This window comes from Cupressus sempervirens, chromosome 4 (assembly GCF_028749045.1).
Source record: "Cupressus sempervirens isolate cs-2001-9-10 chromosome 4, ASM2874904v1, whole genome shotgun sequence".
Taxonomy (NCBI): Eukaryota; Viridiplantae; Streptophyta; class Pinopsida; order Cupressales; family Cupressaceae; genus Cupressus; species Cupressus sempervirens.
The window spans coordinates 691,991,364-692,135,542 of record NC_143121.1 but is presented as its reverse complement, the minus strand read 5'-3'; the positions used below and the strand labels follow the sequence as shown (position 1 = coordinate 692,135,542).

General features: G+C 34.5%; 1 pseudogene; it reads left to right on the top strand.

The window, feature by feature from the left end:
- Positions 1 to 59,234: 59,234 nt before the first annotated feature.
- Positions 59,235 to 129,967, top strand: LOC149563170 (serine/threonine-protein phosphatase PP1-like; annotated as a pseudogene).
- The last annotated feature ends 14,212 nt before the right edge of the window (positions 129,968 to 144,179 follow it).

Here is a 144,179-nt window from a genome sequence, read left to right as displayed (position 1 = left end):
GGTTGTTACTTATGCAAGAATTTGATATCACCATAGTACATAAACTTGACAAGGCCAATGTGGTAGCTACATTTCTCTCTTAGTTGCATGTCCTTGATGATCCTACAACAATTGATGATAGTTCTCTAGATGAACATCTTTTCCTATTGTTAACACAAAATCCATGGTATGAAGATATTGAAAATTACCTAACCATAGGAAAAATGTTAGTTCACTTCTCTGCCAAAGTAAGAAAGTTACTAGTAAAAAAGAGTTTTAACTATTCTTGGATTGATGGATTTATGTTTTATATTGGTCCTAATCAAGTAACATATTTTTTTATAAGGGAAGATGAGACATATGATATCTTGAGGGCATGCCATGATGAGCCTTGTGGAGATCATTTTGCAACCAAATAGACAACCTTTAAGATATTGACAATTGGGTACTATTGGTCAACTTTACACAAAGATGCAACTAGATACACAAAGAAATGTGATAAGTGTCAATGAATGGGAAGACCCACCAAATCAGATGAAATTCCCCTACAACCTCAAATAGTTGTTCCACCCTATGATAGATGGGGGATTAACTTTGTAGGCCCTATTGAACTCTCTTCATAAGGTAAATACTATATTCTAGTTTTCACTAATTATGTAACTAAGTGGGTAGAGGCTAAACCTATGAAACACCCAAGGGATAACAATTTTTCCAAGTTCTTGTATGAATCCATATTTAATTCAAGAGCATCCTAGGATTACTTGCAATCTTGAATGTTGGGGGTATTTGGCTTTGGATTCATGGATTCAGTCAGCAAAGTAGTGGTGCTTAGTTATTATTGAAAGTACTATTGGTTGAGGTGCTTAGCAGATACTGTTGCTCAGCACTCACTATTGTGCTTGGCATGTATTGGCTACTCAACATGTGTTGTTTTCTTGGCATGTGTTGGTTACTCAACAATGCTAGGGAGGTTGCTGAAACTTAGTAGCACATTGGTGCCAACTGGAGTTCTTGGTGCATTTAATGCATGTAGTGTGTGACCATGATGTGGATTGATTAGGGAGTTTGTGTGGACCTATGTATGGTTTTGGTTGTCTCTCCTATGTGCATTTGATCTTTGTTGTAAACTTGGGGATTTTCTTAGGTACTTTTCATGTGGTTATAGCATGTTAACTATGGGTTAACGTGAGGGTTGACATTTTGTATTTAATGTTTGTTGTGAGCTGACTTGTGGCTTAAATATGCATATAGTGCAAGGGGTTTATTTAATTTGTAATTTCTAGGCTTAGTTGGGTCTTAATAAGGAGTCTTGTGGAGTCTTTAGTCATTATCATCCAGCTTGAAGAAGAAGATGAAGTGGAAGAGAAAACTTTAAAGGGATAGTAGTGGAGGCTTGGAAAATAAGGAGATTGCTTTGTGGGCTTGCAAGAACAAGTTGAGATATTCCTTGGAGGTTTCTACCAAAGTGTAGATCTAGATTAGCTAGGATAGGTGTTTTGAGTTGGATCTTGTGGGATCTTGGGTAACTATTATTGTAGTTGCTGTTGGATTTGGCCTTAACCTAGAAAGCCTCATAGTTGGACATATTACATGTAATTTTTTATCCAATGAATAATGTATTGTGATTTGGTATTAGATGTTGCATTATTATTGCATTGTTGTGTTATTTCTACTATGTAGTTATTTGTTCAAGGTTAGGACATCTCCTTTAGGGATTCTCATGCCTTGCACTATGTCAAGAAGTATGAGAGTGAAGGTTGTTTTGGAGCATGTAGATAGATCATCAAAGTTGAGGCATTTTGTACCAAGATTGTGGGTTGGAAAAGGTTGATCTTGTGGAGCTAATTGATCTTTTGGATTTGTGGATTTATTGCTTAAGGTTTATGAAAGTATTGGAAGATGCCTTTGAGAAGATTGGACCCTATGGAAATTGATTAGCTTAGTGATGTTGTGGAAGAAATAATCTCAAAGAAGGTTAAGGTAGATTTTAGATTTGAAATGGAGGAAGTTAAAGCTAGTTTTAGATATCAGATAGCATTGATGAAGACTAATATGATTATTGAAATTGCGAGTGCTTTAGGTGGCATAGCTAAGCATATGGGTACTTAAGGTAGTTATGAGGAAGTTCTTGAAGACTTTTAAGTTGTTAGACTGAGTGGTGAGAACTGAACTGATTGTGTGGAGAGACCTATTGATATTAGGGCTAGTCAATTTGCTAGATCTGGATCTCAGTTGAAGCTAAAGCATAAGATGGAGGCTTCTAGTTTCTCAAGTACTTTGAATCTAGAAGACCCAATTGATTAGATTGGGGAATTGGAAGAATACTTTGAGCTTGAGGATATTAAGGATCCACTCAGAATGAGGTTGGCACAAACCAAGTTGAAAGACATGTTGCTCTTCGGTGGAAAGAATTATATAGAGACAAAGAGGAAGAAGGTGAAATGAAGTTCACTAGATGGAGGTTGATGGTGACTAAGTTGAAGGATAAGTTCATTCCTGGTGATTATGAACTTGAGTTTTTTCAAGAGGTTGTAGAAAAATATGTCTAAGAAATATTATACTGAGGAGTTCTACAAGATGACTATTCAAGTTGGGCATAGATAATTGTCAAAGGAGAAGGTAGCTCAGTATATTAATGGTTTGAGATTTAATATTCAAGATGAGGTTGGTATGCTAAATATTTCTTTAGATAAGGATGCTTATCAGTATGCTTTGAGAGTTGAAGAGAAGCTAAAGAGGAGAAATCAAGGTAATCCTCAAGGAAAGGAGAAGCAAGATAGCTCAGCACAAGCTACACTAGATGGACAAGGTGAACCAAAACTCATTGATTAGAAAAGGAGGATAGGTATAAGTGTTTTTAGAGGTAATTGTTTCAAACGTGGCAAAGAAGGACATAGATATTTTGAATGTTTGATTGGTAGGATAGATTCTATTGTGAATGAGGTTGAAGTTTAGGATAGGCAACCTAAGCAAGGGGAGAATTTTTTGGCTCAGTGAGTACTAGTTTGTTAGAGAACATTGGGTTTTTGTCAGAGGACTAGTTTGTTGAGGACTTTGTCTAAGTTTGGTGGTAAAGTCTACAAGGTGATTGTGGATGATGGTAGTACTAATAACCTTTTTTCTTAGGAGATGGTTCAAAAACTTAGTTTGAAGAGAGTGAGACATCCTTGTCCTTATAGGATTAATTAGTTGCATGGTGAGCATGCTTTGGAAGTAAGGGAGCAATCCCTTGTTGATTCCTAGATTGTGTAGTAAAAGGATCAAGTGTTGTGTGATATTGTGGACATGAATAGTTGTCATGTGTTACTTGGTAGAACTTGGCAGTATCATTTTAGGGATGTGCATGATTGTGTCAAGAATTTGTTTACTAATGAGAAAGGTGGCAGGAAGTTTTCCCTGATTCCTTTGTAGAATGAAGAGCTTGGTAGGAGGAACCTGAGTATTGGTAGCCGATTTGGGTTGGTATATTTTGAGTAGTTGGAGATCAGTATAGAAAGAAGATCTGTGGAATACCTATGATGGATGTGAAGAAGTAGAAGAAGAACAAGGGAAAGAGTGTACAAGTTGAAGACTTGGAGGATATGTATGTGAAGAACTAGTTTGGGATTTATGTGTTGAATCTTAGAAGATGTTATTCTAGATAAGAGAAGATCTATTTGAACTAGGGGTGTTTGATGTAGGAGCATCTTGGGATTTCTTGCAATCCTACATTTTGGGGGTATTTTTCTTTAGAGTTGTGGACACAGTCACCAAAGGAGTGGTGCTTAGTCACTAAAGAGCTTGATAAATATTGTTTCTTAGTACTCACTATTGTGCTCTACATGTATTAGTTTCTTGGCATGTGTTGGTTTCTCAGTATGTGTTGGTTTCTCAACATGTGTTGGTTACTTGACAATGCTTGGGAGGTTGCTAACACTTTGCAGTGTGTTGGTACTGTCTGGAGTTCTTGGTGCATTTAATGAATGTAGCATGTGATCATGATGTGGATTGATCTAGGAGTTTGTGTGGACCTATGTATGGTCTCAATTATCTCTCCTATGTGAATTTAATCTTGGTTGTAAACTTGGGGCTTGTCCTAAGTATTTTTCATGTGGTAATCGCATGTTAACTATGGGTTAACATGAGGGATAACATTTTATATTTAATGTTTGTTGTGAGCCAACTTGTGGCTTAAATATGCATTTAATGCAAGGCATTTATTTAATTTGCAATTACTAGGGTGTCTTGTGGCTTAGTTGGGTATAAGGGGTCTTGTGGAGTCCTTAGTCATTATTATCCAACTTGGAGAAGAATATGAAGTGGAAGAGAGAACTTTGAAGGGTTAGTTGTTAAGGCTTAGAAAACAAGGAGATTTCTTTGTGGGGTTGCAAGCACAAGTTGAGATCTTCCTTGGAGGTTTCTACTAGAGTGTAAATCTAGACTAGCTAGGATTGGTGTTGCGAATTAGATCTTGTGGGATCTTGCAGAACTGTTATTGTAATTGTTGTTGTATTTGTTACATGTAATCAGTTATCTTATGAATAAAGTATTGTGATTTGGTATTAGATCTTGCATTATCATTGCATTGTTGTATTTTTTCACTATGTGGTTATTTTATGGGGGTTAGAACATCTCACATCTCCTTTGGGGATTCTCTTTCCTTGCATGTGTCAATCTTTACATGGTTTGGAGTCCCTAGGGAGTTGACATCTAATCAAGGAGCTAAGTTAACATTTAATCTAATAGCTACTCTCATGATAGAATATACTATTTGGCATGGTAAATCATTACCTTACCATTTGCAAGCTTATGATCAAGTAGAAGTTACTGATAGGGAGCTGGAAGCCATTCTCACTAAAATAGTCACACTTCATAGGAAGGATTGGGCCACATGCCTTCTTGAAGCTCTTTGGGCTTATAGAACCACCTAGAAATCTACAATAGGTTTCACTCCTTTTGAGCTCATCTATGGTAGGTCAAATGTAATGCCTGTTCAGTTTGAATATAAAATATTAAAAGGATTACATTGGAGTTCGGTCTGGAAATCACTATCATACAACAAGACCAAATTTTGAGTTTAAATGTCCTTGATGAATGACATAAATCTACATTAAACAACACTAAACTTATCCAACATCAACAGAAGTAGTGACATAAGTTTATCAAAGATTAAATGTTTTTTGTAGGAGATTTGACACTTCTCTATGATTCCAAGTATCAACACAATCCAAGAAAGTTTCAAACTCATTGGTTAGGACCGTATGAAATTATCGAGTGGTCCAATTATATACTATTGATCTTGTTTGATTCAAGTTACTTGTTAATGGGAATTGCCTCTAGTTTTACAATAAACCAATCAGTCATGAGGAGTTCCTATAGTAGTTTCAACACAATGAAGATATATGTGTTCTTGTAGCTAAGCAGTTTGGGTCTTCTAACCTAATTACTGCTAAATCTTTACTCCTTTCAAGATTTTCATAATAAATGATTTCTTCTTGAAAGTAATTTCTCCACCTAACACTCCATCTCACCCTCTCTCTTCACCATCTTTCCATCCCATCTCATCACTTCAGATGATCTTTTTCATAACACTTTTCCTATAACACTTGCTAGGTATGTGCTAGATAACCTTACATATATTTTATTTTATTCATTCTTTTTAAGGAATTCATGTTACTTGAATTTATTAATCTTGCATATCTTGGCCTAGTGGACCCATGCATTTACTTAGTTTTTTTTTTTTTTTTTTGGGGGGGGCGCGGGGGGGGGGGGGATATTCATGTTTCAAACTTTTAAATCACATATAAACTTTAAAAGTTATTGCATTATGAGATGAGTATCATCACATGTTGATGACATGTCCTTCTGTGATTGTGTCATTAAGGAAATTAAGGACATTAAAAGTTGAACTCAAATTTCAATGATAATTAGTAAATTTTTTGGGGTGTCAGACTTATACACGAGAAACAAATTATGATACTTGATGTAAGGAAGGATATCATGAGATTTCATGATCTAAAAATCTTTAAGAAGCACATAATAAGAGTACATCATGTTCTTTATCTAATGCCATGACATTACAAATTTTGTTAACTCACCATTTTTGAGCTCTGAAAAACACCATGATTTTGCTAAAATTTTGTTGTGCATAACAATGGGTAGAGGTCTTCAGAGATATGAGTCAATTTATCATATAGTTTTGTAGGGTGATGCAACTAGCTGCTAGATGTTTAGGAGAAGAGGATGGTTAGACTATTACCTAGAATTAAATAGATTTTTTATTTTATTTTATTAGACTATAGGAATCGGGTGTAGCACAACCCCCCTTATAAACTGCAGTGTGTCGGGTAAAATTTTTAACATGACCGTTAGTGCTAGTGCAACATGCCCACTGGTACCACGGGGATGGGGGAGACTAGAACTCGTGACCAACCCCCTACAATAGGGAAGATTTATCCAACCGAGCTAGGGCCCCCGCCCCAGAATTAAATAGATTTGATGAAGAGGTTTCTCTTCAATTTATAAGAACCTTGAAGGATGGCTTTGCAATGGTTAAGGGCCTCATAATTGAATTGATAGAAGATGTGGTAGAAAAAATCACTGGGTTACCTTAGGAAGGAGAAAATTGTGAAAAGGATTTCGACCTACATATATACGGCTAGGGAATAGTTCAGTGTGCATCTTGACCCTTTGTTGGACATTGGAAAGAAGTAGGGCACCTCCAAATTATCTTTTCCCTTGTATTTTATCCAACCAACAACATTTATCATTCAATACTTCACTTGTGAAGGTTGTTACAAATACTTGCATGCCCTACATTTCAATATTTTGGGTCATCTATAGAATGGTTATAGATAGGTAAATCTTCCCAATTTCCTATTTAACATTATTTAGAAGAAAGCTTATTTAGTAAAATCAAGATAGGATCAGTCTATTTCCCATCATTTTTTGATAAAATTAGTTGTGGAAAGGGAGTTAAACAAGTAATCAATTGGGACATGGGAAGAGTTTTTGTAGTTAAATTAGGTAAAGCCTAGATTGGTCAACCCTAGAGGCTAGGGTGTTAGATGAAGGGAAAAAACATCTACTAGTTTTTGTAAGATTATTCCCAAGACTAAAAACTTTCCTAAAGCCTCTCCCTCTAGTCCTAGACCAACAAAGAAGAGGACTTATAAAGGTGATGCATCTATTTCAAGCAAAAGGAAAATTAAAACGAGAGAAGTTGCTAGTGCCCTCGAGACCCTATTCTACTATTAGGGAAGGTAAAGGTAAAGCTATGGAACCTAAAGAAGAGAAATTAGAACAAAAAATGTCTACAAGAAAGATGAAACAAAAGAATCTTGCATGCCTGTCTACACCACCTACGAGGTGAAGTGTGAGGCTTTCTAAGGGAAATGAGGTTACTGAAACCATGTTCCAATGGTTAACCTTGAGGCTTCTAATTTTGATAAGGATTCCACTTTGGAGGAAAAATTACAACAAAACATAGCCACTAATAATGCATGCAATAATGAGAATCAACAACCTAAAGTTGACCTTAGTGTTAACTATGTACTTATTGATAGTGACAAGGAATATGACAAGCCTAAAGCATTCAAGGAGTTCAAAGAAATTCCTATTATGAAGGATGATGGTGAGAATTTAGAAGACCTTCCTCCTGAGGACTATTCAAATTTTAGGCAAGAAATTGTTGATGAAGTAAGGGAAAAACTCAATTATGATGTACTGAATATACTACTTGAAGTAGTAGTTGAATCTAATAAGGAAGAAAATGTGGTAATAACAATTGTTAAAAGGAAAGGAGAATGCTCCATGCCACAAAGTGTCAACAAAATTTCTCATTTGAAATTTAAATGGATAGACATTTTGAACTAGAAACCAGTGACACCACCGAATCTATCTACACCTTTTTGTGCAAGGATTAATTTGTTCTAATAGTTTTTTATGGGAAAGAGATCAATGGAAGCTAGAAAAGGAAAATTGAAAAATATCATTAATGAGCAAAGCTATTAGTTGAAGAAAATTTTAGGCTAGAATGGAGTTTTAAAAAGGAGGATTGAACAAGTCACAGGATTAATTTCTTAACCAATGGATGCAAATCACCATCACCAGTGCATGCATGGTTTCTCAAAGAACAACTTGTAAACTTCAAATTGACTAGAATTATGGAAGGTATTAATCCCTATATTTCAACTCCACATGAGTTTTATGATGCATTCCAATGTCTTTGAATAATTTATTGCATAAATTGTATCTATATGACTTGGTAGTACTTAATATAGGGGATGTACAGTTGAGAGTAGTGATGTCTTTGATGCAGAATGATATAAGTAGACAACATCAAGTTGCACCTTACAAGGACAATAAAATGATAGTTCCTCTACTCATGAGACCAGAAGTTCAACACACTAGATGGAAATTTTTGGATTGGATTTCTATCCTAGGAAACCTTGGTGGAGCTAGTAAAGTATTCTAAGAGATCAAGCCTTTGCAGACTAGGAAGAAAAGTGCTCTTGAGATTTTGAGAAAGAAATTGTTGCTTCTAGATAGAGGTGGACATAGATGCCACATAAGCTAAAGATAAGAGAACCCTACTCTCCTCAAAATTTAACTCTTGCTACTATTAGAATTCAATGGTATATCAATTTAGGAAGGAATCAATGCAAACATTTGGCTTCCATTAAGGTATTGTTGATGAAGTAAGGAAAAACTCAATTATGATGGACTGAATATACTACTTGAAGTAGTAGCTAAATCTAATAAGGAAGAAAATGTGGTAATAAAAATTGTTACAAGGAAAGGAGAATTCTCCATGCCACAAAGTGCCAACAAAATTTCTCATTTGAAATTTAAATGGATAGAAATTTTTAACTAGAAACCAGTGCCACCACCCAATCTATCTACACCTTTGTGTGCAAGGATTAATTTGTTCTAATAGTTTTTATGGGAAAGAGATCAATGGAAGCTAGAAAAGGAAAAATTGAAAAATATCATTAATGAACAAAGCTATAAGTTGAAGAAGAGTTTAGGCTAGAATGGAGTTTTAAAAAGGAGGATTGAACAAGTCATAGGATTAATTTCTTAACTAATGGATGCAAATCACCATCACCAGTGTATGCATAGTTTCTCAAAGAACAACTTTTAAACTTCAAATTGACTAGAATTATGAAAGGTATTAATCCTTATATTTCAACTCCACATGAGTTTTATGATGCATTACAATGTCTTTAAATAATTTATTGCATGAATTGTATCTCTATGACTTGGTAGTACTTAATGAAATAGAGTGGAATTCACTCCTTTATATAGGGGTTGTGCAGTTGAGAGCAGTGATGTCTTTGATGCAGAATGATATAATTAGAGAACATCAAGTTGCACCTTACAAGGACAATAAAATGATCATTCCTCTACTCATGAGACCAGAATTTCAACACACTAGATGGAAATTTCTAGATTGGATTTCTATCCTAGGAAACCCTAGTGGAGCTAGTAAAGTATTCTAAGAGATCAAGCCTTTGCAGACTAGGAAGAAAATTCCTCTTAAGATGTTGAGAAAGAAATTTTTGCTTCTAGATAGAGGTGGAAATAGATATCACATAAGCTAAAGATAAGAGAACCCTACTCTCCTCAAAATTTAACTCTTGCTACTATTAGTATTCAATGGTATATCAATTTGGGAAGGAATCAATGCAAACATTTGGCTTCCATTAAGGTATCAACCTCGCATTCTCTTGCAACCACTACTAGTAGTAAATAACAATGTAGAGGATCATGATATGATATTAGTAGAAATTTGGCAATGGAGAAGGCTCAAGGAAAATTATGGGTACTTTGACAATGTTAAGAATGACCCAAGGGAGAGGATAGCTAGTGATTGGAGAGTTCGAGCCAGAATTAGAATATTCATGGTTGTTGGGGACTAGAAATAGCTCAATTGGGGTGAATGATGGGCCTCCAAAAGGCCATTATTTTAAGATACTTTTATCTTGTTGTCAAGTAGTTATCTTGCAGAAATAGTCATGACTTTATGGTTTTAAGTAGATGAACTTATGTTTTTATGTATATGTTATATATATGTTAAGACATAAAGTAGAAGTATGGATAGTTCAAATGTCCTATATTTTCTTGAATCTATGGACATTCATTCTATAATGAAGTAATGTTACATTTTGATAAATGTTTCCCCCATTTATGAAATGTCTTGGGTAGTTTTCTTCCTGTAGCCATAGGATTTGTAAGAGTGGTAATTTGAAATTTACACCTTTTCTCTAATATTGATGATGAAATAAATATATGTATGGGGAAGTTGTGTGTGTATTGAATTTTTTACATAAAATTGTCACAATATTCAAAGGTCAATATTTAAGTGCTAAGGAACTTAGAGCTAATCAGATTGCTAAACCTTCACAAGTGGAGCTAGTCATTATATTATTTATATTGTTGTAGTGCACCAATGTAGCTTCCACAACTTGTTATATTTCTTGAGGATTTATTTTTGGTTAATGGAATTTATGTTTCAAACTTTATGAATTTTTAATTGATCCTCATTAATTAAGTGATTTTAGAGTTAGGATGTAGTTGTAGTTTCCTTTAAATAATGACTGCTATAGCTTTGAGCACAATTTTTTAAGAAGTAAAAGAAGTTCATTTTTATAGCATCAGAGTGTGAGATACTATTTTTAATCAAGTGTAATTACTTCACCATGAATGAATAGAATTATTAGTTCAATTTTTTTTCTTTTATGTTCACTCATCCAAGGGGGCCCACTTGGTGAGTGAATTGTTCCACTAGAATAGATTTCATTTCCTTGTTTGATTCCTTGTGAAGTAGAATTTTGTTGCTCCTATAGCTATTTATAATAAAATTAGTGATTTTTTCCTCAAGCATAGGTACTTAGATAGGTTTATTGTTTATAGAATTACTTTAAGCTTTAAGTTAAGTTGTTTTAGTTTCTAGCATAGGTTTCCTTCAACATTTCCTTTACTTAATTTTAATGACTTAAGGAAGATTTAGAGCATATACTTTGCAGTCATCCTCTCAAGTCTATGTTCCCAGGTTGACAAATTAAATGAACTTAGTGTACTATTTTTAGTAAAACACATGATGTTGTCTAATCATAGAATCACTATGAAAGGATGTCGAATCCTTTGTTAGTATGGTATTAAGTTTACCAACCATGTACCAAAAGGTTGTTAGCAAGATCATCGACAACCACCCAAGGAGCACTTCTTGAGAGGCATGACCAATGGGAAGCATAAGCCTATTAGAGAATGACCTCACAATGGTAAGTTCCTCATCTGGTATAGAAAATGCTAAAAAAAATCTTATTTTATATCCATGCAAGTTTAGAGAATGTGTTTTTGATGGTAGTCTAAGTTAGGAAAACTTTCCTACAATTTCAACATGAGACTCTTAAGTGGGTCACACACATAAAAATTATTTGGTAGGAATTCATGGATATAATTAAGAACTAACTTAGTAGCTAGATTTTTAGCTATATTCTAAAAAGACAATTTGACCTTAGGGATAATTTTTATCTAAAATGCTTGCATTATGATTCAACCTCTTAAAAACATTTGTTGAACATACATAGTTCTTGGTTCTATTTTCAACAAATCATTTTCCAAAAAAGATAGTGTACTTGTCTCTCTCAAAGTTGATATGTGCTTTGAGTGACATTTTGCTCATATAACTTATTTATTGATAAGAAATATATCTTTAGATATAGACAGGTTGTTAGCAAGTTCATTTTCAACAACCCTATGATTGTTTTGGTTGAAATTATAAAATCATACCATATCTTTATCTATTTGAAATATTTTTTAACTTATTTATTATTATGATTATTTATTTTTCCATAGAGAATTCAAGTACTCATGTTTTACCAACCAATGCACAAGTGTAAGAAGGTCACACTTAAACCATCCTTAGCATATAGAGAAAGAGATTCAACATGCCAAAAACTACCACCCTCCAATCCTGTACTTGTGAAGTTACTACAAATTGAGAAAGGAGGAAAAAAAACATTACAAATTGAGTGGGATAGGAAAGTGAACAATTTAATCCTTAAGAAAGGAGTAAACCATAGGATTATTGACCATTCATCCATCAACCATCATGATCCCTTTTAGCCTCATCACACATCGTGCACTTTGTAACTAAGATCTTTGTCATTAAGTACTTAAAGGTTGTTAGCTATTCTATTCACAACAAACCTACTAGGATTTATTTTGGAGAAAGCATTTATTCAACCAAAGCTAAGGTATACTTACCACAATTGCTACCTAATCTAATAGAATTTATACCAAGAAAATATATAAAGCTAACTCCTCATGTTAAAATAATCCAAACCCAAGCTGAAAAAGGTTAAGCTCCAACCATCTTGAGCATACAGAGATAGAATTTGGACTCAAAAAGGTAGCCCCCAATTAAATAATTTATAAATTAGATCAAATTTAGAGAGAGGACATTGAAAGTGCATTGCAACTAGAGTGGGAGCACAAGATTGAGATACTGAGAGCCCACCTTGGAGTTAATTATGCCCTTATCAAAATTACCACTCATGACTATTATGAGTAGTTGTAGCTTCTTCCTTAAAAACTTTTCATTTTTTTAACCCTAGATTCCCTTCTTAGATCCATTATGCTTATCCTCTTCAACATTGTTTGATTCATAATCCCTTAGAAGCACATCCAAAATCCTTGTGCAGTTATATCTTGATCCACATCCTCTATCACATCTTGTCTTTTGCATCATCATCCTAGAAGCCAAATAAATTATATCTCACATCCACACAACACTATAACTATCCCTTGGATAACACAATTTTCCAAGGTACTTTATCTCATCTTTTGTGTCCCTCATCACCTTGATCAAAAGGTTGGGCTCTACACTTGATTATCTACCATCATCATATAGCCCCAACACATATCACATTATATCCACCTTTGATACCAATATAAATCCTAATGATCCTATAGGCATCATATCCTTAGAATAATATTCTAGCATTAGATTATTTTCCAACATTGGTCACCACCTTTAGTCTATTTAAAAATCTATGAATTTTAGAAAGATAATAGACTTTGTCTCCTAGCTTGCACCCACTATCACATTATCTTTTCATCCCACTTCTAGATCATAGGGTTATTTATTTCCACAAACTATACATCTCAGTAAAAGGAAGAAAAAGGAAACTGATCCATATCCTCTTGACACAAGAACTAACACATATCTCAATCCTAAGAAAACAAAAAAACATGTAGGATCCAACATCTCAAGATCTAGATCTGACACTAAAAACATCATGACTTTAAAACACACAAATTCTACCAAAAACACATTTATGGGTTTCCTTGGGAATGCATCATTGGTTAGTTCCATCATTGAAAAGAATAAAGATACCCTCAAGGCCAATTATAAAGAGAAGATATTGGAAGTTTTGACTTTGGGTGAATGCCACCATCAAGTACTATCATAGATCCCAACCATCCACTTTTTATAATGCACATCTCATCTGAATACTTAGATCTAGAACAACCTAGAAATGGAAGTCAATCATTCATACAACCACTGATAGACCCTTTTTTACATCTACCCAAATCAATGCCCTAATCCCCTAGAGAACCTCATCACCAATGAAATCATCTCAAATTCACACAATGCCATAGCCAACCACCACATTACCAATTATATCCACTAGCATTATCATCAACACTACCACCCAACAAAATCCATCTACATCTGTCATTATATCCACTAGCAATTCAACCAACAAAACCCAACCAGGTTCACAATTTGCACCCTAATATATTATAGGGATGAATTCCATGGGTTCCATTACTCAAACCACTCCACTACCTATTACTGCTTCCACTCCATCTACACCATATTTCACATTATTTCCCTCTTCCTCATGGATCTTGAACTAATCATAAATACAAGTTGTAGGAATCCCTACCTTCAATCCCACTATGTCAACTCCATCATTGATAAGTTCCCTTAAGCATATCCCTGACTACATGATTACCACCACTTGGAAGAAGTTGCACCACTCACCCAACACTCAAGCAATAGAAAATGGTAACCAATATTAAATGTGTTAGACAATGATGGAGTGAAAATCTGAGGATACCCCTACTGGAGGTAATCTCAATCCTCACAAATAATCACATAACATAAAAAAAAATGCAAGATACACAATCTTATAATAAATGCAACTTTGTATTCATAAAATAGAATTTTTTACATGCAATATGTTTGGTTTTAAGGCCTTCCAATTTAGGGCTAGATATAGAATGAAATTACAAAAATAGTTCTACAAGATCCCTCAAGATCCAACCCTAACACTAGCTAGTCTTGATCCACAGTAGTAGAAACCTCCAAGGATGATCTCAACTTGTGCTCACAAGCCCACTAAGAAATATCCTTATTTCCCAAGCATCAACTACTAGCCCTTCACAAACTCATAACTCCACCACAATCCTACTATAAATTGCCTCACATTTGACACTTTATCGATAGACTCAAGAAAAATCGTCCTTTAGCTACTCCAAATTGAACTCAAGATCCACCCCCTTGAATGAATGAGTGAATGCCTAAGACACCACAAAAAACCTCCTGCTTATACCCAACTAAGCCACAAGTTAGCCTAGCCCAATACAAATTAAAATAAGCCCTTACATTAAATGCCCATGCAAGCCACAAGTTAGTTGCAACACAATTTAAATACCCATACACAAGTTAAATGCTAAAAGTTGGCTCATAGACAACTTAAGAAACATAGAAACCAAGACTAGACTAAGTGTCAAACCACCACTAAGCATCAACATTCAACCAAGCATAACTGAGCCCTATCCTCAAAAAAGAAACTCAGTCAATATAACAACTAAACCATTTGAGCATCTCAATATATGTCAAGTTCTCCAATGACTGAGAAACTTGGGAAACACTCTTGTCAAGTTCCTCTATTGCATATTGAGTCCCTTCAATGACTGAGCAACTCAAAAAACACTATAGCCAAGATACACCAAGCTCCTAGTGTATATTGAGATCCTTTGACAATCGAGCACCTTCGGGATCACCGAGTCCATTCATCCACCAAGTTCTCAACTAAGAACTACCAAGAGATGACCAAGTAACCACCTCTAGAAAGCATCTCTTCTTCAACTTAGTACCAGTCCAAGATCCCTCCAAAGAAAATACTGAGCCTCCTCTCATGAACTCTAAACTAACCACCTAGCAAACTTGAGATGCTCCTGCATCAGACTACCTAGGTAAATAGAAAAGTGTGTCACACACTTTGACACCCAAGGAAAGATCACCAACCATCTTCAACTTCACCAAATTTTTCCACTCCAACAAGGACAAGAAAACTAACATGCAAATCATCCACATCTGCAGCCATTTGTCAAACACTAGAATCTCAACCATCCAATCAACATGCTCACTCCTAGGAACAAACTAAACATAATGCATCATCAGAAAATTCAACTAGTGAATCCACACTAGCAGCAAAAAACTCCACATCAACAATAATATGTAACCCCTCACTGACATGTTCTAAACTCACAACACCAGCAATCTCATTACTCATAACCAGATGCTCTTCAACACATAACTTATCACCAATAGCAACACCCTAGTCCTCCATGATCAAGAACTCTACAATTTCCATGTCAAACTCAATTGAATATTCATGAAAACCAATCTCCATCCCAAAATCAACAAGGTTAGGAACCTCCTTAGCAATAACCACAAGTTGATCTATAGGTTTTGTATCAAACTCTACAAAATGATCAACAAAATCAACCTCTTCCACCTTGATCTTTCTATGTTATCTTCTCTCTCAAACAAGTCTTCTAACCAACTAGACAACTCTGTTTTAGATTGGTAGACTTCAACTCCACAAAAATCTATGAAATGTCCTCCTCATCTCATCGTTAACTTGATCAACCAAACTAGTTGTAAACTAAGAAAACATCTTAGAAAGCCTCTTCTCCACTACATCACAAAGATTTACATTCATTTCAGCATCTAATCTTCTCAAAGACATCTTCCAAAATCTTTGCAATCCCTCTTCAATAAATGCTTCCCACACTCCTTGTAAAAAACCCTAATTATTTGCAAGATAGATCCCTACTTGCCACCTTACATGAACAACTAGGAACAAATTACAAGTCCAAGAACTTAGATCTACAATACATATCACACAAATCCTCTAAAATTATACCCCAACAAGATCAACCTTCCATATTTGCATCTATCAATCCATCTACAAGTCCTCTACATTTGTAAGTCAGAACCACAATCTCTCACCTCACAACCAAGAGATCTAGGACTCCAAAAAGAAAAATCCACCACAATATTAACTAGATCAAGATCTTCTCATGTCAAATTCTCTCAACCCAAGGTCTTAGTGAAAATTGCCTAAACTTTGATGATATGTCTAGATGCTTAGGAACAATTATGCTTTGATAGCATATGATGCAATGAGACTCTAAGGATACCCCTATTAGAGGTAATCTAGACCCCTACAAATAACTACACAACAAAAAAGAAATACAAGATATACAATCTAATAGCAAGTGCAACTCTGTATTCATAAAATATAACTATTTACATGCAATATTCTTGACTATAAGGCCTTCCAAGTTAGGGCCAAATACCAAAAGCAATTACAAAAATAGTTTTGCAAGATCCTTGAAGATTCAACACAAACACTAACTAGTCTAGATCCACACTAATAGAAACCTCCAAGGAAGATCTCAACTTGTGCTTGAAAACTTGCCAAAAAATCTCCCTTTTTCTCAAGGTAGGGCTCCTAGCCCTTCTTTAACTCACAGCTTCACCACAATCTAGTTGTACATTGCCTGACATTCAACACTCTATCCACAAACTTAGGAAAACTCACCCTTCAACTAATCCATGTTGAACTTGAGATCCACCCCCTTGAATGAATGAGTGAATGCCTAAGACACCACAGAACACCCCTTGCTTATATGCAACTAAGCCACAAGTCAGCTAAGCCCAATAAAAATTAAGATAAACCCTTACATTAAATGTCCATGCAAGCCACAAGTTGGTTGCAACACAAATTAAATGTCAAAAGTCAGCTCATAGATAACTTAGGAAGAACAAAATTCAAGACCAAATTAAGTGTTAAAAACCACCACTAAGCATCAATATTCTAGCAAGCATGACCAAACCCTAACATTGATTGAGCCACTCAATCAATAGAGAAACTAAACTAGCCAAGTTTTCTAGTATATTTCAAGTCCTTCAATAACCAAGAAACTCAAGAAAGACTACTATCGAGTACTAACTTCATGGATAGATTCCCTTCAATTACCAAGCAACCCAGGAAATACTATAGCCAAGATTCATTGATCTCCTAGTGTGTGTCAGGTTCTCGCAAGTATTTCTGAGCTTCTTAAACAACCAAGCACCTCCAAGATCATGCAGTCCATTCATCCACCAAATTTTCAACCAATAATTTCCCAGAGATAACCAAGTAACCACCTTTACCGAGCATCACTTCTTTGACTGAGTACCAATCCAAACACCCTCCAAAGAAACTACTAAGCCTACTCCCATTGAGAAAACCCATGATGTTCTTGCATCATACCATCTATTACCCACTTACCTCCTCATACCAACACACCACCACCATATAATTGGAAAACTATAGCCACCCAAACCAATATGTAACTTCCTCCATCATAAAAAAAACCTACAATAGTAGTACATGCCATACACACCAATGAAAACTCATCCATCTACACAACAAACACCCATTTCCTTAGTAGCACAATATATGTATAATATAAAACAACTATATGTCCCAACACATTCTCAACCAACACCAAATATTTTTCAAGCAATAGAACAATTTTCATCTCAACCATCACCATTCAAATTGCAAATATCAACATATTATTCTTATCCATCAAATCCATATCATATGAATTTGAAATGGGGGCACTCCCTACAGCAATGATAAAACTAGAGTGGGAAGAAATGAGATTTTTTTTAAAAAAGATCAAGGCACACAATGAACCTAAGACTTTCAAATTCACATTTTTATGTCGCTATCTATTTGAAAAATGTATCACAGCTATACCATTTCCCAAGAATTTTGAGATAGCCAAGTTTGACAAATTTAGGGTGAAGGAAGATGTTGTAACACACATAAAATAATTCTACATGCATTGTTAGGAAGTACCATATAGTTATTTTTTTCTCATGTGTCTATTCCCTAAAAGTCTTGGGGGTCCAACTCTAGAATGGTTCTCTTGTATACCTTATGGGACTATGAATGTCTTTGCTAAAATTTCCAAAATATTCATTGTACGCCATGATCACCTAGTTGAGATAGATATATCGATGGTGGAATTAGTCTAGAAAAGACATAAGGGGGGTGAAATCCTTGCCAACTTCTTAAAGAGGTGGCAAACCCTCACCACCGAAGTAGTGCAAAACCTTACTAAAAAAAAATTGTTGAAATTTTCATCAGCAACACACATCCTAAACTTGCTAAAATGATATGCATGTGAATTTCCTAAAAACATACAAGAATGTTAGAGAAAAAGGTATCAAACTAGAGTAGGGACTCATCAAAAATGGTGTCATAAAACTATACAAGGAAAACAACCAAGATCATAGTTATTGTAATGACAAGTCTAGGTACTAGAACTAATGAAGGTTGCTCCCCTTAATACCATAAAACCATAATAGAAACAAAGAAACAAGAGAAAATGGAAGAACAAAATATGGAATTCTTATTATCACCACAATTGCAAAATTATAGAATTCACAAGTACAATATACTAACCCACATGGGTGCCTTCATTATAGTAATCTACAAGACAATGCTGCCAACTACCACCCAGAGCTATCTTAAACAATGTTAGATCCTTTCTTAACTAGGCCATTTTATGCCACCTAAGAAGGTTCTAGAGATTTAAACTTAATTCCTAGGGTCAAAAGATCCTAAAAATACATATAGAGTTGGACAAATACATATTTGGCAATTATTTTAGTAATTTTAGGTAGCCCAACTTTGCAAGGCCATAACTCTTGAGTCGTTGCTTCGATTGACTATTATAAAAACTTTTTAGAAATTTTAGTTCTTGATCTATAAGCTCAAAATTGAACCTATGCCCTTCTGTCAAGTTTTCAAATCTCATTCGGGCACTCTAAGGCCTCTAACGGTGAGCATAAAGAATTTTCTACAAATTTTTCCACTAAAAAGCTACAATAACTTCTCTAATACTTGGCCTAGAGCAATGAGATTTTTATGGTAGGCTTATAACTATAAAATGAACCTTCGGGTAGATAATGTGAACATTCTAAGCTCGTATGAAAAAATTGATAAATATAATAAACTCCCATAAATAGTAACCACCCTATCTACTAGTCCTTATTAAATTAAAAAAGACTAAAATGAAAATATTTTTTGGGTGATGCAAGATTATTCTTACATCCAAGATGCTACTATATTAGACATCTAGGGTAATTTGATAAGTGATCCCATGATGGTTAACCTTCTCCCTTGCTAGCCATGATGAATCCTCTATTAGCCTCCCTTTTCATTTGACTAGGTATTCCTCATAAGTTTTGTTCCTTGTACTTTTTTGAATATGACTGTCCAATATCTCTTCAATCTCATTTGTAGCCAAACTAGCTACTGAAATACTCCTCTACGCTTCTACAACTTCATCTCCATCACCTCCTTCATAATACTCTATCAATTCTTAAATATTAGATACTGGTGAAATATTCAATTCAGTAGGCAACTCCACTTCATAAGAATTTCTAGAATCATGCCTTTTCACTATCTTGCATGGTCTAAACTTCTTCATCTTCATCTTATTATATATACCAACTAGAAAATGTTCCTTTCTCAAATGAACCATGACTTCATCTCCAATCTAAAATTCCTTATACCTCCTTTGTACATATATCTTAGCCATGTACTATGTATTCATCTTTATGATGCGCTTCCTAACCTCCTCATGGATGTTCTTCAAATGTTCAAAAAATTCTTCTACTTCAGCACTACTTAACTCTTCTTTATCCAATTATTACAATTTAGAAGCACTTCTTGGACTACTCCCATATACAATGTAGAATTGTGATTTACCAGTACTCCTATTGATAGAATTATTAAATGTAAATTCTACAAGTGGAAAAGTTGTATCCCATCCTTTTGGCTTGTCTCCAACCAAACATCTCAAAAAAATTTCCAAAGTCCTATTTACCACTTTGGTTTTTCCATTAGCCTATGGATGATGTGATGACTTGAAATTCAAATCTATCTTCAACTTCTTCGAGAATACATGCCAAAAATACCCAACTAATTTGGTATCTCGAACTGAGACTATACTCTTTAGAAGATGATATAGTCTCACCACTTCTTAGAAAAACAACTCTACTACATGAACAACATCACTAGGGTAAAAGCATAGATCTGTATCACCATTTAGGATACCAAAACCTATTTTGGTCAAATCTCATTTCTCTATCAAAATTCTTTTTTTTTCAAAAACTAAGAATACCCTTTTATAAATCTCAAATTCAATATCATCATTATATAATTTTTTAGTGTTTTGATTGGTTATAATATGTTACAATTTTAAAATATTATAAGTCAATATTTCAACATTTCAAAAGATGCTCCCTCAAAAAAGGGAAAAAAAAAAGTAATTCATATTAAAAAAATTACAAAGTTATATTTATCTCTAGAGGAGAGACTCCTCTTCAATAATATGTAATTTGTTATCAAAAAGGTGTTTTGATAGGGAAGTTTTGATGGGAGGGGAAAAATGTTGGATTCTGATAAGGTCAAGCTTGAGTACTTATAACAAAGAAAATATACATCAAAAATAATTATTTCTTTTTTTGTTCCCTATCTATACATATCATCTATAAGATGATTTGCATATACTTGTTCGACAAGAACTCCACCCAATATTTTTTACAATTAAAAAAGGGACTTCAAAATTAAAAAAGATGAATATATTCTTACTCAAAAAATTTATAAATATTATAGGATAAAGATTCATCCAATTATACACATTTTATTAGTTTACATCATCTTCAAATTCTAAACACAAATACTATTTTTTATGTCATTAATGTTGAACTGTTACATTTTGATATCTCATTTCTTTATAAAAGGTGACACAGGTTTGTGCTTTTACCCACCTATCAACAACCATAGATATAGAATCATGTGCACACTACATCCTTAATAATCCAAGAATAAAATCTATACTAACATCCTCCCATGACTTCTCTAGTATAGGTAATGGCTGATACAACCTTGTATGCTACTTCACTCCTTTCACCATTCGACATACTCAAAAATCCATACAAAATTCTTTACATCTTGATACAACTATGGCCAGTAATAATTCTCAACAACCAAACCTATGGTTTTATCTCTACCAAAATATCTAGCCAATCCTCCACTATGCTTCTCCTTGGTGAGATTCTCTCTCATTGAACTTTTGGGAATGCACAATTGGCTTCCTTTGAACAATATACCATCTTGGATCATGAAATAAAACCACTTTGTCATGTCAAGTTTATCAGGTTCTACACAAGCCTTCCATGCTTCACCAAAATAAGGATCATCTAGATACAAAGTATTGAGTTCCTTGAACCCAACCACCTCTATCTGCATTTCAATCAGCAAAAGTTTTCTTCTACTAAGAACATCTACAACTTTGTTAGACTTCCCACTCCTATGTTTCAAAAAAAATGTATAACTCTACAAAAACTCAACATACTTCAAATGCCTTTGGTTAAATTTTCCTTGATTATTCAAATATTGTAAATCTTGATGATAAGAATACAAAACAAAGTCCTTAGGAAGAAGATAGTGTCTCCACTTCTTCAATGCTTGAATTATAGCATAAAATTATTGATCATAAATAGAATATTTTCTTTTTGCATCATTCAACTTCTCACTAAAATAAGCAACAAGTATACCTTCTTGGCTCAAAACAACTCCTATTGCAGTACCAATAGCATCATAGTCTACTTGAAACACCTTGTTAAAATTAGGAAGTGCTAAAATAAGCTACTCAATAACTTTTTGTTTCAATAGATTAAAACTCTTATCTTCTCCTATAGTCCACTTAAATTATTTCCTATCCCCTCTCATTGTTTCAGTCAAGGGTCCACAAATACTATTAAAACCTCTTATGATCTTTCTGTAAAAACTAGCGATTCCATGAAAAGATTTTACCTCTATCACACTCCTTGGAGTAGGCCATTCAAAGATAGCCTTCACTTTCTCTGGGTCCATTTTTAGACCTTCTACAGAGACTACAAATCCTAGGTACACCAACTCCTTTAAAAATTTTCACTTCTTTAGGTTTATCAACAACCCTTCTTCCCTCAACTTATCAAACACCTTGTGAATATAGATTGAAAATTCTCCTCCAATGCCTTACTAAAGATCACAATATCATCTAGGTAAAAAATGAAAAAATTACCCATAAACTCCTTCAGTACCTCATTCATGAGCCACATGAAGGGACTCAATGCATTGGTTAGCCCAAAAGGCATGACCAACAAATCATATAATGATTTCCTTGTCTTGAAAGTAGTCTTCCACTCATCTCCTTCTCTAATAAGAATTTGATGGTACCCACTCTTTAGATCTATCTTTGTGAAGTACTTAGCTCCACTCAAATAATCTATTCATTAATCCTTAGTAATGAAAATTTTTACTTGATTTTTATCTTGTTGATATTATGAGAATCTATGTACATCCTCCATTCTCCATTCTTCTTTGGCACTAATATAGCTGCTACAGTACATGGACTCAGACTCTCTCAAATCAACCCTTCAGTAACAACTCATGAACTTGTCTTTTTAACTCTTCACTTTCTATTGGTGTCATTCTATGTGCTTTCTTGTTTGGTAAACTAGCTCTTGGAACCAAATCCATTAGGTACATTATCTGATACAATATCAAAAGACTCTTCCAACATATCTACAACTTCTGTAAGTACCTTCTCTACTTCTTCTTTATTATCTTTTGGATTCATAGAAAAACACATATGCTCACTCTTCATACCTTTGAGAAACTCTTTTCCATCAGCAAAACAAATTTTGGCAACACTACATACCTTTTCTTCTTTGTCCTTCAATGGCCTCAACTTATGCTTCATTCTATCCTTGGTCAAAGTGTAGGTATTTTCTCACCCATCATGCACAACATGCCTATCAAACTATCAAGGCCTACCTAGAAACATATGACATATGTCCATCTGTATGATATCACATAGTACCTCATCCTAGTAGCTTCCAATCTTGAACCTCATTGAGCACTACTCATTGACCATGACATTGTGGCCATCTCCCACCCAAGAAATACGATATGGACACAAGTCTTTCTATCTCTCTAGCTTCAACTTTGTGACCATCATTTCTGAAACTAAATTTTTAGTACTTCCACCATCAATGATCACATAACAACACTTATCTTCACATTTTCACGTTGTGTAAAAAAAGCTTCCTCTCTAATCAAGTTCATTCTCCTCACTCAGCAGGACTGTTCTATTTACTAGGACTTCACCTCTTTTAGCATATTTAGAATGTGATGATCTGGCATCTTCATCAACATGTGTAACTCTAGCATGACCTTATATTCTTTGAGCTATCCTTCCTTGGCACTGGGAACATTCAAATTCTCTATGCCCTTCTCCTCTAGAGTGAAAACATTTCCTATGGAAGCCTCCTCTTCTAGATCCTTGTCCTCTACCTCTTCCTCTCTAATCTCTATTATTTTTGAAATTGTTTCCCCTCTATTTTTGAATTCTACTTCTAGCCTCATCCTTGTTCTTTTGATCATCATTTTGGCTACCATAAGATCATCCACAAGATCTCCCACCACAATCTCTTCCACTATTCTTCTTGTCAAACTTCTTGCTCAGCTTCTTGTCAACTCTTAGGGAAAACTAATATGCCTCCTCAATACTATTCATTCGAACTAGACTTAGCTCATCCCAAATACTCGACCTTAACCCATTAAGATAATGGGCCACTTTCTCCTTATTAGCTTCTACATGGTTAGTTCTAATGAGAACTTGGTAGAACTCTTTGGTATACTCTTGAACAATTTTTCTACTTGCTTCATCCCTTGTATTTTCTTCAATATATCAAGCTCATAATCCATAGGAATGAATTGTCACTTTAGTTTAGCTATCATATGATCCCATCTGGTGATTTTTTCCTTTCCCTTTCTATTACACTCCAATTAAACCTCCTACCACTAGATCTTTGCATGTCCCTTCAATTTTTCCTTCACAAACTTGACCTTATCAAGATCTTCAATATCTTCATACTTAAAGTACTTCTCTAGTTCATTGATCCAATTGATCAACTCCTCTGGGTTAAGATTTCCCAAAAATGTAGAAACCTTAAACTTAGGTCTTTTTCAAATCTTGGAGATGGCCTTAAAAAGCCTCTCTTCCTCTAAGTTTATAGTTGCCTTTACTTTGGTATCTTCTTCTTCTTCTTCTTCATCCTTGCTTTCATATCTTATGGCAAGATCTATTCCTTTATGCATTTGTTCTTCTTAGAGGGCTCTAAAACCCTTAGGTGTAACACCTATAGCTCTTTTTCCACACTCTCTTCATGGAGGCATTTTTCATGCTTTGGATGAAACTCTAGTGCAAACTATCTCACAATTGGTGATCTGTGTACATGCTCAGCCTAAACCATAGTCTTGGTGTGAACTACCTCATAGTTGGCGATCTATCCACACACTCAAGAGCTCTAGCTCTAATACCACTTGATTAAGGGTGCTCTCCTTAATACCATGTACCTATAATAGAAACAAATAAACAATATCAAAAGTGAGAAAAAAAATATTAACTTCTTGTTATCACCACAAATGCAAAATTACAGAATTCACAAGTACAATATGCTAACCCACATGGATGCTTTCATTATAGTAATCTATAAGACAATATTGCTAACTACCACCCAAATTTGTCCTAGACAATGTTCAAGCCTTTCTTAAATAGGCCATTTTATGTCATCCAAGAAGGTTCCATACATTGAAACTTAATACCTAGGGCTAACAGACCCTAACAATACATATAGAGTCAATCAAATACATCTTTGGTAATTATTTTAGAAATTTTAAGTAGCCCAACTTTGGAAGGCCATAACTATCAAACTGTTATTCTGATTGGCTATTATAACCACTTTTTAGAAATGTGAGCTACTAATCTACAAGCTTAAGATTGTGACAGCATCCTTCCATCAAGTTTTCAGACCTCATCTAGGCAATCTAAGGCCTCTAACAGTGAGCCTAAAGATTTTTCTGCAAATATTTCCACCAAAAATCTGCAATAACTTCTCTGATACTTAAGCTAGAGAAATGAGATTTTTATGGTAGTCTTGTAACTCTAAAATCAACCTTCATGTAGAAAATGAGAATATTTTAATCTTGTATGACAAACTTACTAAAAATAGTAAGCTCCCATAAATACTAACCACCCTATCTACTAGTCTGGTTATTAAAATAGAAATGACTAAAATGAAAATATTTTTTGGGTGATGTAAGATTTCTCTTACACCTAGGATGCTCCTACATCAAGAATAGTTTTTAAAAATGTGGCAACTTATAGTACTACTAATATAAAACACATTCCTATGGTAGGCATCACCCAAAATCAACACAACACCATTTATCAACCACAATAGTCCTACCAACAACAAGAACCTCAACAACAAGAGCCCTATCAACAACAACAATCTTACCAACAACAACAATACTATCAACAAAAAAACCATATAAAAAAAAAATCAACAAAAGGGGTACCAATAGAATACATGATTGAAACAACAACACCACTTATCAGCCATAAAAGTCTTACCAACAACCACCTCAACAACAAGAACCATGTCAAAAACAACAATCTTACCAACAAAAACAATACTATCACCAACAACAACCGTATTGACAAAAAAAATATCAACAAAAGAGGGACCAAATGAATACATGATTAAATAATAAGAAGTCCCAAGTGAATCAATTAAATACCATATTTTTTGTATAAGGACAAAGACCATGCATCTTGAATGAGCCTAAATGATTTTATACTCCCCTTGGTGGACCTCTGGGTGTTATATTTGTAAATAATGATCTAGTGATCTTCCCACTTACACAACAAATGGATGATGAAACTCCTAAGCCACCTTGGTTCAAAGATAATGAATATTGCGTTTATCATTGAGTAAAAGGGCATAAACAACCTCAAGTGCATGAGCCTCAAAGACTACGCACAAGACCCCATTGATCAAAAGGAAAATATACTAGGAGGAAATGTACAAACCTCCCAAAATCCAAAACTACAAATCTATCAAAATTATTTTCTACCCCACAACAATAACAAGAAAGTTGCATATCAATAACACCAACAAGAATACTAAACCCAATAACAAGAACAAAAATGGCATGCACTAGATAAGTGAATTTTTAGATAAAAAGGATTACACCACATGTTACATTAATTATGATAATTTTATTGACTATATATCCAAAGAAGAGTTAATGTCACCACATCAAATCCACTAAGCTCTAATGTTCTATTAGTACAACTTGGCACATCCCTATGAATGTTGTAGGATCAGATATTCCTACCACCTCAAGAGCCCAAGCTCCATCTATGACTACTACCTCAGGAGTCTAGTAAAACATCTTGGAATATCTTAGGGGTATACTAGCCCAAATCTCCATCTTGGATCTTCTTCAATCAAGCCCACTTTATTAAGAGATCCTAAATAACACCAACCATAAATCTCATGTCCCCACAGACATAAATGTCACTAAATTCAAAAATATTTTAAGGCACCTATCTGCACTATGTGTGCTATTTTTCAAGCCATTTGACATCCCTATAATAGAGCTAGATCATATCTACCACTTTACATAGCCATCATGGTCTACAATTTTTTCATCAAAAGGGCCATTATAGATAATGGTCTAACCCTTAACTTATGCACTCTAAAATTTATTAAATAGGCAAGATATACTAAGGTTGATGTCATGGAAAAAGTAATCACAATCAAGGCATATGATAAATTTGAAAAAAAATTATCAGATTTTGGTAAATAGATTGTTCACTTTTATTAACTTTTTGAATGCCCAAAACTTCTAAACAATGGCTAATTACAATAGTTGGAAATCGTAGCTAAATGACTAATTTTGCTTTGAATTTTATAGGTACAACTCCCTTATGGTTATGACTTGCAATGAATCTATTTGTTCCTAATTCCAAAATGGGGTATGTTATTAACCCAAGAATAGAAGAGGTAAACCAAGTTAGGCCTAAACAAAGACTAACTTAGGCAAAGATTTAGGTGTTTATGCTAATCAAATCTATGAACTCATATATCTTATGAGCCCATAGAACTTGACAATGCAGTAATGAGTTCCATCTATGAATTACTAATTTAATAGAATTATTTTGAATATTACATACAATGGAATAACTTAAAGAATTATGAAAAATAGAATCTCTTTTAACCTTCAATAACACTACTATTATCTTTGGCTTGTTGTATTTGAACATAGGAACAAAACTCTATTTATTCCTTAACTCAATTCAACTAAAAGAGATATCCTAAGCTATCAAAAAAAATGGAATATAAAATAATTGACACAAAATGCATTCAACTTTTCTCTACAATCTGAAGTATCCCACACCAAAAATTAGTTGACCTTCTATTAATCTTTCAATTAAGTAAATATAGGATTCTAAGATGACCATTACAAAATGGGAATCAATTATGTTCATATCCTCAAAATTAAAAAATGGCAAGGAGCCAATTTTCAATTACAATCATTACAACAAAATATGAAAGGGCAAGATAAGAATCACTTTGCCTTCTTTCTTCTTTCTAACTTCACCTTATAGGTTTCAGTAGAAATAATGACTGGGATCAACTCCTCATGTCTATGAACATGAATGTTAGTGTATCTTGTGAGCTAAATGGAATTCTCTTTGGCTAGATCTTTGATGGCATTCGATTAATCCTGCATTTCCTCCATAGCCACATGTACACACCCACCAAGCTTTTAGAGTTTTGACACTCTATTTTGATGATCAAAAGATTTCTCTTTTAAGCTTTACAGATAATTAGAGAAATTCTTTTGCATGAAAATAATTCCAACAATCCCTTTCCCTTTCCAACTATCTTGGGAGTTTATATGTAGACCTCTTAATAATTCATAGTCTTTGTCTTGATCTATTTTAATTTTAGCCTCTGTTTCCTTTAATTCTTCTTCTGCCACTAGAATCATTTTAGATTTGAATTGCATACTCTATAGCCATTCAAATAAGGGCTCATCTCCCTTAGGAAAAATCTTTGCCTCTATTACTTCCTTAGCCTTCATTTGGATGATCATTTTCAATAAGGAAATGCAATTCTTGCTCTTGGCTTTTTCCACGGATAGGGTAGCCCTTTTAGTCGAGATATTATCTTTCTCTGTTTGAGCCCCAATACTATATTACCAAGTTTCTCTATGATTGCAAGTCCCTAAAACTTGATTTTTCCACTCCAATCCCTACCAATTTTCTTGAAGTGCTTGTCTTCTTGTATCTAGGAGATGATATCCTGAATGTTTGTGGTTGTAGGGTCACTGGTGGTTGAAACTCCTAAGATGCTTGCTAGTGGTGTGACTAGTTACCTGATGAAGCAATTAAGATCATTAATCTCTGCCTTCATTTTGTCTTTAGCTAGTTTGATGCTTTCAAGTTGCCCTTTTATCACATCATTTGTTGATTTCCACATGCCCACCTTGGTTTCATGTCTAACTTCTTTGAGGTCTATAGAATGCAATTTGAAGTCCTTTATAGACATGTCTTCAGTTCTTCCTTCCTTGGTGCATTTAAAAATATCCATAGTTAAGTGTTCTGTATTAGGATCTTGTCCAAGGATTTATAGGGTCTTCTGCTTCTTAAATTTACTTAATTTCAATCTAGAACAAATAGCTAAAGATAAAGTTTCTTTTTTGGGAGCTCCCTCTTCTTTTCTCTTCCTCTTTCTATCCAAGGTGTCTTCCAGAGATGATTCTATGTTGATAACCTTAGATATAGTATCAAGTATGTCTAAATTGAAAATTTTCTTCTTGAATGGAGTTAATGTCTTTGTAGCTAAAGAGAAAGGGTTCTTTGGAACTTGACAAATAAGTTTTGAAGTTTTAGGACCCTTCTCTATTTTTGTAGTCTACTTTGTAGCTTCATCAGACTTAGTAGATTCTCTCTCACTACTTCCACCATCTCCAAGGTCCACCACTTGTATTTGGGGGCTACTTGGTAGGAGCAATGAAACATTTATAGAAGGAATTAGACTGTTGTGGGGTGAGAGAGCCACTATGACTACACTATCCTTCAATTCTTGCACTTTCTTCTTCTTAGCCTCCATTTTAGTTTTGATCACTGGTACTAAACCATCCTAACAATTTTATCAAGAGGGATATTCTTTTTTGGAGGTTGGTCACCTCCACCAACTAGTTGTGTAGGCCCTTGAGTGATGGTCAATATTGTGCTTGAGGGACCACTTTGAGAAGATGAGGTTGTTGCTACATTTAGGGCTACTTGGGAAATCGTTACTTTGCTCCTACTTCATCATGTCATGGTCCACTTGACACATTTTCTAGTTCTCTTGTAGATTTTGGCCATCATCATATCTAGGTCTTCCATAACATCTTCATAAGGTTCCAAACTTATGGGGGTACTTCTTAGCTTGGTCAAGTAAGTATTGCTATACATTTTTTGACCATCATCTTCAACTCCTTCTACATCAATATTAATCTTATACATTTTCGCTTGGTCAAATGTCAATCTGGAAAAGGCTCGATCACGGCTCTTGAACTCATCTTTGCAATTAGCCCAATAATCCTCAATGGTAGTGATGTTCTTTATCATGCTTCTTATCTACAAGACATCTATGGCATACCCATTTAGGTCAAACATGGGTCTTAGGAATTCATACATATCCAACTTATATTTCTTCTCAAACACCTTCATCATGTTTTTGGCATCAGACTGAGTGTTGCAGGTAAAGGCTCCAACTTCCAAGGAGAATTTTTATCCTTTCTTCTTCAAGCTCCCGCTTAGTATATTCACTTGCAAGGCTTTCCATATGATATCGATCAATGCAATCATGTCACTTGCATACCTTCGTAGCTTTAAGGGAAATCCATCAAATTTTGTAAGATGCAAATGACAAAATGATGAGAACTGAATGAAATGACATCCAAATTGACTAATAGTGGCCATGGATTTTGGATTGAATCTCCATTCTAGGCTTCCTTGTAGTGCCCTACAAATCCTCATGGGAAATGCATCATTCACCTTAACATAATCCACATAACTATTTTGTAATTGTAGACATGGATAAAATTCATAAGATTTAACATCATTAGGGAAATTCTCCAATCTTGGGAGGTCGGGCCATAATTGCAATGAGGTCAACATATAAATCAACAAGGAAGACATGTGGAATGTATTATAGAACTTGGTTGCCTAGAGAGCATTAGACAAAATTTCATTTACATCTTGCACCTAATAAATGAATTGGGTATCTAAGAAAATTACTTGAACAAAAAAGGAATACTACTCAAAGAAATTTAAGGATTCTACCTCACCTTTCAACCTATATAGGAGAACCAAAATATCCATGATTTTTGGCTTAAGGTTGGTCCCAAATAGAGTTTTGGGAACTTTACTCTTATTGCTCTATGGTTTCTAGAACCATGTCCTCATGATTTATTTACTCTAGATCATCTTCTTTGCTAAGAATTCTAACATGTCTTCACCAAAGCCTAAATAAGAGAATTCCTACTACTCTGGAACACGTACTCAGTTCACCACTATTTGCCTATCAATTGAGATTAGCAATGTTTCATCAGGTAGCACAATTTTCCTGGTTTTTAGGTTGTAGTGATGAATGCATTCATAAATCAACTTGGGGGTTTGGACTACAATCATAAAACTAGCAACCTCAACTAAACTACATCCACATAGCTTCTTAGTAATGGGATGGATTCAATCAAATCTCACTCTTCTCTACAAGTCTTCCATGTCAAATAAGTGAAGGGAAGTATCTGTGAACCTCTACAATTATGACTCGATCCCAATTAACCCATCAAAACTTGTGAACTTGGTTGCCATGAGTTTATGAACAAATTTTATAAAAGTGAATTAGACAAAAAATGCAATAGTTGCAAGTTTTTCAAAAGTTATGAGTATTCATCAAATGAAAGAATGAAGAAGAAGTGGTAATTTGTGCAACTGTTTGTGTATCTTTATATGACAGCTTCAATTCATCCATTTATCTTCACAATTCATGCCACATGGATGAATTTATGCAAATAACCATTGGATAGTAAATGCAAGAGTTCAACAAATGTCTAGGGTCTTTTCACTATTCTATTGTACTCAACTATAACTTTCTATATGCCCACCACTTACTTTCCCATTTTCTTCTAAGTTTAAGAAGGTTACCCGTAGGGTACCCCATTGAGGGAAAACCAATAAATGAGATTCTTCATATATTTCTTCTTCCTTAATGATTTTATCCATTCCAATATTATTTTGACATTCTTTGAATTTAGTACAAGGTTCAAGCTTAACCATTAACTTAATTTTCTTGAAATATCATAAAATTGTCTTCATGGGTTGAAAACCTATCGAGGAGAAGACATTTTCCATTTTTCTATCACTGCTTCCTTCTAGATTGAATCTTCAAAAAATGAATTTTTGGAAGTTGGGGATGCTTAGTTAAGGTGTGAGGACCTATTTGAAAGTCATTAAACATCTGGTTCCCCACCTCAAACCATTTTGCAAAAAACTATCTTCATGGGTTGAAAACTAGTTGAGGAAAAGACAACTTTAGGTTTTCTGCTAGGGCTTAAATATTTTAGTAACAACAAATCTAAACAATTCTTCAAGATCCTAACTCAGATTCAAACATTAATTTATCATAGAATCCTTCACCTTTTGCATGTTTTCAATCAATATGCATCTCCAAGTGGTTATTATAGGAAATCACCTTTATAGGTACCCACTAAGGACAAGATGATTTCCAAATTTTTGCCAATGCCTATTTATCAAGGAGCAGTACATTGTGAGTGGCTATGGAGCATGATTGATCATCAAATGAGAAAACTTGATGTCTATCAGACTAGGTACTAACTTACCTAACTAATCACAAGGTAGAACAAACACCCACCCAACAAATAGGGAAAGAGAAGGTGAAATGGGAAAATTTGATACAGATCATCAAGCTTTAGGAACGTGGACATAGAATCAAACACAACCAAGGATTAGGCTCACTCTGTCTACTACACAAAACTCACTTTTGCCAATTAGTTAGAAAAAAAAGTTGAGCTATAGAAGGTACTATCATTTTACATATTAAAGTTGGTCCACTTATTCAAGAAATAATGTCCCATGCAGTTGATCTAAACCTACCATTTAAAATCCTCATCAACTATTCTTTCATCTAATGAAGGTTGTTCCTATTGGAATAATTGATTAATTGTGCATTGTCTTTGATGTTACACAAAATGTCATATCATTGATAGTCAGTATATGCTGAGCTCACTTAGACATTGAAGATAGTTTTATGTGTCTACCGAGCATTCCAAAGTTTTCCTAGTTTAGAAGATAGTGTCTACTGAGTTCACTCAGGTGCCAAAGGAGAGTTTGTGGAAGTTGAGTGTTAACCAAGCTCACTCAGTTAAAGAAGGAAATATTGGATAGAACCAGTGTTAATTGAGATCACTCGGTTACCAAAGGAACTTTGTGAATTTTTAATGTTAACTAAGTTCACTTGGTTAACACGAGAAAATCACTCTAAATTAGTGTCTTTTGAGTAGGGTCGGCTAACAAAGGATTTTCTTGTTTTGGCATATTAAGTTCAATTGAATTATCTATTGGTTCTAGCCAACTAAGGAGATGACTAATAATTATTCTAAGTTATATCCTAATTGACTTAACAATATGAAAGATATAATTATAAGGTTGAGTTGAGAATTAGAAAAAAGCATGCACGGAAGATAATTGAAGATTTAATGATGCTAAGAGAAAGTGAATTAGAAGGATAAGCAGAATATCCTTATGGAGTTGAAAAGATACAATTGATCAAGAAGGATCAAGTATACAAGCCAGAATTGAGATCTATAATTAGCAATTCAGTTGCATCTAAAATTAGGTCATATCATTGTTACTCTCTAACCATTGTATCAGTGATCTAGATCTCTTAATAGAGTTGGCTTAACAATTGTTTGTAACTCCTATTGTATTAGTGTCAAATGTGTTCATGCTATTTCTCTTATGTGTTTATAGCTAAGTTAAAGTAACAATAATCTCAAATAACATCTCAAGATTTTCATGTTAAGTATTTTCTAAACATTTTTAGTGTTTACTGAGTTACAACATTTTTTTGTGTGTTTCTTGAGCATCAGCAAAGTTTAGTTTTTAGAGTTTATTTTGTATTGATATCTAAGGGATTTTGGATTAATTTTAGTGGTAACTAATTCACCCCTCCCCTCTCAGTTACTCCTCTTATATTTTCAACTATTGGTATCAAATCTTTTGGTGCTTGCAAAGAATGTTTCAAGGACCTAAGTTAAAGATCATGATGTCTTAAAGAAGAGAGATTCCCAAGTTGAACTGAGACAATTTTGCAACATGGAAAGGACTTATGAGCTTACATGATGTAGGATGCTCCCCTTAATACCATAAACACATAACAAAAATGAAGAAGCAACAACATATGCAAGAGCAAATTATAAAATTCTTATTTGTGCTACAAATGTGGAATTTAAAAATTCATAAGTACAATATGCTAACCCAGATGTGTGCCTTCAATACAATAATTGGCAAGACAAGTTGCAAACTATCACCCAGAGTTATCCTAGACAATGTTTGGGCCTTTCTTAAGTAGGTAGTTTTATGCCACCTGGGAAGGTTATAGGTGCTCAAACTTAATATCTAGGGCCGACAGACCCTAACAAAACATATAGAGTCAGCCAAATACATCTTTGACAATTATTTTAGAAGTTTTGGGTAGCCCAACTTTGGAAGGCCATAACTCACAAATTTATGCTCTTATTGGCTATTATAACCACTTTTTGGAAACACCAGCTCCTAATCTACAGGCTCAAAACAACACTAGCACCCTTTTATTGAGTTTTCAAACCTCATCCGGGCACTCTAAGGCCTCTGACAGTGAGCCTAAATTTTTTTTTACAAATTGTTTCACTGAAATCTGTAATAACTTCTCTGACACTTAAGCTAGAGAAATGAGATTTTTATGGTAGGTTTATATCTCTAAAATGAGCCTTCTTATACAAAATGAGAACATTACAAGCTCATATGAAAAACTTACTAAAAATAGCAAGTTACCATAAATAGTAACCACCCTATCTACTAGTCCTTATTAAAATAGAAAATACTAAAAATAAAATACTTTTGGGTGATGCAAGATTGCCCTTACACCCATGATTCTCTTGCATCAATACATCTAGCAACTATTAGTGATTCAGGTTGTAAGTATGTTGATACTAAATACAAGACTCCTACTGGAACATTATTAATTGAAGATAATTTTGGAAGGAAAAATCATAACATCATGATGATTTTCATTGCACCTACTCTTAATTATGAGGAGATATTATTGCTACAGGGGCAGTTGATCCTTCCACTCATCTCTATACCTTCTCACACTTTGGTCCACCATCTCCTTCGCAGGAGCATCGTGTGGTGCAGTCAGGACACTTGAACCTTTGTATTGTTCCTGAGATCCCTACTTTGACTGCCACACCACAACCAGATGAGGGCTTTTCCTCTCTACAAGATTCTCCTTCCGCTCTACCTGATCTTCCAGCTTCATTTATTGAGACTCCAGGTACACTTGTTGCAGATACTTCAGTGGACATTCATGACAATGTCATCGCACCTGCCTTGGGAATTCCCGTTTCGGTTCCTCATACATTCTCTTCTGGACATCAGCTAGGCTTTCCAATTGCTCCTCTCACGCAGGGATTTCCTTGTTTCGTGCCTTTGTTCCTTCCGAATTGGAGTTTCATTGGTTCGATCATTTCTACAGGAGCTCCATCATTATGGGGGGGGCTTGGTGTCTATTCTCTTGGGGGGGCTGGTTGTACTTATGGTTTTGAGAGAGTCTCTTGAAACATTTCTGGCGGAAGTTGTCCTTGGGGGGATTGGTTGAGGCCTTCCTTCCTTCACTTCATGTTTTTTTTAGCATGTTGTTTTTTACCTCTTTTTGGAGGAGGGTTTTTCCCACAGGGTTTTCCCTCTTTCTCCGTTTTACAGAGGTTGCATTGTACATGGGTACCTAAAATGGCCTCGTTGCCGGGACCCATTTTGCATTTCATCTTAGTTTTGTGAGCTTAAGGCATTTCCCTAAGTTGCACTTAAGGGGGGGTGTTAGAGTAAATAATTAATTATTAATTATTTATTCTATTACTTAAGCTTACTTAGGTTAATGCATATTTAGTATTTAATGCATGTAGTGGTTGTTGTTGACAACTCGGGAGTTTTCTCCTTTTTTAGCATATTCCACTTTCTGAGGATATGTGCTGAGTTGTCGTTTTTGTCCTCTACCTCCTTCCAGCTTGTTCTACAAGCTTCCATGAGGCCTTTTTAAACGGTCTCTCTCTCATTGTAATTAATCTGATTCACATAGCAATCTAATTTTCCTATTGTGAAATATTTGCTCTTGCTCTTTCGGTTTCTCTTCAGCAAGCTATTTGCATGTAGGTGATCTTGGCGACTGCGGAGTTGGATTTCATCAACTCCTACAAATTTGATCAAATGAAGATGAAAGAAGATAAAAATATTGCAAAATATGCGAAAAGGATCAAAGCAAGTGTGAGTGTAATGTGACATTAATGACAAAATAGTTGTAAGCAAGGTACTCAAAACCCTTCTTCATATCTATGCAGTTAGAGTGTCTACTATTGAAGAGATGAGATATGATCCAAATAGAAATATAACTTTGGATACTCTAGTTGGAAGATTGAAAACTTTTGAGTTAGATAACTATGACAACTATGTTCCTAGTTCTAAAACTATTGAGTCTACATTTGAAGCCAAGATTTCACTCAAAAAAAAGAGGTAAGAGATCAAATTCCCATCAATTAGGAAGTGAAGAAGAAGAAGAAAGTTTAGAAAATGATCTTGAGGTTGTTGAAGCCCTACTTGTAAGGAAATATTCCAAATGCAAAGGAAAATATAAAGGTAAGATTCCTCTAATCTTCCTTTCTTGTGAAGAAGTTGGTCACATTGTTGCAAGGTGTCCAAGTAGAGAAAATAGGGATGAAAAGAAAAGTAATAAGTACAAAGGCAAGAAAGAATTCAAAAACTACAAGGACTACAAGAAAAAAGGTAAGAAATCTTGTTTTATGGCTAAAGATTCTGATAATACTGAAGATGAAATGGTATATATTGTTGTAAAAGATGAATCTAATGATGAAGGAGATAAGATGGCACTTATTTCTCATGTTAGTAAAAATGATACATGGATTATTGATAGTGGCTGCTCACATCATATGACTGGAGACAAAAAACAAAGTTTGAACACATGGAACATTATGATGGTGGTAGTGTGAGATTTGCAAACAATGAACCTTATTGAATAAAAGGAAAAGGATCTATCTCATTGACCACTAAACTTATATTTTATAATGCTTATTGAATTAAAGGACTAAAATATAATCTACTAAGTGTGGAAAAATTGAATAACATTGGATTCAAGATAGAATTTATGAATGGTAAGGCCAAATTGCTAGATGGAAAAGGAAATCTAGTTGGATCTGGCAAACAAACTAAAGGTAACTTATTTTATCTAGATCTCAGTGAAAATTCATATTTTATTGCTCATCTAGAAGAAAGATGGTTATGGCACAAAATATTATGTCATGTGAATTATGATAATCTAGTTAAGATAAGCAAAAATAGAAGAGTAAGAGGTATTTCTAGCTTAAGGACACCTGATATGGGTCTATGCCAAAACTGTCAAATTGGTAAAATGGGAAAGACTAGTTTCAAAAATAAGAACTATCATTTTGAAGAAGTCTTATAACTTGTTCCTATAGACTTATGTGGACCTATTGGAATAGAGAGTTATAGTGGAGATAAGTTTTTCATTCTTTTTTTTTATTACTATTCTAGAATGATGATTATAATGTATCCAAGGAAAACTTTAGTGGCTAATATTCACCAATTGGCTAATCTCACTAATCAAGGACCCCAAATTTGGCTATTTTTTTTGCACTTTTGAATGGTCATGTCACCTACACTTTAGAAAAATTGGGTCTCATGCCTAGGCCAATCACCAATAATAATACAAAAGTATTTGCATTTTAGTGATGACTTCACCAATGGAATCTATTTTTTCTATGTGGTAAACTAAATATTTTTTCCTACAATTTCCAAGTGTTGTCTTAATTAATGGTATATTCACCAAAATGTGGTAAAAAAAATTTCTCTCTTTGGACCAAAATAGATTTGAATGGGGACATGTGTCTTTATTTTTGGGAATTTCTTTAAAACATGGTATTCTTTTAAAATTGTAGCCTAAAATAAGATTCAAGCCATTGATTAAGGATCATCCAATGGTTATAAATAATGTTGCCTCCAAACCACCATTCAATAATTTGAAGGGAAATTGTAATGATAAAAGTGGGATAAATTTAACCTTCAAATTAGATAATTAATTAGGCTCCATATAATAATAATATCATGGTTTCTACATATATGTACCTTTGTCCATGATTTTCATCAATAATGAAATATTCACCAAGATTTTATACAATTTTCATATGATTGAAAAAAATACCAATAAAATTAATTTTTTTCCTACTCAAAAAAATAAATTCGCCAACAAAAATTAATTTTTTCCCCTAAACTAATGTTTAATTCACCAAAATTTTATACTTTTTTTCTAATTGAGGGTTTCTTAAAGCTATCCCTTAATGTATCTAAAAGAAAAATATGAAGTTTTTCAAAAATTCAAGTGGTATTTGGCAAGAGTAGAAAAATAAATTGGAAAGAAATTTAAAATGTTTGAGATCAAATAGAGGTAGTGAATTCATCTCCAATGAATTCTGCATTGAAAAAAGAATCAAAAGACAAGTATCAAGCTCTAGTACACCTCAATAGAATAGTATAGCTGAAAGAAGGAATAGGTATGTTATGTTGCAATCAAATATTGGAAGGATGCAATTAGCACTGTAGTGCATACCTTGAATAGAGTACAACTAAAGAAAGACTCAAATCAAACTCCTTATGAACTATGGTATGGCTACAAACCTAATGTAAGTTACTTAAAAGTATTTGGCAACAAATGTTATATCTTGAAAGAATCTAGGAAAGGTAATTTGATGTCAAAGATGATGAAGGTATATTCGTAGGATACTCCTATAGAAATAAAGCATACAAATATTTGAATTTATCTACTCAGAAAATCATAGAAAGTGCTCATGTGAGAATTGATGAGTTTGTAGAAAAGAGTGAAGAAGAAAGCAACAAAGAGCCTAAGGATTATAGAAGATTTGTTTACTACAAACTTGATACTCTACCAAATCTATCTAGTAGATAGGAGGCTTCATGTCCTCAGTCCCCCAAAATCTCCAACAACTGTCGAGTTGTAACTATTGCAACCTAAGTCATAGTCTAAACGACCTAAGTTGTAGTTAGAAGCTATCAAGTTATTACTAGAGTGAATCGAGTCTGATGGACCTAAGTCATAGACAGTGAGACCCAAGCTTAATACTAAAGTTCATGAAGAAATCAATAAAAAAAACTCCAAATCCAAAGAACCTATGTTAGCAAGATATGTTAGAAGGCATCATGCACCTGATCAAATCATTGGAGACAAGTCAAATGGAACAATGACAAGAAACAAATTAAAAGGTATAGGTTTACTTGCTGAATTTGAACCTAGAAATATTAAAGATGCTCTAGATAATGAAAGTTGGATTGAAGAAATGAATGAGGAAATATAATAGATAGAGAAGAATAAAAACTAGACTCTTATTCCTAGACCCAAGGATAAACATGTAATTGACACAAAGTGGGTATTCAAAAATAAGCTAAATGAAGATGGTTTAGCTTCAGGGTTTGTGCAATCCTTTTTTTCCTATTCTCCTTTATTTGGTGAGTCTTTGCTAAATCTGCTACTTACTTTGTTTGACATCTCTTGTTCTCTCATCCTAATGATGGATCACGTAGTGTGATTCGAAACGTTGATGGTAAAAATCTCCACACAATCTAATCCAAAAACTGATTTACATAACTATGATGGATTGTGGAAATCTAATTGCATTATTAGAAGATGGAGAAGTTTCTAGAAATAAAGAAAGGTTGGTATGCAAAGGCTATTCTCAAGAAAAAGGTATTGGTTATGGTGAAACATTTTCTCATATTGCAAGATTAGAAGGTGTTAAAACTTTACTAGCATATGTAGCTCATAGAGGTTTCAAATTTTATCAAATGGATGTAAATTCTACATTCTTGATGAGGAAGTCTACATTGAACATGATGTAGGGGACTCCCCTTACTATCATAAACTCATAACAAAAATAAAGAAACAATAGAAAATGCAATAAACAAAATATGGACCTTTTATTATCACCATAAATGAAAAATTATAGAATTCTCAATTACAATATGCTAACCCAAATGGGTGCCTTCATTACAGTAATCTATAAGATAGTGCTACGAACTATCACCCAAAGCTCTCCTAGACAATGTTTGGGCTTTTCTTAAATAGATAGTTTTATGCCACTTGAGAAGGTTCTAGATGTTAAAACTTAATACCTAGGTCTGAAAAACCCTAACAATATACATAGAGTCAACCAAATCCATCTTTGACAAATTATTTTATAAATTTTGGTAGGCCAATTTTCGAAAGCCATAACTCATGAACCATTGCTCTGATTAGCTATTATAACCACTTTTCAAAAATGCTAGCTCCTAATCTACAGGCTTGAAACTGCAGTAGTGCCCTTCCATCGAGTTTTTGGACCTCATCTGGGCACTCTAAGGCTTCCAATGATGAGCTTAAACATTTTTTTGCAAATTTTTCTACTAAAAATCTACAATAACTTCTTTGATACTTAAGCTGGAGCAATGAGATTTTTATGGTAGGCTTATATCTCTAAAATGAACCTTCCTATAGAAAATGAGAACATTCCAAGCTTGTATGAAAAACTTACTAAAAATAGCAAGTTCCCGTAAATAGTAACCACCATGTCTACTAGTACTTATTAAAATAGAAAAGGCTGAAAATAATTTTTTTTTTGGGTGATGCAAGATTACCCTTACACCTCGGATGCTCTTGCATTAGACACCTAGGGTTATTTAAGAAGTGACCCCATCACATCTCAAGTGTTTAGAGGAAAACCAAGATGGTTTACCTCCTCCTTTTCTAGCCATGATGAATCCTCAACTGGTCTCCCTTTCCATTTGACTAGATATTCCTCATAAGTTCTATTTCTAGTACTTTTTCCAATATGATTGTCTAGTATCTCCTCAAGCTCCTTGGTAGCCGAACTAGCTATTGGAATGCTCCACTATGCTTCTACAATGTCATCTCCATCACCTCCTTCATAATACTTTGTCAAATCTAAAATATTAAATACTGGTGAAATATTCAATTCAATAGACAAATCCACTTCATATGCATTTCTAGAATCACGCTCTTCACTATTGTTGGGTGTTTGTTTTGCACGAGGTCAACGGTGGTAATCCATAGTGTAATTCCTCTCTTGAAAAGAAAATCCTTTTAAAGATCCACTCCAAGGTTCAGTGTTTGTCTTGCGACATACCAAAATCCACTTAGTAGAAGATAAATGTGAATATTCATGAGGAGGCCTATGCTAGTTCCAAAAACTCTTTTACCTTGGAATCAAGTAAAATCTGTTTGCTATCTCAAAATATCACACCAAAAGAACAATATTTTTTGTATTTTCTATTTTTTTTAATGAATGCAACTCTAACAATGCAGCTAGTATGAAGTCCTAATCTAATAGGGGGGTTAGCAAAGCAAATAACGAAACTAAAAGCAAATAACATGAAATCAAATAACTTGAAATTGAAATTCCTAAATGGACATAAGCTATAGAACACAACACGCTGCAAGTTAAACCTTCGAAGAAATTGGTAGGAAACCAATGAAAATAGGAGTAGAGCTACCTAGAATCCACTGATGCAATCGTTGGTGAGAATATTTAACAAATCAAATGATGTTTTACTCTTCATCAAATTGCAAGGCCACGAAAAGTGCGCTCATGTGAGACAAAAAGCTATGTAGACACAATCGAGTGATCTCTTCTCAAGCTCATTACTTCAACGGAATTCATATATCTGTAGCAAACACCAAAACTAAAAGATCGCACAACCAGAAACAACGCAATAAAACTTTGGCTCAATCAAAATCTCATGAATAAAATCCATAAAACAATGACACATTTAGGCAAGAATAACTACACTCCGAAAGCTAGCACTAAAAGCATAATTTTATTGCATAATAACGATAGCCCTTGTTACATTTTACAATGGGGTATTTATAAGAAATCGTCTCCTCAATTTGTGTTGAGAGTGAGAGATATCTTGATGCAATAAAAATGCTTCTAAAACATTAAAACAAACTAAATATATAAACTGGTAATCTAACTGGTGCTTAGAGGGACTCCATCCATATTTTATTCATTAATTAGATGCATGAGCCCTTTACATGTCAAAAACAATGAAAGCATGAGAGAGAAAGTAGGAGGAAGCCATCAGTCAAAGTAGAAGTGCATGGAGACACCAAAAAAAGAAGCTGGCCCTTCACTTGATCTGTGTCAAAGTTAACTTGCCATCAAAATGCATTTCCAATGCATGGAAAGTGCTATTTTTGAAACTGGCAGTCAACTGTCAGCGCACCTTTGAATTGCGAAGCTACATGAAAATGAGGAGCTGCAGACCTACGGACTTGTGGACCTGCAGAGCTATAGAGCTATGGACCTGTGGAGCTACAAACTTGTGGAGCTACGGACCTCAACTGAGTCAAAAATCTCAAAAATTTTCTAAGTGTCAAAATTGAAATTCTAGCATCTGGGTTTTGTTCATCTTCATCTTAAAGATATGTTTGGATATTTGCCCTTGAATTTCTCTATAATCTCAGTAATCTTAGTAGCATTGGGAAGATCCAAAGCCTCATACTTATCTTTGACCTTCTGTCTGTAGTTGTCCACCTCAATTTGAGTTTCTGCAAAATCCCCAAGTTTGGTATCCAACTCTAACAATGCTTCTTCTATCTTGAAGGCTTGTCTGATGTCTTCATCATTGGATGCTTCCTCTAAAGTCTTTCTAAAGTTTTCTACAACTACCTCAACTAGTAAAAGCTTCTCTCATTCTTCATATTCAAAAATATCCAAGCATGCATCACTATATAACTTTTTTGCTTCCAAAATTCACACTCGAGCTTGATACTTGAGCCTATGTATCTCATCATGCAATGTTTCCATCACTTTATTTTCCTCTGCAATCTTTTCTATCCAATCATCTATCATGTCTAGCTCTTCACCAGTATATACATCTGTCAGAATGTGATACCTTTTTCCTTTATGGCCTATAGAATTTTCAAATCCTCGCTCCAAACCCGTACCTCATCCACAACGTTGAAGTCCTACCTCAAAATGGCTACGATCTTATCAACATTGTCTTGTGTACCATGCAATAATTTTAGACTTCCTGTAATTATAGTGATACCCCTATCCTCAAGGTTGTCTTGCTAATCCTGACAAGCTTTCAGAAATGGATTGAGCCGTACACCTTCCCCTTCTTTAAGAATGGTAGTCAAAGTGTCCTCAGGGAGTTCAAAATTAAGAGGACCAATAACTTCAGCTAGATATACTTTCAAGATCTCAACTTGCCTTCGAAGTGCTCTAATTTCAATATCATCATGTTCCATATGGTTAAGAACCTCTTTGACTCCCATAGTCATCACTTGTCAAGAAGTATCCCGTATAGGTTTCCCTAACATGACATCCTTTACTTCACAGTCTTCAAGGCTAATAGCTTCTTCATCTGTACCTTTTGGGGGATGAGCCACTTGTGCAAATAAGTCCTGATTTCAAGTAGTGGTAATGAATGCAAATGGTGTTGCATCCTATAATGGTGAGTAAAGCTTGTTCAAAATCTCTGCAATGTCACAAATATCATCCTCTGAAGCAAAGAATTGGTGCTTAGCACTTCTCATTATTTCCTTCCAGAACCATCTTGAGATATGTCTTTCTTTAACCTTAGCTCTAGATGATGAAGGAATATTTTCAACTACCTCCTTCCCTCTGTCACTTTTACTTGGAGTTTCCTGTTGAGAGGGTTCTTCTTCTATCGCCTTAGTTTTTGTAGATCCCGTAGTTTGATCCTCAAATTCTTGGGAAGGCTGTTGTATATATTCCATTACCTATGCCTCTTTTGGTGGCTCATTAGTAGTCCTTGGTTATGGTTCTCCTTGTAATGATGATCCTTTCTAAATATGTTCCTCTAAACTTGGAGGTGGAGGTGTCACTGAAACCTTATCTATCATCATAGCTTGAGGTGAAGATGGTGGTGTTGGATGAGGACCTTGTGTCTCAAGTGGCATCTATATCCAATCTTGCTATTGAGATTCACCTGTAGGAGTATCTCTAATCTTATCTCCAACCAATTTTGTACCCACTGGCATGAAATCAAAATTTGGAATGGAGAGAATATCATCACCTAGCTCTCTTTGCTCATTCACCCATCATTGTACTTTGTCTTCCGAAGAATAGAGCTCTACCATTTCAGCTTGGGTGGGTGGTGGGGTATTTGTGACATTCTTCTTTCTTTCCAATTATGTGGCTTTGGAAAATTGAGTTCTCCCTTGTAAAGGCACTTGTTCTTCCTCCCCATCTAACTTTGTTTAATCCTCATCTGATTCTTCCTCAAGAATGGTTTTAGGAATAGATGGATTAGGCACTAATATTTTATGAACTCTCTACCTCTTGTTCATTCTAACCTTAACCCTCCTTTGCTTCTGTGGAACCATAGGAGAAGTGGGTTCTTCATGCATCGGATGAATGGATGTCTCTGGAATCTCTCCTTCTTCTTGTTGGCTTGACAAAATAGGAGGTAATGGAAAATCAACCTAGATATGAGAAATTGCAGGGTCTCGAGGGTCTTGGGAAGTAGATTCATGTTGTTGTACAGGGGCTTGTTCTTCAACATGCTCTATCTAGATCCTCTAAGGAGATGCTCTCTTCCTCTTTTCTTTCTTCTTCTCTAAAGGATGGTAATATCCCGCTAGATGGTCAAGCTAGTAGACCATATCTAGCCTGATAGGAGACTAGAGCGCACAGATAGGAACTATGACCTTCCTCCCCTTTACCCTTTCTGGGTGAGCATGTGCATGGAATATCATTGTGTCCGAAATTGGATCAAGTGGGAAGGGTTTCTTGATCCAACTCTTTCTCATTCTAATGACATGTCTTGCTCAATGATTGATATCATCTCCTTCCTCCCTATCAACTTCTACATTCAGAATGGGCCTCTCACCAACCTTATCTATATTGAATAAGGGATCCAGTAGATCTTACGAATCTTGTAGCCTTATCTCATCTGGGATGGTCAAATGGAGAGCCTTCTCTGCTAGATATAAAGTCATTCTACAATAGTTCCTGATACAGACATCATAGTCATTTGTGGCATTCATCCAATGATGTTCAATGGCATCCTCATGGTAGAACTCTTTTCCTGCCAAATTTTCCACTTTACCAACATTGTTGAAGAATGGCCGGGGAGAGTTATATTCTTCGAGGGGATAGTTCTCCCATTCCCACTCGAAAGTTGGGATATCCTACTTCCTCTTTACCTAGTATGCTCCTATTACAAATGGCCAATCCCAACAAGGTCTTTTTTGTTTCTTGATCCTCTCATAAGCTGATTCAATCTGTCGAGAAATTTCCATTAGAACCAACTTGTCACTTGGGTACCTTGGGAGCTTCTTTGGATGGATAGATGCACCACCAACCCAAATGTATGTGAATGTCCGAAACTAGATAAAATATGCACCAAGAGCTATGATCTGTGCCTTGGCCTCATCAGACAACCTCTTTCCATAATCACCTTTGATGAATCAAATGATGGCAAAGATAAAGGCATCATTCACAATCATGTACTCTTTGCTTTGTGGCAAGAGCTTCTTCTTAACTAGCTGAGGATAAACTATACACAGCCATGCGTTAGGGTCCTGTATACTACCCTTTTTGTACAATCTGGGATAGTCAATGGCTCTTGCTGCAAGTAGATAAACCACATAAGAAGTCATATAAAACCTCTTCTTGTCCTTTACTATCCACAACTGATCACACACATTCTCACTAAGTGTGGTGGCCCAATCTAGTGGCATTTTTGCGTGTCTGATGGTTTCAATGAAGTTAACCATGAATGGAGCGAGATGACCTGCTGCAGGAAATCCCATAACTCTGCTTAGAAGAATGATTGAATATCCAATGTCATCCTTCATGTATCCTTGCACCATATCTACTTTGCTGATTGTCTTTCCCCGAGATGGCTTCTCAATGAAATATGAGGAATATATGATGTCCATGGCCTCCTGGTGATGATCCTTATGCCACCTCTCAACTGCTTCATATGAAAGTCTGATAAATTGATCAGCTCTAGGTAAGTTAAAAACTCTCTCAATATTATCAGGTCGTAGATCTAAGACCACTTCCCCAGTGATGCTCTTTACCACCCTTTCCTTGGGAACAAAATGTTGAGATAAGGTCAAAATCAATTCAACTGACTGAACAGTCCCAGGATGTGATGCTGCATTTACCAATCCAGATCGGATTAATGTGGATCTCAAAGAAGATCTTTCAGTTGGGTTGTTACAAACCCTCAAAAATTCTCCCAAGTCCGTGTGTTCAAGTTCTGTATCTTTGATCTCAAAGTGTTCATTGTGCAATCATGACTTCGAGGTTACTCCTTGGAACTTGTACACAACTGGCTTTGCTATTGATCCGGATGTGGACGCCATTTGATTATATTACCTATACATCACAAAGGAAAAAAAATGATTAATCTCTGGATACATATAAAACATTAAAACAAAAAAACAAAAAAAAAAAAAAAAGGAAAAACGATATTCTAAAATTTATTTTACTTCTTGTGATTTTTTTTATTATAATAATAATAATTTTTTTTTTTTTAATTTTTTTTTTTTGGGTTTTTTAGATAATATAAAAATAAAATAAAAAATAAAATTTAAAAAGTGAGGAGGGCGGCGGCGGAGGCCGTGCGCACACCAAGAAGGGCGCAACGGAGTCCACATACGTGTGTCCAAAAGGGCACCATGACGGAGCGGTGCGCGTGCAGCCCAAAAGGTGCACGCAATGGCCTCACGCGTTGCGTGTCCAAAAGGGCGCTATGGCAGAGGGGGTACGCGCAGCAGCTGTGTGCACTGTGCATCCAAAAGGGCACAGTAGCGAAGCGGTGTGCGCGTAGCCCAAAAGGTGCCCTCAATGACCGTGTGCACCGTGCATTCCAAAAGGGCACCGCGATGGAGCTGTGCGTAGTGACCGCGCCTGTCGTGCCTCCAAAAAGGCTGCCACGGTGGAGTGTCATGTGCACGTGGCCGTATAGGCACGCGGCAATAGCATGTGAATGGAGGGGGGGAAGGTTTCTCACCTTCCACTCTCAACTTTAAGAAAAATGAAGTGAAGAAATGACAATAATAAGGGGAAAGGGGGGGGTTTTATAACCCCCTTTCCTTCCTTGTTTTTACAAAGTGCGCGTGTCTCGATATGTGCGCAAGTGCGCAAAAATTTTATTTATTTATTTTTATTATTATTATTATTTTTAAAAAAAAAATTTCAAATTTTTTTTTTTTTTTTTGTGATTTTCAATTTTTACTCTAACTGATTTAATCAAGACTTTCTCCTTCTCTCGATTCTCGAACTATGAGTCTGGGAGTCGGAAGAAAGTAGGGGGTCCCCATTCCTAGTGAGGAATGGGGCACGTGTTGTGGATACCACAAAAAATAGCCCCGAAAAAAGGAAGAAATGACCAAGGCATTTCTTCATTAGCAAACATTCTTCCACTATGCGTCAAACACTAACCAAACTTCAAACACCTCGAGCGTATCTTAGATGACCTTGCAATCCAAATTTCCAAAGTCTAAACCTTCAAAATCAATGTGTGCATTGTGTATTCATTCTCTTTGATGTATCAGGATGTCATCAATCAAAGTTCTCTGTCAACTTAAAACAATCTTCCACCCCTCCTAGTTCATTCATTCAGAATTTTCACAAAGGATCCTTGTTAATCAATTGCTTGACCAGATTAGAGAATCAGTTCGAGGGCTCTTGGTGGGATGTCATGTTCTTTTATTTCAGGCCTTTTGCATAATTGCTCCATTTGATTTAAAACATTACTTTTGATGAAACAATACTTTTTACTACTAGGCATTTTGTTTTGTAATGCACCTCTAGCCATTACAAATCGGTAGAATCCTTCTGACTTAACACTGCCTATCTCTCTTTTTTTTTTTAGTTTCTATATCCTGACTATGCTTAGATTGTGTAGCTAGAACATTGGTGTCATTTCTTGGATTCAATCTCTTATGAACATCCTTTGCATTCCTCTTTTAGAACTTTTTTTTTTTAAGAACCTCTTACGCCAAACAATGATCTTAGCAACCCTCTGAGGAGACCCCCCCAGTTTGAACTAGTCAAAATTTGGATCATTTCTCATCATCTTTGACTTGAAATTGAACAACACCTAACACCATCAAACCTTTAAATTTGCAAAGTGTTGAGAGCTTGTTAGTCTAGGCTTCTGATTTCCAGACTAAAAGTCCCTTTAATTCCATGAGAGATGTATGTTTCTTGCTTGGTATAAAACACACAATCATCCAAATGTTTTGAGAAAGAAATACCTCCTCCTGAAATCGGGACCAAAGAGTGATTAGTGAAATCTGAAGAAAATTCTCAAGTACACCTCACCCCCTAAGGCTGATCTGACTTTAAAAGAAAATGCATGACTGAAAGTAAACACACAACTTAGAAAAAAAAAAAAAATACGCATCATTGCAGAAATGAAAATTTAATCTACGTGCGAAAATGAAAGCTAACTAATGTTTTTTTTTTTTTTAATAAATTTAAGGCTTCAAAATATTGCCCATTTACGGGCAAAGGTAGAAACTCCCCCTGTAAGGAACTTAGCCTAAATGTCTTTTCTCCAAGAATTTTGGCAATCTGATATGGGCCTATCCACAAGCGTTGAAACTTGGTATGGCTTCCTGACTTTTCTCTTGCCTTATCCCAAAGTAGGACTAGGTCAGAAATCCTGAAGGATTTTATTGTGGCCCTCTTGTTGAACCATCTCTTGACAATGGCTTGATGTTTAGCCATGTGTTCTAATGTGGTTGTTCATTTCTCATCCATTTCTAGAAGATTCATTAATCAGATTTGTACTTTGTTAGTGTCATCAGCATACCCACTCATGAATTTTAAAATAGGAATCTTGAGGTTGAGTGGGAATAATAGTTCTTGCTTGTAAACAAGTAAATAGGGAGAAGTACCCAAGGCCTTTTTCACTTTGACCCGATCTGTCCACAAGGAATATTTCAATTGTGTATGCCAATCCCTAGGGTTGTCCTTCAGTAGTCATTTTATTACGGTGATCAAATTTTTTTTTGTAGGCTCCGCTACCCCATTTCCTTGCAAGTAGTAATTTGAAGAGAATCTGATGATGACTTTGTTTTCAAATGCCCATTGTGTCAAAAATGTAGATGCAAATGCAGATCCATTGTCGCATACAAGAGCAAACGGCATTCCAAATCTGGTAACAATATGTTCTTCCAAAAAGTCTATCACCACCTTAGCAGTGCAATTTCTGAAAGTCTCAACCTCCGTCCATCATGTGTAGTAATTTTAGCTGTAAGGATGAATGCATGTCCAGTTGATGACGATGGGTTTACTGGACCAATGAAATCTAGTCCCCACTTTACGAAAGGGCGCACCTCGTATATCGGTTGCAGTGGCATTATTGGGTGCCTCTCTTTGTTAGCACTAGTTTGGCATGTATGACAAGAACATACATGTTCAAAAGTATCCTTGAATATTGAGGGCCAAAAATAACCTGATCTTAAAATCATGTGAGCTATTACTTCTACTAAACCATGTCCCATACCATACTTATCATGAAAATGTTCCAGGACATCCTTAGCTTCTTCACGTCCTAAGAATTTCAAATAAATCCCTTTGTAGTTTCTTTTATACAACTTGTTACCAAGTAACTTGTAAGATTCACATTTCATCTTAAGTCCCCTACGTTGCGAACTATTCATCCACTTGGGGCATTGATCTTGTAGGAGAAAATATACAATATCTTGGTACCACACATTTGTCACCACACCTTGATTGATATCAACTTGTGATACAACCATCTTCTTTTGATCATCTTCATCAATTTTGTCATCAAATTCGAATTCCTTTTGATTTCCTTCTTGGTTGTCAGTGATCATTTTGGATAATCCATGGCCTCTGACTAATCACATAGGTTGAATCTCTAGATCAAATTCTTGAAGTATTGCCATCCACTTTCCTCTTCTTTCACTAAGTTGATTTTGCATCAAAAGCGTCTTTACTGCTGGGTTAGGTACAATTGCACACACCTTACTTCTGAGTATGTAGTGATGGAACTTCTTTACTGCCTTGATTAACGCAAAGGACTATTTATCAAGATTTGAATATTTTAACTCAGCATTATTTAGAGGACAACTCATGAAAGTAATGGGTCATTCATCCTCCTTCTCTCTTTTTTGTGTCAAGATCCCTGCGCAAGAATGTTCGGAAGCAAAGGAATAGATCTTGAAGGGTAACTCGTAATCTGGACTTACCAATATCGAGGTTGTGGAAATGGCAACCTTGATATCTTGGAAGGATTTCTTTATCTCTAGTACCCATTCTATTTTAGCCCATTTTTTGAGTAAATCATTGAGGGGGCGTACTATCTCTACGAAACCACTTATGAATTTGCGTACAAAGTTTATCTTTCCAAAAAAAGATTTCAATTCCTTTCGGCTATGAGGAGGTGCTAACTTCACAATAGACTCAACTCTATCTAGATCAATGGAAATTCCAACTTCAGAAATGACATGTCCTAGGAGCTTTCCTATAGTAACACTGAACGAACATTTCTTGGGATTGAGTGATATGTCGTACCTACGACATCTATTGAATACCTACCTTAGATCAGTAATATGAGTAGTTTGATCCTTTGAAAAGGTAGTCAAGTCATCCATGTAGATGACTATACACCTATTTATCAATCCTTTGAAGGCTTCATCCATTGCTCATTGAAATGTAGCTCCCGCATTAATCAACCCAAAAGGCATCCTTCTATAGGAAAATGTTCCCCACTTGGTTCTGAAAGTAGTCTTTAGCTTATCTTCTTCATCGACCATCACTTGGTTATATCCTGAGTAACCTTCCAAAAATGACATCATCTTTGAACCATTAATGATTTGCCACACTTCATCTAATGAGGGTAGAGGGTAGTTACCCTTCTGAGATGCCAAGTTCAAGTTATGAAAGTCAACACAAAGGTGAATCTCTCTGATCTTTTTTCGTACAGGGACCAAATTTTCTACCCAGGTGGAATGGAGAATAGGGAATATGATCTTAGCATCCAGTAGTTTTTTGACTTCTTTCATAATTAGTGGTTTGATTATCGGATTTATCGGTCGTTGTCTTTGCCGGAAAGGTTTAGCATCTAGTTTCAATGGGATGTCGTGTGTGATAATCTCAAGATCATAAGTTTTTAATTCTTCATAGCTCCAAGCAATGAAATCTTTATACTTGATGAGCAACTTAAGCATTTCATCCCATTCCTTTTGATTGCATGCTTTTTTGATTTGCACCATTTTTGGTTCTTCATCAGTACCTAAATTGTACGAGTCACATTCTTCGATTCCTTTCTCTTGAGTTTCCCTTCTATTAACTGTTGATTCATCACGATCGAAGATGTGTTCAAGTTAAAAAATCCCTTTTGGAATGCTATTGGTTTTCAAATTAAGGATTCCATCATCATTCTCAAGCTCATCATCTTCAAGCTTGTCTTCAGGTGTATCATCAATCTCTTATCCTTGGAAATGGCGACTGCACATAATAAACTCGAGTATATGTTGATCATCTTGGAAGACCTGAAAGTTTGTGATATTGTCAAGAATGGCAGGAACGAAAACTAATTCAACTTATAATATTTCAAACTTTGTTCTTTCTACTATTTGTAGAGCACTGGTTGAAATGGCAAGGGCGTCTACTACCACATTCTTTCTTCTAGGAATGGATTTGATGTTCAGAGCTTCAAAGTCATCCATTATATCCCATACCCTTTTTCTGTAAGTGATTAATCTTTTTTCATTGCATGAGTATATGGATTTTACTTGTCTTATCACTAGTTGAGAATCCCCTTTGATTATAAGAGCAGTAACTCCCTTTTCCAATGCAAAGAGAAGTCCTCGAATCAAGGCTTCATATTCTGCATCATTATTAATACATCTAAATTGCAATCGATATGCAACATAGAAAGACCTACCTTTTGGGTTGATTAGTTCAATACCTGCACTGGCTCTTGATTTGCATCTTGAACCATCAAAGCAGAGTGTCCAAACTACATTTTCCTTGGGTTTTCTAACTTTGTGTTTATTTGTCCTTAACTTTTCTTTTACTTGAGCCTTAAATGTCTATTTCTTGGGTACCCATTGTAACTTTTCTCCTGTAGGACTTGATGAACCTCCGTCATACCCCATGGATAAAGGAAGAGTGTGTTTTTCTTGCTCCTCCTAAATTTCTTCTATTAGCTCAATGATTTGTTCAACTTTAGGTTCTGGATGAATGACTATTGAGGTCCATCCTTTACCTTTAACATATCATCTTCTTCTCTGAAATTTAATCATCCCAGGATGAGGAGAAGATAAACCTCCACCATATGAAGAGGTATTGTTGTATGATACATTTAAATCTTCACTTTCCTCTTCAGCTTGCTTAACAAGGTTGGATGAATTCACTGAATTTTGACTTTGGATAACTTCATCACTTGAGGTCTTTGTACTTTTGTTTCCCATTATTTGTGTCAAAACTTTTGCTACTGCTTCTTGGCATGCTGAACATTCAAACTCTAAATGACTAACTTTGTGCAACCGAAAAAATACTAGAAGGAGAAGGATATTGGGGTCAGCTTCCTCTCCTAAACACTATAGATTAGTCACCATACTTTCTATGAATTGTGTCATGGTCTTAGTTTTAGGTATCGTCACCTTAAGTTCTTCATTTCGGTCTTGAGATGTCTTGTTTGGAACCATGTTTAATGCCATTACTTTTTATGAACCCAAATCAAATTGTAAAAATGCTACCTCATTCGGGGCATTGTAATTTTTGATCATTATTTTCAGTTTGGGCTTGGCATCTATCTTGATTTGATTGTTCAAACCTTTCCATAGTATCCATAATTAAGGGAAATCTGTAGAGAACCATCCTCTAAGACATTTTGTCCATTCTCTACTCAGGAGTAATCCATATGTTTCTGGGATGTCAACCACATGTATGTCAACAATAACTTGGATTTGAGGATCAACTGTTAGCTGTATCCACACATCTTTCAATACTCCAATGACTTTTACCTCTATTTTATCCAACTATATTACCACTCGATTAGAGGTTTGAGGATTAACTCCTAGCCTTTGAGCTATTGATAATGGCATCACATTACAAGAAGCTCTTAAATCAATAAGACAATTGTGAAGATTCTTTCCATATATCCTTATGCTTAGTAGAAATGGGTGTACCTCGACTTTGTCCTTGAACATAGTAGGCATCGCTTCTGCAGCATTTACTTGTTGCAACACCATCTTTTGGGGGACGTTATTCATATTATGGGAAACCTTTGTATTATCCAATGTCTTCATGAGTGCTTCTCTTTGTTGTGGACAATTCTGAAATATGTCAAACATGGACATATTGGCTTTTGTTTTCTTTAGGTCTTTAACTGCATTATATTTTTCAATAGACCAAGTAGGGTTCTTCAGTATTGTCGATTGGGCTGGCCTTACTGATGGTGGATTGTTGCTTGCTGTAGGATCAGGTGGGGTTGGTTGCAAACTAGGAGGAATTCCATTAGTCAAGGGGTCCTTTTTTTTTCTAAGATTATATGTGTTTCGATTATCGTTTCGAAAGGCAAACATCTCATCATGTTGAAGATCGGGTTATTGACTAAAAGGGAATGAGAATTCTTCATTTGCTTGTTCTTCCACTTGTACATTCTATGTAGAATTGTAAGATTCTAATAGCATTGCATTGAATTGAATAGGAGGCAGATTATCATTCATTGGTGGGTTTTGATTCACATCCTGATTACCATTGTAGTATGCACCATCGTTGCTAGGCATATTTTGGCTATCATCATACTAATTAATGTTGGCATACTGAATGTTGTTTTTATCAGCAGGAATGCTTCCATTATTTGGTCTAGTGTTCCATTGTTTGTTTTGTCTTTGGAAGCCATTGTTTCAATCAAAAGGATTGAAGTTGTTTCCTCCCTCATTGTTTCTTGTGTTGTTGTTACCGTTATTGTTGAAGTTCTTATTGTAATTCTGACCAAAATTGTTGTTGTAGGGGCCAACGTTGTTTCTCTGGAAGTTGTTATTTTGTCCTTGAGACAATCTAAGATGAGTCAATTCATTGTTCATTTGTGACATGTTTTTCTTCATCTAACCAACTTTCGAAAGGAGATTTTTATCTACTTCCATAGGAACCATCGCCTTTTGTTCAAAGAAGGCTATTTTTGGGGGCTCATACCCTAGATATGTTATTGCTTGAGTTTGTGGAGTGGGTACCTATTGTAATGGAACTGGGCTCATAGGTATGAACTAACTAGGTATAGTTGGTGCTCCCATAGGAACCTTTGGCATGGTAGGAACTATTTGCGTAGGAAGCATCATTCCCCCTCCATTAGGATTAGCTTGCTTTGTGAACGTGATTGCTTCTGCAAAGACTTTGTCCAATGTGTCAATATTTGTTGCAGGAAGTCTTCTCAAAAAAATTGCAGTAAGAGGATCCATGGCATTGAAATAAACTTGGATGGTAGCTTCAACTAAAATTGTGTACGGTGTTTCCAACTTGTGGTAGGCCATATGAAAATGATGATTGAAGCGTGAAACTGTTTCAGCTGGGTCCCTTTTTATTGATATGAATTGTTGATGTATCACTGCTAGATTGATGAATGTTTTGAATTGTTCCAAAAATGATTTTTAGAAAGTGTTCCAATCTCCAATACATCCTGGTGGAAGGTTCATGTACCAATTGAAGGCAATTTCCCCCAAAGAGTAGGGGAATAAACGAAGAACCACATCTTCATTGGTAATTTGTTTTCAGTTGCAAATTTCCTTAAAAATCTTGACGTGATCTTTGGCAGTTCTTTTTTCTCCATAAATAAACCTTGGACAAAATTTCTCAAGATTCTTAGGGAGGTCATGGAGGGCACCTCTCAAACTAAGGGGTGAATCAACTGCATTTGCAAAAAAGGCCATCAAAGGATTTTGTGGACCTAAAGGTGGGTGGAATGGTGATGGGAGTGTTGGAATATGTGGAGGTCCACCTGGTAGTTGGATGGGTGGTAGAGTAGGAGAAGATGATGAAATGTTGAATGGAAGTGGCTGAATTTAGGGTATTCCTTTGTCACTATGTGGCTTGCAAAAATGAGTAAGCTCTAGAAATTATTGGGCACTTGGTGAAGATCTTAATGCTTGCTAGAATGGGGATCTATGATCAATATCTTCTAGCTTGTATCAATTCTGAGAAAAGCACACCTCTGCAGAAGTACACTTCCTCTCTTCTTCTAAATTTTGTGGACCTACAGACTTGCAAACCTGTGGACCTATGGACCTGAATTTTTGAAAATTTTAAAAGTGATTTTTGAACTTTTTACATAGTGTAGATTATTGCAAGGGTGCAAATTTTTTGAAATTTGATCAAATCTTTCTTGTCTCCAATATTATGTTCTTTGTACGGCCCTCCTTCTAGCACCACTTTTTTTGGGCGTTCATTTTGCACGAGGTCAATGGCAAGAATCCATAGTGTAATTCCTCTCTTGAAAAGAAAAACCTTTTAAAGATCCACTCCAAGGTTCAGTGTTTGTCTTACGATGTACCAAAGTCCACTCAGTAGAAGATAAATGTGAATATTCATGAGGAGGCCTTTGCTGGTTCCAAAAACTCTTTTACCTTGGAATCAAGTAAAATTTGTTTGCTATCTCAAAATATCACACCAAAAGAACAATATTTTTTGTATTTTTTTATTTTTTTAATGAATGCATAATGTTGAAGTCCTGCCTCAAAATTGCCACGATCTTATCAACATTGTCTTGTGTAGCATGCAATAATTTCAGACTTCTTGTAATTATAGTGATACCCCTATCCTCAAGGTTGTCTCGCTAATCCTGACAAGCTCTTAGAAATGGATTGAGCTGTACACCTTCCCCTTCTTTAAGAATGGTAGTCAAAGTCTCCTCGAGGCATTCAGAATCAAGAGGGCCAATAACTTCAGCTAGATATCCTTTCAAGATCTCAACTTGCCTTCGAAGTGCTCTAATTTCAATCTCATCATGTTCCATATGGTTAAGAACCTCTTTGACTCCCATAGTCATAATTTTTCGAGAGGTATCCCATGTAGGTTTCCCTAACATGATATCCTTTACTTCATAGTCCTGAAGGCTAACAACTTCTTCATCTGTTCCTTTCGGGGAATGAGCCACTTGTACAAATAAGTCCTGATTCCGAGTAGTGGTAATGAATGAAAATGGTGTTGCATCTTGTAATGGTGAGTTAGTCTTGTTCAAAATCTCTGCAATGTCACAAATAGCATCCTCTGAAGCAAAGAATTGATGCTTAGCACTTCTCATTATTTCCTTCCGCAACCATCTCGGGATATGTCTTTCTTTAACCTTAGCTCTAGATGATGAAGGGATGTGTTTAGCTACCTCCTTCCCTCTATCACTTTTTCTTGGAGTTTCCTATTGAGAGGGTTCTTCTTCTATAGCCTCAGTTTTTGTAGATCCCATAGTTTGATCCTCAACTTCCTGGGAAGGCTGTTATATACATTCCATTACCTATGCCTCTTTTGGTGGCTCATTAGTAGTCCTTGGTTCTGGTTCTCCTTGTAATGATGATCCTTTCTAAACATGTTCCTCTAAACTCAGAGGTGGAGGTGTCACTAAAACCTTATCTACCATCAGAGCTTGAGGTGAAGATGGGGGCGTTGGATGAGGACCTTGTGTCTCAGGTGGCATCTGCTTCCAATCTTGCTATTGAGATTCACCTGTAGTAGTATCTCTAATCTTATCTCCAACCAATTTTGTACCTACTGGCATGAATTCAAAATTTGGAATGGAGAGAATATCATCACCTAGATCTCTTTTCTCACTCACCCATCATTGTACTTCATCTTCCAAAGAAGAGAGCTCTACCATTTCAGCTTGGGTGGTTGGTGGGGTATTTGTGACATTCTTATTTCTTTCGAATTCTGTGGCTTTGGCATACTGAGTTCTCCCTTTTAAAGGCACTTTTTCTTCCTCCCCATATGACTCTATTTCATCCTCATCTAATTCTTCCTCGAGAATGGTTTTAGGAAGAGATGGATTAGGCACTAATGTTTTATGAACTCTCTGCCTCTTGTTCATTCTAACCTTAACCATCCTTTGCTTCTGTGGAACCATAGGAGAAGCGGGTTCTTCATGTATCAGATGAATGGATGTCTTTGGAATCTATCCTTCTTCTTATTGGCTTGACAAAATAGGAGGTAATGGAAAATCAATCTGGATATGAGAAATTGCAAGATCTTGAGGGTCTTGGGAAGTAGATTCATGTTGCTGTACAGGGGCCTATTCTTCAACATGCTCTATCTAGATCCTTTGAGGAGAGGCTCTCTTCCTCTTTCCTTTCATCTTCTTTGAAGGATGGTAATATCCCACTAGACGATCAAGCTGGTAGACTATTTCTGGCCTGATAGGAGATTGGAGCGCAAAGATAGGAATTGTGACCTTCCTCCCCTTTACCCTTTTTGGGTGAGCATGTGCATGGAATATCACTGTGTCCGAAATCAAATCAAGTGGGAAGGGTTTCTTGATCCAACTCTTTGTCATTCTGATAACATGTCTTTCTCAATGATTGATATCATCTCCTTCCTCCCTATCAACTTTTGCATTCAGAATGGGCCTCTTACCAACCTTATCTATATTGAATAAGGGATCCAGTAGCTGTTGCAAATCTTGTAGCCTTATCTCATCTAGGATGGAGAGCCTTCTCTGCTAAATATAAAGTCATTCTACAATAGTCCCTGATACGAATGTCATAGTCATTTGTGGAATTCATCCAATGATCTTCAATGGTGTCCTCATGGTAGAACTCTTTTCCTGCCAGAGTTATATTCTTCGAGGGGATAGTTCTCCCATTCCCACTTGAAAGTCAGGATATCCTACTTCCTCTTTACCTGGTATGCTCCTATTACAAATGGCCAATCCCAACAAGGTCTTTGTTGTTTCTTGATCCTCTCATAAGTTGACTCAATCTACCAAGAAATTTCCATTAGAACCAACTTGTCACTTGGGTACCTTGGAAGCTTCTTTGGATGGATAGATGCACCACCAACCCAAATGTATGTGAATGTCCAAAACTGGATAAAATATGCACTGAGAGCTATGATCTGTGCCTTGGCCTCATCAGATAACCTCTTTCCATAATCACATTCGATGAATCGAATGATGACAAAGATAAAGACATCATTCACAATCCTGTACTCTTTGCTTTGTGGTGAGAGCTTCTTCTTAGCTAGCTAAGGATAAACTATATACGACCATGTGTTAGGGTCCTACATACTGCCCTTTTTGTACCATTTGGGATAGTTAGTGGCTCTTGCTACAAGTAGATATACCACATAAGAAGTCATATAAAATTTCTTCTTGTCCTTTATTGTCTGCAACTGATCACACAAGTTCTCACTAAGTGTGGTGGCCCAATCTAGTGGCATTTTTGTGTGTCTGATGGTTTCAATGAAGTTAACCATGAATGGAGCGAGATGACCTACTATAGGCAATCCCATAACTCTTCTCAGAAGAATGATTGAATATCCAATGTCATCCTTCATGTATCCTCGCGCCATATCTACTTTGTTGATTGTCTTTCCCCGAGATGGCTTCTTAATGAAATATGAGGAATATATGATGTCCATGGCCTCTTGGTGATGATCCTTATGCCACCTCTCAGCTACTTCATATGAAAGTCTGATAAATTGATCAGCTCTAGGTAAGTGAAAAACTCTCTCGATATTATCAGGTCGTAGATCTAACACCACTTCTCCAGTGATGCTCTTTACCACCCTTTCCTAGGGAACAAAATGTTGAGATAAGGTCAAAATCAATTCAGCTGACTAAATAGTCCCAGGATGTGATGCTGCATTTACCAATCCAGATCGGATTAAGGCGGATCTCAAAAAAGATCTTTCAGTTGGGTTGTTACAAACCCTCAAAAATTATCCCAAGTCCGTGTGTCCAAGTTCTGTGTCTTTGATCTCAAAGTGTTCATTGTGCAATCATGACTTCAAGGTTATGCCTTGGAACTTGTACACAACTGGCTTTGCTATTGATCTGGATGTGGATGCCATTTGATTATATTACCTGTACATCACAAAGGGAAAAAAAAATGATTAATCACTAGATACATATAAAACATTTTAAAAAAAAAAAAAAAAAAATGATATTCTAAAATTTATTTTACTTCTTGTGATTTTATTTTTATTTTTATTTTTTATTATTATTATTTTTTATTTTATTTTTAATTTTTATTTTTATTTTTTGGGTTTTTTAGATCATATAAAAATAAAATAAATTAAAAAATAAAATTTAAAAAGTGAGGAGGGCAAAGGCAGAGGCCGTTTGTGGGCCAAGAAGGGTGTAGCAGAGTCTGCACGTGGGCATCTAGAAGGGTATCGCAGTGGAGCAATGTGCGCGCAGCGGCCGTGTGCGCCACGCATCCAAAAGGGTGTCACAACTGCGTGCACAGCCCAAAAGGTGTGTGTAGCTGCCACGCATGTCGCACGTCCAAAAGGGCGCTGTGAAAAAGAAGTGCACGCACAGTGACCATGCGCACCATGCATCCAAAAGGGCACCGCGGCAGAGCGACGTGCATAGTGATTGCACGCATCGCACGTCCAAAAAGGGCACCGCGACGAAGCGGCATGTGCGCGCAACCCTATAGGCATGTGGTGGTAGCATGTGAATGGAGGGGGGGAAGGTTTCTTACCTTCCACTCTCAGCTCTAAGAAAAATGAAGTGAAGAAATGACAATAACAAGGGGGAAGGGGGAGGTTTTATAACCCTGTTTCCTTCCTTGTTTTTAAAAAGCGCGTGCGCTTCGATATGCACACGCGCGTGGAATTTTTGTTTTTTTTTTAAATTTTTATTTTCAATTTTTTTATTTTTTTAAAAGTTTTTAAAATTTTTTTTATTTTGTGATTTTCAATTTTTACTCTAACTGATTTAATCGAGACTTTCTCCTTCTCCTGATTCCCGAACTATGAGTCCAAGAGTCGGAAGAAAGTAGGGGGTTCCCATTCCTAGTGAGGAATGGGGCATGTGTTGTGGATACCACAACAACTATCTTGCATGGTCCAAACTTCTTCATCTTCAGCTTATTATATGTACCTATTGGAAAATGCTCCTTTCTAAAATGAACTGTGACTTGATCTCCAAATTGAAATTCCTTATATCTCCTTTTCAAATCTCCCTTAGCCTTATATTGTGTATTCATCTTTATGATGTGCTCCCTCACCTCCTCATGGATGTTCTTCAAATGTTCAACAAAATCTTCTACTTCAGCACTACTTATCTCTCCCTTATCCAACTTTCTCAATTTAGAAATATTTTTGGGACAACTCCCATATGCAATCTGGAATGGTGATTTACTAGTACTCCTATTGATATAATTATTATACATAAATTCCACCTATGGTAAAATCATATCCCATCCTTTTGGTTTATCTCCAACCAAGCATCTCAGCAAGTTTCCCAAACTACAATTCACTGCTTCTATCTGTCCATCAATCTATGGATGATGTGATGAACTGAACTTCAAATATGTCATCAACTTCTTCCAAAATGTATGCTAGAAATACCCAAAAAAATTGGTATTTTGATCTAAAACTATACTCTTTCATAGACCATGTAATCTCACCACTTCTCTAAAAAACAACTTAGCTACATGAACACCATCACTAGTCTTCTTGCAAGGGATAAAATGTGCCATCTTTGAAAATTTGTCAACCACCACAAAAATAGAATCATGCCCACACTATGTCCTTAGTAATCCAAGAAAAAAATCCATGTTGACATCCTCTCACTCCTTTTTCCATCTAACATACTCAACAACTTTGTACAAAATTTGTCACATCTTGCTATAACTATGGCCAGTAATAATTTTCAACAATGAAAGCTATAGTTTTATCTCTACCAATCCTCCACTATGCTTCTCCTTGACGAGGTTCTCTCTCATTGAACTTCTTGGAATGTGCAACTAGCTTCCTTTGAATAACATATTATCTTGGATCATAAAATCTAGCCACTTTGTCCTGTCAAGTGTAATAGGTTCTATACAAGCCTTTTACGCTTCACCAAAATCAAGATCATCTAGATACAATGTACTAAGTTCCTTTAACCTAACCACCTTTATTTGCATTTATGTTAGAAAAAAATTTCTTCTACTAAGAGCATCTGTAGATTTTTTAGACTTCCCACTTTTGTGTTTGAAAACAAATGTATAACTTTGCAAAAACTCAACTCACTTTAAATGCCTTTGGTTCAATTTTCCTTGATTATTCAAATATTGCAAAGCTTGATGATTAGTATATAAAACAAACGCCTTAGGAAGAAGATAGTGTCTCCACTTCTTCAATGCTTGAACTATGGCATAAAATTCTAGATCATAAATAGAATATTTTCTTTTTACATCATTCAACTTCTCACTAAAATAATCAACTGGTCTACCTTCCGGGCTCAAAATAGCTCCAATTATAGTACCACTAACATCATAGTCTACTTAAAACACCTTGTTAAAATTAAGAAGTGCTAAAATAGGCTTCTTAGTAACTTTTTGTTTCAATAGATTGAAACTCTTATCTAATCCTATAGTCCACTTAAAATCTTTCCTATCTCCTCTCATTGTTTCAGTCAAGGGTCCACAAATACTGCTAAAACTTCATATAAAATTTCTATAAAATGTAGCTAGTCCATGAAAAGATCTTACCTTTATCACACTCCTTAGAGTAGGCCATTCAAGGATAGCCTTCACTTTCTTTGGGTCCATTTTTAGACCTTCTCCTAAGACTACAAATCCCAAGTACACCAACTCCTTCTTTACAAAATTTTACTTCTTTAGTTTTATCAACAACTTTTCTTCCCTCAACTCTTCAAACACCTTAAAAATATGAATCAAATGCTCCTCCAATTTCTTACTAAAGATCAATATATCATCTAGGTAAAAAAAGAAAAACTTACCTAGAAACTCCTTTGGTACCTCATTCGTGAGCCTCATGAAAGTGCTCAGTGCATTGGTTAGCCCAAAAGGCATGATTAACCACTCTTATAGTCCTTCCCTTATCTTGAAAGTAGTCTTCCACTCATCACCTTCTCTGATATGAATCTGATGGTACCCACTCTTCAAATCTATCTTTGTAAAATATTGAGCTTTACTCAAATAGTCCATAATATCATTCATCCTTGACAAAGGAAATCTATACTTGATAATGATCTTGTTGATAGCATAGGAATCTATTCACGTCCTCCATTATCCATTCTTCTTTGGTGTGAACACTACTGGTACAACACATGGACTTAGTCTCTCTCAAATCAACCCCTTCTACAAGAGATCATGAACTTGTCTATTTAGCTCTTCACTTTCTGCTGCTATCATTCTATGCACTACCTTGTTTGGCAAGGTAGCTCCTAGAACCAAATCCATCTAGTAATTGATCTTCCTCATTGGGGGCAATCCATCAGGTACATTATCTAATACAATATCATAAAACTCTTCCAACATATTTGCAACTTTTGTAGGTACCTCCTCTACTTCTTTTTTATTATCTTTAGGAATTATAGAAAAATGCATATGCTCATGTTTCATATCTTTAAGAAACTCTTTTCCATCAAAAAAACATATTCTGGTAGCACTACATACCTTTTTCTTTTTTATCCTTCAACGGCTTCAACTTATGTTTCACTCCATCCTTAGTTAGAGTGTAGGTATTTGTTCGCCCATCATGTACAACATGTCTGTCAAACTACCATGACCTACCCAACAACATATGACATATGTCCATAGGTATGATATCACATAGTACTTCATCTTAGTAGCTCCCAAACTTGGACTTCACTGAGCACTACTCATTGACCATAACCTTGTGGTCATCTTGCACCCAAGCAATATGGTATGGATGTGAGTGTTTTTGTCTCTTCAATGTCAACTTGGTGACCATAATTTCTAACACTAGATTGTTAGTACTTCCACCATTAATGATCAAATCACAACACTTATCTTCACATCTACACCTTCTTTGAAAAAAATTCCTTCTTTGATCAAGTTCATCCTCACCACTCAGTAGGACTCTTCTATTAACTAGGACTTCTCCTCTTTCAGCATATTTAGAATCTAAGGATCTAGCATCTTCATCAACATGTGCAACTCTTGCCTAACCTTTTATTCTTTTAGCTTTCCTTCCATGGCATTGGGTACATTCAAATGCTCTATGCCCTTCTCCTCTGTAGTGAGAACATTTTTCATGGAAGCCTCCTCTTCCAGATTCTTGTCCTCTACCTCTTCCTCTCTGATCTCTATTAATCTAATAATGGAGATTAGAATTGTTTTCCCTTTGATTCTGGTTGCTACTTCTAGCCTTATCCTTGTTCTTCTAATCATCATTATGGCCTCCATAATATTTTTCACTAGATCTTCCACCATGACCTCTTCCACTATTCTTATTGTCAAACTTTTTGCTCAGTTTATCCTCAACTCTTAGGGAAAACTGGTATGCTTCCTCAATATTTCTCATTCAAACTAGACTTAGCTCATCCTGAATGTTTGGTCTTAACCCATTAAGATAATAGGTGACTTTCTCCTTATCAGCTTCTACATGGCTAGTTCTAATGAGAACTCGGTAGAACTCTTCAGTATACTCTTGAATAGAATTTTTTGCTTGCTTCATTCCTTGCATCTTCTTTAATAGATCAAGGTCATAATCCATAGGAATGAATTGTCACTTCATTTTAGCTATCATCCAATCCCATTTGGTGATTTTTTCCTTTCCATTTCTATTTTGCTCCAACTAAACCTCTTGCCACCGGATCTTTGCATGTCCCTTCAATTTTTCCTTTACAAACTTGACCCTATCTAGATCCTTAATATCTACATACTCAAAGTACTCCTATAGTTCATTGATCCAATCAATCAGTTCTTCTAGTTTAATATTTCTTGAAAATGTGGGAACCTCAAACTTAGGTCTTTTTCCAATCTTGGAGATGGCCCTAAAAAGCCTCTCTTCCTCTGGATTTAGAACTACCTTTGCTTTAGCATTTTCTTCTACTTTGTCTTCATCCTCACTTTTTTCTCTTATAGGAAGATTTATTCTTCTTTGCATTTTTTCTTCCAACACTTGCATTTTCCTTTGGAGGGCTCAGAAACCCTTAGGTGTAACATCTATACCTCTTTCACCATGCTCTTTTCATGGAGGCATTTTCATGCTTCTGTTGAAACCCTAGTGCAAACTGCCTCATAATTGGTGATCTGTCTACATGCTCAACCCAAACCATGGTCTTAGTGCGAACTACCTCATAATCAGTGATCTATATGCACACTCAAGAACTTTAGCTCTAATACTACTTGATGCAGGGGACTCCCCTTAATACCATAAACTCATAACAAAAACAAAGAAACAACAAAAAATGCAATAAACAAAATATGGACTTCTTCTTATCACTGCAAATGCAGAATTATAGAATTCTCAATTACAATATGATAACCCAAATGGGCACCTTCACTATAGTAATCTACAAGATAGTGCAACAAAATATCACCCAGAGCTCTCTTAGACAATGTTCAGACCTTTCTTAAATAGGTAGTTTTATGCCACCTAGGAAGGTTGTAGATGCTCAAACTTAATACCTAGGGCCAACAGGCCCTAACAATACACATAGAGTTGGCCAAATACATCTTTGACAAATTATTTTAGAAATTTTGCTAGGCCAACTTTCAAAGGCCATAACTCACAAACCATTTTTCCTATTGACTATTATAACCACTTTTTAGAAATGCCAAATCTTGATCTATAAGTGTAGAAAAACACTAGTGCCCTTTTGTTGAGTTTTCAGAACTCATTCAGGCACTATAAGGCCTCCAATGGTTAGCTTGAAGATTTTTCTACAATTTTTTCTACTGAAAATCTGCAATAACTTCTCTGATACTTAAGCTGGAGCAATGGGATTTTAATGGTAGGCTTATGTCTCTAAAATAAACCTTCATGTTGAAAATGAGAACATTCTAAGCTCATGTGACAAACTTACTAAAAATAGAAAGTTCCCATAAATAGTAACCACCTTGTCTACTAGTCCTAATAAAAATAAAAATGGATGAAAATAAAATATTTTTTGGGTGATGAAGATTGCCCTTACTCCTAGGATGCTCTTGCATCAGAACAACCTAGAATTTTTTGTAGATCCTACAAAAAGAGACATGGTCTACAAATTATACAAGGCATTATATGGTCTCAAGTAAGCTCCCAGAACTTGGTATGAAAGAATTCATAAAAACTTGATATAGAATGGTTTTCAAAGAATAAATGATAAATGTAGTCTGTATATCAAAGAAGGATCATACAAAAAGATTGTGTTGGTAGAAATATTCATGGGTGTCATTATATTCATAGGAAATGATGACTTGTGCAAGGCATTTTTAGAAGAAATGAGTAAAGAATTTGAAATGTCTATGTTTGGAGAGATAAAATTCATTGTTGGATTGTAGACCCAACAAAAGAAAGATGGTATCTACATTACCCAATCTAAATATATCAAAGAGATACTAAAGAAATTTGGAATGGAAGATTGAAGACCTATTAGAACCCCTATGTCTACTAGACATAAGCTTTACAAAAATGATGATTCCAAAGAGCTAGATCAGACCACATATAGATCAATGATTAAAAAATTATAGTATGTAGTGCATACAAGGCCTAATATTGCATTAGTAGTTGATATGGTGGCAAGATTCTCAACAAATTCCAAAGAAGATCATATGATGGAAATCAAAGAATCATGAGATATTTGAAAGGTATTGAAGAATATGGTTTACAATACAAAATCAGAGGAAACTTAGATTTAAAAGTATTCATAGACATTGATTGGGCAGGAAGTATTGATGATAGAAAAAGCACCAATGGTGGAGCATTCTTTCTTGATAAAAGATAGTGTCTTGGATAAGCAAGAAACATAATTGTATATCTTAGTCCATAATAGAGGCATAATATGTGGTAGTAGCAGTTAATTGTTCTAATATTGTTTGTTTCAAACAACTATTGGTAGGTATGAAGATAGAGATCAAGGATCTAGTAGTTATGTTCTATGATAACACTACTACAATCAATTTATCAAAGAATTCAGTGATGCATACGTAAACAAAACACATTGCTATAAAATATCATTTCTTGAGAGAATTGGTTCAAGATAAAGAAGTAAGATTGGAATATGTGAATACAAAAGAACAAATTGTAGACACATTCACCAAGCTATTACCTAAGGATGCATTTCTATATCTAAGAGGTAAGCTGGAGGTCATTCCCTTATCTGAAGTTCACTAAATGAATTTTAGTGATGCATCAACTAGAGTATGTTGAAGATCAATTAGTTGGTGAAGTATTGACAAGGAAATATTGCAAATGAATCAATACTTAAGGTAAATTGATATTCACTAAATATTGTCTTTGGCATGAGATGTCAAAGAGGGAGAATTTTGCTAACATATCTCATAGAAATTTTGTAAATAGAAAGAGAAAGAGATATAGAAAGGGAGAATGAACTTGGTCTGATATCAAAGTTAGAGTTTGCTATTAGAAGAAGTTTTAGTAGACATGATTTTTTTGATAGAGGGAGAAACTTGAGAAAGGAAGAGTTCACACTAATAGAGTTATTCCTCATGGATGAGAATCAAAATGAAACTATGGGTAATTTCTTACTTTATTCTTGCTCTAAAAATTTCATTGCATTATGACATGTTGGGTTGCCATCAATACCAAAGAGGGAGATTGTTGGAACAATTGATTAATTGTGTAATATCTTTGATGTTACACAAAATTTAATATCATTTCCAGTTAGTGTATGCCAAGCTCACTCAAGCATTCAAGATAACTTTCTATGTCTACTGAGCATTCCAGAGTTTTCCTAGTTCAAAAGACAGTGTCTACCAAGTTCACTCAAGTGCCAAATGAAAGTTTGTAGAAGTTGAGTGTTAACTGAGCTCACTCGATTCATTAAGGAAATATTAGATGGAACTAGTATCAACTAGGCTCACTTGGTTACCAAAGGAACTTTTTGAATTTGTAGGGTTATCTAAGTTCACTTGGTTAACACAAGGAAATTGCTCTAAGTTAGTCTCTATCGAGCAGGGTCAACTAACAAAGGATTTTCATGTTTTGGCATATTAAGTTCAATTGAATTGTCTATTGGCTCTAGTTGATTGAGGAGATGAATATTAATTATTCTAAGTTATATTCTAGCTGACTTGACAATATGAAAGATATAAATATAAGGTCAAGTTGAGAATTAGGAAAAGTCATGCGTGGAAGATAATTGAAGATTTAATGATGCTAAGAGGAAGTGAACCAGAAGGATAAGCATAATATCCTTGTGGAGCTGAAAAGATACATTTGATCAAGAAGGATCAAGTATACAAGCTAGAATTAAGATCTATAATCAGCAATTCATTTGCATCCAAAATGAGGTCATCTCATTATTACTCTCTAAGCATTGTAGTAGTGATCTAAATCTCTTAATAGAGTTGACTTAATAGCTATTTCTAAATCCTCTAATAAGGTGGCATTTCTATTGAATTTTCCAAAGACCTCAAACAAAGCCTCTCCTGACAAGGTCACACCTAATAGTGTGTGTTGTAACTTTTAATAGGGTTGGCTCCTAATAGGGCTTAGTTCAAGAAGAGTTAAAATTAGTAACTAGTTTTAATTGGTGGTTTTTCCTAAATTGGGCTTTCACATAAAATCTTGGTGTCAAATTTTTTTATGCTATTTATCTTATGTGTTTTGCACCTAAGTTAAAGTAATAGTAACATCAGATAACATCTTAAGATTTTCATGTTAAGTATTTGCTGAGTATTTTCAATGTTTACCAAGTTACAACATTTTTCCATGTGTTTGTCAAGCATCAATAGAGTTTAGTTTTCAGAGTTTGTTTTGTACTAACATCTAAGGGATTTGGGATTAATTTTAGAGGTAACTAATTCACCCCTACCCTCTTAGTTACTCCTCTTATATTTTTAATAGTTTTGTCTACTAATCATCAATGTATCAAATTTTCACATCATGTCACTGAGGTAATAATCTATACTAACATGAAGTGCTTTGCCTACTATATTATAGTAGAAGAATCCTTCAACAACCATTGTCCTAGAATTGAAATCGGTACTACCATCACCATCTCTTCCAATACTTTCCATGATCTACATGTCATCCTCACCTCCATATTATTCATTGTTATGATAAAACACTAGGGATGTGGTGAATATAACCTCACATATGCATTTGAAGTTGGTACCTTTTCACTTGACCTCGATACACATGGGTGCCCATCACACTAAAGAAAAAAGAACACCACCCCATAAAAGAAGAATATGGGAAAGTGGGCATTTGTGTCTAATGGCATACTAAATGGGAAAAAAATGGTACCAAACATAAGAACATGACTATAAAAAGAACCACCTCCTAAGGGAAAATATCTCCTTAACTCTTTGAAACACAAATATCCATGTTCCCATAACCTTGCAAGAGAATAATGAGACTATCAAGGAGGTGGCCTTAGCTAATAAGAGAAAATCATTACACAACTGATAGAAGAATATGAAAAATAAATTAAAAATAAATAAAGGTTTTGGCTTTGGATTACCCAAAAGTGAGGGTACAACAAAGAACAACCACACTTTCCTTAACATTCAAAATGAACTTGTGGAAATAAAAAACATCCTAGAAGAAGTAGAAAAGAGATCCTATGGCGATACCCCTGATGACATTTACTTAGGAGGATATTTATCATCTTTGAACTATCCATTCACCTCATTGACCCCCCACTTATACATCCTTAACTCATTGATTGGGACCAACCTAGCATACTCCATATTGATGAATTTTCAAGAGATATTGCACTCCTAAGATTCATCAGAGATGAAGCATCACACTAGAAAGTCAAAGTATATAAATGTCTATGAATGACATCCAAAGGGATACTTTAGGGAGGAGAAAATCTCTAGTCACAAAAGAGAAAATAAAGAAACAAATCATAAAATCAAAGGGTCTATTGGTGAAAACTCCCTTGGGGAACCACTATAATTAATCAAAAAATAAATAATAATAAAGGATATATCCGATAGTGAAAACTTCTCAAATGAACCTAAAGATGGAGATTTCATCCTTCCTTTATAAGACAATAGACCAGAAGTATCATCTATCATCACTAAGGAAACAAATTTGATCAACATCAATAGACTAGAGATCCTAAGGCTTATTCACATCTCCACATCATTATCAGTACTCAAAGTGGAAGCACTTGTTGAAGTAGTAAGAGAAAATATTGGTTTCTTTACATGGTCCTATTAAGACATGTCAAGATTAGATCCAGATCCAGTTCTACATTACTTGGTTGTATATCCAAAGGAAAATCTAGTAAAGAAAAGGTTGAGAAAGATGCACCCTAAGGTAGCCTTGTTAGTTGGGATGCATCTCCAATGTGGTCCCTATTACAAAACCATCCGATGATATCAAAATCTGAACCAAATTAGGAGATTTCAACAAGGCTTTTCCTAAAGATGAATTTCCTTTATCAAATATAGACATGATTGTGTACCTTACAATTGGATATGAGATGTTGTCACTTGTGGATGAATTTTTAGGATATAACCAGATCTACATTGCAAAAGAAGATTAGCATAAGAAAATATTCAAAACCTCTTGGGGCACCTTCTATTACTACATGACATCATTTAGATTAAAGAATGTTGGGGCCACATATTAGAGAGACAAGATAATTATTTGCCATGACTTAATCCACAAAACTCTTTAGGATTATTTAGATGATATATTGGTCAAATTATTTGATAGATTAGATCATATACATTAATTAGAAGAGGCCTTTGACTGTCTAAAAAACTAACATCTCATGTTGAATACAAAAAAGTGTGTCTATGGTGTCACATTAGTGAAACTTCTACGATTCATAGTTTCTTAGAGAGGTATATAGATCAACCCCAAAAAGGTAAAATCTATCATGGGAATGCCTCCTCATAGGAAACTTAGGAAACTAAAAATCCTAGAAGGAAAGTGGAAATTAATGCACATAATCATCTCACAAATTGTATTCAAGTTTCATCCATTCACATATTTTCTAAAAAAGAACCAAAGTTTCAAGTGGGATCCAATCTATCAACATAGCTCTAAAACTCTTAAGTATCTAGAAAATCTACCAATCTTAATGCCACTAGTTTTAAGTTAATCATTGGTCCTATAAATAACAGCTATGCCAACAACCTTTAGGGCACTCTTAGCTCAACTAAATGATAATGGAAAAGAGAGAGCTATATAATATGTAAGCCATACTCTTTTTGGCTATGAACTTAACTATTCACCTATGGAAAAGCCTATTTGATAGTGGTCCTTACCACTCAAAAACTTTTCCACTACATGCTTAGTCACATATTAAATCTCATCTCCAAAATTGACCCATTAAAGTACATGCTCTCATAGGGCATCTTAGAAAATGGGGCATGCTTCCCAGTGAGTCTAACATCCACTATGTAGACTAGAAAGTAGTGAAAGGATAAGCTTTTTGATATTAGTTGGCACATGCACCTCTAGTAGATGACCATCCTTTGATTACAAAATTTCCAAATGAATATCTATCTTTGATAGAAGAAAAATCTCCGTGGACACTTTACTTTGATGGATATTATACATCTACTGGATCAAGAGCAATAATTTTTTTGGCCACCCCTTGAGCTAATTACATTCCTAAACCCTTCAAACTAAGGTTTCCATGCACAATCAACATATTAGAATATTTTTAGGACTTAGAACAACCATTGAATGGAATATTATAGAATTAAAAGTGTTTGGTGATTCCCAACATATCATCAAACATGTCTTGGATGAGTATAAGAAAAAAGATGATAAATTATTTCCCTATAAAGAGATGGTTGAAAATATGAAAGAACACTTTACCAAGATCTAGTTCACATAGATCACATAGCTTCAAAATAAGTTTTTTGATGCTATGGCTACTATCATCTCACTCATGGACATTCCACATGAAGCTTCATAGTATTGATTCCTAGTTGAACAATTACATGATCTCACTTATGAAAATGATGAATTAGTGATGGTTTGCACTCTAGTTGGTCCCCAATCCCCTTAGTATCATGAAATTAATGCTTACCTCAAAGGAAATATCATCTCCCCCCATATTATAAAACAACACCTCAAGCTCATTCATAGATCTTTCTACTACATTATTGTGGAAAACACCTTATATTGTCAAGGTTATCATAATACTCTTTCTCAATGTCTAGACTCAAATGAGGCTGATATGGCTTTAAAGGAAGTAAATGATGGGATTTTCAGTGCCCACACAAGTGGAATGATCATAACTAAGAAATTCTTAAGGGTTGGGTATTATTGGCCCATATTAGAACATGATTCTTGTGATTTTCTTAAGAAATCTCTACCATGTTAGGATCACACTAATCTAATACATGCACCAACACAATATCTACCACCATGGCCCTTTGCATGATGGGGTAATAACACCCCCATATTTTGTTAGATATAAATGGCTCATCACAACCACTCATTATTTCACCAAGTGGGTTGAAGTAGTTTTACTTGTTAGTGCCATGGGAGTCCAAGTTTCTAAATTCATCCTCTACCACATTATTTGGTGTTTTTGTATCCCAAGTTCCACTATATTTTTAGAACATGAGGAAAATTTTGAAAACCTTAATATGGAGGAATTGTACTCCTATTTACACATCCATCACTATTTTACTATCCCATACTTTCCACAAGGAAACATTCAGATAGAGGTAACCAATAAAACCTTACTCAAAATTCTAAAGAAGGTTCTCAATGATTCCTATCATGATTGGCATCTGCAAATCAACCATGCTCTTTTGTCATACCATACCTCATTCCTTACATCCACTAGCACTAATGAGGCATATTAATGTCTCAAACTTGATCTAGTTTTTACATAGTCTGAACTTACTCTTTGAGCCATGTCAAAAACATTTCCAATATATTTGTTTTAAATGTATTATGAACTTATGCTAAATGGAACTAGAACCTATTAAACCTATGGATAGTGGATATAAGATACCTTGCTTAATATTATATATAAAGTGCAATATTTCATATAAATGTTTTAAGCTATGTTTTAATATTTGAATGAGAGTAGAAATGTTGTTTTGTATATGGTTCGAATGTTTCTAATTTTCACAAAATGGAGAAGTGGTGCAAAGAGTGGAGAGAAACATATTAAAAAGGAGTAATGAAGACTAGTCATAGCATGAGAAGTACAAGTCAGTTCCAGGTGATAAGCTACGTCTATGAGAGGAGTTATTCTAGGAGACCCAACTTCTTAAATTATCTATAGACCATTATTCTATTGCTTAATCAATATTCTAAAGTCATGGTTGACATTTTGCATTTTTCTTCTAACAATGTTTGCTCCCAATTTCTTTTATGTTATGCTTTTAATAAGTTTGAATCCTCTATATATATGGGGAAAAAATACAAAAAATTTAGAGTGAGTTGAAAAGGATTCTAAAGTTATTTTTTGATCTCTACAAATTATTTAGTAATGTAACAAAAGAAGAGTTCTAATGAAAGAGTGATTTTGGACTACCTATTGTATTCTTAGTTAGTTGAAGCCAACCAAGGGGGCCCACTAGGGAGGTGGAATAGATTTATGTAGAGTAGATTCATTTATTGCAATTTTTTGTTTAAGATAGATTTACTATATAGTCCTACAACATAATTACTATGAAAGTTCCTGCAACACTTGTGGAAAATGATCATAGTGGATGTTTGAATTGTTAATTAGATTAGAATTCTCTTTTCTATAGTTTCCATAGTTCTATGTTGATAGTCTAAGTTTACTATTCTATGTCAGCAATATAGATTCCTTTCATGTATTTTACTTTCCTGTAGCATAGGTGTTAATACTCTTAAAGAAACTTAGTACACATACTGTTCTGACCCATTTTAGTTCCTACATCCCTAGATTGACAATTCAAATGTATTTTCATAATGGAATAGATAGTACTTAAAATGGATATAGCATCATTGTGAGAGGAATAATGGCATGATTATCTTGACCTATTGTGGAAACCTCTAGTTTTGGCATCATTTTCGGGGATGGTGTCAAACTAGGAACCTTCATGAGTCCTCTATTATTAGATTAGTGTTTTATTTAGAAGCCAGAAGATTTAGTGCTTGATTCACAAGTCACCAATTCAATTACATGCATGGAAGAGGTAGAAAATGAGATGAATATGGGAGATTTCTTCCATGGGAACCTATTAATTTGAACAAAGAAATTGAAGAAGAAGTTGCATTGTATTTTTTGGATGCAAGCCCTATTTTTCCTACATAATTGTCCTCAAGAATAGAATCTTTGGATACAAGTGGACTTGAACCTTGTGCTGAAATTTTGGCCAGTTTTCTTGATAGTACTACTCAAAATCCATTAGTTGTTAACAATCTAGTGCCCAATGTTCCTTTTCAATAGCAACCTCATAATCAAATACCTCCAATAATGGCACAACCTACTTTTCCATTTCCTCTCCCAAGCCTTATAACCAATGCTAATCTCAAAAATATACCTCCAAATTTTTTTCCAAAGTTTTATGGGCTTGGAACTAAAGATATTGATACCTTCTTATTTGAGTTTGACATACTTTTTTGTAGCTTTGAACACAACACTGATGCCCATAAGCTCAAATTATTTCCAACAACACTAAAAGAGTCAACTTTATGATGGTTCATGGGTTTAGGAGCCAATGCACTAGGTACTTGGGATGAAATGCAAACTCTATTTTTGGACAAATATAAAGAGTATTACAAAGAAAATGATTCAAGAGGAGATGATATCTTTAGAATGTCACAAAAGGAGGAAGAAACATTGGAAGATTATGTTTCACATTTCTTGTATACAGTGTAGAAGAACCCTCAGCATGTGTTGTCCAAGGATTTGCAAAAGCTAGTGTTTTTGAGAGGTATGAATAATAGTTGTCTAGAAGCATTAGACTTGATGGTTGGAGGAGATGTATATCAATATTCTTAGGATGACCTCAAGAAAAATTTTCTTAATTACTCAAGATCAACAATGAAGAAAGGAAAAGGACATCAGACTACAACTATTAAAGGAATCAGTCAGGGCATTTCAAAGCTCAAGATCTCTAATCTTCTCTTAGATTTCAAAAAAGACATTATAAATGATGTCGCTACACATCTCAACACAATGACTACAAAGTAGAAACATGTAGAAGCTAAGGTAAAATTAGTTGAGTACTACCTACAATGTCAGAAGTAGAAGAAAGATTGCTAATGCAAATTGGTTGCTAATGTGGAAAACCAACATCTTCTAGCTAAGTACATCAAGATAGAGGGAGATGATGAGAAAGTATTCTTTGTTGCTCAATGCCAGCCATGGGCCCAATGTCAAGGTATTCCTTAGAACCCTTTGCAAAATTAAAATCTATATGGTAATCAATGGAAAAACCATAATACCCAAGGTCCTCCACAATATAGTCAACCTAATTGGAATAATGCTTGGCAAAATAATCCACATCAGCCTCAATGGCCTCAAAATTCCCAATATACCTGGCCAAAACAATAGAATAATCAATTGTAGAATCAACATAACCAATAGAAACCACCCCAAGGGAATTGGAAATCTACAAATCAATGGAGAGGACCTCAACAGTGGCCTAATCAAAATACTAGTAATGCACAATTACCACCTCCAATCCAACAACCTAAACTAATACCACCACTTACAAGTCCTAGACCTCAAAAGTAGACCCAATTACCTCCACAACCTTAGCCAAATCCAAATAACCAATAGTCACAACAACTCATGTACTCTGTTGATTCTGAGCAATATCCTACTTACACTCTAAATGTTGCAAATATACATTTGAGATCTAGTACAACCTCACCAGCCCCTAAATTGCCTCTTATAACTAAAATACTAGGTACTCTGGCAGCATTAGAACATGTAGTTTCTAAAGAGGTTGACCCAACTAATGTCACTAGCTCAGCTCAAGCCTAGCTGGTAGTTGAGCCTCCTTTTCTAGAGAAGCTCATACAAAGTAAACTTGCACAAATAGGGGAATAATCTTTTGATATTATTGATAAGTTAAAGAATATGCATGTCCAAATACCCCTATTCTAAGCCATTAAAGATGTTCTTATCTATGGAAAAGCCATCAAAGAAGCCTACCTGAAAAAGCTTGGGAGGAAGAAAAGGGACCCAACTATAGTCCATGTTGTAGGAAAGTTGGTTGGCATTATGTTAGGAAACTAATCATTCCTAAATATTATTATCTAGGAAGTCCAGTTGTGAATGTGATTATAAATGGTCAGTCTATTAAAAATGCTTTAATTGATCTTGGTGCTGCTATAAATATCATGACTAAGGATACTATAAAGAAGTTGAAAATAGAGGGATTGAGGGCTACTTCAACAATTTTGCAACTTGCAAATAGTTCTACTATCACTTCTGATGGGATGATAGAAGACATAGTCATAACCCTGGACTCTTTAAAGTACCCTGTAGATTTCATGATTCTATCTGCCAAAGTTAATTTATCTTGTTACCCTATCATTTTAGGATGACCATGGTTAGCTAAAACTAATGCAAATATAAGTTGTAGGTCAGGGAATATGACCATATCTAATGGTCAAGCAACAAATAAGTTTGATTTATATGCTCCAGCACAACCACAACTAGATTTAAGCACATCTATCTGGCCAAATTTAGGGGATGGAGAAGAAGAGTTAAACTCTATAGCAAAAATTATGATGTTACATAGAAAATATCTTCTAAAGCTATAGGAAGAGGATTGAATAATTTAAAGTATTCTTACTAACACTTATGTGGTAGAAAAAGATGTATCTGATAGTTTCGTGTTAGAATTAACCACATATGAGGAATGTAATGAGAGTTGTATTCTACTCAAGGAGCAAGATATTATTCATCAACTCTTACCATGTGAATTAGATACAAGTCCAATATTTGAAGCTGCTATAATTGAGTTTACAACTACTATTGAGCTATCAAAAGGTCATAATCTCCACATCAATCCCAAATTATTTTCCACATAGATGAAATAGTTAATAGAGTTACTTCAAAAACATGAAAAGGCTTTTGCATGGGATTATGGGGATATGAAAGGGTTGAGTCCTACACTATGTACTCATAGAATATAAATCAATGAATGGTTCCTACCACTCTGTCAACCCTAGAGAAGGATTAATCTAGCCCTTACAGAAATAGTTTAAACTGAATTGCAAAAATTGCTTGATGCTGGTTTTATTTATCCTATATTTGATAGTAGATGGGTGTCACCCCTAGTCATAGTACCTAAAAAGTGATGTAAATGGTGTATTTGTGTAGATTATAGAGAATTGAAGAAGGCAACCAAAAAGGATCACTTTCCTTCACCATTCACTGATCAAGTTCTAGACACTCTATCTAGAAAGAAGTATTTCTCTTTTCTAGATGGGTACAATGGTTATAATAAAATAAGTATTGCTCCTAAAGATCAAGAAAAAACCACATTTAAATTCCCATGGGGTACCTTTTCATATTCTATTTTACCATTTGGCCTTTGCAATGCCCTTGCAAAATTCCAATGAGCTATAATCAACATTTTACTGATATATCACATGACTGTATGGAAATATATATGGATGATTTCACAACATTTGGAGTCACCTTTGAATAAGCTATGATGAATCTTGAAAAGGTTCTCATCCAATGTAAAGAACATAATCTAGCACTTAATAGTGAAATGTGCTTCATGCTCATGCAGGAAGGAGTGGTACTTGGTCATTTCATATCAGCTATAGGAATACAAGTAGATCCAGCTAAGATAGAGGTAATTCTAACATTTCCCATACCTAAAAAACCAAAAGATGTAAGATCTTTTTTAGTTCATGCTATATATTATAGGTGTTTCATAAAAGACTTTAGCAAAATAGCTAGTCCTTTCTATACATTGTTGACTAAGGAAGCTAAATTTATTTGGACACTCGAATATAATGAAGCCTTCCTATAGCTTAAGAAACTCATCACCATGGCACCAATTTTATAGGGACCATATTGGTCAATTCCATTTCATATTCATATTGATGCATTAGACTATGTTGTAGGAGACGTATTAGGAAAAAATCTTCCTAATCTTTAGAATGTTATCTACTATATAAGTAAAATCTTGCATGGACTTGAGTTGAATTACATAGTAACTAAAAAAGAACATTTAGCTATAGTCTATGCATTGAAAAAATTTAGACATTATGTGACTGGATATCCTTTTTTTATTCATACTGATCTCAGCTATAAGGTATTTAATGAACAAACTAGCTATTGCTAGTAGATTAGCAAGATGGATCTTATTGTTACAAGAATTTGATATTACTATTATTGATAAGCCAAGAAAATCCAATATAGTTGCAAATTATTTGTCTAGTTTGACCATTGCTGATGAAGATCCAACTCTAATTGAAGACACCTTTCTAGATGAGTACTTGTTCCATATAGAAACTCATACACCATTGTATGCAGACATTGAAAATTATCTTGCTACAAATAGAATGCCCCCACACTTCTCTCATAAACAAAAGAGAAAGCTAGTAGAGAAATTTTTTCAATATTTCTAGATAGATAACAATCTCTTCTATGTAGGACCAGATCAAGTCATGAGGAGATGTGTTAGGGAAGATGAGATATATGATATACTACATATTTTTCATGATGAACCATGTGGAGGCCATTTTGTAGGGAAAAGAACAACACTAAAGATGCTTACAATAGGATATTATTGGCCAACATTACATAAGGATGTAATGACATATACAACTAATTGTGACAAATGCTAAAGGATGGGATGACCAACCAAAACTAATGAGATGTCACTCACTCCAAAAATTGTAGTAACCCCTTTTGATAAGTGGGGCATGGACTTCATAGGTCCAATTGATCCACCATCAATTGGAAAATCCTTCATCTTAGTATGTACAGATTATGTAAGTAAATGGGTAGAAGTTAGAGAAATGCAAAATGCTAGATATGAGAAAGTAGCTAAGTTCCTATATGAAGAAATATTCACCCATTGTGGAGTGCCTAGAGAACTTTCCATAAATCAAGGAGCTCAGTTTACATCAAACTTGATCATTGATGTTATGAAGGAATACAACATTAGGCACCATAAATTTAGTCCTTATCACCCTGAAGCAAATGGACAAGCAAAGGTTACTAATAGAGAACTAGAAGCCATTCTGACTAAAATAGTGCAAATACACAAGAAGGATGGGACAAGTAGATTAATTGAAGCTATTTGGGCATATCAGACCACATGGAAGAAAAAAAATGGATTCACTCCATTTGATATTTTCTATGGTAAAGTAGAAATGTTGCCCATTGAATTTGACACAAGACACTGTACACTACTCCACTTGAATTCGCTAGATGAAATTTGAAAGAGAGCTTTAGAAAGAACATAAAATATTCAATAGTATTGAAAGTAGTGACATGATGCACATATTAGGAATAAAAAATTTGAACCAAGAGATTGAGCCCTCCTCTATGTTTCTTACTTCAAAGAGAATCCATGGAAATTGTAGACTCGATGGTTAGGGCCTTATGAAATTTAGCATGTATTTGACAATGGTGCAATGTAACTGACAATCATTGATCTTGTTTCGTTTAAGTTACTTGTAAATGGCCATAGGCTATGTCTCTATCATAAGCCATAGACTAAAGCATAGTTCCTATAGAAATTCCAACCAACTAGTGCACTAGCTCTTTTGAACATAGTTCATGTAGGAGAAGATGACAATCTTCTTCAGAATTTTTGGAACCTTCATAATAAAACCTCATTTAAATATGAGGCCCCATTCTTCTATTCACTCTTCTCCTTCTTTATATCAACCCATCTCATTTCTCTATCTACCATCCACCCACTCTCCACATCACCCACACAAGTTATTTTTCTTGCTTTCAATAAACAAAACTGTCAGCACTTTTTGTGGTCATTGGACTTTTCCACCTCATCAACTTACATGCAGATGTACACTCTCAAATTTTTAGGTATAACAATTTCTTTTACTCTTTATTCATTTTTGGAATATAGGTTTCAATATTTATATCTAATATTGCATTATATATATCATATAAGACTTAAGCCAGTTTCTCCTTCCCATGCCAAAATTTTTAAACTAAGGATACTTGTCAAATTTGAGTGGGAGGCCAAGAAAGTGTAGTAATTTCCAAATGTCATCTCCATTTTATCCTAGTCATGTCTACATTAAAGGATGTACTTTGGCGACAGTCTAATAATTTTCATTTCATTAATTTTTAAAATCTTTCTATATCTGTCATACCTTTTATTGTGATTTTTGGGAAAATATCTCATGTACTTGGCATGATTGAAAGGATTAAGAGTTATTATGGAAATACCTTGAGTTAGTCTCAATGTCTTTCATCATTAATGTATCATTATTCTACATGCCAAAAACTAAGGGGTCTTGATTATGAGAAGTGGTAACCACATATGACATTTTTTTTCATTTTTCATAAAGATTAGTTTTGAAGTTAAGAGAAAGAGGGAATTTGCAGAGGTAAGAGGGGAAAAAATTATCACAGTTGCAAGAGTGGAAGCCAGACATTTTGAAGATAGGGGGATAGCTAAAGAGGTATGAGCCAGTCATTCATAATGTTTTACTCATGAACATTGAAGTAGTTTGGCAATTTCATGCTTGTGGCTAGCTCAATTACTTCTTAAAATTAACAAAATCAATGAGGAAGTGGAAATGTAGCTCATGATGACATTTGATGAAGGGGAAGCCTCAGTTTGGGGATTAAGATTGGTTGCTACTAAGGAAAGGATAGCATAGGTTACAAGATTACCAACAATTGGGGAACATTATCCAAATGAACATGATGCCAGGTCTTCAAGGGCACAGTTCACTCAGCAAGGTGACCCTCAATTGGACATTACAAAACAAGGATGTAAGAGGATTTCTCTTCCACCTCCATATCTAGAGTTAGTAACCCACATTATTAGATATTTAACCTATGAAGGTAGGTTTTTGAACTAGTATGCTCATCATTTTAAATTGCTTAGTTGCATAAGGCATAACATGCAAGTCAATGTTCCAAACTTTCTTTATAATATGTTGTGTATAAGTGCTAAGGAAACTCAAAAAGGAAAGGGAAATTATGTTTGTTTCCCATCATGCCCTCATTAAGCTTCTAGTTGAAATATCTCCTATGGATTCCTCCCCTATTTCATGGAAAAAAAATTTTGAAGCCAAGACCTTATAGCCGCAAGCCAACCGTGTTCCTCAAAACCTAGAAAATGAGGAAGAAATCATAAAGCCAATTCAAAATCGAGCTAAGATGGAAAAAGAACCCTCTTTTGATAAGTCTACTAAGCCCAATTTAGATGATGATATGTCAAATTCTTTTGGGGGCAAAGGAAAGCATAAGGTTAGACCTAACCTTGAAAAGGAAGTACAAAATCCCTCTGTTAAGGTAACAAAAAGAAAGAGGTATGTTCCTACAGCAACTAATCCTATAGCATCTACTCTAGTCATGTCTAAACCAAAATGGACCCACAAAGTGGTTGAAGCTGAAGAATTTCCTATATGTAGAAGCCCTCGTATGTGATGTCATGTATCTCCAGCTTCTATTAAAAAACCAAATGCCCCAATTCCAAAGTCTCATATAGAGTTAGTAGTTGAAAATGTCCCAGATGATTCTTCTATACAATTAGAACCCCAAAACATAGAAACACATGAAACTAAGCCTGTTAAGGAGACACCACAAGAGAATCAAGAAATGTGCAAATCAAATCCTACTATTGTTCCAGAAAAAGAACCTAGCAATGATCAACCTATTGTGCCATCAATCCCTAAATATTCTAATGTCTCTCTTATACCTTATAAATCATCTTGGTATACCTAGCATTCCAACAAGTTGCCAGAGAGAAAAATATGAAATCTAAAACTCAAGAATTTTTGACATCAACAAATCAGTCAATATTGTTTGGTCTATAAAATCATTTTATTTTTCAGAAAGCTTTTTGGAAGCAAGAGAGAGACCAGATGCAAAAAGAACTATTTGATAGAGGGAAATTGAATCATTAAAAGAGCAACTAGAAAAGTAGAAGCAACAAATGAATAAATCCTTGAAGCTAGTTGATCAGGCAATGGCCTATAGACCACCCCCAAGGGTGTATGTTATGTGTTTAAAAGAACAATTTTTTGTTATTTTAGTTGATGATGCCAATGATAAATATTGATTGTGAATTTTAGAATGCTCAAGAATTTTATAATGTGTATCAAAATTTTCCCTCATAGCAAAAGAACTTCTTGTGTGAGCTCTATTTGCATAATTTCATAATTCCACAAGAAATAGAGTGGAATCCCCTACTTTAAATAGAGGATGTTCACTTTAGAGCCCTAATGTCATGGATGCACAATGAAAAAAATTATGATAGATAGTTGGATACCTATAGAGATCTTGAAATCTCTAAACCACTACCACTCTAGGTTGAATCCCATAAGCCTTATGACCTCTTGAGGGATTGGTTCAAATTAACTTTTGGAAGGCCAAAACTAGAAATTAGAGAGAAAGTGTTTGAAGAAAGGGAAAAGGTTTATAGAGAGTATTAGACACTTCCTAATTTCATATAGTAAAGAGCAATTGTAGGGCTTAGAAATAGATGGATTCAATTGATAGAATCTTTCAAGAAGGTTGAACCACATAGCCCTATTAATTTTGAGGCAACAATAAATAGAGTGGCTAAATATATGTAATTAGGAAGGCAAATCAAGAAAGAGGTTTGGATGCCACTAATCTTCCAACCTCCTACCCTTCTCTGGCCCTGTATGAAAGAAATGCTACCAAGTTAGATCCATTAGTTGAAGAACACTTGGGGGTGAGCATTGGAGACAATACAAAGGATATTTCTACACCTTCAGAAGTGGGAAATAGGGGAAGACAATAGTAGGGGATTTTAGAGCAATAGCAAAGAAGTACAATGCTTGAGGACAAGCATTTGCATAGTGGGGGGCAAATGATGAGGCATATTAATGTCTCAAATTTGATATAGTTTTTACATAGTCTAAACTTACTCTTTGAGCTATGTGAAAAACATTTCCAATATATTTTTTTTAAATGTCTTGTGAACTTATGCTAAATGCAACTAGAACCTATTAAACCTATTGATAGTGGATATAACATACCTTGCTTAATATTATATATAAAGTGTAGTATTTCATAAAAATGTTTTAAGCTATGTTTTAATATTTGAATGAGAGTAGAAATGTTGTTGTGCATATGGTTTGAATGTTTCTAATTTTTAGGAAATGGAGAAGTGGGGAAAAGAGTGGAGAGCATCTTATTAAATAGGAGTAATGAAGATTGGTCATAGCATGAGAAGCGTAGGTTAGTTTTAGGTGATAAGTCACATCTACAAGGGGAGTTATTCTAGAAGACTCGACTTGTTACATTATATGCAAAAAATTATTTTGTTGCTTAATCAATGTTGTAAAGTCATGGTTGAAATTCCACCATTTTCTTCTAACAATGTTTGCTCCTGGTTTCTTTTATGTTATGTTTGTAATAAGTTCCAATCCTCTATATATGGGAAAAAAATAGGAAAAAGTTAGAGTGAGTTGAAAAAGATTCTAAAATTGTTTTTTTGTTCTCTAGAAATTATTTAGTCATGTAACAAAAGAAAAGTTCTAATGAAAGAGTGATTTTGGACTACCTATTGTGTTCTTAGTTAGTTGAAGCCAACCAAGGGGCCCCACTTGGGAGGTGGAATAGATTTAGGTAGAGTAGATTCGTTTATTGCAATTTCTTGTTTAAGATAGATTTACTGTATTAGTCCTATAGCATAATTACTATGAAAGTTCTTGCAACACTTGTGGAAAATGATCATAGTGGATGTTTGAATTGTTAATTAGTTTAGAATTCTCTTTTCTTTAGTTTCCACGGTTCTCTATTGATAGTCTAAGTGTGTTTACTACTATGTGTCAGTAGTATAGATTCTTTTCATGCATTTTACTTTCCTCTAGCATAGGTGTTAGTGCTCTTAAAGGAACTTAGTACACATACTATGTTGACCCATTTCAAGTCGTACATCCCTGGGTTGACAATTCAAACATATTTTCATAATGGAATAGATAGTCCTTAAAATGGATATAGTATCCTTGTTAGAGGAATAGTGGTGTTATTATCTTGACCTATTGTGGAAACCTCTAGGCATAACTCCATACTTAGGTTTATGCAGCCAAATAAGTCTTACCCATAGATATTGAACTCCCTTCCTTGTGCATATCTTTGCAAGGAAAAATAAATGATGATCACTATAGTATTGCAATAGGCCTATGACCACCTAGTGGTTTACCCAAATATATTGAAGAAAAAAGTTAACAAAAAATTTCAATCTCGTCATTTTCAAGTGGGTGACATGGTCCTAAAAGAGAATGCAAACATCCAATCAAATAGAGAGAATAAATGAAAATTTGAGCCTCCTTGGCTAGGTCCACATGTTGTCATAACATGTTTTGGCTCAAGAGTATATTATCTATCTACTCTAGAGGGAAAGCTTTTGAATGATCCCACCAATATCATTCACCTTAAGAAGTTCTATGCTTGATCCACTCAGTATACCATACTAGTCCTAAAAAATATACAAAATGTTTTAAAAACCTTTTAAAAGATAGAAAAATAGAAAAGCACAAAATAAGTATCTGACAGTGAAAACTTAGCAATTGAAGTGCCTTTGATATGTTACTTGGTGAAAAACTATCTATAGACACCATGAGTGCTTGGACCATTATATTATTTATCAAATCCCCATAGCATTCCTTCATCCACTTACCCATATCCCCAAGGTGTTCCAAAATTAAATGATTGGAACACTTGTACCAAACACTATACTTATAGAAAATCCAAAAAAATTGTAATCTATCATGGTTTATATGTACTATCTCTCCACCATGTATGATACCATCCCATATCTTCACATGTAGTATAAATAGATCTAAATGCAATATATCACATGTACTATATCCACAACTTACAATCACACTATCTAATGCTCTCAAATAATGTATTATACAATGCATCTCACACAATCTTCACCATCTATTGTACATAGCACCAACATATCCTCATCATCCTCTATAAATAGTTCCTATATAGTGTCATCCTCTCAAGCATCTCAGTTAGTTCTATTATAAATAGTTGATCTTGTATCAGTCCATTCTAATTAGTTTCTTTAGCTCTCATTGCTCATTGCTTCCAAAAGTCCTTATCTGAGATACTCTATCACTAAAAAATTGTCCTTCAAATTTTTGGTTGCTATTGAATCTAGATGCTAGGTGTTACTGATAAATCTTCACAGAAAATGTCTTTCCTCTCATCAAACTTGGGTTCATCAGTATCAAGTTGTCATGATCATTCATATCATGGTACACTACAAATCGAGCAATCAAAGAAGAAAGGTCTTGATGAGTGTTTCATTTTTTCTTTTCTTCCTTTGAGTCAGTTGGGTATAACCCTTTCATATCCAAACATATGATCATTTATGGTTTCATGGTGTACTTGGGAAAAGTCTCTTATTTGTGGGTTACCCAATATCATTTCCACTTTGATTCCCATTAGGTTTCATGTATGATGTTGGAGCTATCCTTGTATGTTTGTTTTGAGTCAGTCCTATGCAAAAAGGATGACAAGGCCTTGATATTCTTGGCAACCTCGGCTAGTAACTGATATTTCTATATTAAATTAAGTACTCAACTACATGGTGATTCTCCTTATGAAGAACCCCACACTTAAAGCTTCAAGTAGATTACATCTCATCCACCCATTTCACAACAAGGAAATGACAAAATGAGTCATTTTTAATCCTTAGAAAAGTCATCCTATCAACATCTATCCTACATCCTTATCCTATCTTGAAACCTATCCAAAAATTCTAGAAAAATATCTAGAAAATTTCCAAAATCCCACTCATTCATGCACCACATCCAAAGGGTTCAAGTTAAAAAGAAAAATACCCCATTTATTCCTCATGTCCTCCATCCTATCTCACAAATTTGTCTAATTTGTACAACTGGTCTCCCCTTGTCTCATACTTCCACAATGAGAGTATGAGCCACTTCTAAACCTCTTTCATCCTTTGTGTGTCATCCATCTCACGCCAATTTTCTTACTTCTCAAGATGTTGTCTACACTAGTACAAAAAAAAAAATATTACTAAATAAACTACTAAAAATTGTAGATATGTGACTAATTTTGATCACGTGACCAATGGTAGTTATTGCCAAACATTTATCTCCCAACCAAATTTATGACTAAACTATTTTAATCATTAATTAGGTCATTGATTTAGTCATTTATTGTTGTTACTTGGTAGTTTATTTGGTAATTTTGGTAGTACATTTGGTAGTTTTTGGATAGTATATATGGAATTATATTTGGTAGTTGATTTGGTGGTATATTTGGTAGTTTTTTGGGTAGTATATATGGTAGTATATCTAGTAGTTGATTTGGTAGTTTATTTAGTAGTCTATTTGGTAGTATATATGGTAGCATATTGGTAATATATTTGGTAGTTTATTTGGTATTTTATGTAATCATTAATTTAGTCATATTAGGCCACAATGGAATTGAACCACCATCTCCTACTTATAAAGCAGGTGCTCTTCCATTGAGCTAGTACCCTTTAAAGAATAATACAAAAAATTAACGAAGTTGTCTTCCCAACATTAGATCTACCATAATCATGGTCACTATAACATGATATACTCTTCTCAAAGAATACAAGTTTTAGTTATTATGAAAAACAATAATCTAAATCTTTATCAATAACAGTTCAACAATTTTAAATTCTTCTGTTCAAGCATTTTAAAATTATATTTCATGTTAATTATACTTCTTTAAATTATTGTAGTGGGTATGTGCAGGATCATGGTGTGCCAAAAAGTGGCGATGTGAAAAAAAAAGAGTTTGAAGACGCCTAAAAGTGCTTCAAAATCCGCTCTGACTTTTTTTTACCTATCCAGGAACCAAACCTGGAAGGTTAAGCCGAGCCTTATCGGATATCCGATTTTAAATCCAATATCCGACTAATAATTAAAATCATATAATAGTATGATATATTATTTAATATTATTATTATTGATATAAAATAATAATAATAATATTAAATAATATATCATACTATTATATTATAATAATAATATTATTATTTAATATTATTATTATAATAATTATTATACTATAATATAATAATATTATTATAATTATTATTATACTATAATATAATAATATTATAATAATAATAATTATTATACTATAATATAATAATATTATTATAATTATTATTATACTATAATATAATAATATTATTATTATTATAATTATTATACTATAATATAATAATAATATTATTATTATATTATAATCATATAATATTATACTATAATAATAATATTATAATAACATATTATATTATAATAATATAATATAATATTTCATATATTATAATATATAGTAATGTAATATAATATATATATATAATATAATATAATATAATAATAAAAGTAATATCTTATAATATAATATATAATAAAAAAGTATAATATATTATAAATTATAATAATATAGTACAATAATAATATTTTATATTATAATATATAGTAAATTAATATAATAAATATAAAATATAATATAAAAATATATAAAATGTAATATATATGTTATATTATATATATTATAATATCGGATATCCGATACCTGTGCATGGATTAAACACAAAATCATAGACCCGCGGCCCTTATTTTCACGCAAATTTGGGCTAGTCAGATCAGATATCAGATAATAAATCGGATATCAGATAGCAAATCGGATATCAGATATCAGTTATGTTTCCCCCCCCCCCTTGACTCATTTTTAACCTAAATTTAATAGATTTTAACAAGATTTTGTTTGTTTTAGTTGAATCTAGGGTTTTTTTGACAAAAATGGTTAAAATTTAGATTTTTTTTTAATATATATTACGTTTTGCAATTCAATAGGAATGGCTGATCAAAATGATGACACTGAGGCAGGGAATAATATTCCTCGCAACCCACCACCAAACGATCCAGTATCCCCACAAAACCGTCCACCAAATGATCCTCTACCTCCTCAAAACCCTCCTCGAATCGAGGATTTGATAAATAAAAATCTCACTAAGTTGAGAGGTTTGCATAGAACATACAATAATGTACCTGCACTGGCTCCTATGTTATCCACGTTAAACACCATAGTGGATAACATTAAAACTCTTACAAACCAACAAAATGTCGCTCTTCGTTGGCATGATGAAATGCACCAGATGTTTGATGATGGTTTGGATTATGATGAGGTCACGGCCCTCAAAATAACCAAAGACGATTTGGCAAGCCTTTTTGCTAACCCAAAAACGGGTATACCAGTTGACCCAAAAAAAACCAAACTATCGATTAAATGGTGCACAAATGATGCCATACGTGCAAATTTTTGGGACCGTTGGTGGATGGTCTTCGATATCCCTCCACATGGAAATTTAGACATACCATTTTATTTCCTTAAAAAATTATATGCAGAATTTGTGTTGAAACTTAAAGTGAACTATTGGAGCATGAAGCCCAACATGGGCTTAGGACTAGGAGCTCCTCAGGATAGACCCTCTTCCCAGTGGAAGAAACTTGGCACTTTTGTCCCCCCCCTGATATCTGCCCCCCTCCTCAAGTGCAGCATCCAGATATTATGGCAAAGGCTAGCTCTCAGACCATCAGAGCCATTCATAGGCTGAGTAGCCTAATGATATCTCAGGCTAGGTCAGTCTTGCCTCCTCGTGTTGATGATGTTGGTGCCAATTCATTATCGGCTAGGTCATCACACGTTTGTGTGCCTCACACTTGCATTACATGCAAGAATATTTTCCTAGGTCCCATAGGTGATCTTCTTGAGTATCATTTTGTATTAGACGAGGATACACCAGACGCACGTGCAGAGGCTACAGACCCTGATGCGAGAGAGGAGGGGAATGTAGAGGCATGGACTCCTTTGGTGTCGGTACATGTATACATTTTTTTGTTATGACATATGTGATTTAAAGTTAATTTTTATAATAGAGTAATTTTAATTTTTAAGCCATACTGACTTTTACATGTATGTGATCTTCATTCATGTTTAGTTGATGACCGAGAAGGAGCTCAGACAGATAGATGATGCTACACTCTCGGCCATTTCATTTGGCCTTGAGACATCTACGGTACATTATGTTGTGTTCACATTTCTTTTTTCTATTTGATATTGTAGCATATATGGTTGCTAATCTTTCTTTTATCTTGCAGATACCACCTGCCCCGGGGGGACAAAGTGCAGGGGGTGAGCCAGCATGCATTGACAAAGGAAAGGTAATTAGATGTTTTCTAATTGATTAAATATTGATGCATTCTTGTAAAATGTTTGTGGTAATCTCATTTAATTACATTATTTATTGTATATAGGGTGTGGCTACTGGCGATGAGCCTGTACAGATTTGACGTCCTAGATCATCAAGGATTTTCATTCGCACAGAGAGCCCCATTGTATGTATAAGTATCATTTATTTTTTATTTTTTTAATTGATGCAGAGGAAAGTATGATTGTTGTTCTATACAATTTCTATGATTTTTTCCGTACCAATAATGATTCATGTCTTGCATATGTTCATTACAACTTAAATAGGCTTATATGCACCTATCCAACCGACCAAGTTGGTTACAAAGGTTTATTTAATCAAACAAATACCAAATTACTACTTTCCCTCCAAAACTAATATGACCGTTTGAATTTGAAATTAAAATTCAAACTATAGTTTTTATGCATTCCCTAACTTTCTAAACTATTCCATTGACTCAAAATTGGTCATATGGATTTATTAAATGCAACTAAGTAAATTTCCAGAAAATTGAAGTTTTTATTATTTTTTCTCCAAACCACCGTACACTCTGATCTCCCCCTTTCAAATGAGATCACATATGACATATATAAAGGTCTACATGACCGTTGGAACAACCATATAGGCGTTCCCAACCATAAAATAAACAAACAACCACTTTTTGCTAATACTGTTTAGACTCTAAATACCCTATTCTAAGGACTTTTGGTCCCATGGAGTCACTTGGTTTATAACCACACCAAAATGCTTTTGGGCCTTACATGTGCCTTTATTACAAAACATAGACCAACTTGTAAAATATGGACCAAACCTTTATTCCAACTTCCTAATCTACTTGAATCCTCGCTTTCATGGAGTGGCAAGGTGTCCAGCAATAGAGATACTTGTTCCCCCCTGCCACATAGGTTAGGTGCCTTGCACCACCTTTCCTCTCTCTCATTCTGAACACTAGTCCACCAAGTGAGTGATGTTCCTTTCAGTCTTGTTGTTGCTACTTTTACCTTCTTATTTTCCTCTATGTATTCAAGATCAAAGTAGTTCTCAAGGGCCTCTATCCACCCTAGCACTTCTTCACTATCCATTTTACCCTGGTATATTGGAAAATCAATATGGTTCTTCCCACCATTACCTTGTACTGCCTTAATGATTCTCATAAATCTCCTTTCTTCAAGATCATCTGTTGTCTCATGCTCTTGCCTTGCATTACCAACCTCTTCTTGTTCATGGTTCTCTCCATGATTTCTTCCTCTAACCTCTTCTCCTCTAGGTTCTTGCCTTTCCTTTTCTAAGGATTCTATCCTTGCAATAAGCTTCAGCCTCTCTCTTCTCATCTGTCTTTCTTCCCTCTCTCTAGATGCTTCAAGTTCTCTCCTCTCTCTTTTCTCTTTTGCCAACTCTTCTCTCAATTCTTCAAGTTCTCTAGCCATTTTATTTTTAGGAGGCATTTTCACAACATGTTTTCTTCCTTCCCAAGGGCCAACTCACTGATTCTCTTTCTTTCCTCACCAAGAAATCTCTAGACACCACTTATATACCTTTCAACTCTGGGACACACAAGGAGGAATTAGACACACCAAGGCTTCAACAAAGGGACCAACACACTAAGGATTTTCAAGATTATAGGTCTTGGTCACACTCCTAAACACCCAAACTTCAAAACCCTCCTTAAAATGGCTTAAAAACCAGGGCTTGCTTGTTCAAACCCCAAAACTCAATTCTAGAATGTTTTGACTTGTCTAATGACAAGATATGATCATGACAACCTACATGAACCTATCAAATGACACATCTACCATATGAAATCCTAAAATCCTATCTCATGCCCAATTACAACTTTCTTCCACATATGATTCCAACATTATAACTTTGTATGCTTCCATGAGCCATAATTGGTGCAAGGATTGCCCAATTGACTTCAAGAGATGTTCCATGACCTCTGTAATGCCTTGGATCTTCAATGTTCCCCTGATGAGCATGGGATGCTCTTGCATCACTTATCTTCATAAATAAATTCAAAACTAATTTCCGTGATATTAACAACTACTATTTTGTATCTCATAGGAGACTCCTAGTGCACATGAGGTTCGATGGGATAGTTATGTAGATTTGATGACGCGGCCACTCACTCCTAAGGAGGAGCCTATAATAGTAAGTTGTAGTTTGAATTCATGATTAAATGTGTTATAAATTTAGCATGCTATGAATTATAATGTTATAGTTTAAATTGTAGATTCATCTGACAAAGGTATTTGAACATATACAGCCCACAATCACAGAGGTACCAGCATTGCCGAGGGCATACGAGAGGACTCCTGATCGGCGCAGGAGGTCGACGAGAGTGGTATTTATTATGAAATTTTGATAGTATTAATCTCCAATACGAAAAAGATCATTATGCATTTGAGTAATTCAATGTTAGATACGTAGAATCATATAAATTTAGTAGTCTAACTTTGGGTTTTCCTTTTTTGTTTATGTAGGAGGCATCTGATCCACCTAGTGCAGCGAAGAGGCTGCATTTTGATCATCCACCAGCACCCTAGGATAGTATAGTTTTCGTAGGATGCATCATGAGAAATTTTGAGATGGCATATGCCATATTGTATATAGAAACATTGATATTATACACATTCTGATGGCAGGATCAGCCACATTTTGTATATGGATCTATGTATTTTGATATATATATATATTTGAGTACTTTGTCTATGGATATATGATCTTTGATATATATATGTGTAAAATTTTGTCTATGGATACATGTATTTTGATATATATTTTTATCATTTATGTGCACAATGATATACATATTAATTTAGTATCTAGTATTGTTCAATTTATTGTGGATCATGTGTCATGCCCTAAATTTTACTAGTAAAAACACAACAAATTTTTTTTTTTTTTAGCTTATGAAGTCGCATAAGAAATTACATATTGTAAAACAAGGTTATCATTGAATAGGAGTTCAAGACTCATGTGAATAGTGTGAAGGTGTTAACATTTTAGTCACAGGTGGTTTTCAAATAGATTGGATGATAGTCTAGTTCAAGTTAGCATCACGAGTCAAACGAGCAAGTTCAAGATACAACACTCATAAATTAGTGAGGTAATTCATATCCTAACAAGCCTCTGATACTAATATTCTATTAGGGTCTGTCAGTTGTATCATATGGACTAGGTCGTGATTCTAGCATGTAAGGGAAGGGGATCAGAATTACTTATTATCCTCATTACCAATGTACACACATTCATTAATCATTACAATATATATTAATGTGAAAATTAGTATATTACTATATCCTCATTATCTATCAACATTGCTTCCTCACCAAATTATTGAGTGCACAAAAAAATTGTAAGCAATCTACTAAGTTTTAAATTTATACAATCAATGGTATCACATAACATCTATGGATTGTTATTATCAACTAGTCATTTACAATACCACAAGCAGAAAAATTTCTTTCACATTTTCAAATGATAACAATGATGTCAAAGAAAATTTGTGACTCGTACCAATGCTTTCATAACAATATAAACTCCAAATGAAACATGCATATACAACCTTATCAATATTTTCTTCTACACGTACATTAGGTAACAATGATACAATCTCCTTCCATCACAATGGGGCAACATAAGGGACTTTTCAAAATCATAAGGAACATGGACATTGAAAGATATGGACAATGAGTAGCATGAACATTGTCCAACATGATCGTTGAGAACATGAACAAGCTGGTGAATCCTCCTTCACAAATGAGGGCACAATGTCAAGTTTTCTCATCCAACATCAATCTGCAAGATGATCATTCCAAGCCATTTCCATTGCTCCCTTGGACACAAATCTGCATATGCAACACAAAAAAATAACAAGGACCATGGGTGCTTTCCACCCAACCATAGGCCTCAAAGAGACCACCCCCGCGCTAGGGAACAAGGCTCAAACTGGGATACACATACAATCTTTCAATGCATAAACATTACATTTCAAACTTGAACAATTTCCCCCCAAGACTATTTCACAATGGCTTCATAGATGGAACCATAAACATAGGGTGAAGGTGTGTTCTAAAATGGAGACTTGCCATACCAAACCATATTTGCAATAAACAATTTTCATGCCCTCTCGGGGCTATCATAATTCACTAAATTTCATGCCCTCTCAGGGCTATCATAAATGCACCATTTAATGCCCTCTCGGGGCCTCCACATTTCCTCCTCCAAACCCACTACCATCAGCTGTAACTCCTCAAACTTCCTTTCTACACCATACTTTCCTTATCACCCCCAGCAAGATATGAAATGTTATGGCATACAATGGAGCCCATACTCCAAGGTTCTCAATACATTTCTCGAACCCAACTTAAGCCCTTCACCCTGGACTTCTCTTCCCTTCCCACAAGGGTGAGTGTAAGTCCCAATCCCATAACAATACTCAAGCACAAAACAAGAAAACAAAACCAAGTAGAAATAAAATAAGAAATTTTGGCAAACACCCCACTAGTTTGGCCAAGACCCTCTAATAAAGCCTTCCCACTAACTTATTTTAGCAAAAACACTAAGCCACTCCATCCTTACAAACTTGTCTCCTCTAACGGTACATCGCTAGCCCTCATGAGCTCTGAGTTATGACCCTCGAAGGATCGACCTCAAAATGCACTTAGAGCACCTTGAAGACTCCTTGGTACGGGGTGGCCACAAATGATGGATGGTCTTCATGGCCAGAACAAAGGTGTGACTAGGGTTCACTCGCTCATCTAGAGCTAATGGGACTGACGATTCGATGCCAAGATCAGCGGTTTCAAAGTTACGCTGTGGTGCACCTATGAACTGAGGCACATTGCGAGTTTTGGCATCGAGTGAGATCGTTGTGCTGAATCCAAACGGAATGTGATCTCTCAAAAATGAGATAGGTTATTTTAGGCCTCAAGATCACCATCTTGTAGCATTTGATAGTTCGTCGATAGCCCTCACAAGCTCTGAGTTATGACCCTCGAAGGATCAACCTCAAAATGCACTTAGAGCACCTTGAAGACTCCTCGGTATGGGGTGGCCGCAAATGATGGATGGTCTTTGTGGCCAGAAAAAGGGTGTAACTAGAGTTCAACCGCCCATCCGGAGCTAATGGCACTGATGATTCGATGAGAAGATCAGCAGTTTCAAAGTTATGCTGTGGTGCACCTATGAACTGAGGCACACTGCGAGTTTTGGCATCGAGCGAGATCGCTGTGCTGAATCCAAACGGAATGTGATCTCTCAAAAATGAGATAGGTTATTTTAGACCTCAGGATCACCGTCCTGTAGCATTTAACAATTCATTGATAGCCCTCACGAGCTCTGAGTTATGACCCTCGAAAGATCGACCTCAAAATGCACTTAGAGCACCTTGGAGACTCCTCGGTACGGGGTGGCCGCAAATGATGGATGCTCTTCGTGGCTAGAACAAGGGTGTGACTAGGGTTCACCTGCCCATCCGGAGCTAATGGCACTGATGATTCGATGCCAAGATCAGCGGTTTCAAAGTTACGCTGTGGTGCACCTATGAACTGAGGCACACTGCGAGTTTTGGCATCGAGCGAGATTGTTGTGCTGAATCCAAACGGAATGTGATCTCTCAAAAATGAGATAGGTTATTTTAGGCCTCAGGATCATCATCTTGTAGCATTTGACAGTTCATCAATAGCCCTCATGAGCTCTGAGTTATGACCCTCAAAAGATCAACCTCCAAATGCACTTAGAGCACCTTGGAGACTCCTCGGTACAGGGTGGCCGCAAATGATGGATGATTGTTTGAAGACTACTCCATGTGTCACTATCTTTCTTGGAAAAAAAATTGCTTTTGAACATCAAGCTTGCAATATTATCAATTATTGTCAAACTTTTTCAACCAAGTCAAAATGTCAAATGCAAATATTTGTTTGCATTTTTTGCTAAGGGGAGTTTCATAAATTGACTTTGATTTTCTATGTCTCTAGTGCTTGAACATACTTAAAATGGCTCTTTGGTCTTAGAGCTATTGGTATTTTCTAACTTCATGGTCTATGATATGCATACTAAGAATTTCTTTCACTAAATGGTTTCCTTGATCTATTGACTACACTTAAATTTGTTCACTTGTCATCTCTCTTTCTATATGTTCAATACAAAGAGCTAGAAGAGACAAATAATCTTTCTTACCTTCATCTCTCTAAGTACATGATAGAAATCAATTCTAAACTTGAGAAAAGGTTAGAGGAGAATGTTACATTCTTATATTAATCTCCCTTAAGACCTTTATATACACACAGGACATTCTTAAATTAATCTCCATGGAAGAAAATTGCATAAAACTAAAGATTCCATAGTGTTGAAACATAAAATCCAAGATCTCATTTATGATGGGATTGTTGATACCTCTAATGACTCATTCACTCATAGCCTTCATATCCAACTTCATAGCATGTCAGTATGCATGTGCTATCTTGCTTATTGGCTTTAATTGCTTATCCTACATGCTATCTTCTTTCATGGATTTTATGGCTTATCACAAATGTGCTTCATACAACTTTTCAATATGAAAGTCTTTCAAAACATTATACAATATTATGACTCTTTATGCTTTCAAATGCTATGATTGGTTGTAAAATGGAAGAAATCAAGTGTTCTAATTGTTCATCCGTACTTTATGGATTTTTCTTATTTGATTAGTTTGATAAAAATAGTTTTAATAATCATAATGTCAGCTTTATGTCAAATAAGAAAAAAACCAAATTTGTAATAAGATATCTGCATGAAATTATCTTTCATATAGTTATAAATGCTCTTAAAATTGTCGTTATAGCCTTGTATCACATGCAAATATGATTTGGAAGAACTTGTTCAATATCTTCCTCTTATAATTCCTTACAAAACCTACCAAAATACAAAAGCCATATACAAAAAACTACACATTTTACATCATAATACATCATAAATTTTAGAGATATATGTCATCATTTAAAGGGTCAAAGAGGGTCATAGGTTACCCTATGACCCCATTTGAACCATATTACCCATTCGAATATGTCCCCTAGGGGTCCTAGGACCCCTAGGGACATATGTTATCGTTTAATGCATCAAAGGGGGTCATAGGTCACCCTATGACCCCCTTTGATTCATATGAAGGATTCAAATATGTCCCTAGGGGTCTAGGACCCCTAGGGACATATGTTTTCATTTAATGGGTCAAAGGGGGTCATAGGTCACCCTATGACCCCCTTTGACCCATATGAATGATTGGAATATGTCCCTAGGGTCCTAGGACCCCTAGGGACATATGTCATCATTTAATGGGTCAAAGAGGGTCATAGGTCACCCTATGACCCCATCTGACCCATATTACCCATTCGAATATGTCCCTTGGGGTCTGAGGACCCCTAGGGACATATGTCATCGTTTAATGGGTCAAAGAGGGTGATAGGTCACCCTATGACCCCCTTTGACCCATATTACCCATTCGAATATGTCCCTAGGGGTCTTAGGAACCCTAGAGACATATATCGTCGTTTAATGCGTCAAGAGGGTCATAGGTCAACCTATGACCCCCTTTGACTCATATGAACGATTCGAATATGTCCCTAGGGGTCCTAGGACCCTTAGAGACATATGTCATCGTTTAATGGGTCAAAGAGGGTCATAGGTTACCCTATGACCCCATTTGACCCATATTACCGATTCGAATATGTCCCTAGGGGTCCTAGGACCCTTAGGGACATATGTCATCGTTTAATGGGTCAAACAAGGTCATAAGTCACCCTATGACCCCCTTTGACCCATATTACCCATTCGAATATGTCCCTAGGGGTCCGAGGACCCCTAGAGACATATATCATCGTTTAATGGGTCAAGAGGGTCATAGGTCACCCTATGACCCCCTTTGACCCATATGAACGATTCGAATATGTCCCTAGGGGTCCTAGGACCCCTAGAGACATATGTCATCGTTTAATGGGTCAAAGAGGGTCATAGGTTACCCTATGACCCCATTTGACCCATATTACCCATTCGAATATGTCCCTAAGGGTCTTAGGGCCCCTAGGGACATATGTCATCGTTTAATGGGTCAAAGGGGGTCATAGGTCACCCTATGACCCCCTTTGACTCATATGAACGATTCAAATATGTCCCTAGGGGTCCTAGGACCCCTAGGGACATATGTCGTCGTTTAATGGGTCAAAGGGTTGACCCATATGAACCATTCGAATATGTCCCTAGGCTCCTAGGACCCCTAGGGACATATGTCTTCGTTTAATGGGTCAAAGAGGGTCATAGGTCACCTTATGACCCCCTTTGACCCATATTACCCATTCGAATATGTCCCTAGGGGTCCTAGGACCCCTAGAGACATATGTCATCGTTTAATGGGTCAAAGAGGGTCATAGGTCACCCTATGACCCCCTTTAACCCATATTACCCATTCGAATATGTCCCTAGGGGTCCTAGGACCCCTAGAGACCTATATCGTCGTTTAATGGGTCAAGAGGGTCATAGGTCACCCTATGACCCCCTTTGACCCATATGAACGATTCAAATATGTCTCTAGGGGTCCTAGGACCCCTAGAGACATATGTCATCATTTAATGGGTCAAAGAGGGTCATAGGTTACCCTATGACCCCATTTGACCTATATTACCCATTCGAATATGTCCCTAGGGGTCCTAGGACCCCTAGGGACATATGTCATCGTTTAATGAGTCAAACGGGGTCATAGGTCACCCTACGACCCCCTTTGACTCATATGAACGATTCAAATATGTCCCTAGGGGTCCTAAGACCCCTAGGGACATATGTCGTGGTTTAATGAGTCAAAGGGGGTCATAGGTCACCCTATGACCCCCTTTGACCCATATGAACGATTCAAATATGTCCCTAGGGTCCTAGGACCCTTAGGGACATATGTCGTCGTTTAATGGGTGAAAGAGGGTCATAGGTCACCCTATGACCCCCTTTGACCCATATTACCCATTCGAATATGTCCCTTGGGGTTTGAGGACCCCTAGGGACATATGTCGTTGTTTAATGGGTGAAAGAGGGTCATAGGTCACCCTATGACCCCCTTTGACCCATATTACCCATTCGAATATGTCCCTAGGGGTCCTAGGACCCCTAGAGACATATATCGTCGTTTAATGGGTCAAAAGGGTCATAGGTCACACTATGACCCCCTTTGACCCATATGAACGATTCGAATATGTCCGTAGGGGTCCTAGGACCTCTAGAGACATATGTCATCGTTTAATGTGTCAAAGAGGGTCATAGGTTACCCTATGACCCCATTTGACCCATATTACCCATTCGAATATGTCCCTAGGGGTCCTAGGACCCCTAGGGACATATGTCGTCGTTTAATGGGTCAAAGTGGGTCATAGGTTGACCCATATGAACAATTCGAATATGTCCCTAGGGTCCTAGGACCCCTAGGGACATATGTCATCATTTAATGGGTTAAAGAGGGTCATAGGTCACCCTATGACCCCCTTTGACCCATATTACCCATTTGAATATGTCTCTTGGGGTCCAAGGACCCCTAGGGACATATGTCATCGTTTAATTGGTCAAAGAGGGTCATAGATCACCCTATGACCCCCTTTGACCCATATTACCCATTCGAATATGGCCCTAGGGGTCCTAGGACCCCTAGAGACATATATCGTCGTTTAATGGGTCAAGAGGATCATAGGTCACCCTATGACCCCTTTTGACCCATATGTACGATCTGAATATGTCCCTAGGGGTCCTAGGACCCCTAGGGACATATGTCGTCGTTTAATGGGTCACCCTATGACCCCCTTTGACCCATATGAACGATTGAAATATGTCCCTAGGACCCCTAGGGACATATGTCATCATTTAATGGGTCAAAGAGGGTCATAGGTCACCCTATGACCCCCTTTGACCCATATTACCCATTCGAATATGTCCCTAGATGTCCTAGGACCCCTAGGGACATATGTCATCGTTTAATGGGTCAAAGGGGGTCATAGGTCACCCTATGACCCCCTTTGACCCATATGAATGATTCGACTATGTCCCTGGGGGTCCTAGGACCCCTAGGGACATATGTCATCATTTATTGGGTCAAAGGGGGTCATAGGTCACCCTCTGACCCCCTTTGGCCCATATGAACGATTCGACTATGTCCCTAGGGGTCCTAGGACCCCTAGGGACATATGTCATTGTTCATATGGGTCAAAGAGTGTCATAGGTCACCCTATGACCCCCTTTGACCCATAATACCCATTCGAATATGTCCTTAGGGGTCCTAGGACCCCTAGAGACATATGTCATCATTTAATGGGTCAAAGGGGGTCATAGGTCACCCTATGACCCCCTTTGACCGATATGAACGATTCGGTTATGTCCCTGGGGGTCCTAGGGACATATGTCATCATTTAATGGTTCAAAAGGACCCCCTTTGACCCATTAAAGGACGACATATGTCCCTAGGGGTCCTAGGACCCCTAGAGACATATATCGTCGTTTAATGGGTCAAAGAGGGTTATAGGTCACCCTATGACCTCCTTTGACTCTTATATATTAATAATATACATATTAATAATATACATATATATTAATAATATACATATCAATATAATAATATATATATATACATATACATATTACATTATTATATTTAATGAAAATATTACATTATTATATAAATATATTAATAACATACATATTAATATAATAATATTTATAATATATATTATATTTAATAAAAATATTATGTTGTTATATAAATATTATATTATTATACATATTAATATAATAATATATAATACGTATTTTATATATATATATAAATTACGTTATTATATTTAGTAAAAATAATAATAATATATATTATATTTATAGATTGTAATAAGATTAACATAAGATATTATTATATATTACTAGATTATATCTTGTATGTTTACATTACATTATTATATATATAATATATTAAAATATGCCTTTACATATTAATATAAGTGAAATAATTTAAAAATAAAAAATTAGGACGTTTAAATTGAATTTCCCTCCAAAATTTGAAGATTTTTGAAATTTGACTACCGAGCCATATCAGATATCCGATGTCAAATCGGATATCCGATTTGAAATCGGATATCTGATTTTGAATCGGATATCCGATCAGGCTTGGTATTTACCAAGCCTGCCCGGTCAACCCCAAAGACGTGTTTATAGAGAGTTTTAGTGATACTCAGACTTTGGGTAGCCGTCTGACAATGTTATTTTGATCGAAATTGAATGAAACGAAATGGGTTTTTTAATACTGTTCTCTAGATTCCATCAATATAATTTCTGTCAAATTCTGAGTTCGATAAGTATTTATTATATAATTATCAATGAAGATTATTGTAAAGTGCTGATTGACATACTAAATGAAAAATAGCTATAACTTTCAAACGGTATAACATTTTTTAAATCTAAAAGTTGCATCACATTCTATACTTCGCCTAGTATAAGAAAAAAACAAAAAAAGAAAAATTTGATCAAATTTTCTATTAGTTAGGGTGGTCAGACACGGGACTTTTTTTAATCCGAAAAAGTTTTGGTAGAAAATTCATATTTAATTATTTATTTGGAATAAAAATATCAAAAAATATGCGTCATATCTGGGCATGAGTCTAGTTTTCATATCTATAATTATTTTAAAAAAATATTATGATTTGATTTTGATTAAGGTGGTCAAACATACACCTACTTTTTATTTTCACCCTGAAATTTTCTTAGTACTGCATTAAAATTCAAACCTTTGACCAATCAATTATTTTTTTCTCCTGATAAGGCCTAGTAGTTTAAAAACTACATTCAATTTTCTACAAATTATTTTCTTACAAGTTTTCGATATAAAGTCCATAACCACTTCAAAATTATGTGTCAAGTTGACATAAACCTGATTTGCTGATTTTTCACTGCCACTTAAGGCCATAGTTTGGTACACCATGATCTTGCACATACCCTAGTGATAGACTCTTATAAAATATAATTTGGAGCACTCTGGCCAAACACAAGTATTGTTTCTTATGCTAACTTCTTAGAAAAAGATACAAATGATTATGCAATTTATGTCAAGAAAATAGACCTTTGCATTAAATAAAAATATCAGACCCCATTAAAAAATCACATATATTAAAGACTACGAAACATAATTAATTGAAATACTCACTTTTTAACATATGGAGGTGCCAAAGGATGAAATATTTCCTCTTCCTTATGCTCGGGTGGGTGCTAAAAGTGTTCATTACACTTGATGTTGACATTTATTGAGCCTTAGTCTACAAATAACATAAAAGCAGGAATTTGAAAAAAATAAGGGACATGAATGGAAAGTTTTTATCAATGATCTATAATTAAGTTATTCCTAGTAATAAGGAAAGTGGTGACAATTCATAAATGTAACAAAGAACTAAATAATATGTTTATGATAAATTGCTTTAAAAAACCTATAACAAAAGGAAATAATGGACTAGTAAAGTTTGGTAGGCAATGGCTTGAAATTTTAGAAAACTTTGAAGCAAATGCAATTATCTAAAGGCACTTTTTACATCATGTAATCATTTTCTATAAGATCATTAAGAGTAGTTATAGAAGAGGAAGTACAAGCTTGGAGAAATACATAGTTGAATTGTGATTGATGGAAAAGAACTATTGTGAGAATTAGCATGTGAATAGTATGCAGGCCATTGTAGGTCTCCACCAACTATTTTTTCTTTTCATAGTCTCTACAATAATTGAGACTAGCTTGCGTGCATTGCAAAAATAGATTCACTTGCTATAATGACGAAATGTAATCACCATAATTATACCAATTTCAAGAGCATGAAAAAGCCATGTACAGTGGATGTACAAATGACACATTGAACTATGTTAATTCCTGCCATGACCTAAGAGATTATTTTTTTGGAGAAATGTTTTGTGAGGAAAAAACAAAAGACTACCAAAATAATTGATCCAACATGCTTCAACTCCAAGAATGACAATGCACCAAATTTCTTGTCCCTATAATTCCATTTTTAGAAAATTCCAAACCCATTATAACATTTGAGACATGGATGTGTTATTAACATCTATTGAACCTTTGGCTCAATTAATTTTCTCGAAGACATTGAAACTAGATGTGGCAGAATAGAAAATATAATCAAGAAGGTGTAAATAGGGTTTATTAAAAACCAAAATGAAAAAAAGGTTCAGGAAATGTAAGCTTTGCCAAGATAAGATTTAGAACCTTGGTTAAATCATTATTAGCCTAATAAGAATATTTTGGACCATTAAAAAAGTCTCACCCTAAACATCTTGTATTACCAATAGCTCCTTATCCATCCATGCTACCACAACTGAACAATCCAGAGAAAGAACAACAATAGGACTAATTCGTTAGAAAACCCATGAATCTTGAGGCATGAAAACTAAAAAGAAATACAGATTTTAGAATAAAAAGATGATATCTTACCTTTGCAAGTGATGACTTTACCAAGATTTTTTGCAAGAGATAGAGGAACTTTTCCATCTCTACTTTGAAAATTCTTGCTAAGAGAATCAATTTCTATTCGACTCTCTATCTCCATTCTCCAAACAACAAAAAGGAAGAATTTTCTTTTCTTTTCTTCTAATCACTTAACCTTAAAATATTTTCTTTACCAATATTCGAAGCCCTTGGACATAAAATCTCTAATCAATATGTTGGACAGAGATAAAGCATGGAAGAAAAAGAAGGATAATAATACATTGATATTACTCTTCAACAATCAAATATCCAAATCAAACCAATTAGCATAATCATTCATTGAAAGAGTAGAAATCAACATTCAAGAGGAAAATGACATCAATTCAAATCCATTTAACTTACAACAATGGACTGAAAATATTGTCATAGCACCACCTCATTAATAAACTCTTATCATGAACAAAAAGCATTGCAAGTCATGTAGCAGTAAATAAGAATAAATACAATAAATAGAGTTTCTTTTTTTGTAGCAACTTCTTCAGATTATTATCATGTAACTGTGCAACTTCTCTATCTATGAGCTCAAAATCCTAAAAATATTTACATATGAAATGCTTTCAGTTACAGAAACATATAATTAAATTTTATTTGCTAAAAGATGAATGCAAGGAATTATGCAAGGAAAATTTAAGACTAGTTGTATTTTCTACAAACAAACAGTTTGTAAAATATTTAAGAAATGGTTGGTTTTTTAATAACTGAGTCAGAATTCAAGGAAATTGAACAAATAATTAAATCATGTAATTGGGTTTCATAAAATGGATATCTTATGAATATATTTAAGAGAAACTCCAGTTTGGTCATTTGAATCTAAATTTGGTTTCATCACACTACATCCAATGCAAACTCACCACATAAATCTTGGATGGGGAGGGCATGTTGGACTGCTGCTAGATGCTTCTATATTATTTGGAAAAGAGTGTTAGTGCATGGAATAATAGTAAATCATTTTCAATCAAATGTGTGACAACACCAAACAAATAGACCTTTAAAATAGGCATAAAAAGAATTTCATGAAAGCCTATTTTTAGATACGTTTAATGTCTTCAGGCATAGAAGCATGCACCTCTCTACTTCCTAGAGGCATCATTCCATCATACAATCTCTATCTTTTCATTCTGATTATACCCAAAAGAAAAAACATTGTAATGCAATATTTGGAAACTTTTAGATGAGAAAAATACTCAACAGATACAATAAATATAATTAATACTTACTATCAATAGCTTTTTCAAATTATATTTTTTGCAAATAAGAACTCTAGAGATGCCAAATTCTTAAGACATGACACTTGAGCTTAGAGTTCCATAGCATTTTTGCTTGTAGGAGATGTATGTTTTTCAATAAAATGTGCAATTCTAGGTGCTCCATCTTGTAAAATTTGTGCATGAGCAATATAGCAAGTACTATCTTTTAATTTCTACTTTCCATCTATTCTATTTCTTTTGTACTCTATTTGATCTATGCTAATGTAAAATTCCTAGTTGACAGTAAAATTTGCACCTAGTTGCCTCTCAGAATAGACAGGTTGACAAAATAGCCTAAGATCTACTAAAATACATCTTCAAAATATTTTAAATATTTGTACATCCCCCCGTATCATAACACTTCCTGGATGCTAATTCTTCAACCCTCTTTCACAAAAAACCTTTGAAAAATGAAAGTTGCATTTCTCTAAACTGAAAAGCAAAATTGTCTCCACCTATTTTCCCTTTTTCATATTAGTTTCAATTCTATTGATTTCTATTTTTGTTTGAATTTCAAATCTGATTTATGTGCAGATTTTTTAGACCAAATAATACTTTAAAGAGATAACTGATATAAACTCGGAGCAACTTTTGCTAAATAAAATCTGATTTTTATAAACTTGTTTTATGCAATGTATTGGGCATCTTAGTGCAGATTTGAATCTACAAAATCAAATTTTTAAAATTGTTTTTAATGGTCTATAGAATCGATATTTTATTTCCACCAAATTTGGTAACAATTTTCAGTTTAATCACGAGTTGTTATGGTTTTAAAATTGGACAATTTGAAATAGAAAATTCTGATTTATGGACAGAATTTTAAGCAATACCAAGAATTAGTTTTAATTGCAAAGTTTGGGAATACCAACTTGTAATTTGATAGTTCTTCTTTTGTGAAAATGATTCAAGAAATTCAAGAATCAGAAATAACCAATAGTGATTGGTGTATAATGGTAATGGTTTTGATAACTGACTACATGATTAGATAGCAAAGTATCAACTTTATTGAAATGGATTTGGTGGATCAATATGCATTGATTCGTGATTAAGGCCATTATAGCGTTTGAAAAGGCAATCATCATTTGTAATACTGATTTGTCAAAGTTTGTTAGTTTATCAGATTTTGTAAGAAAAACATATGTCATCGAATATGAAGATGGTTGGCTTAGTAAAAAGGGCATGGATCAATTTTGATACCAATTGTGGAATATGTGAAACTTATTTCAATATGTGATCATTATATTGGGGTTTTGAAGCATTTTGATACGAAGATTTCAATTTTTTTTTAAGTGATGCCAATCGGCTTAGGAAATTTCAAATGTGTAACATTTGAGAAGTTATAAATTGTATTATGAAAATGAATTGATTTATTGATTTAGAGTTGCTCTCAGTTGAAGAATATAGATTATATTGGATATTGCCTCTTCCTCTTTGTTCCATGACAGTAAATTAAGGTTTGAATTATTATATTTTTGAGCTATGCATAGATTGGGATGATGTTTTCTAGATTCTCTGCATTAAACATGATTCATCTTTTAAAACCAAGCAAGAATCATTTCCAACAGTTTACATTCAGCACTAAGCTTTTTAAAATTTCTAAGAGCATAATGTATGTAAAAGTTTTGATTTTATGTAGTTAACTATAACTGAGAAATTTGTTGATATTTTTCTATTTTAGTATAATTTTGCATTTGGTTATAGTGGTATCCAAATGGTCTAGAACTCAGAAGTTAGTGAATTAGTGTTTTGTTTTGGTTTGCAAAGCTTATTTAAAGGGGAGTAAATTTATTAATCCAACAAAATGGCAGGGCTTCAAAATAGAGTACATGGTCTTATCTTTAGTTTGAAAATTACATCTACTACCAAACTATTATTTTAACTAGTCCCTGGAACTAAGAACCTAATTAGCGGAGGTACCCCTATACAATATCAGTTGGGTGTACACTAAACCAACAAAGCTAAATAGGGAGTGGAATTGGCTTTTTATAAACATCATGGAAGCACCCATGGTTAAGGGAGATCAATTTGTGTCTCCAGAAAGGTAGGAGTCCTTTGGTGCCTCAAATGAGACCCATATCTAACCTTGGAAAGCTATTTGTTTAAAAACTAAAATGAGCCATGTTATTAGATGAACGTGAAGACATAGATTCATGGCTGATAAGGTCTCTAGGCCCCTAAATTATTGATCATCTACATAGTGGCCGATCAAAAAAGGGGGATCTTTGCCCTAACACAAAGAAAGCCAACCAAATTTCTCTCAACCATTACCGAAATCCTAGGTAGTAAAAGGAAAAATTTCCAATACTTGTGTTTATAGTAGATGAATGATAAAATATAGACAAAGAGTAGGGCTTTACCCATGATAACAGGTAAGAGATAGATAGGGTTTGATCTACCCGTAACAACAATAGAAGCTGAAAGAAAATTTATATTCAACCAGGACACAGCTTAATAGTTTTTTGTTTTTTTTAAAGAGCTTAATATAAGAACTTGGAATGGATTGGTTCTCGTAGGTACTTGCCCTCTTCCCTCTATGGAAGTCATCTTTTCCCCTTCCTGCAGTGTGTCTCTCTCCCTCTCTGTGTTTTCCCCATCGTTTTCATTTTTTATCATTCTCCTTCCTGGCCCCTTTTGGAAGAAGAGTAATGCTTAGTAATGGAATTCTCCCAAATAAATACATTTACATCTAAATTAGCTACCATCATGCATTCAGTCAAATAGATGGTACTGTGTTGTACATTTTGGATTAATGCTTAATGGGTTTTGTCATTGTCTAGATTTTATTTAAGTTTGATTGAACATGTTTGTAGTATTTGATCTTCTTTCTTATTGTATTCCTTGTTGGAACTTGTATGCATCCCCTGCTTGGGAATTTCTCACATGTGAACTTTGAATTAGATGTTATTATCTCTACTTTATTTAAGGGTTTTTTTTTCAATTTTTAGTTAGTTGAGGAAGTCATGGTGTTCCTCATTCTAATTAATTAGAAGAATTTTCATTGAAAATTGATAAGATTTATGTATTTCAAACACGACCTCCTGAAGCTATAGGAAACACTGTTGTTATTCTAGTTTCCATATCATCTCTTATGTAGGTAAAATCAAGAATGCTTTCAATTTGTAATGGTTTGGGATCTAATAGTTTTTTGTGAATAAAAAATATTTTATTTCAAAAACAAATATGGTTTTTAATGAGCCTTTGGCTATATTGTGGTCATGGTTTTATGCTATTAAATTTGGGGCTTCTAAAGAAGGAAAACCAATTCATAATCGGTTCTTCTATGTTTCCTCGTTAAAGGAATTCATGCAAATTTCTAACAGCAAGGAAATATTGATGTATGCAAGGAATTAATACTATGATCTAATGCGCAGATTTTAAAGGTCATTAATTCTTTATTTTATGTGTTCAAGGATTCCTCTTATAAGAGATTGGGCATGAGAAAGTGAGTTGTTTTGAGTTTAAAATGTAGGCTCTATTTAAGTACACATGAAAAAATAATTCTCAATAGATTATGCATGCACAATTTTCAGATTAGCATATCGGCTGAAAATGGTATTCTTTTTAGAAACTGTAGAGTGGATTTAATTTTTGAAGTTTCTAATTTTGGATGAAAGCTTTGGTTATTACAAGTTGATACTTAGAATTAAATGTGTCTAAATTAGAATAAGACATGAAAAGTTGATTGGAAATTGGGTTATTGTTATAGGAAGAGATTGGAAAATTTGTGTTTCATATGAGGTAATAATCGATTACACATGGTTGGCCTTTATTTTGTAAAATTCATGACAGTAAAGATTTGAGAATGTTTTTTTTTTCTCTTTGCATCACTAGAGTACTAGAGTGGTTGCCTTCTGAAAGTAAATCAAAAAGCTTTCTGGCTATCATTAGTTTTCTTGATGATACATCTTATAGGTTTTATTTGAAATGCTGATGTGATTTCTATACTGTAATTATATTAAAGAACTTATGAGAAAGTCTAGAATGGACAATTGGGTGGTCTGGGGCAACTTGAAGTTTTTAATTTCATTTCAGTCAACATATATTTTTGAATCAAATTAAGTTCTTTTTTAATTCTCACTGACTCTTATTGAAATATTCTTAGAGATTTTTGTTGATTGTCAAATTAAATGATGTCATGAATCTGGAAGCTAGAGAATTGTTGGGGCAACTTGAATATTAGATGTTCAATTTTTTCTCAACATGTTTATTTTAACCATTTTCTACATATGGCTAGCATTTTATCAAAGTACATGTAGCATGTTATTTCTATCCACTTCCTTAGATATTTCTCTCATGTCTATAACATGGTGTATGTCATGCAACTAGATATGTTATAGAATCTTTTCAGATTATGTTTTTAGACATGGATAATCATGGTCAACATAGATATTGGTTGCAACCATCTAAAAGGTGTGATCATAATCTTGCAAAAGTACAATTCTTTCTTTTCATTCTCTAAACAAAGAAACACATAATTTATATTACTTGGTTGTTTGTAAGACACATAAAAATTATTATAGTGGAATTTATTTTGCAGCAAGATTTACCAACTGTCTAGATGGATAGACAACTAGTTCAAACCAATTACATCGTGACCATGCATCATCAGAGGAAAAACTTAACAAGTCTACTATTCATGCACTCCAGACTATTGGTCCAACAAGTTTTAATTCTAGTACCAAAGATTATCTTCCAACAACACTAAAGAGAGATGACAATGAGTTCTCTACTACAAATTATGGGTACTCTTTCTAGACTAGGAATTGTTAGAATCTGGATGGATTTTGATGGTGCATACAGTGCAAATCCCAAGAAAAGATAGTAGTTTTTTTATTGGTTTTATATGGCATCTAAGATATGGTACGTTTTAAAGATACAGATTGAAAACATAATAATCATGGTGTACCTAATAACATTTATACATCTTACTATACCTCATGTTTGAGAATATTTTAGATCTATCTCTATCATTTTAGATCCTTAGAACTATATTTCAATTTTTTATTTTACAATTTTGTAGTAAGCGAGGCTATGATTTTGAAGACACTACCCTACCCGGAAGCATGGAAAATGGTAAACCCATATTAGACCAATTTTTATCAAAAGAAGATGAAATACCACACACATCTAAGACCTAATTGATTTCTTCAAAGATGATCCTTGGGTTATAATCACCAAATTAAAGCATTGACATTGGATAAAATATCATATCTATTACCAAAATCAGTATGTGGTAAACCAAATTGATAATGATATAATGATATAATAATCTAATTATAGTTAGGATGGATTTGGATAATTGGAGGCAGTTAAAAGGAGTAGGGGTGTCCTTGTAAACAATCTCTCATGATGGAGTGCCTTGTGAATAGCTAGAGAGGATTAATCTCACTTTAAACAGGTCAAAATGAGGAGAATTGGTTGGTCTCATTGGTGCAGGCCTTTGAAATAGTAGGGAAAATCAATAGAATTTGTAAATTTTCTGATAGACATGTATAAAAATGTAAATGAATACACAAGGAAAAATATGTCATCTTATGGAATGCAATATTTATAGGATATACATAGAAAGCCAAATTTTATGACCTTTGTCAACATTCTCCTTTCTTGTGCCAAAATTTGAGCTTTGAAATATGGTATGAACTGAAATTGTACTTCATAGAAAAGGGACCACGTAGAGAAATCAATGGTTTTTCACTAAATTTTCAAAATATATTATAGCACCAATGACAAGGCCATTTTTGTAAGAATTAAAAATTCAGCACTTAATATATAAAGAACAACTCCTCCATGGAAATTTCCCAAAATGTGATTGATAAATCACATCAAGCAAGAAACATGTGTTGTGAGAGTTAATTTGCTTCCCTGCAGCACGTTTTTGGGTGCGAAGGTAGGATTGAGCTATCCAGGCAAAAGGAGACCTGTGAATCCTTCGTTGGCAAGGGAAGAGAGAAAAGATAGAGCCATAGATGTGCAGAAAAGTGGCAAAGAAAAACAGATGGCAGAAGTAGGGGAACATACATTTTGTCTTTCGGTCTAATGGATCCTCTGTCCCTGATGCTGGACACGATGGAATGGCTGTTCGAGGACTCATTCATGTTTCCTTCCACAAGGCCGACCATGCTACTATGTGGCTATAATAATTGATTTATGGTGACAGTTCCACCAATTTGGGCCATGCAAAATTTATAATAGAGGTAATAACAAGAAAGAAAAATAGAAGGGCACACCATCAATATATAGTACAACCAAGAAAATATAAGCGACATGGAATAGGTGGATAGTGGAATCTTCTCCTAATGTTTGCCAAATTGTAAATGCCTTTTCCAGCCAACGCTATGTGCTTTTTACGGACAATGCACAAGCCATCTTAGCAAAATTTGCACATAACTTACAAATCAAAAAGTTAAAAAATAGAGACGAGTCATACCTTCTTAATATAGATTTTAGTTTTAAAGCTATTGAGGAGGCGACATCACCATCTGCATTGTCTTTGCTCGATATCCATTACAAATTCTCCTGTCACTTCCTTCAGTAATTTTGATTTCTTATTCCCTAGCCCATTACTTAGATCATATCGCAGACAAAAAAAATTATGCAGATCATACCCCATATGTTATGATCCACAAAATGAATTTAAAGGGCATAATTTTTTTATCAAAGATATTTCTGCAATCTGATTTTAGAAATATGCAAATCAAAGGAGCTTTCCATTGATCCAAATCTGTCTCCAATTGCTTTTCTTAGTTGGTATTTGCGCCAAAAAATTTAGGTTTCAATTCCTTCTCTGGCGATATTGATCTAAAAAATAATAGGAGATCACAAAAATGCACTTCCCCCAATTACTCTAATGTTATTTTTATATTTTTTCTATCTTAGTTAATATGTATAATATATTTAAGCAATATAGCCAAGATATATATATATATATATCTTCTTTGTCACACTCAATTCAACTATCATAGTTTAAATTTTTTATTTAATTTATATTATTAAAAAATTAATTATTATTTATAATTTATTTTATTTACTTTTAAAAAAAATAAAATATAAATTTTAATGATGCATATATAACAAAAGGAACTATATTATATATAATATATTTTAAATTATAATAAATATATGTTATATATTATTATTGATCTTATAGTGTAACAATAATATTGTCATTGCAAATTGAAACAATGATCTTTGTTTGAATCCCCTTAAATCATGGAAACATGCAACGAAATGCTTTCAAAGGAGAAAATCATGCTCAAATAAGCAATATATTGATTGAGTTACTACGGTCTTAGGTGTGATGATTCACCAAAGGCACTTAGATGTTATTAAAGGATCCATGTCAGTGAGAGACAAAGAGGTCCTTGACTAAGCTAACATAAGTAGATCAATGGAATGACAAAGAGTTCAAAAAAAAATGCAGAGATAACATTAAGAGAGAAGAAGATATGGAGAGAAAAAGTTTTAGGAGAAATAAGACATATAGACACATAAGTGTGAAAGGAGGCATAATGCATGGAGAGATAAGGGGATTTTAATGACTATAATAATTAGAATCAATATTTGTAATTAAATATTTAAAGTAAAAATAATCTATTGTAAAAAATTAAAGAATTAAAATGTATAATAAGATTGCATTAAAAATCAACCTTAAAACTTTAAAATAATGAAGTCTAATAAGAGAGAAAAAATGAATTCAATACAATAATATTATAATTATTAAAAAATTAGTATTAGTTATATATATATATAATATAAAAATTATATTATTATAAATCTTTAAATATTATTTATCTTTATTATAATTATTATTATAATAAATAGAATACTTTATTCAGCTAATATTAAACATATAATGCATTTGTTGTATATTAGATATAATTTTATAAGTAAATTAAATTAATTTATTATAATATAGTAATTATTAAAATGTTTATTTTAGAAAATAAAATAATGCATAAAAAATAATGTATTTTGCTCTTATTATACCAAAAAAATAGAGAAAAGACATTCACAAATTCAAAATTTAAGAATTTCATCCATCACTCTATGTTAGCTCTTGATGGTTCAAATCAGCCCCCCCTTATTTTTGTTATAAAAACAATTATGTTATTGATAGAAATTATAAGTTAAGATTACAAAATAGTTAATTGATAATTAATCTTTTTTATTTGAAAAGATAGAATTGGAGTTTTCTTTTGAATGCATGTAGGATTTTTACTTTCTTTAGGAATTCATAGATAGATTTTGAGGAGCTTTAGTGTAGATTGGGGTGATTTTAAGTTAATTTAATGTTCAATATTAGGTGAGAGGACATTTGAGGAAATTTATTGATATTGATGTATTAATACATCAAAACTTCCATCAATGAGTAATAAAATTTATAAAAAACTTAAAAGAATATATTAATATGATTAAAAAAATCATTGATAATTCATTTAGTAATTTGTTTGGCTGACAAATTATTAGTGATCAATTATTTAATCATTTATTTGATCATTTATTTGGTCAGTAATCATTGTCTAAGCTTATGATTTTATTTGATGATCAAATTAGTCATTTATTTAATCACTTAGAAATTATAAAGCATTACTAGAATTTGACTACTTTTAGTCATGTGACTAAATGTTTTGGTCTTGTGACTAATTTTTTTAGTCACATGGTCATTTATTTGCCGAAATTCTACTAGTGCTAGTCTCATTTTCTCTCACTACTTCCTTCTCGAGGGGGTCATCACATAGTACAATATTTCTTCAAGACTAGAGCAACCTAGTTTCTTTAAACATATTTATGTGGTCTATTATTTAAAAACATCTTCAAAATAGTGTTGTACCAACACTATTTTGAAGAGGAGCAAAATGTAGACACTTAAATCTAATCACATAGATTTGTAATCAAATTTAGTCATCTTATAAAGTATATTTTAATTAAATATTTATTATTTAATTATTTTAGCACTAACCCCTAATTGATTAATTTGATTAATTAATTAATTGTAGCCCAATTAATAAATTAACAAACATCCAATAGCCTTATGTATTAATAAAATCCCCCTTCCTCTATTAAATTAAATAAATGTAAAACACATTTAATTTAATCTCCAAACCCCTCTCTTTTTAATTAATTTAATCAATTAAATCCCCACACACACACACAAACTCATCCTCTAAACCAGCAGTTACCCAAATTCGACTCATGCACTAATAATTCCATTTTTAAATTAAATAATTCATTTATTTAAGTAAATTGCATGCACCAATAATTCCTCTTTTAATTAACTTATTTATTTATTTAATTAAATATCATCCACCAATAATTTCTCTTTTAATTAAAATTTTTATTTATTTAATTAAAATTTTTATTTATTTAATTAAAATCTCATGCACCAATAATTCTCATTTTAATTAAATAATCTATTTATTTAATTAATCTCACCCACCAACCTTTTTTCTAAAAAATCTATCTACCTCTCACATCATCTAGCCAAGTGAGCCTCCTCACCCACCTTAATTGAAATACATCACCCGCTCATCCATGTCTATAATCCTTCTCTAGATCACTTGCATGAATTAAGGCATGATTTATTCATTCTGACTCAGGGCAAAGTCCACTCTCATGCCACATCTCCCTCATCCACCTCTAAACATAGAAGTCCATCTCAATCAACTGAAGCCTATCTTATAACTCACTTAGTTAACTATCTATCAGAAATTCTTATCTCCTCCTCACCCAACTACCTATAAAATTGAACCCTTTTCTCCTCATAAATCATCCACCTTCTAAGTAGAATTATTATACCATTTTGAGAGCTAATTATTTTTAAAGTTTTATTTGGTTATATTCATATTTCCATGCATCAATCCATAGTCACCCATTGTTCAAGCATCAAATAATCATGACCCTATCCACACATCAAGGAAGTTGCAGAGCTACAAGGTTTGCATGTTTTGTTATTTGGTTTTTTTCTTTATCAATCTATTTGTGTTCTTTGTTATTAGTTTGTAAATGCTCAGCTTATTCTTTCTATTATTAGAAAACTAATTTTATTGCATACACCAAGAAAGAAAAGAAAAGTAAAGAAGAAAATGAATCCAAATCTAAGGATGATGTGGATGAACTTGAAGCATTTCTTGCAAAAATCTTGTCAAGAGGAAAGGTAAATACAAAGGTAAACTGCCATTTATTTGTTTCAAATGTAGTGGGGTTGATCACATTGTTTCTAAATGTCCTAAAAAAAGTAAGAGTGATAGAAATGATAAAAAAGAATACAAGTATAGGAAGCACAGGTACTAAAAAAGGTAACTTATTCTATCTTGATCCTATAATCAAGACATGATTATTTTCTAGATATGAATATGTATGGTTATGGCATAAAAGGTTTTGTCATGTAAACTTTAAAAATATGGTGAAAATCAATAGATAGAAAAGAGTAAGAGGCTTATCAAATCTAAAAAAACTCTAGAAAATATTATGTGTAAAGAATGTTGTCTTGATAAGATAACAAACTCTAGTTTTTCAAGAAAGACACGTATTTAAATGATATCCTACAATTGGTGTTGATATATGTGGTCCAATTGGTGTTGACAGTTAGTATGGTGAAAATTTTTCATATTGTTTGTTGATGATTATTCAATAATGCTAGTTGTTATGTTCATGAAGGTGAAATCACATATTTTTTATATGTTTAATATAAAGAAAGAGTTGAAAAGGAAACTAGTAAATCTTTGAAATTCTTAAGATCTCATAGATGATCAAAGGTAGGTATGCCTAAAATTAGTGATATTACACTTTGTACATTTTTGGAAAATATGTGACTATGTGACTAAATATTTTAGTCACACCACTAAATACATTAGTCAAGTGACTAAAACTGGTCACATTCTACTATTTCTTTGCAATTCAAGACTATAGGTGACTAAATAAGTGACTAATTTGATCACTAAGTGAAATCACAAAATCAATCAAATAGATGTGACTGGATAATAAGTCACTAATAATTAGTTTCCTAAGAAAAAATAACTAAATAAACTATCAAATAAATGACACAATAAGTGACTGGACAATTGGTCACTAATAATTACTCATTTGTATGGCATAACTATCATGTGGGTCAGAAACATTAATCAACAGTAAATTGATGGACGCTAATCATTAATGCAAACACAACTAAGAATTTAATATAAGACTTCATATATATGAGGCTCGTTACACATTATCCCATTGTGGGGTCATTCACATAAGTCATTATACTTATTAAATATTAGTAAAAATAATAATTAATAATAAATTAAAAATCAAATATTTAAGAATGGGCATTTTTTTAATTAGAGAGATATTGGCTTGAATGGATGGTGTCAATACTTCAAAATGTCAAAAATAAACCAACCAATTTGTTGTTATTTGAATACATGTTTTAATCATTTGATGAAATTTCTTTTATGATTTGATGGATTCCTACTTATTCGATGGGTTCCTTTTAGAATTATTTGATGTGTTCCTTCTATAATTAATTATAAAGATTTTTTCAATTAATTTTAATTATATTAAATATGCATTCTTTAAATAAAATAATAGATCAAAATTCGATAAAAAAAAAAAAGAGAAATTTAATTATTATTAAAATTATTATTTTATAAGACTCTTTCCTTTTTACCAATAACTAATATGAATCAACATTGCTTAAATTTTAAAAAAAGGAATTACATGAGATTATTTTAATGTTAAGTTTAGAAACTTAAAGACCTATTTTATATTTCATTGAATTCTAATCAATATGATAACTATAGAACATTTAGAGGGTTTGGTTGGGTAGAAAAATAACCCAAAAAACATTCATGTGCACACTAAAACTCATTGGCATTAAGCTAAAACTCATTCTACACAAGATGAAACATATTCATGTTAACCAAGAATCCATTCACCATTGTTTGTTTGGATTCAACAGTAGGGTTGTTTCTTCTATTCATAACAAGTTGGAGTGATTGAATGAGAAATAAGGTTACTATAACCTCTTTACTAGGTATATTTTATTTATTTTAATATCATTTTATGGTATTGCTGAGGATTTTGTATAGATATACTCATCATTTAATATAGATCAATCAATATTTTAGTTGTATAATCAAATAAACAATCTTCTTGTAATACTCTTTCCATGTTGATATTTGTTAAAAGTTCAAAACAATAGGGTTAACTGTAAAATCTTCCATTTAAACTAGTACAAATTGCAATGCATTTTAGTTCTTTTAGACTTCTATTAGAATAATTTTAAACTAATGCTTGTGCATGATAATGAACCCACTTTCATGACTAGTCATGATTTCTCAAGGAAGATCGACATAATTTTATAATTTTAGAAAATCTATTATAAAATTATTAGTGGTAGACCTAGTCGTGAGGGTTTGTTCACAAATCCTGTTATAACTATTCAAAAATAAGGAAACTTGGAGGAATATTGAGTAGATTCATGGCTCTTATTCTTAACCTATACTAGCTTGCATACATGTACTCACTCTTAGCACCTAGCATCATTGAATTTGGTATCATTTATTTCTCAAAGGATTTTGTATGTATACCTTTTTATTTTTTGTTTCATGTTAAAAACTCCTTTCTCTAAAATGAAATGCTACTAACTCTCATTATCATTTCCCTACCACCACAAACTCTTATCCTTCCTATTTGAAATCATTGTCCATTTTCTCTCTTAGCTTATCCCTTTTCATTGCAACATATCTCTTATTAACTTCTCCAAACTCTCATCTTAGCAAGTTATTGTTGGGATCCCTCTCTAAAATAAGGTAGTGGATATAGAAAACATATTTAAAATAATAAATAAATCCCATGGATAGTCAAACTCCTAAGGAACATAATGGCTTCAAAGGACACGATATGATATATTTTGTTCATCAAAAAATAATGAATGGATTCTATAACACGGTCCATAGCCTTTTCATAATGATAAAAGCTTCCCATCTTAGATTTATTACCAATATATTTCTATAAAAAATGATTAATGACAAAAGACAAACATGAATATGTTCAAGTGTGAGAATTTGTATTGGAACCTTACATCTTTTTCTTTTAAAAACTCTTTTCTATTGGTATTAATTATTTGATATCACTATTTATAGTTGTAAATCTTCCTTTCTACTATTGGATACTTATTATTTGAGCATTGCCTACCATTCCTACCTACTTTCTAATCACACACCATGCACCAAAGTGCCACCTCGTTTATGGAACCTCTCTCAAACACATAACCTTGATATTCTAATTAGGAACTCTCATCCTTCTCGAGTTATTGCCTAAACCTAAAGTTCAAAGGAGATAGATTCTTAAATAACTTTCATTCCTTGAAAGTTTTTCTCATAAAGGTAATGCATATAGATATTCCAAGAGATCACCCAAGACTATCCAAGGCAATAAGGATTATAAAAAAATGATTCTGTTAATGTTTTAATTATGTCAGATAAATTATATTTTATTTATGAGATATATAAATAATATATGATAAATATTATATATGGAATAATTAACTTATAGTAAGAGTATATGATAAATATTATATATGGTAATGGGCCCTTGGTCTATTGGTGAAGTTGAATGGATCATGAAGAGCCCACCAAGGATCAAGTCTTGTTGACTGTAAGGCTCAAAGACATCATAAGGGATGAGGCTAGGATCATGCCATTAGTGAATTTGGTAGTGTGGATGGTCCTTAGTCCTTGGCTCTTAGCTAAAGAGATTTTAGGCATGCGTAGCCCTGTATTAGGTACCTAAAACTTGTTTATGGATGACCTCCATTAGAAAAACATTATATACGGAATAATTAACTTATAATAAGAGTGAGTGTGTGTGTGTGTGTGTGTGTATAGAAAAAAAAAAGGCATCTTCAAAGTTTTTTTTTTTTAAATTTAAAAAAGAAAAAATTGTGGAGGAGAGAAAAAGTGATGAAAATAGAAAGAAAATTTTTTTAAAATAAAAAAATAGAAAAAAATGAGAAAAAGAGAAATTCTTATTTTCAAGGTGCATAGGTGGCATGAATAAAAAATAAGAAAATAGTTAGCATTCCATTTATTGAAGTGTGTAGGTGGAATTCTAGAAGATTGTGGATAAATCATGTATTTAATATTTGTTGGGTGCTTAGTTGTATTTGGGTGAGAATTTAATATTTATTTAAAGGTAGTTGTATTTACCTTTTATCCCACATTGGTTGTGTTTGTAATGTCTTGGGTTAGAAGTGCCTATTTAAGCAAGGCTTATGATTATTTGTAATCAAGTTCAGGAAGTAAAAGTTCTTGAAGTGTAAGCTCTTGAAGTGTAAGCTCTTGAAGTGTAAGCTCCTCTTGTAGAAGCTCTTGGTGTGCAAGCTAGTTGGAAGCTCTTAGTGAGGAATCTCTCTTATGTTGTAAGAATTTTAAGTTCTCACATTTGGAGTATACTGTAATGAATTTCAAGCATTAATGGATGTTTTATGAAGCATTTTTTCATCTCTTTGTCTCCATATTGTTGTGATCTTGGTTGTGAGTTTGTAAGGGTGGTGTGGCCCTTCATCAGTAGTATCAGAGTGAGAGTTCTTGAGTGTGCAGATAGATCGTCGACTCTGAAGCAATTTGCACTAGGACCTTGGGTTGGGTGAAGTTTGTCAAGAAGTTCTTGATTGTGTAGATAGATTGCCGACTATGAGGTAGTTTGCATGAGGTTCTTGTGTTGCATGAGATTTCTCTTCTAAAGACTTGAGTATGAAGAAGAGAAAGAAGAAGATGACTTTTGTGATTGGATGGATTCTGAGGATTCCTAGACTTGAGAGATTTAGAAAGAGAATGCAAGAAGAAATATTTTTAGATGTGCAGAAGCAAGTGAATGAATTAGAAGCTGAGTTGTGGAAACAAAGAGCATGTCACCAAAAAAGAGACGTTGATAATTCCTTGGATGAGGAAAAGAAAGAAGATCCAGTGGAGTATCAAACATGTGGTACAAAAGAAGAGCAAGAGGATGAAGAGGAAAATATTTGTGAACTAGAAGTTGAAGAAAATGAAAGCAAACAAGAAGAGCATCAAGATGACAAGATTCGTGAGCCCAAAGTAGATGAAGATGATTTAAGACTGGAGCAATAGAGGATGCATGCAATTCCTTGGTTGGAAGTCAAACAAGTGAAGCAGTTACATGCCTTGTTGAAGACATGGAAGAAGAAATCAAAGATGAATATGTGAAAGAGGTAAATTTCTACGAATTATGGGATGCTAAATTTGAGATTAGTTTGAAAGATATTGATGATGGTTTTCCTAAGGATCTTGTTAGTCATGTGTGGTATGTAAAGAAAGATTGGTATGATGTTGCTAGGTTTATTACAGGTGTGATTAATTCAACAAGATTGGATGAGGATGAGAGTTATACTTGGATAGAGTTCATTACGGAAGAATATTTTCAGCAGTAGACACTTGTTCCAGCTAGGTGTTGGAAATGAAGAAAGAAGGAAATATATCGACATTGGATACTTGTTCTAGCTAGGTGTTGGAAGAGCAAAAAAAAATTGTCAGCAATGGCTACTTCATTTTTGTGAATCCATATGCACAATAAAAATTCCTACCATGGGAGTCAATTGTAGGAGCATCATGCATCAGAAAAAAAAAAAAAAAAAAAAAAAAAAGAAGAGGTGGGCATCTTCAAAGTTTAAAAAATTAAAATTAAAATTAAAAAATTGTGGAGGAGAGAGTAAGTGAAGAAAATAGAAAGAAATTTTTTTAAAAAATTAAAAAAATTTTTAAAAATGAGAAAAAGAGAAATTCCTATTTTCAAGGTGCATAGGTGGCATGAATAAAAAAATTAAGAAAATAGTTGGCATTCCATTTATCAAGGTGTGTAGGTGGAATTCTAGAAGATTGTGGATAAATCATGTATTTAATATTTGTTGGGTGCTTTGTTGCATTTGGGTGGGAATTGAATATTTATTTAAAGGTAGTTTTATTTACCTTTTATCCCACATTGGTTGTGTTTGTAATGTCTTGGGTTAGAAGTGCTATTTAAGCAAGGCTTATGATTATTTGTGATCAAGTTCAGGAAGTAAAAGTTTTTGAAGTATAAGCTCCCCTTGTAGAAGCTCTTGGCATGCAAGCTAGTTGGAAGCTCTTAATGAGGAAGCTCTCTTATGTTGTAAGAATTTTGAGTTCTCACATTTGGAGAATATTGTAATGAATTTCAAGTATTAATGGATGCTTTATGAAGCATTTTTTCATCTCTTTGTCTCCATATTTTTGTGATCTTGGTTGTGAGTTTGTAACAGTGGTGTGGCCCTTCATCAATGGTATCAAAGCAAGATTTCCTGAGCATGAAGATAGATCATCGATAGTGAGGCAGTTTGCACAGGACCTTGTGTTGGGTGAAGTTTGTCAAGAAGTTCTTGATTGTGTAGACAGATCACTGACTATGAGGCAATTTGTGCAAGGTTATTGTGTTGCATTAGATTTTTCTTCTAAAGACTTGAGTATGGAGAAGAGAAAGAAGAAGATGACTTTTTTGATTGGATGGATTCTGAGGATTCCTAGACTTGAGAGATTTAGAAAGAGAATGCAAGAAGAAATATTTTTAGATTTGCAGAAGCAAGTGAATGAATTAGAAGCTGAGTTGTGGAAGCGAAGAGCATGTCACCAGAAAAGAGATGTTGATAATTCCTTGAATGTAGAAAAGAAAGAAGATCTAGTGGAGTATCAGACATTCGGTACAAAAGAAGAGCAAGAGGATGAAGAGGAAAATATTTGTGAACCAGAAGTTGAAGAAGATGAAAGAAAAGAGGAAGAGCATCAAGACAAGATTCATGAGCCCAAAGTAGATGAAGATGATTTGAAGACTGGAGCAATAGAGGATGCATGCAATTCCTTGGTTGGAAGTCAAACAAGTGAAGCAGTTGCATGACTTGCTAAAGACATGGAAGAAGAAATCAAAGATGAAGATGTGAAAGAGGTAAATTTCTATGAATTATGGGATGCTGAATTTGAGATGAGTTTGAAAGATATTGATGATGGTTTGCCTAAGGATCTTGTTAGTCATGTGTGGTATGCAAGGAAGATTGGTATGGTGTTGTTGGGTTTATTACAAGTGTGATTAATTCAACAAGATTGGATGAGGATGAGAGTTATACTTGGACAAAGTTCATTGCAGAGGAATATTTTTAGTAGCAGACACTTGTTCCAGCTAGGTGTTGGCAAAGAAGAAATAAAGAAATATATCAGCATCGGATACTTGTTCCAGCTAGGTGTTGGAAGAGCTGAAAAAAAAAAAAAATTTACAAAATTTTTTTTTACCATGGGAGTCAGATGTAAGAGCATCATGCATCAGGAAAAAATTAAAAAAAGGTGGGTATCTTCAATGTTTAAAAAATAAAAATAAGAATTAAAAAAATTTGTGGAGAGAGAAAGTGACAAAAATAGAAAGAAAAAATAAATATAAATATAAAAATAGAAAAAAATGAGAAAAAGAGAAATTCCTATTTTCAAGGTGCATAGGTGGCATGAATTAAAAAAAAAAGAAAATGGTTGGCATTCCATTTATTGAGGTGTGTAGGTTGAATTCTAGAAGATTGTTGATAAATCATGTATTTAATATTTGTTGGGTGCTTAGTTGTATTTGGGTGGGAATTTAATATTTATTTAAAGGTAGTTGTATTTATCTTTTATCCCACATTAGTTGTGTTTGTAATGTATTGGGTTAGAAGTGCCTATTTAAGCAAGGCTTATGATTATTTGTAATCAAGTTTGGGAAGTAAAAGTTCTTGAAGTGTAAGCTCCTCTTGTAGAAGCTCTTGGTGTGCAAGCTAGTTGGAAGCACCTAGTGAGAAAGCTCTCTTATGTTGTAAGAATTTTGACAATGAATTTCAAGTATTAATGGATGTTTTATGAAGCATTTTGTCATCTCTTTGTCTCCATATTGTTGTGATCTTGGTTGTGAGTTTGTGAGGGTGGTGTGGCCCTTCATCAATATATCTTGTTATATAATCATTATCATATATTGAGGGTATATTACTTGTGTTATAACTATAACTAATGCAAGTTAATATATATCAGAGAAATGTCTCTTCAAGAGACATGCCTCTTTATATCACATATATATTCATTTGTATAGTAACTTGGAAAATACATAAAAATTCTATAATTGCTATTACAAGTTATAGAACAAATTAATCAATCTTATTTCACTAGCATGGTATCAGAGAATGTTAAATCTTTGGGACCTTTATCACATCTAGTGAGATGGAAAATACTATGATGGTGATTCTGTGTTAAATGTAGTCTTTCATCATACTTTGAAGATTGTAAACTTGTTAAATATTGAGATGTGATTGAGTCACATTGAAAATGAGGATGATGATCTATGTTGGGAAGTCACTAGAGAAAGATTTTTCTACAATGGTGGTAGGGAAAAATTGGTTGAGCACTAAGAGTTTTCTTTTTGATCTATAGGTGTGGCAAAGGGTTCTCTATATCTCTTCACTAATGGCCTAAAATCAAGCTTTGATTGGGGCACATTCTAACCCTATTCCTATGTCGTACCATTTTGGTCAGAGTAGGAATAACTTTCTTCATGGATCCCCTTGATACCAACCTACTAGAACTAGTATATGCCAATGGATTAGCATGTAAAACCTACAAGACTCTATTTGACCATGATGGCAATCATGCAAGAATAGACATCAACTTGGTTTTTTTTTATTGTAAATTTTTTACTATACACAAATGGAAGTGCATGGCTAGTCAATGGGTCTCCCAAGAATGGTCATATTGGGAGGCATAGGTTGATTATGAGACATTTAAAAGAGGAGATTAAGTTATTATTTTAATAAATCTTAGAATGGAAATAATCATGCCACACACCATATCTCATACACAAATAAGAGATAGTCTAATATAATCAAGAATCAACATGGAATTATTTAAGTTCCCTATTTTGTGCCAGGGACTTTTATTAGTGTATTTGTAGATGTTTGTTGTTATATGAAGTATCAATAGTTGAAGAATATAACATTGTATTAATCTTCCAAAGGGAAAAGAAACTATTCACATCTATTGGTTAACCTTCATTTCCAAAATTGTAATGGGCAAAGTGATGGCTTATTTGGTGTATTTGAATATGTGGGCTCAAACTATTATCATGCTAAATATTACATGGTGGCCTGAAATTTTTTTTGTACATGCCATTTTATAGTGTAAAATGAAACTAGACACAATGATTCTTTGAGTTCTTAAATATATATATATATATATATTCATGAGTGATTTAATTATATTTCTCTTAATACTGCCATATTTGGAAGAAGATTCTCTAACTGTGGGTTGAGAACGTAACATTTGGTGCATATGAGAGAGGGACCTTCCAAGTTTACGCATACAACCTCCAAGACTGAACAAACATCACTCTCTATAGACACAACTTGATAGAGGGATTTATGTATCCAAATTAAGCTACACATTTCAATGTAACATTATTTTAAATTTCTTACAAAATACTTATCTGTAAGCTACTTCAATACTTTCCTATCATTCTATCAACTGCCTCAAGGTTTAGGTTAGTTGTCATTGTTACCATCAATTATGTATTTATTACTAGCATTAAAGATGGAGGAGACAAAGATTCCCTCTCTTACTAATTTATAGGTTGGAGATGGTCAATCAATTGGAATTTTAGATCGACCATGTCTTAAGTTACATGGAGGGGCAAACACCAAACACTAACAATGTTGATGAGTTGACAGGTACATAATGCCAAAGGGGATAGACCCCACTCTTCTCGAAGGTATGACTTACAATTTATTATTCTTATTTTAATGTATCATGTCTATAAATATAAGGCTGTGATGGATATAAAATCCATTCAAATAATGATTTGTTTTTTTAATGAATCTATTTGTGATTAAGAAATATGGTCCTTATACAAGAAATAGTGAAATTTTGATAATATTGTGTTAGCCTATGGATTAACATCATGGAGATTAAGAGGTTCCATATTATGGGGTATGGAGGTGTTAATGTATCCATATAACTACCATGATTTAGATTAAATTTAAAATTTTCATGTGACATAATATTATTGGTAGTGATAATCTCTATATCACTATTATCTTTTTATATGAAGATATGAACCATGGATAGACCTTGATATATTTTGAAGGTTCAACTGCTAGAAGGATTGGATATATAAAGAAGAGGAAGTATTAATATTAGTATCAAGAGGATGAATCAAGAAGTATTAAAGATTACATAAAAAATGTTTATGTATGGGTAAGTATTATACTATAATATATTGTGTTAAGTTCTTAGCATAATTAATATGTTAGTATACTTGATAAATTATTTAAAGTCGAAATATAGGATATGAAAGCCTATAAGAATAATACTTTAGATTCATTATAAAATATTTTAAATGTAAATATTTGTTAAAGGAGAATATAGGATACATTGGATCTTTATAACAAAGAAATAATGAATGATTAGAACTCAAGAAAAGGAGAGAGATAAGTTCTTGTTATTACTATCTTGAGAACTAACTATGTTTATTCTTTAAAGTTAATTTTTAGATATTATAAGAGATATTTTCTTTGATCTTTTCTTTTAAGAATGTTCTTGTAGGAAAATGAGGATTAATATCAAGTTCAGAGGGAGCTTAAAACTCTATCAAAAGCATTATTGGATGAGAAGCTTAGGAGACTAATATTTCATTAAAGACAACCCTAAAAGATGGAGATAAAGAATATGTTTAATTCAAACCTTCAATGATCTCGATCACATTGATTTAGAAGGAGTAGACTATGCTTAGATGGTATTTTTACTAATCAGAAAATTATCACAATGAAATGGACTATGATTCATGGAATGAAGTTCCATGTGAACCAAGGATATCTAGACCATAAAAATCCTAGATAGATGGATACTTCTTGAACCAAGGAGCATAATAGTTTATTAGAGCAAACCATGGACAAAGAGAGGGACTAGATAGAGGATATGATTTATTCAACCTTTGGTGGTCTTCATCATATTGATTCAGAGGGAGTAAACTATAATAAGATGGATTCTCCAAGGAATCAGTAAATTGGAGCAGCCAAGAGGACTATAATTCATGAATATATCTTGTGACTATGTGATTAAATGGGCCTACCCCCTTTGTACATAATGAGGAAGTGACGACTTTCAAATGACATCACTTGTATTTGGAGAAGTTATTGAAAGGTGATGACCTTACAATAACTTGTATCATGATTTACATTTTAATATTGAAATAAATCATGAAAGGCTTTATCTTATAAATCAATATCATTAATTTGACTATCTAAAATTTGTTTGTAGAGATATATTTTAGGTACTTGGTGAATATCTTTCCTTGATATTTGATAGGCCATTACTGCATTGAGTATTTAGTGAATATCATTTAGTTGATGTTCTGATAGGCCATTAGTTAGAGTACTTGGTGAATATCATTTGATTGATATTTTGATAGGCCAATGCTCATGGTACCTAATATGATATCAAATACTAATTGGTGAATATCATGTGTTAATATTCTAATAGGCCAATACATATATGATATCATATACTAGAAATCTCCCGATCAAAGATTTCCTATATGTATTTTATTTTTTGATATATTACCTATGGTGTAATATCTATGTGTTTTATCCATCTTCATTAAGAGGGAGTGTTAATGTTATAATTATTTTGGATAAATTATATTATATATATGAGATATATAAATAATATATGATAAATGTTATATATGAAATAATTAACTTATATTAAGATTGTGTGTATATATCTTGTTATATAATCATTGTAATATATCAAGGGTGTATTAATTGTGTTATAAATATCACTAATGTAAGTTAATACATATAAGGGAAATGTCTCTTCAAGAGACATGCCTCTTTATATCACATATATATTCATTCATATAGTAAATTGGAAAACACATAAAAATTCCACAAGTGCTATTACAAGTTACAAAACATATTAATTGATCCTATTTCACTAATAGATTCCATAAGTTAAGAAAATTAGGACATATCTAAACATAAGAAAGATCATTTCTCTTGAATGCCATCAAATAAGATTATAACTATTTTGTCAACATGTCCATTTTTCCTCTTAATTGCATATCTTGAGTTAGCCTTGTTTAGGCATACATATTATTCCTTAAAGATCCATCAACTAATATAATTTGATTCTTGGTACAAAGTGCACCTCCTTTTTTTTCTCAATGTGTTTAATAATGGTTTTCATTAGCATCATGATGAACAAAAAAGTACAAGTGTGTACTAATATTGTACCAAATAATATTTTTTTTGAGAATTTTATCAAATAATCTATAATTTATCTGGTAGTAGACAACTAAAGGTTTTATTACATAAATGAAACTCCCTCATAGATAATTAAGCAATTTCTTCATGATGGAAATGGGTTAGTTTCAGTACTTATTGAACATACAACTTTGTGGAACATTGGCTCTAATGATGCATAGTTCAATGGGTTAATCCAAAGTCCTATCAATTAAAAATATAAATTTTCAAGTTCATAGTGAGATACAACTTATCAAATCAATAGGCTTCCTCAAAACACTAACCAAATTCCCACAATAGTAATAATATCAAGGCTCCCTCAATCGCTCATGCTTCATGCATTTACAAGACCTTCTATGGTTACTCAACTCTCATAGAGACTTTTCTCTGCATACTAAATTCCTAACTCTTCTCAACAACAAGTGCATATCAACATTCACATGACAACATGTTCCTGGTTCACATCAAAACATGTTCCTAGTTCACATCCCAACATATTCTTAAATACCATTCACCATGAATCCTAGACTAAATGTCTCAAGTTAGACATGATAATATTCAAAATTTGGGCTATGCTAGCTGATCAGACTTAGGTGATTGTGATTGAAGGTTGAATGTAATGGAAATGTATAGGAGTGACTAGATTTTTTGAAATTAATACATGCCTACAACAAGAAACAACCTCCCTAGATAGTAAAAATGGTTTGTAGAAGTAATTTTCCTATAATGGTTGATTTGATAGTAAGATCTAGCTATCCTCATAGTTTCATCAATTAGTCCTAAAATATTGCAACAAAAGATGTTGATTAGCCTCTAGATCTGGGTGTAATACTCAAGAATTTTCTTGATGTTGATTAACAATGAAAATCATTTTTTTCCAATGTATAACCAATGGCCAAATATCTCTAACACTATGCACAAATATTGGGATAAGATACCAAAATTTCCTCAAGGGAATAAGCAACTTGATCCATCAACAATGGACTACATGAATGATGACAATAAAAGTGGATAAACATTCACATATCTTACTCAGGGACTAATTGTCAACTTCTTGGATCAAATCCTAGGATCCTTCTACCATCAATAATACTTCAAGGATTCCCACCCAAGCGCAATTGTAGATAAGTTTTGATATGCTATTGTCATCATCTACAACTAGTCTCACCCAATCAAGTTTGGCAATGTCCTCCAAAAGGTCATTAAAAATGTGTTGCACAAGGTATCAAAAAGGTGTTATACTTATCTTGGATAATTTATAGACCATCAGATATGATACTACAATATAAGTTACAATTGGTACCACATTATCTATGACCATGATGGCAACTTCCTTCAACATCAGAAATAATGGTTTTGCATTTTTATTTATTAAGAGACTTTAATTGGTTTTTAAAAATTTAACTCAAAATTTAAAGCTACCAAAAAATGGACAATGGTATGATTTTTCCCCATCCATCCACCCATTTAAATGAATAATGCAACCATATTTATTTTATTTCTTCTTGTGTTCTTCTACTATCAACCTTGTTCATTTAGTTGTAAGCGGATATCCTCCCTGCAAATTGTACATTGACCAAATTTGAAAAACACATAAACACACTATATTTTTTTGAAAATTTAAGCATTTGACCTTTATGATTAGCAGATTTTGTAATTGAAAACCACACAAAAGTTTGAAAAAAAATCATTGCACTTTTGTGAATTTGACCAAAAAAATATCTGGCTTTTTTTTTTCTCTTTAGTGCATTTTTGCAAGGAGATTAGTCAGTGCTTAAAGAAACCTACAAGTACAAAGTCAAAGAACAAGATTTCATTTATAAACACAAAATAGTCTATATTCAACATAAATTACTATAAATTAATGATCCTAATGTTCAACATAAATTATCATTTTAAGTAACCTTAGTGAAATCTTTACAAGAAGGCACCTTGTAGCCTTTTTTCCAATAATTGCCAAAGCCATTATCAAGCTCTCCCAATAAGAACTATTTGGCACATTAAAAGGAATATCCTTGAAGTGAAAAAATAAGAATATGTAATAGCTATCATGTTCTTTCTGCTCTCTACCCCACCTTGTAGATTCTAGTAACAGTTGTCCTCTAGATCTATTTTTGAGTACAAAATGTTGTGGTGTGTGTGTACTTGTAGGTGATGACACTCTATTAGAAGTGGATGAACTAGAGGTCAATATTCTTTGTATGCATATAATCAGGAAGGGAGTACTTGACCTACTATGAATTTATGTGTCATATGTTCATCTAATTTTGTTTGCACTTGAGGAGCATAACCCTTAGTTATGGATGTTATATGGCTGCCCTTGTCTTCTCATAGTGCAATTTTGTGTCTTTTACCAATGCAAATTGAATATCCACCCCTTTTTATTACTTTAGTGGTATTGGTATAGGGATTGGAAACACTTTGAGTGATTCTCATGAGATGGTATGTGTGAATTTCATGCAAACAAATATCCTTCATATCATCCCTTGTATGACATATTTTTGGGCAGGGTCTCTAGCTCTACCAGGACCAGTGCATGTAAAATATAGATCAAGTGAAATCTTAAGGGCCATAAAAGGCCAACTATTTTTCAAAAATTTATAGTTTACATTTAGTATTTAATGGCATGTCCTATATATTAATTTACTTGGTGGTATCCCTAACAGGGGTGTTGGAAGTGGTGGTGTTGTGGGGAGACATTTCCCCCAAGTTCCCAAGTCTCAAAAATGTCCTCCTATAGGGGTCATAGGTTTTTTTTTTGTGGCTTGGGGAGAGGGGAACATGTCCCTATGGGATACTAAAATAGCTTCTTCTAATAGATCATTGTGTTACATTGTAGTTTCTATCATCTAATAATTGGTCCATCTGGGCAAGTGAATATGTATCCATTGACCATGAGATAGATAGTAAGATCAACAAACTTGATCCACTCTTCTCTCAATCTATGTGATGTATAAATTTTTAATGCCTTGATCAACTCTTCCAAATATTCATGATCAAAATAAAAAACTCTTTCAAGACTATGGATTATAAACTTGGGTTCCATACTGTATGATGCTAGATGTATGAGATAACTAAAAAACACGATCATTAGGAATGCTTTTGTTGGGTATTTAACATGTTATCAATGCTCTAATATACTAAACATGATTTTAAATGTCTCATAAATCTCTCCAAGGGTGGACTATGAATATTTTTGTAACAAATTATTCTTAACTGTAGGGACAATAAGATGAAATGATATACACCCTGTTACCAAATTTGTGTATCTAGGCCACAAATTGGATTTGAGTCTGAATCAAATCAAATTCTTTAGAATCATAAACATAAATCAATGGTCAAGTATTTAAAATTTTATTGTTAATTTTTGAGATTTGACATTGATCAATGATCAAGCATCATAGATTCATACTATGAAATGAATTAGTTTTATAACTATGTGTATTCCATTTTTTTTGTTCATATATATATTTATATATATATACACACAGGAGCCCTTATAAATCATTATGGGAGTTTTTTTTCAGAAATCCATGAACCAGATTCTCATACCCAAACTTGTCACTAAACCCAAATTGGCAACATAACTCACATACATGAATTGTTCCCAAAAGTTATAATCAATCACCAAATTCTTTGATTTCCTCCCTATGTTTATTTTTTATGTTTTCTATGGGCCTTCTCTTTTTGAACCTCAATAATCTTCTTGAAGAGGATGAAGTAGCTAGCAAAACTCACTTTTACAAGGAGGAAATAATTTCTTGAAGAATTCATAAAACAGTGTCAAGGATCTATGATGATTGTAGATACCTGCACATTGCTAGTGTGAAGATACTACATGTTTGATCAAACCTACCTTGCCAAGAAAGGGAAATAAATCAAAGCATTTGTTAGGGAGGAAATAGATGTTCAAGATACTAATTGAAAGGAAATACAAACTCTAGACCTTTAGTTTTACAAGAGATCTAGTCATCTTGCATGGTAAATTATATATGTTATGTTATTATATTATAAATTTATCGACTGAGAAGAGTATTAGTGATATTTTCTCAAGTTTTTATTTTTCTAAACATTTTTCTTGTGGGTTATTTTGAAGGTGACATTCATGGGAAGTACTCTAATATTTTAAGACTTTTTGAGTATGGTGGTTTATCACCTCAAGCCAATTATCTATTCTTAGGGGACAATGTGGACTATGAAAAGAAAACTCTAGAGACAATATGCCTTTTTCTTGCCTAAAAAAATAAAATACCTAGAGAATTTCTTCATTTTGAGAGGCAATCATGAGTGTGCCTCAATCAACCATATATATGGATTCTACAATGAGTGTAAATGCAAAATTAATGTTATATTATGGAAAGTTTTTACTGACTATTTTAATTTTTTTCCAATGGCTACTCTAATAGATGAGAAGATTCTATGCATGCATGGAGGCCTTTCATTAAATCTAAACAACCTAGATCAAATAAGAGACATACCTCATGATGTTCCAAATACGGGATTGCTATGTGATCTTCTTTTGTCAGATCCTAGAAAAGATGTTCAAGGATGGGATATGAATGATAGAGGGGAGTCATATACCTTTGGTCTAGTCTGAATTTCTCCAAAAGAAGGACCTGGATCTTATTTTTCATGCACATAAAGTCATTTTCTTTGCCAGTTTTACATATAGATTCTACAACTATGAGTAGTTCTCGCATGAAATATGATAAAAATTGATGCAAAAGCATCTTGGATTAGAAAATAAAGAAAGAAAAAAATTATTTAAAAAAATATTTAAAAAACTAGAGGAGAGAGAAAGTGATGAAAATTAGAGGGAAATTTTAAAAAATTGAAAAAAGGAGAAAAGAGGATATTCTATTTTCAAGGTGCATAGGTGGCATAAATAGAAAAATAAATTAAATGGTTGTCATTCTATTTATTGAGATGTGTAGGTGGAATTCTAGAAGTTTGTGGAAATTTCCTTAAATCATGCATGTAATATTTGTTGGGCCACATGGTGGTGCTTAGTTGTATTTGGGTGGGAATTAAATATTTGTTGTAAGGTATTTGTATTTACCTTTCATCTCACATTGATTTTCTTTGTAACATCTTGGGTGGTAAGTGCCTATTTAAGAAAGGCATATGAGCATTTGTAATCAAGATTCAAGGTGTGATCTCTTCTTAGTAGAATATTGGAGAGAAGGAGGAAGTAAAGGAGTGGGTTTCCCTAAGTCTATGGATAGAGCACCAAATGTGAGGCAGTTTATAGCAGGATAGTTTTGGACTTGTGAATTTGTAAGAAGAGCTAGTAGCTATGGTTTAGAAACAAGTAAATTTCTTGGTGGGCTTGTGAGTACAAGTTTAGATCTTCCTTGGAGGTTTCTACTAGGGTGTGGATCTAGAATAGCTAGGTTTTGGATTGAATCTTGAGGGATCTTGCAAAACTATTACTTGCTTTGTATTTGGCAGTAACCAAGAAGGCCTTATAGCCTGACACATTGCATATAAATGGTTATTTTATGAATAAAAGCTTGTGATTTGGTATTATATATTGCATTTTTACTGTGTTACTATTGTGTGGTTATTGCCTAGGGACTAGGAAATCTCCTTTGGGGATTCTCCTACCTTGCACTGCATCAAGTGGTATTAGAGTAAAGGTTGTTCTTGAGCATGTAGATAGATTGCCAAAGTTGAGGAAATTTGCACCAAGACCTTGGGAGGACATGCAGGTGGATCTATGGTTGCAAAGATGGAAGGTTGATCTTGTTCAAGAAGATTGATCTATTGGTGATTTGTTGCAAAGGGTTTGTGAAGATCTTGGAAGATGGTTTCGAGAGGATTGGACCTTGGGATGATTGAAAATATCTATGATATAGTGGAGAGGACTAATGATACAATAGCTTGGGTGGACACTATTATGGGTGCAGATTCTTCTATAGATAAGATATATATGCTTCCTGAGAGGTCACCGATCCCAGTTCTACTCCATCTTAAGTGCACTTAACTACAAAGTTTCCTCCATGGCTAAAATGAAAGCTTGCAACCCCATTTGCAAAACCTTCACCAAGTTTTGTGCCTTATGAACCATTAATTAGAAAACCCCTTAAGCTCATCAATTGATAAGTAATAGACAATTTCCACAAGAAGTCAAATTGTGACATTACTATTAGGATTTAACTGTGTGATTTTTGAGTCAAACTCATTGACCCATGTTTCATGAGTAGTGATTCGACATGAATCCATCTCTCATGAGAATAAATGGAACACTTAACACTCATTGGAGCTAGGTGATGCTCATAGGGGTGAAGCATCAAGACTTCCTTGGAGGTCACTCATCCTAGTACTAATCCAACTTGAGTGTGCTTAACTATGGAGTTTTCTCCATGCTTAAATCCAAAGCTTGCAACACCATTTTCAAAACCTTCACCAAGTGTTGTACCTTATGAAAAATTCATTAGAAATCCCCTTAAGCTCATCAATTGATAAGTAGGAGATAATTTCCACAAGAAGTCAAATTGTGACATTGCTATCAAGATTTAATTGTGTGATTTTTTAGTCAAACTCATTAACCCATGTTTCATTAATAGTGATTCAGCATGAATCCATCTCTCATGATAATAAATGTAGGCTTTGGGTTTAACCATGGAGGAAACTCCATAGTTAAGCACGCTCAGGCTAGAGTAGCACTAGGATGGGTGACCTCCCAAGAAGTCTCAGTGCTTCACCCCTATGAGCATCACCTAGATCCAATGAGTTTTAAGTGTACCATTTATTCTCATGACAAATGAATTCATGTTGAATCACTACTCATGACATGGGTTAATGAGTTTGACTCAAAATCACACAGTTACATGTTGATATCAATGTCACAATTTGACTTGTGGAAATTATATCCTACTCATCAATTGATGAGCTTAAGGGGCTTTCTAATGAATGGTTCATAAGGCACAACACTTGGTGAAGGTCTTACAAATGGGGTTGTAAGATTTGGGTTTAACCATGGAGGAAACTTTGTAGTTAAGCACACTTAGGCTGGAGTAGTACTAGGATGGGTGACATCCCACAAAGTCCTAGTGCTTCACCCCTATGAGCATCACCTAGATCCAATGAGTGTTAAATGTTCCACTTATTCTCATGAAAGATGGATTCATTTTGAATCAATACTCATGAAACATGGTTCAATGAGTTTGACTCAAAAATCGCACAGTTAATCCTTGATAGGAATGTCACAATTTCATTTGTTGTGGAAATTATCCCTTACTTATCAAACATAGATTGTTTTGCTAATAAGAATTTTACAATTTTAGCAAGGTCTATAGGAGTTTAGCACAATCTGTGAATGAGAAACAAAATGTAGATCCACCATATAAAGGAAAAATTGAATTTTAATTTTTCCTAGAAATTAAAATTATATTTCATTTGTTTTTAAAACTAGAAATTGAGTTGGCTATATACAATGGGAATTAGACTTAGGATTTTTAAATTTTATCAATTTCCCTAATGATATCTATGTGTATATTTTACACAAAATTTTCAAGTAAACTATATCTATGTTTTGAATAGAAACCTTCATTATGCTATTTATTTGCATTTTATTCAATGGATATCTTCTTGTATGGAAAGAATAACAAAAAGTGAAAAATGGAAATGACTCTATAGGAGCAACAGATTTTATTCACATTTGATTAAATTAGAATATATTGATCCTTAATATCATCTTATTATTTTTCATGTATGCTTGCTTCAATTTTTAATTGTACCATAAAAACTAGTATCATGTTGATCTGCACTGTGATATGTTTCAATAAAATAATGACTCTTAGAAAAAACTACTAAACCACATTGGAGGGTGCCATTCTTTCAACATCAAAATGAGTTACAAATTTTTCTCATTATGATAGGAGACTTCATTACAAACATTTAGAAATTCAAAATGCATAAGGGTATGTGCAGGATCATGGTGTACCAAACGATGGCCTTAAGTGGCAGTGAAAAATTAGCAAATCATGGTTATGTCAACTTGACACATAATTTTTAAGTGGTTATGGACTTTATATCAAAAAGTTGTAAGGAAATAATCTGTAGAAAATTGAATGTAGTTTCTAAAATACTAGGCCTTATTAGGAGAAATTTTTTTTTGATTGGTCAAAAGTTTGGATTTTAATACAATACTACGAAAATTTCAAGGCGAAAATAAAAAGTAGGTGTATGTCTAACCACCTTAATCAAAATCAAATGATAATATTTTTTTAATATAATTATAGATATAAAAAGTACACTCATGCTCGGATGTGATGCATATTTTTTGGTATTTTTATTCAAAATAAATAATTAAATATGATTTTTCTACTAAAACATTTTTGAAAAAAAAAAACTCTCGTGTCTGAATATCTTAACTAATAGAAAATTTTACCAAATTTAATTTTAAAAAAAACATTCTTATACTAGGTGAAGCATAGAATAAGACACAACTTTTAGATTTAAAAAATATTATACCGTTTGAAAGTTATAGCTATTTACAATCAGTATGTCAATCAACACTTTACAATAATCTTCATTGATAATTAACTATAAATACTTATCGAACTCAAATTTGACAGCAATAATGTCGATGGAATCTCGAGAGCGATATTAAAAAAACTTTTTTGTTTCATTCAATTTCGATCAAAATATAATTGTCAGATGGCTACCCGAAGTCTGAGTGTCACTAAAACCCTCCTCAAACACATTTTTTGAGTTGACCGAGCAGGGTTGGTAAATACCAGGCCTAATCGGATATCCGATCTCAAATCAAATATCCAATCTCACATCGGATATCCGATATGGCTCGGTAACTTCCAGTCCCTTTTTGGTGGGAAATTTCAAAAGGCAAATTTTTTTTAATTTTAAATATGGAGGGAAAAAAATAAAGGGAAATAAACATAAAACAGTAACTTTAGACAATTTTAGAAGAAATTATATATTTCATGAATGTGTGAACATTAATATTATAATTATTATTACATTATACTAATATATATGATTATTATTATTAAATATAATATAGTTTTAAATATAATATAGTGATATATATGATATATATTATTATTATTAAATATATATAATAGTATTATATATAAAAATTATTCTATATAATAATATATATTATTATTATTAATAAATCTATAATCTAGTAACATATATGATTATTATTGTTATATAATCTAATAATATATTATTACTATATTAAAATATACAATATAATATAATTATTAAATACAATATTGACATGCAATGGGTCGAAGGGGGTCATAGGTCACCCTATGATCCCCTTTGACCCATAAGAATGATTCTAATATGTCCCTACCGGTCCTAGGACCCCTAGGGACATATGAAGTCATGTAATGGGTTGAAGGGGGTCATAGGTAAACCTATGACCCCCTTGAACCCATATGAATGATTCTAATATGTCCCTAGGGGTCTTAGGGACCCCTAGGGACATATGTCATCATCTATAGGGTCGAAGGGGGTCATAGGTCAACCTATGATCCCCTTTGACCTATATGAAGTATTCTAATATGTCCCTAGGGGTCCTAGGAACACTAGGGACATATGTAATCATGTAATGGATTGAAGGGGGTCATAAGTCACCCTATGACCCCCTTTGACCTATAAGAACGATTCTAATATGTTCCTAGGGGTCTTAGGACTCCTAAAGAAGTATGTCATCATGTAATGGGTCTATAGGGGTCATAGGTCACCCTATGACCCCCTTTGACCCATAAGAATAATTCTAATATGTCTCTAGGGGTCCTACGATGCCTAGCGACATATGTCATCATGTAATGGGTCGAAGGGGGTCATAGGTCAACCTATGACCTCCTTTAACCCGTAAGAACGATTCTAATATGTCTCTAGGGGTCCTAGGAACCCTAAAAACATATGTCATCACGTAATGAGTTGAAGGGGGTCATAAGTCACCCTATGACCCCCTTTGACCCATATGAACAATTCTAATATGTCCTTAGGGGTCCTAGGACCCCTAGGGACATATGTCATCATTTAATGGGTTGAAGAGAATCATACGTCAACCTATGACACCCTTTGACCCATAAAAACAATTCTAATATGTGACCCCTAAGGACATAGGGTCATAAGTCACCCTATCACCCCCTTTGTCCCATAGGAAGCATTCTAATATGTCCCTAAGGGTCCTAGGACCCCTAGGGACATATGTCGTCATGTAATGGGTCGAAGGGGTCATAAGTCACCCTACCACCCCCTTTGTCTCATATGAAGCATTCTAATATGTCCCTAAGTGTCCTAGGACCCCTAGGGACATATGTCCTCATGTAATGGGTTGAAGGGGGTCATAGGTCACCCTATGACCCCCTTTGACCCATATGAAGCATTATAATATGTCCCTAGGAGACATATGTCCTCATGTAATGGGTAGAAGGGGGTCATAGGTCACCCTATCATCGCCTTTGACCCATAAGAATGATTCTAATATTTCCCTAGGGTTCCTAGGACCTCTAGGGACATATGTCATCATGTAATGGATTAAGGGGGTCATAGGTCAACCTATGACCCCTTTTGACCTTTAAGAATGATTCTAATATGTCCCTAGGGGTACTAGGACCCCTAAGGACATATATCATCATGTAATGGGTCAAACGGGGTCATAGATCACCCTATGACCCCCTTTTACCCATAAGAATGATTTTAATATGTCCTTAGGGGTCTAAGGACCCCTAGGGACATATGTCATAATGTAATGGGTCGAAGGGGGTCATAAGTGAACCGATGACACCCTTTGACCCATAAGAACGATTCTAATAATTCACTAGGGGTCCTAAGACCCCTACGAACATATGTCATCATTTAATGGGTCAAAGGGAGTCATAGGTCAACCTATGATCTCCTTTGACCAATAAGAATGATTCTAATATGTCCCTAGGGGTCCCAGGACCCCTAGGGACATATGTCATCATGTAATGGGTTGATGGAGATCATAGGTCACCCTATAACCCCCTTTGACCCATATGAAACATTCTAATATGTTCCTAGGGGTCCAAAGATGCCTAAGGACATATGTCCTCATGTAATGGGTCAAAGGGGGTCATAGGTCAACCTATGACCCCCTTTGACAAATATGAAGCATTCTAATAAATCCGTAGGGGTCCTAGGACCCCTAGGGACATGTCCTCAAGTAATGGGTCAAAGGGGGTCACATGTCACCCTATAAACCACTTTGACCCAAAAGAACGATTCTAATATGTCCCTAGGGGTCCTAGGATACCTAGGGACATATGTTATCATGTAATGGGTCGAAGGGGTCATAGAAAAACCTATGACCCCCTTTGACGCATAAGAACGATTCTAATATGTCCCTAAGGGTCCTAAGACCCCTAGGGACATATGTCATCATGTAATAGGTTGAAGGGGGTCACAGGTCACCCTATGACCCCCTTTGACCAATAAAAATGATTCTAATATGTCCCTAGGGGTCCTAGGACCCCAGGGACATATGTCATCATGTAATGGGTCGAAGGGGGTAATCGGTAAACCTATGACCCCCTTTGACCCAAAAAAATGATTCTAATATGTCCCTAGGGGTAGGACCCCTAGGGACATATGTCATCATTTAATGGGTTGAAGGGGGTCATAGGTCAACCAATGACCCCCTTTAACCTAGAAGAATGATTCTAATATGTCCTTAGGGATCCTAGGATCCCTAGAGACATATGCCATTATTTAATGGGTCAAAGGGGGTCATTAGTCAACCTATGACCCCCTTTGATCCATAAGAACGATTCTAATATGTTGCTAGGGGTACTAGGACCCCTAGGGACATATGTCATCATTTGATGAGTCGAAGGCGGTCATAGGTCAACCTATGACTCCCTCTAACCCATAAGAAAGATTCTAATATGTCTTTAGGGGTCTTAGGACCCCTAGGGACATATGTCGTCATGTAATGGGTCGAACCCCTTTCACCCATATGAATGATTCTAATATATCCCTAGGGGTCCTAGGACCCCTAGGGACATATGTCATCATGTAATGGGTTGAAGGGGGTCATAGGTTCTTTGACCCATAAGAATGATTATAATATCTCCCTAGGGGTCCTAGGACCCCTAAGGACTTATGTTGTCATGTAATGCATTGAAGGGGGTCATAGGTCACCCTATGAATCCCTTTGACTATAATGAATGATTTTAATATGTCCCTTGGGGTCCTAGGACCCCTAGGGACATATGTCATCATATAATGCGTCAAAGAGGATTATAGGTCAACCTATGACCCCCTTTAACCCATATGAACGGTTCTAATATGTCCCTAGGGGTCCTAGAACCACTACGGACACACGTCATCATATTATGAGTCGACTTTGATCCATATAAATAATTCTAATATGTCCCTAAACATCCTAGGACCCCTAGGGACATATGTCATCATTTAATGGGTCGAAGGGGGTTGTAGGTCAAGATATGACCCCCTTTGACTCATAAGAATGATTCTAATATCTCCCTTGTGGTCCTAGGACCCCTAGGGTTATATGTCATCATGTAATGGTTCGAAGGGGGTCATAGGTCACCCTATGACCACCTTTGACCATAAGAACAATTCTAATATGTCCTTAGGGGTCCTAGGACCCCTAGGGACATATGTCATCATATAATAGGTTGAATTGGGTCATAGGTCAGCCTATGACCACCTTTGACCCATAAGAAAGAATCTAATATGTCTCTAGGGGTCCTAGTACCCCTAGGAACATATGTCATTATGTAATGGGTCAAAGGGGGTCATAGGTTAACCTGTGACCCCTTTTGACCCAGAAGAATGATTATAATATGTCCCTAGGGGTCATAGGACCCCTAGGGACATATGTCGTCAAGTAATGCTTCAAGGGGTCATAGTCCACCCTATGACCACCGTTGACCCATATGAATGATTGTAATATGTCCCTAGGTGTCATAGGACCCCTAGCGACATATGTCTTCATGTAATAGGTCGAAGGCGGTCATAGGTCAACGTATGACCCCCCTTGAACCATAAGAACGATACTAATATGTCCCTATAGGTCTTGGGGCCCCTAGTGACAAATGTCATCATGTAATGGATTGAAGGGGGTCATAGGTCAACCTATGACCCCCTTGGACCCATAATAATGATTCTAATATGTCCCTAGGGGTCCTAGGACCGCTAAGGACATATGTCATCATGTAATGGGTCGAAGGGGGTTGTAGGTCACCCTACGACCCCTTTTGACCTATAAGAATTATTCTAATATGTCCCTAGGGGTCCTAGGACCCCTAGGGACATATGTCATCATATATTGGCTCGAAGGGGTTCATAGGTCAACTATAACCCCATTTGAACTATAAGAACGATTCTAATATGTCCCTAGGGGTCCTAGGACCCCTTGGGACATATGTCATCATGTAATGGGTTGAACACCTATGACCCCCTTTGACCCATATGAACAATTCTAATATGTCCCTATGTGTCTTAGAACCCCTAAGAACATATATTATCATGTAATAGATAAAAGGTGGTCATAGGTCAACTTATGACCCCCTTTCACCCATAAGAACGATTCTAATATGTCCCTAGGGGTCCTAGGACCCCTAAGGACATATGTCATTATTTAATGGATCGAAGGGGGTCATAGGTCAACCTATGAGCCTCTTTGAACCAAAAGAATGATTCTAATATGTCCTTAGGGGTCCTAGGATCCTTAGGGACATTTTTCATCATGTAATGGGTCGAAGGGGGTCATAAGTCAGCCTATGACCCTTTTTGACCCATAAGAATGATTCTAATATGTCTATAAGGGTCATAGGACCCCTAGGGACATATGTCATCATTTAATGGGTCAAAGGGGGTCATAGATTAACCTATGACCCCCTTTGATCTATAAGAATGATTCGAATATGTCCCTAAGGGTCCTTGGACCCCTATGGACATATGTCATCATTTAATGGTTTGAATGAGGTCATAGGTTAACCTATGACCCCCTTTGACCCATTAAATGATGACAAATGTCCCTAGGGGTCCAAGGACCCTTAGGGACATTTGTCATCATGTAATGGGTCAAAGGGGGTCATAGGTTACCCTATGACCCGCTTTGATCCATATGAATGATTCTAATATATTCCTAGGGGTCCTAAGATCCTTAGGTACATATGTCATCATGTAATACGTCGAAAGAGATCATAAGTTAACCTATGATAGCCTTTGACCCATAAGAATGATTCTATTATGTTCCTAGGGGTCCTAGGACCCCTAGGGACATATGTTGTCATGTAATGTGTTAAGGGCGGTCATAGGTCACCCTATGACCCCCTTTGACCCATATGAATGACTCTAATATGTCCCTATGGGTCCTAGGACCCCTAAGGACATATGTCATCTTGTAATAGATCAAAGCTGGTCATAGGTCAACTTATGACCCCCTTTAATCCATAAGAACGATTCTAATATGTCCCTAGGGATCCTAAGACCCCTAGGGACATATGTCATTATTTGATGGTTGAAGGTGGTCATAGGTCAACCTATGACCCCCTTTGACCCCTAAGAATGATTATAATATGTCCCTAGGGGTCGTAGGACCCCTAGAGAAATATGTCATTATTTAATGGGTCGAAGGTTGTCATAGGTCAATCTATGACCCCCTTTGACCCAAAAGAATGATTCTAATATGTCCTTACGGGTCTTGGGAGTCCTAGTGACATTTGTCATCATGTAATGGGTTGAAGGGGGTCATAAGTCACCCTATGACCCCCTTTGACCCAAAAGAATGATTCTAATATGTCTTTAGGGGTCTTAGGACTCCTACGGACATTTTTCATCATGTAATTGGTCGAATGGGGTCATAGGTCACCCTATGACCCCTTTTGACCCATAAGAATGATTCTAATATGTTTGTAAGGGTCCTAGGATTCCTAGGGACATATGTCATCATTTAATTGGTCGAAAGGGGTCATAGGTTAGCTTATGACCCCCTTTGTCCCATAAGAATGATTCTAATATGTCCCTAAGGGTCCCAGGACTCCTAGATACATATGTCATCATTTAATGGTTTGAACGGGGTCATAAGTTAACCTATCACCCCCTTTGAGCCATGAGAATTATTCCAATATGTCCCTAGGGGTCCTAGGACCCCTAGGCACATTTGTCATCATGTAATGGGTCAAAGGGGGTCATAGGTCACCCTATGACCCCCTTTGACCCATATAAATGATTCTAATATGTTCTTAGGGGTTCTAGGACCCCTAGGGACATATGTCGTCATGTAATGCATTGAAGGAGGTCATAAGTTACCCTATGAAAACTTTTGACCCATAAGAATGATTCTAATATGTCCCTAGGGGTCTTAGGACTCCTAGGGACATATGTCATCATGTAATGTGTTGAAGGGCATCATAGGTCACTATATGACCCCCTTTGACCCATATGAATGATTCTAATATGTCCTTATGGGTCCTAGGAACCGTAGGGACATATGTCATCCTGTAATAGGTCGTAGGTGGTCATAGGTCAACCTATGACCCCTTTGACCTATAAGAAAGATTCTAATAGGTCCTTAGGGGTCCTAGGACCATTAGGGACATATGTCATTATTTAATGGGTCGAAGGGGGTCATAGGTTAACCTATGACCCCTTTGGACTCAAAAGAATGATTATAATATGTTCGTAGGGGTCCTAAGACCCCTAGAGACATTTGTCATCATATAATGGATCGAAGGAGGTCATGAGTCACTCTATGACCCCCTTTGACCCATAAGAATGATTCTAATATGTCCCTAAGGGTCTTAGGACCCCTAGGGACTTATGTCATCATTTAATGGATTGAAAGGGGTTATAGGTTAACCTATGACCCCCTTTAACCCATAAGAATGATTCTAATATGTCCCTAAGGGTCTTAGGACCCCTAGGGACATATGTCATCATTTAATGGGTCAAAGTTTGACCCATAAGAAGCATTCTAATATGTCTAGGACCCCTAGGAACATATGTTGTCATGTAATGGGTCGAAGGGGCCTTTGATCCATATGAACGATTCTAATATGTTCAGGGACATATGTCATTATATAATGTGTCGAAAGAGGTCATAGGTTACCCTATGACAACCTTTGACCCATAAGAACAATTCTAATATGTCCTTAGGGGTCCTAGGACAGCTCGTGACATATGTCTTCATGTAATGAGTAGAAGGGTTTCATAGGTTAACTTATGAACCCCTTTGACCCATAAGAACTATTCTAATATGTCCCTAGGCATCCTAGGACCCCTAGGAACATATTTTATCATGTAATGGGTTAAAGGGGGTTGTAGGTCACCCTACGACCCCCTTTGACCCATAAGAATGATTATAATATGTCCCTAGGGGTCTTAGGACCCTTAGGGACATATGTCATCATGTAATGGGTTGAAGGGGATCATAGGTCAACCTATGACCCCCTTGGATCCATAAGAATGATTCTAATATGTCCATAGGAGTCCTAGGACCTTTGGAGACATATGTCATCATGTAATGGGTCCAAGGGGGTCATAGGTCACTCTATGACCCCCTTTGACCCATAAGAATGATTCTAATATGTCCCTAGGGGTCTTAGGACCCTTAGGAACATATGTCATCATATAATGGGTAGAAGGGGGTCATAGGTCACCCTATGACCACCTTTGACCCATATGAACGATTCTAATATGTTCATAGGGGTCGACATGTGTACCTAGGGGTCCTAGGACCCCTAGGGACACATGTAATCATCTAATGGGTCAAAGGGGGTCATAAGTTTGACCCATAAAAATAATTCCAATATGTCCCTAGGGGTCTTAGGACCCCTAGGGACATATGTCATCATGTACTGGGTTGAACAGGGTCATAGGTCACCTTATGACCCCCTTTAACCTTTATGAACTATTGTAATATGTCCCTAGGGGTTCTAGGACCCTCAGGGACATATGTCATCATGTAATGAGTCAGAGGGGGTCATAAGTCAACCTTTGACCTCCTTTGATCCATAAGAATGATTCTAATATGTCTCTTAGGGTCCTTGGACCCCTATGGACATATTTCATCATGGAATGTGTGATAAGGGACCTATGACCCCCTTCAACTCGTATAAACGATTATAATATGTTCCTAAGGGTCTTGGGACCCCTAGAGACAGATGTCATCATGGATTGTGTCGAAAGGGTTCATAGGTTTTCCTATGATCCCCTTTGACCCATATAAATGATTCTAATATTTTCCTAAGGTCCTACGACCCCTAGGGATATATGTCATCATGGAATGTTTCTAAAGGGGTCATAGGTCATCCTATGACCCCCTTCATCATATATTAAGAATTCTAATATGTCCTTAGGGGTCCTAGGACCCCTAGGGACACATATTGTCATGGAATGTGTTGAAAGGGGTCATAGGTCATCCTATGACCCCCTTCGACCCATATAAATGATTTTAATATGTCCCTAGGGGTCCTAGGACCCCTAGAGACATATGTCATTATGGAATGTGTCAAAAGGGGTCAAGGTCATCCTATGAACCCCTTCGACCCATATAAACAATTCTAATACGTCCCTAGGGTTCCTAAGATCTCTATGGACATTTGTCATCATGGAATGTGTCGAAAGAGGTCATAGGTCATCCTATGACCCCCTTCGACCCATATAAACAATTATAATATGTCCTTAGGTGTTGTAGGACCCCTAGAGACATATGTCTTCATGGAATGTGTCAAAAGGGGTCATAGATCATCCTGTGACCCCCTTCGACCCATATAAATCATTCTAATATGTCCCTAGGGGTCCTAGGACCCCTATGGACATATGTCGTCATGCAATGTGTCGAATGACCTATGTCCCTGTTCGACCCATATAAATGGTTCTAATATGTCCCTAGGGGTTCTAGGACCCCTAGGTACATATGTCGTCATGGAATGTGTCAAAAATGACCTATGACCCCCTTTGACCCATATAAACAAGTCTAATAGAAATAATATAGTAAAAATATAATAATATATTAAAAATAATAATAATATAGTTTAATAATTATATATATATTATATTTATCGATTATAATAATAATAACATAATATATTATTATATAATAATAACATAATATATTAATATATATTAATAACATAGGTCATAATAATAATAATATATATCAATAACATATATATATGTAATATATTACATTATTATATTTAATAGAAATATAGTAAAATTAATAATAATATATATTGTATTTATAGATTATAATAATAATAATAACATAATATATTATTATATATTAATAGCTACGTTATTATATTAAATAATAATAATAATTTAATTTAATTTAATTTCATATATATATATAATTCATAACTCATTAATTAGTCATATTATATATTTATAGATTATATATTATATCTTTACATATTTCATAACTCAAATTAGTTATATAACTCACAAATTTATTTTTCCCTCCAAAATTTGTTTTTTCCTCCAATGTGTTTGTGCAGCCAGTATCAGATATCCGATTTGATATCAGATATCCGATATGGCTTGGGCCTTACTTTCTAGGTTTGGTACCTGGACAGGTGAAAAAAAGTTAGAGCAGATTTTGAAGCACTTTCAGACGTCTTCAAACTCTCTTTTTTCACATTGCCACTTTTTGGCACACCATGATCCCGTACATACCCATAAACAATAGAAATTCTGATAAAAATTGATTATAGTAGTGAAAAATGGTGATTTTACAACCTCAAGTCTATCCAATAGGTAACTTGATAACATAGAATGAGATATTCTATGATTTGATTTTTTTTTTGGTATGCATTTTTGTATATACATCTAAAACAAGGCTATTAGCATGTACACGAATACCAAGTTTAGTACAATGAAAAAATCAGTCCAAACTGAGGGTTTAGAAAATATGAACAT